Source organism: Ranitomeya imitator, chromosome 1 (genome assembly GCF_032444005.1).
Source record: "Ranitomeya imitator isolate aRanImi1 chromosome 1, aRanImi1.pri, whole genome shotgun sequence".
NCBI lineage: Eukaryota > Metazoa > Chordata > Amphibia > Anura > Dendrobatidae > Ranitomeya > Ranitomeya imitator.
In genome coordinates, this window is record NC_091282.1 from 1,018,193,256 (window position 1) to 1,018,315,151 (window position 121,896).

Below are 121,896 nucleotides of genomic sequence, written 5' to 3' on the forward strand. Positions count from 1 at the left end.
TTTCCATCTCCAATAAGCTTATCGGCAGAGGGAAGCATGAAGTGCTCTAAAATTTCCTGGTAGACGGCTGTACTGACTTTGGTCTTGATAAAACACAGTGGACCTACACCAGCAGATGACTTGGCTCCCCAAACTATCACTGATTGTAGAAACTTCACATTACACCTCCAGCATCTTGGATTGTGGCCTCTCCATTCTTCCTCCAGACTCTGGGACCTTGATTTCCAAGGTCTAGTGTGAAATATCCACATCACATGGGGGAAGAATGGATACTCATGAGGGCAGGATGTAAGAACATATGGTTGGAGCCAGGAATGAGACAAAAGGGGGCCATGATGGGGATATTATTACCATATGGGCTAATTAAGGGATATTATTACTGCACTGATGTGTTATTTTATTTTTTTGAGGATACTGTTTTAAATGGTGGAAGGCAGTCCTGTTACTGTGCAGAGCCTTTTTTCTTCATCTGATGTAGTTTAGAATTGTCAGCCCAAGCACGATGTGATATATATACAGAACAGACCAAAAGTTTGGACACACCTTCTCATTTAAAGATTTTTCTGTATTTTCATGACTATGAAAATTGTACAATCACACTGAAGGCATCAAAACTATATACTTCGACAGCAGATTGCTCCGCACCCACCCTATAAGACGACACCCGGCATATAAGACAACCCCCGACTTTTGAGAAGATTTTATATTTTAACTGGAAAAGTTGGGGGTCGTCTTATACGCCCAGTCATCTTATACGCCGGAAAATACGGTACTTAACAAAAAAGTGTGAAACAACTGAAATTATGTCTTATATTCTAGGTTCTTCAAAGTAGCCACCTTTTGCTGTATATACAGAGCTCCTGTCTGTGTATAATGCCATTGATCACGGTATAACCTGTACAATATATACAGTTCTCGCGTGTATAATGTCACTGGTGATCACTGTATTACCTGTACACTGACATTATATACAGAGCTCCTGTGCATCATTTCACTGGTAATCACTGCATTACCTGTACACAGACACTGCATATCAAGTACAGATCTCCTGTGTATAAAGGCAATTATAGTGATATTAATATTGTGGTTTTTTTTTTAATTATTTTATTAATGATCAGTATTGTAGTATTCAGTCACTATGTGGTGGTAATATGTTGTCCGGCCATGGTGTGGCGGTATTTTTTCCTTGTATGTGCTATTATTTGGTCACTATGTGGTGTTAATATTTGGTCTGGTCATTGTGTGGTGGTATATGTTCCTTGTATGTGGTATTATTGGTCACCATGTGGTGGTAATATGTGGTCTGGACATGATGCAGTGGTATTTGTTCCTTGTATGTGGTATTATAGGTCTCTATGTGGTGGTAATATGGTGTCTGGTCATGATGCGGTGGTATTTGTCCCTTGTATGTGATATTATTGGTCATTTTAAAAATTGAAAAATAAGTAAAAATATGCCTAGATTGTATTGGATATTTCAACAAATGTTTAATAGGTTAGAGTAGGGCCCGGCCGAAAGAGTCTACTTTGTCGTTTTGGCGGCTTAAAAAATCTTTTGACTAAAACAAAAGCTGCTGGCTACAGTATATGTGTGATCTGGTGATGGGAACTGTGAATGTATTATGGTGAGAAGTGGAGTTTTTCCCAAAAGAGAGTGGTGGAACTGTGGACAGTTTGAGGGGTGGGGGTGGGGTGGAGCCTGGGTGGAGACTCAAGGGAGCCAGTATGGTATGGGGCCCTGAAATTCATAGTGGCAGCCCTGTGTACGCAGGACGCATGCAGAAGTATGTATGCAGCCCTCCGTAAAGACCCCAAATGCAAATGTGAAACCAGCCTAAATTAGGTTCTTTTTAGGACCAATACGTTCTTTGCAACAAATACTTTAGAAAGCACTTTTAACACTATTCAATATTGAAATTGCAACACCAAGAAGGAAAAGTCATGGGATTATAGATATCAAAAGATAGATATGCTAATGACATATAAACGATAAAATAGGGGAAACATTTTAAAAACATCTTGATTTATTCAGTATCAAGTATGAGCAACACATGCAGAAATATACGCTCTTTCACACCTTGTCTATCAATGAGGTTATTAATGGTTGTCAGAGGAATGTTCTGTTACACTGATTGCACTTGGTCATGGAAATCATCAAGATTCGCTGTTGGCAGCTCCCCTTGCAAGTGCCTACTGATGAAGTGTCAGATGTGGTCGATGGGAGACAAGTCCAGAGATAACATATATAAAACCATACATAGCAAGAAAAGGAAAATCCAGCTTCCCAAAAAATTCCAAATTTATTGTGAATAAAACATGAAGTCCAGTAGGATGAATTCACGTGATACTGAGTAACAGGTTACGCGTTTCGATCAATAGCTTGTTCTTTCTCAGCTTTGAGAAAGAACAAGTTATTGTTTGAAACTCATAACCTGTTACTCATTATCACGTGAATTCATCCTACTGGACTTCATGTTTTATTCACAATAAATTTGGAATTTTTTGGGAAGCTGGATTTTCCTTTTCTTGCTACATTTGTTCCACGTGATGACTACACGATATCCGTGCTTCCCCACAACACATGCCTAACAGGTGAGCTGGGTTTTCTATTTCAGTCTATAAAACCATACAGGCTTCTCACAGCAACACGAGCAACATGTGGACTGGAGATGACATGCTGAAAAATGGCTTCTGGGACACTGAAGTAATGGCCATACTACTAGTTCCATGTCCAAATCAATGTAACACCAATCTGTTAGTATACCGGCAATGAAGACTAGAGGGGTGAGTCTTCTGTACATTATGCCCCCCAACACCATAATACCAGGAGTAAAACTAGTGTGACATTCCCCCATAAAGGCCTCTTTATAGTATTACTTACATGGTGATCAATTTCCAGTTACCATTGTGTTCAAAACAAAACCCGGAACTAATCACTGTAGAGGATAAACAACCATTCCAGCCTCCCCTGCCTTCTTGTACTGCACCATGATAGCCTTTGAGAACAGTGGCATGTAGTCAATGAGAGACCCGCAACTGGACATCTGGTTTGTAACCCAATGTCGTGCAAATGCTTTCAGGTGATTTGTGTAGACACTGTTTGGTGCCTAAGGGTACCGTCACTCTAAGCGACGCTGCAGCGATACCGACAACGATGTCAATCGCTGCAGTGTCGCTGTTTGGTCGCTGGAGAGCTGTCACACTGACAGCTCTCCAGCGACCAACGATCCCGAGGTCCCCGGTAACCAGGGTAAACATCGGGTTACTAAGCGCAGGGCCACGCTTAGTAACCCGATGTTTACCCTGGTTACCAGCGTAAACGTTAAAAAAACAAACACTACATACTTACCTTCAGCTGTCTGTCCTCCGGCGCTCTGCTTTCTTCTGCACTGTCAGCGCCGGTCAGCCGGAAAGCAGAGCGGTGACGTCACCGCTGTGCTTTCCGGCTGGCCGGCGCTGACACAGGATGCAGGAAGAGTGCAGAGCACAGCGCCGGGGACAGACAGCTGAAGGTAAGTATGTAGTGTTTGTTTTTTTAACGTTTACGCTGGTAACCAGGGTAAACATCGGGTTACTAAGCGCGGCCCTGCACTTAGTAACCCGATGTTTACCCTGGTTACCAGTGAAGACATCGCTGGATCGGCGTCACACACGCCGATCCAGCGATGTCAGCGGGAAGTCCAGCGACGAAATAAAGTTCTGGACTTTCCTCAGCGACCAACGATCTCCCAGCAGGGGCCTGATTGTTGGTCGCTGTCACACATAACGATTTCCTTAACGATATCGTTGCTACGTCACAAAAAGCAACGATATCGTTAATGATATCGTTATGTGTGACGGTACCTTTAGACTTGGTATGTGACGTACAACTACACAGCAGTGCCGAATGATTCAATAATGGAACCAGTGGTATGGAAATTTCTCCAAAAAGTCCCAGAAGCAATTTTTTAACATGACAACACAAAGCCACATGTTGCTCATGCTACTGTGAAAACTTGTAATGGCCTAAACATCCTACCATGGCCTGCAGCATCTCTAGATTTGTCTCCCGTCAAGCAGATCTGTGAAATCATTGTTTGGCAGTTGTAAAGGGAGCTGCCAGCAGAGGATCTTGATGATTTGTGTGCCCAAGTGCATTCAGCATGGCAGAACAGTCCTCAGACAACCATCAGTAACATATTAAGGTGTATAAATACGTGTACAGTTAGGGCCAGAAATATTTGGACAGTGACACAAGTTTTGTTATTTTAGCTGTTTACAAAAACATGTTCAGAAATACAATTATATATATAATATGGGCTGAAAGTGCACACTCCCAGCTGCAATATGATAGTTTCCACATCCAAATCGGAGAAAGGGTTTAGGAATCATAGCTCTGTAATGCATAGCGTCCTCTTTTTCAAGGGACCAAAAGTAATTGGACAATGGACTCTAAGGGCTGCAATTAACTCTGAAGGCGTCTCCCTCGTTAATCTGTAATCAATGAAGTAGTTAAAAGGTCAGGGGTGGATTCCAGGTGTGTGGTTTTGCATTTGGAAGCTGTTGCTGTGAGCAGACAACATGCGGTCAAAGGAACTCTCAATTGAGGTGAAGCAGAACATCCTGAGGCTGAAAAAAAAGAAAAAATCCATCAGAGAGATAGCAGACATGCTTGGAGTAGCAAAATCAACAGTTGGGTACATTCTGAGAAAAAAGGAATTGACTGGTGAGCTTGGGAACTCAAAAAGGCCTGGGCGTCCACGGATGACAACAGTGGTGGATGATCGCCGCATACTTAATTTGGTGAAGAAGAACCCGTTCACAACATCAACTGAAGTCCAGAACACTCTCAGTGAAGTAGGTGTATCTGTCTCTAAGTCAACAGTAAAGAGAAGACTCCATGACAGTAAATACAAAGGGTTCACATCTAGATGCAAACCATTCATCAATACCAAAAAATAGGCAGGCCAGAGTTAAATTTGCAGAAAAACACCTCAAGAAGCCAGCTCAGTTCTGGAAAAGTATTCTATGGACAGATGAGACAAAGATCAACCTGTACCAGAATGATGGGAAGAAAAAAGTTTGGAGAAGAAAGGGAACGGCACATGATCCAAGGCACACCACATCCTCTGTAAAACATGGTGGAGGCAACGTGATGGCATGGGCATGCATGGCTTTCAATGGCACTGGGTCACTTGTGTTTATTGATGACATAAGAGCAGACAAGAGTAGCCGGATGAATTCTGAAGTGTACCGGGATATACTTTCAGCCCAGATTCAGCCAAATGCTGCAAAGTTGATTGGACGGCGCTTCATAGTACAGATGGGCAATGACCCCAAGCATACAGCCAAAGCTACCCAGGAGTTCATGAGTGCCAAAAAGTGGAACATTCTGCAATGGCCAAGTCAATCTCCAGATCTAAACCCAATTGAGCATGCATTTCACTTGCTCAAATCCAGACTTAAGACGGAAAGACCCACAAACAAGCAAGACCTGAAGGCTGCGGCTGTAAAGGCCTGGCAAAGCATTAAGAAGGAGGAAACCCAGCGTTTGGTGATGTCCATGGGTTCCATACTTAAGGCAGTGATTGCCTCCAAAGGATTTGCAACAAAATATTGAAAATAAAAATATTTTGTTTGGGTTATGTTTATTTGTCCAATTACTTTTGACCTCCTAAAATGTGGAGTGTTTGTAAAGAAATATGTACAATTCCTACATTTTCTATCAGATATTTTTGTTCAACCCTTCAAATTAAACGTTACAATCTGCACTTGAATTCTGTTGTAGAGGTTTCATTTCAAATCCAATGTGGTGGCATGCAGAGCCCAACTCGCGAAAATTGTGTCACTGTCCAAATATTTCTGGCCCTAACTGTATTTCTGCATGTAGTGCTCATACTCAAAGCTGAATAAATCTAGATGTTTTGATGATGCTGTGACTATTTTTCATTATTTGCATATCATTAACATGATCCTGTGATTTCCATAATTCTCAAACTTTTCCTTTTTTGGTGTCACAATATCAATGTTGAGGAGTGTATATAATTTGTATAAGTATGAAGCATAATTTGGGATATCCCTGTGTCTAGTAGTCTCACCAAGTTCATAACCTCTACTTTGTGATATGAAATGTGACCATATTCCCGTTGATCATCACACATGGTATAATTGATGTACCAACTGTATTGTGCACTCTCCTGGGGTCCCTATGACGTACTGACAATGGTCAGTAAAGGAATGGCAGGGTTAAGAACCGCGTTCCACTAAAGCAGGTTGCCTGACAAATTTTCACTCTAACAAAGGCTAAAGAGTTAACGTAAAATATGAATTACAGTACTCATAGGCATATGCCATATGTAGTATATATGATGGTTACAAGGTATTCTCTTAGCACACAGAGGCGAGGGTATCGACAATGTCGGCAGAGGCTCGCCCTACGAGACCAATGAAAGAAGAGGCTTGCGTGTTTGCTCCAATAAACTGTTGTCCTGCAGAGATTCCTCGTTGTAAGGGAGGCAGAGCAGAGGTGTGCGATGGGCACACAGGCCAGAAAAACACTTTATATAATCAGTAACCAGACCAGTACAGAGATCATTTCTTTAAAGGCTTAATGGCTGATAGCAGGAAAGAAAACATCTTGTTTTCTGCATTGCGATGTCAAAAGTTCCTTAACGAGATTAGCATTGTAACAAAGATTAGCATTTATGTAACAGCCATAGCCTCCTCGATCAGAATTTGTTGTCATAATAGCAACCTACATTGGAACAAATCCCAGGCGAAACATTTTATATAAAGCAAGTGATATATTTTACTAATATTCTGCAATTATAAATCAATCCAAGTGGTCTGATCTTTAGATATGCCCTCTGGTAGTGGGCTACTGCATGTACCCTATTGTCTTGTGGTCTACAAGGGATAGGATTTCATGGGTTGACATTTCAACAGTGCTGTGTATTAAGGGAGCTGGCTGACTGGCTCATTTTAATATCGAAACCAGCCGAATTCTGTATTATATCTGATGCATAAAAAGACTAACGTTTGTAGAAAACGTACAGCAATAAGTTCTCCCAACAACATTTACATTACACTGCAGGTCTCCTCACAGTGCAAAATTCATCACTGTTCGTGTCATATTTATAGAACTCAAGAAGTGGAAGATCTGCAGTATACATCACATAGGCGACACCAAGGGTACCGTCACACAGTGGCACTTTTGTCGCTACGACGGTACGATTCGTGACGTTCCAGCGATATCCATACGATATCGCTGTGTCTGACACGCAGCAGCGATCAGGGATCCTGCTGAAAATCGTACGTCGTAGCAGATCGTTTGGAACATTCTTTCGTCGCTGGATCTCCCGCTGTCATCGCTAGATCGGTGTGTGTGACACCGATCTAGCGATGCGTTCGCTTGTAACCAGGGTAAACATCGGGTTACTAAGCGCAGGACCGCGCTTAGTAACCCGATGTTTACCCTGGTTACCAGCGTAAAAAACAAACAAACAGTACATACTTACATTCCGGTGTCCGTCAGGTCCCTTGCCGTCTGCTTCCCGCACTCACTGACTGCCGGCCGTAAAGTGAAAGCAGAGCACAGCGGTGACGTCACCGCTGTGCTGTGCTTTCACTTTACGGCCGGCAGTCAGTGAGTGCGGGAAGCAGACGGCAAGGGACAGACACCGGAATGTAAGTATGTACTGTTTGTTTTTTTTTACGCTGGTAACCAGGGTAAACATCGGGTTACTAAGCGCGGTCCTGCGCTTAGTAACCCGATGTTTACCCTGGTTACCTGGGGACCTCGGCATCGTTGGTCGCTGGAGAGCTGTCTGTGTGACAGCTCCCCAGCGACCACACTACGACTTACCAACGATCACGGCCAGGTCGTATCACTGGTCGTGATCGTTGGTAAATCGTATAGTGTGACGGTACGCTAAGACTGCAGCATATAACTCACATAAAAGACACAGACGGCTGTGTACACATCAAGGCTGCAGTGCTAACCACTGAGCCACCGTGCTGCGTGGGTTTCCTACGGGTACACCGGTTTCCTCCCACATTCCAAAGTCACACTGATAGGGAATCTAGATTGTGAGCCCCATCGGGCAATGTATGCAAACTGCGGAATATGTTAGCGTTATATAAAAAGAAAGATTATTATTATTATTATTACATTAAGACTGCTGTATATACATGTTATAGAATAGACTGAGACTGCTGTCTATACATGATATACAGCTTTGGAAAATATTAAGAGACCACCACATCAAAACCCTGTCAAGGGCAGCCCAATCTCCAGACCTAAACCCCATTGAAAACCTCTGGAATGTAATCAAAAGGATGATGGATAGTCACAAGCCATCAAACAAAGAAGAACTGCTTACATTTTTGCACCAGAAGCAGTTTGAAAGACTGGTGGAAAGCATGCCAAGACACATGAAAACTGTGATGAAAAACCATGGTTATTCCACAAAATATTGATTTCTGAACTCTTCATGAGATAAAACATTAGTATTGTTGTTTCTAAATGATTATGAACTTGTTTTCTTTGCATTATTTGGGGTCCGAAAGCACTTTTTTTTTTTTTTAATTTGACCATTTTTCTTTTTTTTTTTTTTAAAATACAAAATTTATTGCTTGGAAATTCGGAGACATGTTGTCAGTAGTTTATAGACTAAAAGAACAGTTCACATTTTACTCAACAATATACCTATAAAGAGAAAAATCAGACAAACTGAACATTTTGCAGTGGTCTCTTAATTTTTAACAGAGCTGTAGGATACACTGAGACTGCTGTGTATATGCAGCGCCTCAGAGATCTGGTCGTTGCAGTATGACACTCTGCCGCTAAGGGGAGTGATGGTACGTCTGATGGCACTAAAGGAGTTCTACTGACCAGGTATCACCAGCACACATTACACTTCACACTCCAGCCACTAGGGGGAGAAAAAGGCTTTATTTATTGGGCCACTCCTCACACTGGTAAAACTAGGGGTTGGATAGGAAGTTAGTCAGAAGCTAACTGGGTTGGATTCAGGCAACATCTCGTGGCAGGGGGTGTTGCAGGGAGAAGATTCAGGGGGGTGCCTGTCAGGCGTGGGAACCTGGCAGGTACCTAGCGCACAGAACAGAACGTTACGGAACCGCGCCTGCACTACCTTGCGGCGGTATCCTAAGAAAGAGACACGAAGCGAAGGATATTGTGGAACAGTGAGAAATTAGATCAAGCATAAAGGAGAACCAGTAGGAGTTGTGCCCCGAGAACGGCAACATCCTACTGAGGCGCGTAGCCGGTGGCCGGAACACCGAGGAAGTAACTGACTCTATGCCTTACTTCAAACTCCGCAGGACAGTTAATTATAGGTTGGCTACCTTAAATTTCCTATGCAGACATAGGGTGCAACGCGTGGAGAGAGGCGTCTCTAGGGTCCCGGAAGAGCTCCGAGCCTTCCCGTCATACGGGTGCGTCCTAGCCATAACATACCTGGGGGACGAGAAACTAGTAACATCTGGAACGAAATAGAAAGAAAGAGAAAGAACTAGAAAGAACGAACGAACGAACTAGAACAGAAGTTGTGAGGACTATACCGAATGCTCAGCAGGGTAGCACTACAACACACAGGCGCTATTGGTAGACAACGATTTCCACCTGCAAAGGCAACTCTGGATGTGCCATCGGACCGGCCAGTCTCAGACAGCCCTGTTAACTGTGCTCTGGATTGAGGATCCTGAAGTCTTCAGTAAAGAGGTAAAGAGACTGCAACCCTGTGTCCTCGTTATTGTCTGCACCTCACACCATCTCCATCCACCCTACTGGGAAGCCCTGGGGACATACTTCACCTGTGGGAAGGTATACCATCTAGCTGCCATTCCATCACCCCAGCGGACCCCACAGCAGCGTCGGTAACCCTGACCGAACACCACAGGTGGCGTCACGAAACCTTGACAGACTCCTATCACCTTTTATTGGACGCCCCTTAGCAGGGTCACGGACCGGGTCCAGCCACCGTGACAACCCCAGAACTGAAACAGAAAGGACCGGTACCGAGTAACCCGCGGCCCTGCGTCTGGGGGCAATCCAACTTGGCGTCACGAACAGGATTGTTCTGCTACAGATGGATCTGGATAAGTTGGAAACTTGGGCTGAAAGGTAGCAGATGAGGTTTAACAATGATAAATGTAAGGTTATACACATGGGAAGAAGGAATCAATATCACCATTACACACTGAACGGGAAACCACTGGGTAAATCTGACAGGGAGAAGGACTTGGGGATCCTAGTTAATGATAAACTTACCTGGAGCAGCCAGTGCCAGGCAGCAGCTGCCAAGGCAAACAGGATCATGGGGTGCATTAAAAGAGGTCTGGATACACATGATGAGAGCATTATACTACCTCTGTACAAATCCCTAGTTAGACCGCACATGGAGTACTGTGTCCAGTTTTGGGCACCGGTGCTCAGGAAAAATATAATGGAACTAGAGAGAGTACAAAGGAGGGCAACAAAATTAATAAAGGGGATGGGAGAACTACAATACCCAGATAGATTAGCGAAATTAGGATTATTTAGTCTAGAAAAAAGATGACTGAGGGGCGATCTAATAGCCATGTATAAGTATATAAGGGGACAATACAAATATCTCGCTGAGGATCTGTTTATACCAAGGCAGGTGACGGGCACAAGGGGGCATTGTTTGCGTCTGGAAGTGAGAAGGTTTTTCCACCAACATAGAAGAGGATTCTTTACTGTTAGGGCAGTGAGAATCTGGAATTGCTTGCCTGAGGAGGTGGTGATGGCGAACTCAGTCGAGGGGTTCATGAGAGGCCTGGATGTCTTCCTGGAGCAGAACAATATTGTATCATACAATTATTAGGTTCTGTAGAAGGACGTAGATCTGGGGATTTATTATGATGGAATATAGGCTGAACTGGATGGACAAATGTCTTTTTTCGGCCTTACTAACTATGTTACTATGTTACTTAAGCCTGAAGAATCAGGTCATGTGTGCCTTGGAACTGTGATTGAATTGTGCATGAACTGTGATTTATTGCAAGGACTGTGTATTGCCGATTGCCTCAAGATTCCCGCCAAAACCGCCGCCATTACAGCGCCACGAGGAGCGCAGGAGAAGAAGAAGGGCGTGAAAATGGGTGTGAACAAACTGCAGAGCGCGAATGACAATGACCGCCCATTCTAAATATTTCTGCACCCTGAGGACGTGTCCGTCAGCGGCTGAGATCCGCCTCCTGATTCTCAATGGAAGGCAGAGACAAAGGAAACGGAACCGCCCACGAAGGAGAGAGCGGGAAAGAGACCAGGAAGCGACCCACGTGGAGGACGCCATGGCCAGTCGCTCAGATCCAGACTGTGGGGTTGAAGCAGAGGGCTCCCCCAGCTACCCGGACGAGCACAGCAACCAAACCACCACAACTGGGACCGGTCTCCTGCAGGGTGAGATGGAGGATCTCATGGAACAGCTTCTCCAGTGGCGGCTGGAGACCAAGGCCTCGGGCCAGGAAGCACCGGCGGAGGAACTTTCGACTCCGGATCCTTTGCCATCATCGGAGCCGGCTGCAATGGAGGAAGTCGCATCGACCGGTGAGTCTGCCGACCCTGTCCCACAGGCAGAGGACCTGTTAATAGGCCCCATCGCAGCGCCCCCTCTCCCTGGCACCCATGGGCTCCAGCGCCTCCTGCCCTGGGACCAGGCCACGGGCATGGAACACTTCCTAAAGGCCCCGATCTCGCCGATCACCATGCCAGGCGAGGTCTACGCGGAGCGCACAGTGTGTCGCTGGGTGAACCCGGGATCTGACTTCATGGGGTTCCCCGGGGTGAAGACACAGGAAGGGGAGATGGTGGAGGCCCTCAGCTGGGAAGCATACCAGGCCCAGCTGGACTGGCAGTGGGAGGAACAGGAGAAGAAATACCAGGCCGGGCGAGAAGCCCACTACCGGCGGGACATCGCGGTCAAGGACAGGCCCGCAAGGACCGCACAACCCACCAGGCCCCGCGCACGCAGGGCACCGTTGTGGATTTCAAGCTCCGCGGGGGATGGGGCTTCATCAAGGAGCCGGACCTGTATTCCGAGGTTTTCATTAACTGGAGAGATGTGGAGTCCCATCTCAGAGAAGGCCACCTGGACCGGGATCTCTACCCGGGGGATGAGGTAACCTACACGCGACACTTTGGGGAAAGGGGGTGGTTCGCCCTGAATGTACACAAGCGGCCAGTCCCCGTGACATCGACAGACAAAGCGTCGGAGAAGCCGTCCCCCGTAGCGAGGGTGCCCCATTATGACCGGACCACGACTATCACTAAGACTACGGTAGTGACCCCCACATGCACCATCGTGAAAACCACTACTTGTACCGTGGACACTACCACTACGGTGGTGGCAGAAAGCTCAGCCTCAGGAGTGGTTGGCACCTCGGCCGCTGAGAGGTTCAGAACAATTGCCACACAAACCCCTGACTGGAGTCCGGGATCTTCTGTGACCACACCGAGTGCCCGTGAGTGCCCGGCAGGATGGCCCCGCCCACTGCTGTCGGTGGAGTTGTCACAACCACCAACATCAAAGAACTAAACCTCGGAAGCCTGAAAATGTACATAGTTAACTCTTTATCTTCTTGTTTTCCCTACTCTTTTGCTGCTAGAAGAAGAGGGGACGGGAAGAAAAACATTAGACTCGAACAAAGAAGACCCAGGAAAACATACTCAGAAGGGAGGTAAGAACATTTCTAAAACAATCCACAGTGAGGAGATTGGAACAAAACAAAATCCTCTAAACTGCATGCTCGCAAACGCCAGAAGCCTGACAAACAAGATGGAAGAACTAGAAGCAGAAATATCTACAGGTAACTTTGACATAGTGGGAATAACCGAGACATGGTTAGATGAAAGCTATGACTGGGCAGTTAACTTACAGGGTTACAGTCTGTTTAGAAAGGATCGTAAAAATCGGAGAGGAGGAGGGGTTTGTCTCTATGTAAAGTCTTGTCTAAAGTCCACTTTAAGGGAGGATATTAGCGAAGGGAATGAGGATGTCGAGTCCATATGGGTCAAAATTCATGGAGGGAAAAATGGTAACAAAATTCTCATTGGGGTCTGTTACAAACCCCCAAATATAACAGAAACCATGGAAAGTCTACTTCTAAAGCAGATAGTTGAAGCTGCAACCCATAATGAGGTCCTGGTTATGGGGGACTTTAACTACCCGGATATTAACTGGGAAACAGAAACCTGTGAAACCCATAAAGGCAACAGGTTTCTGCTAATAACCAAGAAAAATTATCTTTCACAATTGGTGCAGAATCCAACCAGAGGAGCAGCACTTTTAGACCTAATACTATCTAATAGACCTGACAGAATAACAAATCTGCAGGTGGTCGGGCATCTAGGAAATAGCGACCACAATATTGTACAGTTTCACCTGTCTTTCACTAGGGGGACTTGTCAGGGAGTCACAAAAACACTGAACTTTAAGAAGGCAAAGTTTGACCAGCTTAGAGATGCCCTTAATCTGGTAGACTGGGACAATATCCTCAGAAATGAGAATACAGATAATAAATGGAAAATGTTTAAGAACATCCTAAATAGGCACTGTAAGCGGTTTATACCTTGTGGGAATAAAAGGACTAGAAATAGGAAAAACCCAATGTGGCTAAACAAAGAAGTAAGACAGGCAATTAACAGTAAAAAGAAAGCATTTGCACTACTAAAGCAGGATGGCACCATTGAAGCTCTAAAAAACTATAGGGAGAAAAATACTTAATCTAAAAAACTAATTAAAGCTGCCAAAAAGGAAACAGAGAAGCACATTGCTAAGGAGAGTAAAACTAATCCCAAACTGTTCTTCAACTATATCAATAGTAAAAGAATAAAAACTGAAAATGTAGGCCCCTTAAAAAATAGTAAGGAAAGAATGGTTGTAGATGACGAGGAAAAAGCTAACATATTAAACACCTTCTTCTCCACGGTATTCACGGTGGAAAATGAAATGCTAGGTGAAATCCCAAGAAACAATGAAAACCCTATATTAAGAGTCACCAATCTAACCCAAGAAGAGGTGCGAAACCGGCTAAATAAGATTAAAATAGATAAATCTCCGGGTCCGGATGGCATACACCCACGAGTAGTAAGAGAACTAAGTAATGAAATAGATAAACCATTATTTCTTATTTTTAGGGACTCTATAGCGACGGGGTCTGTTCCGCAGGACTGGCGCATAGCAAATGTGGTGCCAATATTCAAAAAGGGCTCTAAAAGTGAACCTGGAAATTATAGGCCAGTAAGTCTAACCTCTATTGTTGGTAAAATATTTGAAGGGTTTCTGAGGGATGTTATTCCGGATTATCTCAATGAGAATAACTGTTTAACTCCATATCAGCATGGGTTTATGAGAAATCGCTCATGTCAAACCAATCTAATCAGTTTTTATGAAGAGGTAAGCTATAGGCTGGACCACGGTGAGTCATTGGACGTGGTATATCTCGATTTTTACAAAGCGTTTGATACCGTGCCGCACAAGAGGTTGGTACACAAAATGAGAATGCTTGGCCTGTGGGAAAATGTGTGTAAATGGGTTAGTAACTGGCTTAGTGATAGAAAGCAGAGGGTGGTTATAAATGGTATAGTCTCTAACTGGGTCGCTGTGACCAGTGGGGTACCGCAGGGGTCGGTATTGGGACCTGTTCTCTTCAACATATTCATTAATGATCTGGTAGAAGGTTTACACAGTAAAATATCGATATTTGCAGATTATACAAAACTATGTAAAGCAGTTAATACAAGAGAAGATAGTATTCTGCTACAGATGGATCTGGATAAGTTGGAAACTTGGGCTGAAAGGTGGCAGATGACGTTTAACAATGATAAATGTAAGGTTATACACATGGGAAGAAGGAATCAATATCACCATTACACACTGAACGGGAAACCACTGGGTAAATCTGACAGGGAGAAGGACTTGGGAATCCTAGTTAATGATAAACTTACCTGGAGCAGCCAGTGCCAGGCAGCAGCTGCCAAGGCAAACAGGATCATGGGGTGCATTAAAAGAGGTCTGGATACACATGATGAGAGCATTATACTGCCTCTGTACAAATCCCTAGTTAGACCGCACATGGAGTACTGTGTCCAGTTTTGGGCACCGGTGCTCAGGAAAACTATAATGGAACTAGAGAGAGTACAAAGGAGGGCAACAAAATTAATAAAGGGAATGGGAGTACTACAATACCCAGATAGATTAGCGAAATTAGGATTATTTAGTCTAGAAAAAAGACGACTGAGGGGCGATCTAATAACCATGTATAAGTATATAAGGGGACAATACAAATATCTCGCTGAGGATCTGTTTATACCAAGGAAGGTGACGGGCACAAGGGGGCATTCTTTGCGTCTGGAGGAGAGAAGGTTTTTCCACCAACATAGAAGAGGATTCTTTACTGTTAGGGCAGTGAGAATCTGGAATTGCTTGCCTGAGGAGGTGGTGATGGCGAACTCAGTCGAGGGGTTCAAGAGAGGCCTGGATGTCTTCCTGGAGTAGAACAATATTGTATCATACAATTATTAGGTTCTGTAGAAGGACGTAGATCTGGGGATTTATTATGATGGAATATAGGCTGAACTGGATGGACAAATGTCTTTTTTTCGGCCTTACTAACTATGTTACTATGTTACCATGCTTAAACCCGTCCAGGGTTATTTCTTAAAGGGGTCCCTTTGTTTACCCGGGATCCCTCTTCTTTTTGTTTGTTCATCATTGTTTCCAAAGACTGCCGGATCATGAACAGTGAATGATTCCAAAACTGTGTTGTATATAGTTCGCGCCTTATTAAAGGCGCCCCCTAATGGTTTTACATCGAAAGAAGACTTTGCGAAGATACTGCTTTTGGACATGACGCAGAAGGTCTTGCTTTCGTTAGACTTGCAGACAGAGAGAATCTGCACTACCTCAGAGAGACTTGGTTCCCTCTTAAAGGGAATGTTCACATGTTGCACTAAGTTATAATGTTGCCTTAAGAAAAGTTGAAATGTTATTAATGTTGTGATTCAGAAAAGTTTGATAATGTTACTAGAGATTGAGGACAGGAAAGATTGAAAGTGAACCCGTAGGGGTTAGAGAGAGAGTGTCCTCCTGAGAACTGTAGTTGGTTGCTGAAAGAAAGACAATGACAGTAGGCCCAGCCAAGGAGCTAGGCGGTCCTGCATTGGTGAAGCTAGAAAGAAAAGAAAAAGTTTTGTTTGTCCTATAGTACTTTATAGTAGGCCTTTAGTAGGTTCAGCTTATATGCCTTTAAAGGAAAAGTTAAATTATTGTTCAGAATTTGCACTTAGTAGAATACCCGGAAGGGTACCAGAAGTTATTTATAGTCAAAATGTTATTTAAAAATATTTAACCTTGTTTTGTTTGTAACGTTCAAGTGTCCTCACCTCCCATAAAGGGAAGCCTTGTTATATTTACTTGTTTCAAGCATTCCAAAATTTTGTATGTCTTTTGCTGACATGTATTGTTCTTCTTCTTCCCAGTCCAGGAGTACTGGATTTAACCGGGGGGGAGTGCAGCGCCCCAGAGATCTGGTCGTTGCAGTATGACACTCTGCCGCTAAGGGGAGTGATGGTACGTCTGATGGCACTAAAGGAGTTCTACTGACCAGGTATCACCAGCACACATTACACTTCACACTCCAGCCACTAGGGGGAGAAAAAGGCTTTATTTATTGGGCCACTCCTCACAATGGTAAAACTAGGGGTTGGATAGGAAGTTAGTCAGAAGCTGACTGGGTTGGATTCAGGCAACATCTCGTGGCAGGGGGTGTTGCAGGGAGAAGATTCAGAGGGGGTGCCTGTCAGGCGTGGGAACCTGGCAGGTACCTAGCGAACAGAACAGAATGTTATGGAACCGCGCGTGCACTACCTTGCGGCGGTATCCTAAGAAAGAGACACGAAGCGAAGGATATTGTGGAACAGTGAGAAACGAGATCAAGCATAAAGGAGAACCAGTAGGAGTCGTGCCCCGAGAACAGCAACATCCTACTGAGGCGTGTAGCTGGTGGCCGGAACACCGAGGAAGTAACTGACTCTATGCCTTACTTCGAACTCCGCAGGACAGTTAATTATAGGTTGGCTACCTTAAATTTCCTATGCAGACATAGGGGGCAACGCGTGGAGAGAGGCGTCTCTAGGGTCCCGGAAGAGCTCCGAGCCTTCCCGTCATACGGGTGCGTCCTAGCCATAACATACCTAGGGGACGAGAAACTAGTAACATCTGGAACGAAATAGAAAGAAAGAGAAAGAACTAGAAAGAACGAACGAAAGAACTAGAACAGAAGTTGTGAGGACTATACCGAAGGGTAGCACTACAACACACAGGCGCTATTGGTAGGCAACGATTTCCACCTGCAAAGGGAACTCTGGATGTGCCATCAGACCGGCCAGTCTCAGACAGCCCTGTTAACTGTGCTCTGGATTGAGGATCCTGAAGTCTTCAGTAAAGAGGTAAAGAGACTGCAACCCTGTGTCCTCGTTATTGTCTGCACCTCACACCATCTCCATCCACCCTACTGGGAAGCCCTGGGGACATACTTCACCTGTGGGGAGGTATACCATCCAGCTGCTATTCCATCTCCCCAGCGGACCCCAAGTAGCATCGGTCACCCTGACCGAACACCACAGGTGGCGTCACGAAACCTTGACAGACTCCTATCACCTTTTATTGTGACAACCCCAGAACTGAGACAGAAAGGACCGGTACCGAGTAACCCGCGGCCCTGCGTCTGGGGGCGATCCAACTTGTATACATGATGTAGGATACACTGAGATTGCTGTATATACATCATATAGGAGACACTGAGATTGCTGTATATACATCATATAGGAGACACTGAGATTGTATTATATATATATATATATATATATATATATATATATATATATATATATCACATCGTGCTCGGGCTGGCAAAAAGGGACCACGGCCCGTGCACTGCAGTCACCAGAAATTTTCCCAGGGGCCAGACGTTCACCACCACTGCTTTAAATTGTGCCTAACTTGACAAGGGCTATGACTTTGCATCGAGGGGGTGGTGCACTAGCATGTCCAAAAAGCTTGCCCCCAAAAAATTTGGCATGTTTGCCATGTGTCAAAACTCACCAACATTATATTGATAACTTATCCACAGACTATGTCATCAATATAAAATTAGTGGACAATCCCTTTAGGGGTATGTTGCTTTGTAATTTAAATGAAGCAGATTTTCCTCTGCGTATCTCCTTGGGGAAAATATGCTTAGTTGTACCATGCAAGGCATGAGATAATAAATCTTATACACACTCTGCGAAAAAGATCTGCACTTTAGATTTGCAATATCTTTGGATGTGAGTTCTGCAGCATGCCCATTAATGCTGATGTCAGTGTGAATGTCACCATTTGCAATGCAAAGGTTGGAATGAGCAGTTCCTCTGCTCTGCTAGCGCAATTACCGTGTATGGTTTTTACCATTGCAGATATCACTGTTGTATCTCGGCTGCGGGAAGAGTGCAATAAATATGTTCCATTTGTATGTACCAGTAACTTTCTTAGGCTATGTGCACTCGCTGCAGATTACTCTGCAGATTTTTCCGGACTGATTTTGGTGAATCCGCAGGTAATCCCCAGGTAATCCGCACTGCGGATTTCCTATGGAATTACCGCTCTTTTTTTGTGTGGATTCCATCTGCGATTTTACACCTGCAGATTCCTATTAAGGAGCAGGTGTAAACCGCTGCGGAATCCGCACAAAGAATTGACATGCTGCGGAATAAACAACGCTATGTTTCCGCACGGTTTTTTCTGCAGCATGTGCCCTGCGGATTTTGTTTTCCATAGGTTTACATGGTACTGTACACCGCATGGAAAACTGCTGCGAATCTGCAGCAGCCAATCCACTGCGGATCCGCAGCAAAATCCGCAGCGTGTGCACAAACCCTTTGCTCTTCAGTTTGTCACTTATCTAATTCTGCTGCGGTTTGACATGTCCTTTACCTTTTAAATTTGTTATCCATTATATTTAACAAAAAACTTATTTACCCAAGGTCTCAGTTTGCATTGGCCTGTTCAAGCAAGAGTGACACGAAGGCTTTTTCAGGTAAATGCACAAATATCTTATATCTCTTAATTATCACTGGCCAGATCCCATTTGTTCAATTTCTTGTGCAAAGGTTGTACAATATAGTAGTGCCATAAACATATATCTGTCCAAAGAACAGGAAGAACAGGAAGCAGTTCAGAAGTTCAGTACAGAAAAATAATCTGCATTCAATTTAAAGGGAACCTGTCACCCTCAAAATCAAAGGTGAGCTAAGCCCACCAGCATCAGGGGTTTATCTATGAGAAAAAGAGGTTAGATTATACTCACCCAGGGGCGGTCCCGGTCTGGTTCTGGTCCGATGGGCGTCGCGGTCCGGTCCGGGGCCTCCCATCTTCTTACGATGATGTCCTCTTCTTGTCTTCACGCTGCGGCTCTGGCGCAGGCGTACTTTGTCTGTCCTGTTGAGGGCAGAGCAAAGTACTGCAGTGCGCAGGCGCCGGGAAAGGTCAGAGAGGCCCGGCGCCTGCCCACTGCAGTAGTTTGCTCTGCCCTCAACAGGGCAGGCAAAGTACGCCTGCGCCGGAGCCGCAGCATGAAGAGGACATCATCGTAAGAAGATAGGAGGCCCCGGACCGCAACGCCCTTCGGACCAGAACTGGACCAGGACCGCCCCTGGGTGAGTACAACTATCTATGTCACATCAGCCCTCCCTAAGAATGGATTTGTGACTGTTGCCCTCACAAATACGGTCATGGGCTGATTCTCCCAGGCGCTGTGTTAGGCAACTTTCACACTAGCGTCGTTGGACGTACGTCGCAATGCATCATTTTGGAGAAAAAACGCATCCTACAAATTTGCCCGCAGGATGCGTTTTGTTCTCCATAGAATTGCATTAGCCGACGCATTGCGATGTATGGTCACACGTCGCATTCGTCGTGCGACGGATGCGTCGTGTTTTGGCAGACCGTCGACACAAAAAAACGTTGCATGTAACTTTTTTTTGTGTGTCGAGTACGCCATTTTTGACCGCGCATGCGCGGTCAAATCTCCGCCCCCTCCTCCCCGCAACTCATAATGGGCAGCGGATGCGTTGTAAAACTGCATCCGCTGCCCACGTTGTGCTAATTAGCACAACGTCCGTTGGTACGTCGGGCCGACGGTTTGCGACGGCCCCGTACCGACGGATGTGTGTGAAAGTAGCCTTACCCACCTAACAGGAGGCTATGGGTATCTGGAGCGCCCCAGGGTCCTGGTCGTTGCAGTAATGTCATTCTTCCACCAGGGGGAGTGATGTTATGTTTGAAGGCTATAAAGGAGATCACTTTACCAGGTATCACAAACCACACAACACACTTCACACTCCAGTCCACCAGGGGGAGCTATGTTCCTATTTAGTAGGGCACTCCTCACAATTAGGTAAAACTGGTGCTCTGGATAGGAAGTTAAAGAGGTTATTTGGCGTGCACTCAGCCTGTATATGGCGAGGTGCTGGTGTAATGGACCAAAGGCCCGAATACAATAGAGAAACAAAATTCACCACACTCTCTATGGATCAAATGCAAAAGGTGCCGAAATTTATTAACATAAACTAGGAGCGTAACAGAATATTGCAGTATATGCGATTAACAACGTTTCGGCTCAACCAGAGCCGTTATCACGTATCGCTTGTTCCAGTAATGGAATAGAGTGTAGAATGGGAAAAAATCCCAGCAATAAAGTGTAAGTTCTTAAGTAATGAGTACGCCTAGAGTACGTATATAGAGGCTTCCTACAGGAAATGTGGACCTTGCAGCAATGTCATAGCTACGCTTGTAGCAGCTCAATAATGGATGGTATGGACCTGTGTTAGAGCGGCGCTCCCGCGCTTTGCTCTGGTGCCGCGTGTGTCTGGTGCATTTGATCCATAGAGAGTGCGGTGAATTTTGTTTCTCTATTGGATAGGAAGTTAGGCAGAAGCTGGCTGGGCTTCACCCAGTGAGCTGCTATCTGAGCTCTGCTCAGGTAGTTGGTCCCTGACAGAGGTGGAATCCTGTCAGAGGCCTAAATAGAAGGACATGGAGCTGCGCCTGCCTACCGATGCGGCAGCATCCTAAGAAAGAGACACGAACAGCGAATTGTATTGTAGAGGGTGAGAAACAAAGTCATAGCAAAAGGAGGGGAAACCAGAAGGAGTTCTGCCCTACACAGGCTGCCTCTTTCTGAGGCGCAGGATCCGGTAGCCGAAACACCGAGGGAGCAACCGTCTCCATGCCTTGCTCCAAAGACCGGCAGGACAGCTAATTCCATGTTACCTGCCCGACCTATACCCAGGAGGCACGGTGGCAACTTGTGGGGGCCGGGGCGTGCTAGAGTCCCTGTGAAAAGCCCCAAGCCACCAGTCATATGGGTTTGTCCTACCCATCAGGGGGACAGAGAGAAACATAACACCTACAACAGTTGTGAGGACCTTACAGAGAAGCTTAGCAGGAAGGCACTACAACACCCAGGCGCTAGAGGAAGGCTACTGATTTCCACCTGGATAAGGGGACTCTGGATTTGCCTTCAGACCGTCCGGACTCTGCCTGCCCTGTAATCTGGTGCTCTGGACTGTGGAAGAGACTGCAACCTGGTGTCCTCGTGATTCACCGCGGCTCACACCATCCACCATCTATACACTGGGAAGCCCTGGGGACATACTTCACCTATGGGAAGGTATACCATCTAGCTGCCATAAAATCACCCCAGTGGACCCCTAAGCAGCGTCGGTCACCCTGACCGAATACCACAGGTGGCGTCACGAACATTTTCCCTTTAAAGAACTCTTTTATCAACGGACCTCCCAAGGGCCACGGACCGGGTCAGCCACCGTGACATCCCCCTTGAGAACCGAAGGACTCAGTACAGAGTACCCCTAGCCCTTGGGGGCGCTCCATATCGGCACTACCACTAGAGGGGAAAACACCCCTTTTGCCCAGATGAGGAAATACTGAGACATTTGTACATAAATCATGGCAGCAGTGGTAGACAAATAAGCCTAAAAACATATTGAAGTATTACTGTACAATAAGTGAGAGGGCAGGGGACATCTACACCCCACAGGAGTATTAGAATAAACACGGCACTCTGTGATGATATGGGGAGTTGGTGCTCAAGTAGGGTATCCAACCCAATAACAAAACATTTGACAATAACTTGGCACTCAATTGTTTACGAAGTGAAAAATGTTGATTTTATTGCACGTCCAGACATAAAACCAATAGTTGTTGAACGTTTTCGGTCCCAAGTGGACCGTCCTCAGAACGGTTCAGTTTATCTAATACAAAGATGTCAATAAAGAGAAAATGAAAAGAAAAATCTTATTCTCTGTCTGGTGTCACAATTTAAGCATTGTAAGCAATATTTATAGACTTGTTATAGTCTGTATATGTCAAAATAATTTTTTTTATACAAACAGCTAAAGCAGCCTTCAATGTGTCCAAGGTACAAACACTGCTTTCAACATTATATAAACCGAAAACAAGATTTGAGAAGGCAATGTGAGCAACACATGATGCGAGAAAAGCATTAATAGGAAAAAGGATATATGTGCACTATAGTGCACAGTGTAACGTGCCTAAGGAGACAAACACAATTAGGGTGTTTATATGTGTCCAACTGGGTCCCTGCAGCTGAAAGAAAAAGTATAATTTTCCAATAGCGATGCTATATCCTGCAGTGATGGTTATGAGAAAAACGTTTTCTTTCAACTCCAGGGACCCAGTTTGGCACATTTAAACACCCTAAGGCTATGTCCACACGTTCAGGATTTCTTGAAGAAAGTTCCTGAGCAAAACTGGACATTTTCTGCAAGAAATCCGCATGCGTTTTTTGCGCCTTTTTATACAGCGTTTTTACAGTTTTGGTGCGTTTTTTTTGCGGATTTTTCTGAAGGTTCCCAATGCAATAATATAGTGGGAAATCCGCAAAAAATTAGCAAAATTAATGAACATGCGTTTTTTACCGCAATGTGTTTTTTTTTGCGGAAAAAAACGCATCATGTGCACAAAAATTGAGGATGAATTCTAAATGATGGGATGCATAATGTATGCATTTTTTTCGTGTTTTTATAGCGAAAAATCTGCTACGTGTGCACACAGCCTTGTTGTGTTTGTCTCCTTAGGCACGTTACACTATGCACTAATATATCTAAGTAATGAGGAGGAATTCGACCACAATTTCTAACTTTGTCCACAAAGAAACCTCACCTCTTTCCTTATGGAGCACATACCGTATATACTCGAGAATAAGCCGAGATTTTCAGCCCAAAAAAATGGGCTGAAAGTGCCCCTCTTGGCTTATACTCGAGTCATGGAAGTCAGGGGGGGGGTCAGCGGGTGAGGGGGAGCGACGCCTGTCAAATACTCACCTGCTCCCAGCGCTCCTGGCACGGTCCCCGCATGTCCCATGGTGTTCGGGCACGGCAACTTCTTCCACTGTTCAGCGGTCACTGGTACCGCTCATTAATGTAATGAATATGGACTCCACTCCCATATGGGTGGAGCCGCATATTCATTACTGTAATGAGCAGTACCATGTGACCGCTCACTACAGGAAGAAGCTGCGGGCGCCGGAGACGTGGGACATGCAGGGACCGCGTCAGGAGCAGGTGAGTATGTAATATTCACCTATCCGCGTTCCACCACCACCCCGTCTTCCGCGTCACCTGCAGTGACTGTTCAGGTCAGAGGGCGCGATGACGTATTAGTGTGCGCGCCACCCTCTGCCTGAACAGTCAGTGCGGAGAGACGGGTCGCTGAGGAGCAGCGACGAGAGGTGAGTATGTCATTTTTTTTTTTAGTGCAGCAGCATTATATGTGGCACAATGCTATATGGAGCTTCTATGGGGCCATAAAGAACTGCATGGAGCAATAAATGGGGAATCTATGGGGCCATAACTGCATGGAGCATTATATGGGGCCATAAAGAACTGCATGGAGCATTATATGGGGCATCTATGGGGCCATAACTGCATGGAGCATTATATGGAGCCTCTATGGGGCTATTATAGCCCCATAGAGGCTCCATATAATGCTCCATGCTGTTATAGCCCGGCTATAACAGCATGGAGCATTATATGGAGCATCTATGGGGCCATAACTGCATGGAGCATTATATGGAGCATCTATATGGCTATAACTGCATGGAGCATTATATGGGGCATCTATGGGGCCATAACTGCATGGAGCATTACATGGGGTATCTATGGGGCCATAACTGCATGGAGCATTACATGGGGTATCTATGGGGCCATAACTGCATGGAGCATTATATGGAGCAGTTATAGGGACATAACTGCATGGAGCATTATATGGGGTATCTATGGGGCCATAAAGAACTGCATGGAGCATTATAAGGGGCATCTATGGGGCCATAATGAACTGCATGGAGCATTATATGGAGCAATACATGGGGCCATAAAGAACTGCATGGAGCATTATATGGAGCATCTATGGGGCCATAAAGAACTGCATGGAGCATTATATGGGGCCATAAAGAACTGAATGGAGCATTATATGGGGCATCTTATGGGCCATAAAGAACTGCATGGAGCATTATAGGGGGCATATTTGTATATGGAGCATCTTATGGGGCCATAATGAACTGTATGGAGCATTATATGGGGCCTATTTTGTATGTTGATCTTATGGGGCCATAATGAACTGTATGGAGCATTATATGGGGCCTATTTTGTATGGAGCACCTTATGGGGCCATAATGAACAGTATGGAGCATTATATGGGGCTCATGATTCAATATGGATATTCAAAAACACTTAACCTACTGATGTCTCAATTAATTTTACTTTTGTTGGTAGCTGCTGCATTTTCCACCCTAGGCTTATACTCAAGTCAATAAGTTTTCCCAGTTTTTGTTGCCAAATTAGAGGGGTCGGCTTATACTTGGGTCGGCCTATACTCGAGTATATACGGTATCTCCTTTTTCCTATTATGGCTTTTCTCGCATCATGTGTTGCTCACATTGCCTTCTCGAATCTTGTTTTCGGTTTATATAATGTTGAAAGCAGTGTTTGTACCTTGGAAACATTGAAGGCTGCTTTAGCTGTTTATGTCAAAATAATTTTTTTTCAATACATACAGACTATAACAAGTCTATAAATATTGCTTAAAATGCTTAAATTGCGACACCAGACAGAGACTTAAGGTACCTTCACACATAACGATTTCGTTAACGATATCGTTGCTTTTTGTGATGTAGCAACGATATCGTTAACGAAATCGTTATGCGTGACAGCGACCAACGATCAGGTCCCTGCTGGGAGATCGCTTTACGGCCGGCTGACACAGTGCGGGAAGCTGACGCCAGGGGACGTGACAGACATCGGAATGTGAGTATGTAGTGTTTTTTTTTTGTTTTTTTAACTTTTACAATGGTAACCAGGGTAAATATCGGGTTACTAAGCGCGGCCCTGTGCTTAGTAACCCGATATTTACCCTGGTTACCTGGGGACTTCGGCATCGTTGAAGACAGTTTCAACGATGCCGAAGTCTTTCTCCTGATCGTTGGTCGCTGGAGAGAGCTGACTGTGTGACAGCTCCCCAGCGACCACACAATGACTTACCAACGATCACGGCCAGGTCGTATCGCTGGTCGTGATCGTTGGTAAGTCGTTTAGTGTAACGGTACCTTTAGATTTTTCTTTTCATTTTCTCTTTATTGACATCTTTGTATTAGATAGACCCCACAGGAGGCCAGCACTGGAGCCTGGAGAGATAAACCACCCAATGGTCACCAGACGTTTTACTCTGAGACTACAGGCGTTACCATTAAACCCTATAGTACCATAGACGACTACTGATCTCAGTCTTTCTCCCCATTGGAGTCAGGACAGATGTATCTCGTGTACAGGCACGATCTGTGATAACTGGATCATCAATTTCTTATTCAGATATACTGCTGGCTCATCGGCATGTCCTCATATCTCCTATCTTATCTATACAGTAGATTAGGATTGAGTAATTGCAGGAATTACCAGCTACACAGTAATAATTTAGAAACCTTTCTCCGTTTGAAGTGGCTTTCTGTCCACATTTGCTGACTTTACAGTCTTGTCACAGGTGTAAAGCTTCAGACCTGCCCTTTTACCCTTGGTATCTCCGCTTTTATAACAAGCTGTACTTTATTCTGACAGTTTGCCAAAGACACTACACACCTCTGCCGAGGAGCTGTAAGAACTATGAAGCCACCATAGACAGCGGTCTCTTTATGACATTTAACCTGTATGATGACTTTTCTCCTTGTACAGATTTTATGTCTTTTTGAGTCTTCAAAAGTCCCTGGTTTTCCATCGTCAACTTGCGTTAATAAAAAAATGTCAATATCCTGTAGTGAGCTTGTGTGACACGTTTGCCATTACATTTACTCAACTGGATAAAGTAAATCTACGCCATGATTTATTTCAGATGCAAGACTAATGTGGCAGATTTCTAACCTGGGAAGAAGATTTTTAATTGAATTATTCACTACTCATTGCTGTTGAATATTGAATCACTAATGCAAATTGATGGTCAGACTGGCATGCAGCATATGGCACATTTTTACTTGCAGGTTACTAGATCGATAAAACAAATGATATGTAATACAATGGCAAATGTCAATAATCAGAGCAAGCCATAAACATTGAGCACCAAATGGATATAAAATCAGCAATAAAGCAATCACGCTAACTTTAGTCACAAAAGCCATATTTTTGTCTCAATTGTATGTTCAGTGGTATCACTAGCGCCAACAGCCAGTAACTAAAAGCATCATTCAACAGTACAGAGAAAGCCTTACAATGCATGTACAGGTGAATGCAACAATGTAAAGCTTATAGATCCCACAAAAGTGCTTTCAGCAGGACCTGGTGGAGAAAGTACTATGTGTGTACGGCAGGGCTAGGTAAAGTGTTAATATGGACTTTTACGATTGCATTCTGTAGATAAGCCCCCAATGTATCCTGAAAGATGAGAAAGAGAATCCAGAATATCACCTTGTCTGATTTGGCAAGATTTTTTTTTAATGGAGAATAAGATTAGAAAAGTAACATAGGACAGATATGATTGGTCAACATTCAGTTTTGGTAAATTTGACTAAATAAAACCTTATGAATCTGCCACTTCAGGTGACTGCCATATTTCTTTATCAGTCCATTTTCCATTAAGGTGCATTTACATCCGCCAGTCCACAGCATTAGACCTCATTCAGACATCTGTGATTTCTTCACGCAAAAAAATTATTGGAGTGTCATAAGTGTTTTGGATCTGATATTCATCAGTGTTTTGTCAAGTGCCTCAATTTTTACCATCAGTGACTCTCACATATCTTCTACTATATAAAGCTGAATGTGTGTATGTGTGTGTGTGTGTGTGTGTGTGTGTGTGTGTATGTCCGGGATTGGCATCTGCACCGTCGCAGCTACAGCCACAAAATTTTGCACAGTCACACGTCTGGACCCCGAGAGCGTCATAGGCTATATTGTGAGGCGAAATTTTAACCCCACGCGTTCCAATTCACCAAACAATTTTGCCCCTATCTACATAATGGGGAAAAAAGTGAAAGGAAAAGTGTTGGAATCGTCGCAGCTACAGCAACAAAATTTTGCACAGTCACACGTCTGGATCCTGAGAGCGTCATAGGCTACGTTGTGAGGTGACATTTTAACCCCGCGCGTTCCAATTCACCAAACAATTTTGCCCCTATCTACATAATGGGGAAAAAAGTGAAAGGAAAAGTGTTGGAAGCGTCGCAGCTACAGCAACAAAATTTTGCACAGTCACACATCTGGACCCTGAGAGCGTCATAGGCTACGTTGTGAGGTGAAATTTTAACCCCACGCTTTCCAATTCACCAAACAATTTTGCCCCTATCTACATAATGGGGAAAAAAGTGAAAGGAAAAGTGTTCGAGGCGTCGCAGCTACAGAAACAAAATTTTGCACAGTTACACGTCTGGACCCTGAGAGCGTCATAGGCTACGTTGTGAGGTGAAATTTTAACCCCGCGCTTTCCAATTCACCAAACTATTTTTCCCCTATCTACATAATGGGGAAAAGTGAAAGGAAAAGTGTTGGAGGCAAATTGACAGCTGCCAGATGTGAACAAGGGGGACTTAGAGAGTGAGAGCGATGGCGCCAAAGAGTATATACCGTACAGTTGCTAAGGTGGGACCCCGACATGGGATACTCACCACACACGGGGATATGAACACACACACAAAATGCGCCACACACTACCACGTGCTTGAACACATATTACCCTCAGCACACATTTCACCACACATACACCAACCTCGCCACATAAAAGTCGAAACACAAAAGTCGCCGCTCAAAACTCACCACGCGCAAAACTCGCCACATGCAAAAAATAGGCTCACGCAAAAATCGCCACAAGTGCAAAACTCACCTCATGGAAAACTCGCCACACGCAAAACTTGCACATGCGGAAAAATTGCCACATGCACAAAATTTGCAACACATGCAAAAGTTGCCTCACACAAAACTTGCACATACTCAAAAGGCACCAGACATAAAACTCACCACGCGCAAAACTCGCCATGCGAAAAACTTGCTGCACACAAACTTGCTACACTAACCTGTTACATGCAACTCGACACACAAAAAGTTGCTACACGCATGTTGCCACACAAAACTCATCTCACAAAAGTCGCTACATGCATGTCGCCACACACAACTCAACACACACAACTTGACAAACGAAACTCGCCCTAAAACACACACAAGTCTGGTATTAGCCTTCAAAAATAAAAATCTGATTAATAAGCAGACAAACTACAAGAGCAACAAATGTACCATATAGGAAGTACGGCAGCTGTCAGTCACATGACCTGTCTATTATGTGTATGTGTGAGCTAATATATACTGCCAGGGGGAGGGCTTCCTGTTGGCTGGGGATTTATCAGGCTGCCAATTTATCTTACAAATACTGAGGTAAAAATACTGAGCAAATAACGTGTTAACGAGGTCTAATACAGGAGATCACACAGGTATATACTATATACAGGGGAGATGACACACAGATATATACTATATACAGGAGAGATGACACACAGGTATATACTATATAAAGGAGGAGATGACATACAGGTACATACTATATACAGGAGGAGATGACACAGGTATATACTATATACAGGAGCAGATTACCTACAGGTATATACTATATACAGGAGGAGATGACATACAGGTATATGCTATATATAGAAGATGACATACAGGTATATACTATATACAGGAGGAGATGACACACAGATATATACTATATACAGGGGAGATGACACACAGGTATATACTATATACAGGAGGAGATGACATACAGGTATATACTATATATAGAAGGAGATGACATACAGGTATATACTATATATAGGAGGAGATGACATACAGGTATATACTATATATAGGAGGAGATGACATACAGGTATATACTATATATAGGAGGAGATGACATACAGGTATATACTATATACAGGGGAGATGACACAGCAGGTATATACTATATACAGGGGAGATGACATACAGGTATATACTATATACAGGAGATGACATACAGGTGTATACTATATATAAGGGAGATGACAAACATGTATATACTGAGGTGAAAATGAGACGTGTGAGGTGAAAATGAAAAGGTGTGAGTGCAAAATGAGAGGAGTGAGGGAAAATAGTGTAGTGATCGGAAAATGACAGATGTGAGGTCGAAATGACAAGTGTTAGGCGGGAATGAGAGGAGTGAGGGAGAAAATGAGAGGTGTGAGGGAGAAAATGAGAGATGTGAGGGGGAAAATTAAAGATGTGATTGGGAAAATGAGAGGCGTGATGGGAAAATAAGAGAAGTGACGTGCTATAACTAACCACAGATATTTACTATGCCCAGGCAACGCCGGGCTCTTCAGCTAGTGGATAAATAAACTGCAATGTCAATCATTAACCACACACGGTTACACACTGAACCTATCCATGTGCAGTCTGTGATTTTCACAGACCCACAGACTTATTTGGGTGATTTTCAGCTTTCACACTGATAAATAATCATGGAGACATTTTTTTTTTGTGGGCACAAGGACATACGACAGCCAAACAGAATATGATGGTATGTGTTCTATCCGTGAAAACCACAGATCACAGACTTGAAAAATGGACGTCTGAACGAGCCATTAAACAACTGCCAATCAGGAAAGTTTTTTTTTCTATGATTGCGCTAATGCATGCGCCAACCCATGGTAGCATTGCATTAGCATGCGTTCGTAATAGAGGTCTATGCACAGCGAACGCGTCTGTTCGTTGTGTGCTAGACCTAACGTACCCGGTAGACAGCGTTCGAGGGTGCGTCACAAAGTAACGCATGCCGATTTTGACATGCCTTAGGATGAGTTACGATAACGGATGGCAACGGGTCCGTTAAAGGATCATTGCGTTAGTGCCGCTTAGTAACAGATCAGTTAAAAGGAATGCCCTAACGCAAAGTGAACCTAGTCTTATTATTACTACGGCTCTTAAAAGAGGTCAACCACTTTCTATCGTTAGTGCAGCTTTCTTCACAAACGGAGCATGACTTCTTTCAATGGCTGCTGATGGAGGAGCATGTGACCAGACCATGACAGGGAGGGTGATCAATGAGTGGAACAGGGTGACATGAGAGGTGCTGGAGTAGTGATGAGCGAGTGTGCTGGGAAACGGTGTTATCTGAGCATGGTCAGGTGCTAACCGAGTGTCTTCGGTGTGCTTGAATAATATGTTGAAACCCCCCGGGGCTGCATGTCTCGCGGATGTTTGACAGAAGCAACACATGCAGGGATTACCTGTTTGTTAGACAGGTGCAACACATGCAGGTTTTGCCTAACAAAAAGGCAATCCCCACATGTGTTACAACTGTCTAACATCCGCAAGACATGCAGCCGCAGGGTCTCAAACATATTATTCAAGCACGCCGAAGACACACTGTTAGCACCCGAGCATGCTCGAATAAGACCTTAACCGAGCATGTTCTCTCGTCGCTAGTAGCGAGTTCTCCTTCAATGGAGGTCTTCAAACAGAGACTGGACAGTCACCTGTCTGAGATAATTTAGTGACTCCTCCATTGAGAAGGAGATTGGACACGATGACCTGGAGGTCCCTTCCAACTCTAACAGTCTATGATTCTATGATCAGCCTCTTGCAATAGAAAAACATCTCATATGGGAAAGTTGATGGACTGCTTTCTATTGGTGGAGGCTGATGGACTGGTGCCGTCACATGCATCTCTGCCAGCAGCCATTTCATGAGGAAATCTGCAAAGCAACAGAAACTCGCTGATCCCATTAATGTTCATCTGAACATGTTCTTCGTTTACTTAACTAATATCCAATCTGCAATTTGCGCATATACAGTATTTTTAGGCCTCATTCAGGCATTCATTATTTACTTACATATTCTGTGAATAGAACATATATTTGGTATAGTTGGGGTTGTTCACATGTCCAGGTGAAAACACAAAAAAAAACAAAAAATGTTCGTTTATCTGAGTCACGGATCAAATAACCCATACAAGGGTATAATTCTGCAAAAGAAAAAATCAGTGACAGCACAGATTGCCATCTGTGTAATGTCCACATGCTGTCCATTACTAGCTCTGTAATGGATGGAAGAAGTTTTGTAATTTATTTTTCATACAAGAAAACTGCCGACTAAACACGGATGTTAAAAACTGACACATTGACCAAACACTGATGAACATCATTGTACATTGTTGTGTACCAGAACAATCACTGTCTGAATGAGGCCTTATACAAAGGGGCACTTGAGGGAAAGGACCGACGACCTGCATTAAAGTCGTATGTGATAGAGCAGGTTCATGGGTGAAGCTGACAAGTTCACATTTGCAATTCTAGTCTATCATTGGGACTAAAAAATAGACAAATGACAAACAAGGACCAAAGTCTGCACAATCTGGAGTAAACCAGCTCCTTCACTGGATAGAATCCGTATAATCATCAACTTGCTGCTAAACAGCTTGTAATATATAACGATTACATCATACTGTGGTATCAGTGGCAAAAAGATCTTTTCTTTCTTTATTGAGGGTATGTGTCCACATTTGTGTCACTCCCTTCCCATTGCCCCCAAAATTAAAAACATACGGTAAACATATATATACTGCTCAAAAAAATTAAGGGAAGACTTGCCCATCAAAGTATAACTACAGATTCATTGAACCTTAGGGCCATTAATTAGGAACCAGAAGTGATTGGGAAACATTTTCACCTGCTTTGGTGCAAATGAAAGTGACGACACGTGAACTTTAGAGGTAACGGCAAGACAACCTCCAAAAAAAACTTTTTGAGGGTGCTGGAAACAATCTCTCTCCTGATCTTGATTCTGCTCTAGTTTTGTGTTTTGCCGGTGTCCTTTTCACTACCGGTAGCAGGAGTTGGTGCCTGAAGCACATTCAGGTTGCACCATTTGCTCCTCTATCCATGCCATCGCAAGGTGGTCTTCTGTGTCTGTCAGCACAATCTGAAGAGCCAGGAGCAAATCAAAACACATTGACATGCCATCTTAAGAGTCATTGAATTATAACTTGGGTTACTAACAATTTTCACCTGTTTTGGTTCAAGTTTTCTGTCCAAGCAGAAGTCTGAATAGTGAAGGCTGTAGCCGATCAACAGACGCTGATTATTTGCAGCAGTTATGTGATTGCTGGGGTACACTGTATCGGAAAAATGGCGGAGCAGGAAGTATGCAATCACTTATTTTATGATTCACCTTATGGGAATTCTATAAAGGTTGTCTCACTTGTGTTAAAGATGTGATCTTCCTTTTTGTTAAAAACAAGATAAACAAATTGTACAAGGGGCCTCGTAAATGAGATTTCTTATTATTAAATGCATTTTCCAAGACCTTACAATAATCAATAACATAAAAGTACAATTGTAATTAAGGCACTGCATATACTCTATCAGATAGAGAAGCTGATAAAATTTGAATACATTAGATCATGACCCCCAAGCCTCTAAGCTTGGCCTCACATTTGATGGACCTTGTATGGGCTGCCATTTCCAGAGTGACCACGGGTCAGCGGACATGAACCAATCTCCTCATAGGCATAGATGAAGCTGTGTGCTCATGGTGGGGACACCAATCAGATCAGACATTCCGGTCAGTACATGATGAGTGAAATGTGGACATGTGAAGTTTGCCTAACAGATTATTGCTTACTACTGTAAATCTACCAATTGAGCTATTAAAAATTAATCTGTTATGTGACATTAATCTCGGTGCGAGGGCCCACATAGATCTGCATTGTTGTCAAATTGATTGTTAGCATGATTTTTGGCGACATCATGGTAGATCCATTGGATCTCAACTCTACTTGATTGTTCAAACTTTGCAGATTCGCAGCATACCCTATTGACTTGCATGGGGTTTCGCTACAGGGTTCACTATTCTTCATGCCCAAAATAATTGAATCTCCGACCGAAATTCTTGATAGAGTCTTCACCATCTGTAAAAACTTACATTGCTAAAACACTTTATGAATTAATCTCCCTTCGTATATGCATGGCAGTATTAGAGCTCCATTTTGTTTCTAGCCTTTAATAAGGCTTCTATCTAAACATATTGGGCCCTTGACTATCGTTTTTAGGTCTACAACACTTACGTAGTAAAAGTTAAAGGTCAAGATAGACAAACATTTCCTATGCAATTCAAATAGCTGCCATACTGCTTGCATCAGTTCACCTTAAAACGAAGTCCAATGAACTCTGATGAGTACAGAGACCACGATTTACGTAAAAGCATTTCTATAGAAATACTTATTCAATGACAAAAATAAATTTAGCAGTATTGCTACTGAGCAGCGAGGCAATATGCATCATAATGTCATTAGAAGAACATGGATCCCGCTGCTGGGATTTTCACCAATCCTGGAGAACAGGGCTCTTCACTGCTCCATCTGAAGTGGCGATCAAAACAAGTGTCCCATCTACCATTGTAATATAGGACTGCGAGGAATATTAGGATCTGTGGGGAGTCCCTCATCGATCAGCAATTTATCACTTGTCTTATAGTAAACTTGCTAGCTTGGTACAAGCAATTCAAGAAGGTTCCGCCCCTTTCCTCAAACACCAATTTGCAGTTTGGGTGCAGACTTCTTTATTTGAAATAGGTGATTTGTGCGCTTATTAATGTTGTGGTGTTGAAGAATAACGTTTACTTCTCAAGGGTCGCAAATGCTAGAGCAGCAGGTTGCCCAGCCACAGCTCATCATGTGCTACTGCAGCATAATACAGTTTAAAAAGCCACCCCTAGGGTACCACAAGAATGTAGAAAAAATTTGAATGGGTTCAACGTTTCGTAATTTGCTTACCCAGCCAGGGGTCGCAATTTGAACCCATTCACCTGCATTACGCTGCGATGTAGCAGTGACATATAGAACTATTTGGCCCTGCAACTGTATGTCATGGCCAAATCATTTAATGTTCATCATAAAAGATTAATGCTTGTACGTTTTAACTTTAACGTTGGGGCAAAATATCCACTTCAGCACAGTTGTAGAAGATTACTGTAGCGAAGTTGTATCGGTTCTGTAAAATTTACCTTTGCATTTCCAAATCTATCAACTGAGCAATTAAAGGGAACGTGTCTTGTTCCCAATTGCTATTAACATGCAGAAATGAGGTTAATCTGCTGGTTAATAGCGTTCTAAAGCCGTGCGTCCACCACACTGAGAGCCTGGCTACAGGGAGGAAAATTAACTTTATTCCTCCCGGATGCTTCCAGCTTTCAGTCATAGAGGTGTGGCTTCAGTCACCAGTCAGCACACAGTAAGCAGCAGCTGTAACCACGTCCTGGCACTGACTGAAAGCCGGCTCAGCACTGATACACTGCTAAGTAGGCCATCTGTCACTGCGAAGCGTGGTTACAGCCGCCGCTCGCTATCTACTGAGTGGTGACTGAAGCTGCACCGGCCACTGAAAACTGGAGGAATAAAATCCCTTTCTTCTTGGTAGCCAGGCTTTCAGTATGACAGTCGCATGCCTTTGGAACACTATTAACCTGCAGATTAGCCCCATATCTAAATGCTACTAACTGTTTTTAAGATGACAGGTTCCCTTTAAGCATGTTATTAATCTTAGATGGAGAGCCCTTGCAAAAATTCACAGTTGTTAAACTGATTGTTGCCATGCAATACCAGACACTAAAGAGAAGGAGATCCAGCTCAACGAAATAGTGAAAAATCCATAGTTTATTTCACTTAAAATATAGTGAAAGGACAAAACATCAGCATACAAAAAAATATTATAAAACCAAGGTCAACGCGTTTCCGGTGACTAAGCACCCTTAATCATGATTAAGGGTGCTTAGTCACCGGAAACGCGTTGACCTTGGTTTTATAATATTTTTTTGTATGCTGATGTTTTGTCCTTTCACTATATTTTAAGTGAAATAAACTATGGATTTTTCACTATTTCGTTGAGCTGGATCTCCTTCTCTTTCCTGTTCGTCTACGCCCTGACACAGCGGTTCCGTGCTCCGAGCTCTTGGGAATGTCGGTATGGTGAGCTGGATTTTGTTTTTTCCTGAATACCAGACACTGCCTTTGAACAAAACGTGGCACTGTTTCTCTGAAATACACTGCTCAAAAAAAAATAAAGGGAACACTAAAATCGCACATCCTAGATATCATTGAATAAAATATTCCAGTTGTAAATCTTTATTTATTACATAGTGTAATGTGTGGAGAACAATAAAACCTACAAATTATCAATGTAAATCACAACTGATATCCCACGGAGGTCTGGAGTTTTAATGATGCTCAAAATCAAAGTGGAAAATGAAGTTACAGGCTGATCCAACTTCAGTGGAAATGCCTCAAGACAAAGAAATGATGCTCAGTAGTGTGTGTGGCCTCCATGTCCCTGAATAACCCCCCTACAATGCCTGGGCATGCTCCCGATGAGGAAGCGGATGGTCTCCTGAGGGATCTCCTCCCAGACCTTGACTAAAGCATCCGCCAACTCCTGGACAGTCTCTGGTGCAACGTGACGTTGGTGGATGGTGCGAGACATGATGTCCCAGAGGTGTTCAATCGGATTCAGGTCTGGGGAACGGGCGGGCCAGTCCATAGCTTCAATGCCTTCATCTTGAAGGAACTGCTGACACTCCAGCCACATGAGGTCTGGCATTGTTCTGCATTAGGAGGAACCCAGGGCCAACGGCACCAGCATATGGTCTCTGAGGATCTCATCTTGGTACCCCAATGGCAATCAGGCTACCTCTGGTGAGCACATAGAGGGCTGTGCAGCCTTCCAAAGAAATGCCACCCCACACCATTACTGACCCACTGCCAAACCGGTCATGCTGAAGGATGTTGCAGGCAGCAGATCGCTCTCCACGGCATCTTTAGACTGTGTCACGTCTGTCACGTGCTCAGTGTGAACCTGCTTTCATCTGTGAAGAGCACAGGGCACCAGTGGCGAATTTGCCAATCCTGGTGTTCTGTGACATATGCCAAGCGTCTTGCACGGTGTTGGACTGTGAGCACAACCCCCATCTGTGGACGTTGGGCACTCAGACCATCCTCATGGAGTCGGTTTCTAACCGTTTGTGCAGACACATGCACATTTGTGGCCTGCTGGAGGTCATTTTGCAGGGCTCTGGCATTGCTTCTCCTGTTCCTCATTCCACAAAGGCCGAGGTAGCGGTCCTGCTGCTGGGTTGTTGCCCTCCTATGGCCCCTTCCATGTCTCCTGGTGTACTGGCCAGTCTCCTGGTAGCGCCTCCAGCCTCTGGACACTACACTGACAGACACAGCAAACCTTCTTGCCACAGTTCGCATTGATATGCCTTCCTGGATGAGCTGAACTACCTGAGCCACTTGTGTGGGTTGTAGAGTCCGTCTCATGCTACCACGAGAGTAAAAGCACAACCAACATTCAAAAGTGACCAAAATATCAGCCAGAAAGCATTGGTACTGAGATGTGGTCTGTGGTCCTCACCTGCAGAACCACTCCTTTATTGAGTGTGTCTTGATAATTGCCAATAATTTCCATCTGTGGTCCATTCCATTTGCACAACAGCATGTGAAATTGGTTGTCAAACAGTGTTGCTTCCTAAGTGGACAGTTTGATTTCACAGAAGTTTGATTTACTTGGGAGTTATATTCTGTTGTTTAAGTGTTCCCTTTATTTTTTTTGAGCAGTGTATATTCCTGTATAAATCCTTTCTGCTGAAGTGTATGCAGATCGATACTACAGCAGTCCCTAATACTAATCATACCATAGTAAATTAGCACACATCTCCTTTAATCAGTAGCTCAGATTATTCAACATTAACATTATTTTGCATGACAAATAAAAAAAAAGTGCATGAATGAGAGGACAGTTTCTGAATGAACCCTTTTATTTTTTGTAAACAGAAGAACAAAACAGCAGCATTGGTTTATCGTTACATTTTCTTAACATCTATGGGGTTCAATATATACATATTACAATAACTACCTGAAATTAAAAATAGCTTTAAAAAAATAAGAATTTCCAAACTAAAAAAATTATATACACACAAAAAGGCATTGATGCACGTTACAAAATGAAGTCATAAGTGGAAAACCTTTGTGCACTCCACATCCTTCTACAACAAAACAATCTTTTAAGGTCCAACACAGACTTGCAGCAATTTTTTTAAATATTGTCAAATCACCAAATACACTTTTTTCCTGGAGTAGCACCATATTAATTGAGGAGAGGGGTAAAAAAAAGCCAAATGATAGACATAATGATGAACTGACAATTCAATGTATAACAAAGCAGGAACTCAAAGTGCAGGTGCTCAAAAGACAGCAAAAACCAGCATAAAGGAGGATGGGATACTGTATAGTAAAGTGTCAATGCATTCCAACTGACTAAATATATCCAAGTTCACGTAATAACTTATTTACAGGATTCTTAGAAGACACAGGATGTAATATTTCACCTAAAAAGGATAGTGTGTTTTACCATATGTGGTCTTACCGTCAGTACAATACAGTCTTGTTGTATAGAGGACAAAATATACAATCCTATTTTCAGGTTAGGTTTATATGTACTTATGTAGTCTAAAAACCTTAATTAGTTATTTAAAATTGTTTGTACTCATGCCTATGTAATGGGTGCATCCCAAGGAGAATGCTAGGTTAAAATCCATAAAATCTTCAGATGGTCATTGCAAATTGTGCATTTTGGACTAAAATATTAAAAACAGAGGTTGCTCTTCTAATAGGGTTAATGGGATCCAGACTCTACCATGGTAGAGTAGTATATACAACTCCCTAGTGTTCTTCAGCCCGAGATGGTAGCAATCTCATAGTCACTTGTAGAAGGGAAAGCTTTCCCCATCAGTCTAACATTTTTAGCATTAGTTATTCTAGCCATCATGGACACCGGTTTCTCAAAGTATCTGACAATAGCTGGCTCTGTCAAGAGAGAAGCAAGGAACTGCTCGAATGTAACAGCCCAGTCTTGGTCCAGACTAGTACTGACAGGCAAAGAAGCATGGTGGCGACTTCGTACAAGGATGGTGTCATCACCAATATCTTCACACTGTAGTTTATCATCTTCATGTGACCCGGCACTCAATACAGAGTATGAAGACATGGAACTATCGTCTTTTGTCTCGTCATCTGATATGAGCATAGATGAGCAGGCCCCGGTGTCTCTTGGAGAAGAGTCCTCAAGCTTGACCTCCTCCATTTGATCAGAGTGAATTTCGTCTGTGTTATCAGTGGAAACGAGGCTTGAGAAGGCTCCTGATTGCACATACTGATAAGTTTGGACGGGCTTCTTTCCAAGAACCCTACTTTGAGTTTCTGTGCTGCAGTGACTGGGAGTTTCTTCTGAAGGTTGCATGCACAAGAGTTTGCCCACCTCACCAATCTCAAGCAATAAGCTGGTAACAGCAGCAGTTGCATGGTAGAGTTCCTGCTCATTTGGATCCTCACTAAATATATTGTACATGGTCTTACATAACTCAATAAACTGCCCCTAGAAGTAAACAATCGAGACAAAATTAACAATTAGTGTGATTGAATTTTCTCTGACACGGTTTAGAGAAATTAACAAGATAAGCTTGATACATTGTAGTCTGCATAGTACGGCACACAAAAAGGCTACTACCGGACTTTCATTATTCCCACTTACATGACCACTTGGGGATTTTCTTGTCTGAGAGGATGAACTCTGGATTGCTTATGCATCTAGATCCACAGTTCATTTTGACAGTGATGTGCGTATCTAGGAATGCTTGTTCACAAGCTTGCAATCTAAACAGGCTGCTGATCACCAGATGAACAAGCAAACGATCATTTGTCGGGTGAAATGATCTTTTGGTTTGCACAACAGGTCATGGTTGGCGGCAACATAGTCTTGTGTTGCCAAAAACAATGACTGTTTATATACACTGAACAGTCTATTAGATTATTTGGTGTGCATTGGAAGAGGGGACTGCCTGTGTAAACAGGATATTAAACAAACGCCGACCGGAAGCACTTTGGCGGTCTTTTAACACACATCGCACAGTGTACATGAACCTTTAGGCTAATCATGCGTATTAGATAGCTGTTAAGCCAACAAAACCTCTCTCGAGTTGGGAGGCCCACTAGGCTTATCTGCATCATTAGTAATAAAGGTTTAGGATATTGGCTTAATGGACATTATTTGGGCATAATCGTAAACGAACAACAAGCTTTTCTTCCCAGGGTGGTAAAACATGGCCCCATTATGGCGGGACAACTTGTACAGAGGGGGTCCTCAATATGTACCTCTGTTGATCCCCAGTCAATATGCATTTCACCAAGTCTTTTCAGTTTAAAGAGTTAAAATTATTTTTATCCATTTTTACTTTATATCTGTGACAAAGCGTTGGCCAAACGATAGTTTGACTGACCGCTCTCTCCTTCAACTTCCCCCATCCATAGGACAGCTCGTCCGAGTGCTACGGTGTCCTAAATAAGAGACCCAATGCCTCTCTCGTCTGACATTGGCTTCCCTAAATGACCAAAAGGAATGGCTATTGAAATTTAACAGACTAGATCCTTCTCTCCCCCAACATCTTTCGGGAGAGAAAGTTAGGGGGCCCCCCATTTGCATTTGATTTTGGGCTAATCCCGACTAAATCGGCGGCTGTCTTATCTACTGTGTATGGAGGTCTTTATTATCAAGCAATATAATTACCTCCAGAACACCAACAGGGGTTACATAGTATGGATGAAAAAAGCACATGTCCAATCTCCTGAATATATATTTTCCTAAATCTAGCAGAATAATGGAGATAGTCATTAATAAATAATCAAATATTTTTTACACTTAGTCTCCAAGGAAAGCTGATTGTAATAACCTGACCAAAATCGAAAATAAGAAATCAAGGACATAAAAGGGTCAACTACTTTATCTTTTATATTAACAGATACATTGGGGAGATTACTTAGTGGCCCTTCCTATTACATGGGTATGACAGTTTCTCTTCTTGAACTTGTTAGTGTAGCTTTCCTCATAGATGGCACAGCTCTCTGGTCCACAACAAGGAGGAGAGTGTGTCCTGACCTGTCCATCACCCTCCCCAATTGTAAAACTCTTCGGCTGTTATCCAATTAGAGGCCACTATGGACAGTTTTGTTCACGCTTCTCTACTTCCTGCCATTTTTGAGGACTATAAAGCTGTGCAGTCTGTGAGGAAAGTGCAGGTGGGGAACCTGTAATACTTATACACTAATAAAGGCCATAAAATTACGTCCCCAACACATCTGTTAAATGAATGTGGACAACCCCATTAAGTATACTGAGTAGGTTCTCTGTTTGAGCGAAAATATGAGTTGCAGCAAGGCCTTACTTCACTCAACTTGCCTAATACCAGGGTACCCCAGTACAGTAAAGTTGGCATCTCACTGGCACCCAGGACGTGCCCTGCAAACTGGCCTCTAGATACGCACCTAGCTAATATACATTTTAGTCAATTATACATGTAAAGAAGTATAAGTAGAATAATGGTAACATACAAGCTTGGCATCAAGGCAATACCTGATTTAACTTGGGTAATTCTGCAGCGACTTTTTGCCTAGACCGGTTTTCTTGTGCCCACAACCGGAGATAATTTCGGTTATCGTGTCTTGTTTTCCTAACTAATAAAAGAAAAAGCAATAGTTTACATGTTCAGCCATATGAAAGTTCCAGTCACAATAATCACATGTTACTGTTCCCACTACAAGCACAACACAGACACTGTGACCACTAGGCGTTACCTTTAGCCTTTTTAAGACTGACGGCAACAAAGCCTTCTTCTGTCCTTTTCTGGCTTCTCAACTCAATTGCAGCAACTTAAGGACAACACAGGAAATGGAGAAACATCTCTTAGATGTTTGCTGCAGCAAATCGCAAATGATATCTCACTACCGTCGCAAATACGCAGTAACGGTATTGTATTGTAACTGCAACCGATGTCTTTGTAGTGTAATGTTAAACACAGTTCTGTATGAATCATTGGCATACCTACCATAGGGACAGACCATACCACTGCTATGGAGTGCGTAACAGGAGGTCTAGCACTGAGCAGCAAAAAAAACTGCCATAACAGGAAGCGGGTTTTTTTTGGAAAAAATGTGGTCAATTTAAGGAGCGCTATGGCTATAGAGCACACTGCAATAGATTTGTGGTGAACAAACCTTTTATTGAACCACCATAGCGCTCCTTAAATTGACCACATTTTTTCCCCAAAAAACGTTTACATTCCCCTTGAGGGTTTGTGGCTGGAGCAGCTTGGGGCCAGAGAGCTCATCTCCAGGCAACAGGACCTGAAGTGACGTCACATCCTGTGAAGGTGCATCACGTGACTGGATCTTGGGCCCACGTGACCAGACCAGGAAGCACAGGAGCGGTCCTGGAGCAACAGAGCAGGATTGCACGGAGAGGTCCGCTACCGGAGTTGTGCAGGGGTGTACAACCATTCCAGGTGAGAGGCTAATCCCCCCACCTTCCATTGCAACATCCCAGTCAAACCACCTGGTGCTTCTCATGCTGCGCTCTTCCATGTTTATTGTCTTACATGACAGGAAGCTGTAGCTACCACTAGAGGGGCTCAGGCATACCTCCCACCTTAGAAACATTGGAATGAGGGACACGTATAGCAGCAAGCCTAATTAGTGTTAGTGTGCAGCAGCAATTTCTATTTATTTTCACACTAAGCCACTTCCCTAATCTTACAGAGTCCCAGTCCATATAAAATAGGACACCCCCATACATTATAAAGCCTTCATTGCGTGCTGACTTTACAGTATCCCCCACACAGCATGATGATCCCACAGCACATCCCATTCCTTCACATACACAGACAGTATGAAGTCCTCTCTACTCTCCACACACAGAATGCGGCCCCACAGAGTATGAGTCCATTACTGGGTATAATGCCCCCAAAGCTCCCCCACATAGAATGATTCCCTCACAGAGTATGGCATCCCCCACCACACACAGACCATATGGTGCCTGCCCTACAGTCCCTCTCTCAAAGTATGATACCCGAATTCCCAGCAGCCACATAGTATGAGGGCTTCACAACTACCCATAAACAGAATTATGTCGTCAATCACTGACACAGTGTCATATCCTCATTTGCTCGTGTGTCCTGCCCCTCTGTGACCAAGTTGAGTTCTCCTGCCTATCATGTGACTTTAAAAGGTCATGTGACTTAAAGTTCCTTCAGCCTTTACCCAGACTGAACTATTGAGCGTGGATCTGATAATTCCTTCCACTGTATCTGTGTAGGGACATTCCCCCCGGCCTATCAGGACACCTACCCAAATTCGGGACTGTCCCACTGAATCTGGAATGGTTGGGAGATTTGGCTCAGGGAATGATGCTTTGTAGAGCTTATATAGTGTGTAATATACAGTCAAAATGTATCCTTAATTGTGAAGTGCTGCGGAATATGTTGGCGCTATATAAATAAAAATTATTATTATTTATTATTATCCTTGCTGTTGGATTTTGTACACTTTCCCTAGTGGTGGTTGCACTGAACCAGACTTCTTTAGATATTTAGATTACAATATTGTGCTTAAAAAAAAAGCTTTTTGCTCAACTCAACTAGAAGCGTAATATTTTTAAGGTCAACTACCACCTTTAAAATAGAGCTTTTATTAACCTTCATGAGGACCTTCATGGACATTTCATTTCAGTCGACATACCCCATAATAAACAATCCTTGTATGGCCAAGTTTTATTTCTCTATGCTACAATTCTGGGTAGATTTTATGTGCCAGAGGAACTTTTTTTTCAATTCTCCCCCAAAGGAAAATAAATGATCCATTACACAACTTTTAAAAAAAGGGATCTTATTTTACAGTATTTATCTTGTGGTAAAAATGACAAAATTACCTTTATTCTCCGGATCAGTGCAATACCAAAATTCGTACTCTTGTGCAATAAAATACATGTATCGAAAATCATTTGTTTTGTTGCCATATTCTGAGAGCTACAACTTATGTTTGTATTGACAGAGTTAGATGAGGGGTTTTCATTGGCACAGTTTTGAGATGTTTTTAGCAATTTTTATTCCAATATTTTGGAAGGCTGACAAAAGAAAAATAGTGTTTTAACTACACTGCATTAGACATTATTATGCAAATTGGATTTAAGGGTCTTAAAGATGTAATTTTTTTGTTTTCAAATAAACTCATCTATGGTATTGAGTCTCAGGGACCTTTGGATTACTGAACTCAATCTCAATCTATCAAAATTAGTTTGCCTAGTGAGCCCAATTCAAGGAAAACTACTTAAGAAGTAGTTCTACATCATTAAGGAGGCCACAAGTTTCAAGAAAGATGGGAAAGAAATAGGATTGCTCTGTTGCTGAAAAGCGACAAATAGAGCAATGCTTTGGACAAGGTATGAATACATTAGATATGTCTCGAAAACTTAAGTGAAGGTGTTAAAATAACATTGGCAAAGTATATAGAATTTCTGACTGACCACTTTATTCCATGGTACAAAAAGACCTGCGCCATAAGTAGAAAAATGATCTTCATTCATGACAATGCACCATCTCATGCTGGAATGAGTAACTCTGAGGCATTGACCGCTATGGGTATAAAAGGACTCATGGGGTGGCCACCATTCTGACTTCAACCCTATTGAGAACCTTTGGAGTATCAGCAAGCAAAAGATCTATGAGGGTGTGAAGCAGTTCACATCAAAACAGCCGCTCTGGGTGGCTATTCTGACATCCTGTGAAGACATCCAAGCAAAAACTATCCAAAAACTTGCAAGTTCAATTAACATGTAACTCGGCCCGTTAAGAGGTTTATGATAGAAAAAGCTTTTGATTTTCATAAATGTGACTTCTTAATGCTGCAAATTCAACAAAAAAACATTTTCAGGTCTTTACAACCCATAAAATGTTTTTAAACACTACTGTGCTTAATACTGTACTTTGGAACAGTGCATTTTGAGTTTTAGTTTTTTTTTTTTTTAAATACTGTTATCCAATACATTTTGATTTAGATACCAATGGTTGATCATTTGAATATTATACTGAACCATTTGCATTGACCATTTAGGAAAATCAGAGAAAAATAGCATTTGCATTATAATCGAAATTATACATATATGTTACTAACAGTCCACTTCTGTGTGCTCTACAATCGCTGCATATAAATCCAAACATGCACTGTATACAGAATAGGAAGAACTCACAGTGCTTCCCTCCTCTGGACCCAGTGATCATTTGATTTTTGAGTGTAGAGAGGGAGCAGTAGCTACTGGGTCCTAACAGGCCCAGGTCAGCATTGCTATTCAGCCAAGAGGTTGAATTTGCCCTGTAATTTGGGCTAATATACCAGCCCTAGTTACAGGGAAAATTAGATTTATAAAAAAATATGGAATGACTAAGGCAGTAGCCATGGTCATCCCCACTGATCGGGGGCAATAGGCTGACAGTGGGAGCCATTTCCCTCTGTCTAAACACTAAGGTGCTGTTGTTTCTATGGATAGTGGTATCTAATGGGTTAAATGGCAGGTATGGTGTTCACACTTAGGTCTGCTTTTTCAGCAGGAGCCTGGTTATGCATGTCAAAGCCAGAGGGCCTAATTTTTTTTTTTAGTGCGTTTTCACCTGAATTCTGGTGTAAAAAAATAAATAAAGGTCACATTGTTTGTGCAACTTGAAATTGGGCTAACATTTTGCAACTTTTGACAGTTCCACCACTCCATGCCAGCTACAAAAAAATTCTGAAAAGTCAGAGGAACTGGGGCAGGACCAAGCAGGTCCAACTAATTCATGAGAATTTATGCCACGTGACATAGATTATGCCAGAAATGTGCTTCAGTTATTGGCGCACGGAACGTAAAGGATGCACCAAACTCAATAAGAACCATATGCTCCTTGATGAAGTTGCTGCATCTTACTGCCAGCGCTTCAAGACTGATATGCAAAATGTCAATGTTGATGAATCGGGCATAAAACGTTGTTGCAAACTAAGCACAGAATAAATATGTCAATTGACAAAACCAACCATGCAGCTGTGGACAAAAGTTTGGAGACCGACAAAAATTAGGGCTTTCTGAAAGTTTGCGGAGTCGGCATTTTCAGATCTTTTAGTCAGATGTTTGTATGGTTACAGGAGTACAATTATAAGCTTTTCATCAGTTTTTATATATTCATGCAACTTTAGGCAATGACTGACTGTACACAGGCAAGCATTGATAGCCCTCAGTGTTGTGCCAGTTTACCTTAAAGAGGTGGTTCAGTCTTTGGCTACAAGTCTGCAGTCACTATTTGACTGCAGACTTATGAATCCTCACATCGCTTGCATTGTGAGGATTCTCCGCTGCTGGGAACGGGGGGGGGGGGGATGTCATGTTATCGCAAGTATGTGATTTACATACTTACGGCCACATTCTGTATAGACTGTGTCCGGCCTCGCTCACATACTTGCGATCACGAGCCCGCCACTCCCGATCACGGAGAATCCTGCACTATGTGAGGATTCACAAGTCTGCAGTCCCTATAATGAGGAATTGGGGGAGATGTTGGATTTACAACACTTTTTACGGAAGTCAGAGACTAATACAACCAGCAATCAATGATTGATGTTCGGAATTAATCTATCACTTTTTTGGTAAAGATAAACCAACATACAAATTGTTCAAGGTTACAAACTAGCTAATCTAGTCTAGTGGTGTGGTCACCATCAACCTGAGGTTGTAATAGCTGCAAATCTGCTTACATGGATGATGGCATACCTTGGCTACACTCAGGTGCGATGTCTTCAAAGTACTGGGCGGCCTCAAAAGCAGAATCTGGTTCTTCTTGGTCTGGAGACAGGTCTGAAAAGGTCAATAATGTGTTATCATATCACTATATAGGTTAAAGGTCTGTGGATTCAACATTTCAAACAGTTTAGTGATCCCTATAAAGCAAGAATAACGTACAAGCGTTGTAAACCTTGATCTTATCGGCAGTCATTTCTATCCACGTATACCAGAAATGTGTGAGGGCTGATGTAATGCTCAATAGATCTGAACTCACCAGGCAATATGTGCATTCTGTACAACAGCTTCAGCTTTTCTGTGAGGTCACCATGGCAGGCTGCACCTGAGGACATAAATACCGCATTACCACACTAGGCTGATCCGTTACGGCAGTAAATCTGGTATCTGATCAGAGAGGGTGGACTAACCACTAGACATTGTGCGCACCACAATAACTCACTACTTTGCACAGTGTCTGCTCTCCGAGTGCTCCTGGTGCATATATCATATGTACCAATAGGCTCTAGTGATGAGCTAATGTGCTCGGATTACGTCTTATCCAAGCATGCTCAGGTGTTATCAGAGTATCTGGTAGTGCTCGTCCATTATGTTCCAGTCCCTGTGGCTGCATGATTTGTGGTTGTTAGACAGCCTCAACATGTGGGAACATCCTGTTCGTTAGGGAATCCCCACATGTGCTGTCTAACAGCCAAGAATCATGCAGCCACAGGAACTCGAACATAATATACCAGAACTCCCAGATAGTCGGATAACACCCCAGCATGCTCGGATAAGGCGTTATCCGAGCACGTTCGCTCATCACTAATAGGCTACTATTCAGCTGACCAAGAGCAAAAGAGCTTCCATTTGGCCTCATTTGATCCGGTATACTTTAGTTTAGATTTTTACTTTATGGAATTGCCGCCTGTTGCACGATTCTATAAAGCAAAACAACAATCTAAAAACAAAAAACAGACAACACAACACATAACGATAAGAAAATTAAAACAGTATAGCACAAAGTGAGCCTGATTCACACCGGACTTGATGAGGGGGTGGACTGAAGTCAAACCCTACTGATTCATAGAGAGGTGCATGCCTCTTCAAAAATCTGAAGCATCTAACGAATGATGTGCGCCTCTGTGAGTTACACCAAAAATCTCACCCCAATCAGGTACTGGAGTGAGATTTCTGGCATAGAAAATGCCATGGCTCTTCGTGAATTGGATGAGCTTTGGTATCCCACCCCGCCATTCCCGCGTACCAGCACTAGCCATTTTGTCAGTACTGTGAGAAACTGGCATAAGAAATGGCAAAAAGTCACAAAAGTTAAGCAGTTTTGCAACTACATATATCTATCTCGGAGGTATACAGCAGAAACTGTCTCCTCCCTTGGAGGCAGAGGAGTGGTGTGTGGCGTGCCAGTGGTAAAGTGATGGTGGCTTCATCTGGTCTTTGTTCATCTTTCCTGCAGTGATGATATGCTGCACATATGTACATTGCTCTCAATGGCAACACATGCCAGCTCCATTGCTGAAGCCAGTATTTGGCTGCAATGGTCACGTAGATATACAGCAAGTCACTGCTGCAGGGAATGACCAGTAGGGACTGGTAGAGCATTGTTCTTGAAGCATTGGTCTTTTATAATGTTTCCTGCAGGTACGGTACTTTAATTTCTTATACTGTCAGAGAGGACATATCAGCTGAACTTGGATATGAAATTTTAACTTTGGCCATTAGAAGTCATTATTATTTTATTAAGAAACGTAATTTGATTGATTATTTTGTATATATATCGATGTATAAAATATAATCCAACCAATAAATACTCACTTAGACCCGAAACAAACTCTCGAAAGTTGATTAAACCATCGCCATTTCCATCCAGAAGCTTAAAGATGCGGAAAGCCATGACATCCATGTGTGTACCACACGCCCAAGGAAAAAGTAGGACAAACAAGCTCTTGAACTGTTGGAAGTCTATGCGGTATTGCTCAAGATAGGGCAAAGATGGGTCATGACGCTCGATGGAGCTGCTGGTACCTCCCCAGTAGCAGCTGGTCAGGTGCTCAGCCTGAAACAATACAAATTGAAGGATCATAGCCATATCAAAATGAGAGATTACATATAGTGTAAAGTAGAGTTTTAATCGATAAAGTAAGCATGCCCAAGAGTCAGAAACTATGAATTTGCTGTTCGGATAACCATAAAAGGGAGCGTGTCAAGACAAAATCAGGGGAGGAAACACAATTGGTGCAATGGCGCAGGGACCCAAGAGGTAAGGAGGCCCACTTCCACCTCCAAAGCAGCATATAACTTCAAACACCGACACAAAGGTGTGCATTATGATGACCTAATGGACTTCAAAGGGTGACTTCTGTGTCCACCCTGTACAAAAATGGTAAAAACAAAGCGTGTGGTGGGGCCAAATAGCTCAGCACCTGTCTACCTACTCGTTTGGAACCATTTACACCCCCTCATCCTTGATTGGCGACTGTAAAGACATAGATGTCAGAGGAGGACTTCGATACAAAACGAGTAAGTGAGAAGATGCACGGAGCTGCGTGGCCATGCCAAGAGTGCACGGAGAGCCTGTGTTTGGTTTGTACCCTTATTTTGTGGGGACAGACTCCCTTTACCTGTTTATACAGCGTATAGCAACATTTTTTCAGGACTTCTCCATGCTCTACCACCCAAAAGTTCCTCTTACAGGGAAAATGAGATGATCTTACTTGATGCAGACATCAATATATAAAATATCCTACACTTTAACGGTCATGAGATTTTGTCTACTCTTGCACAATCCAGCCATCTGTCCTACTGATTTTTAAAGTTATCGGGGGTCCCTCTCTAACTATAGACTCCCTTCTCAATCAAAAGAAAGTAATTCAGGTCTCTGATCAATTGTGTAACTTTTGAAGTCCGTGCTTAGCAACGTTTTTCTGGCTTGACAATATATGATACAATATAAAAACCCTACCACATTGCCCCAAACCTTCTGTTGCTAATACCAGCAGGTTTTAGCCTCAGTGGACCAGACCCCCTATGAACTCATGGAATTCACTCAAGTTCCCCTCTACAAAGGTGGCCCATCCTCAAATATTTGTGGGATCCTATACTGCTTCCCCTACAACTGTGCAAAACTGGAGTGGATGTCACTTTATTTTGTAAGAATTATGGGCAACACATCATTCAGTGTCCAGCTGTTTTCACTAAAAAAAAAAAAATAATTCCCTAAATCTCCTGCACAGAAATTCCAAATCCAGTATACGCTGTGTAACACACGAGGTCACTACAGCCACAAGAACAAAGACCCTAATTTAGCTTTTCATGCATTTCCTTCTTTTTAAAGTAGTTGTCCATCTAGTAAAAAAAAAAAACCCAAAAAACAAGTTTAAGGCTGTGTGCACACGTTCCGGATTTTTTGCACTTTTTTGCTATAAAAACGCAATAAAACCGCAAAAAAACACATCCATTAAGCATACTATTAATAGAATGCAATTCACAATTTTTGTGCATATGTTGCTTTTTTTTTGCTGCGAAAAAAACGCATCGCGGTAAAAAAAGCAGCATGTTCATTCATTTTGCAGATAATCCCACAAGGGGACATGAACATACAACCCTTTCATTGCATTGATAATACACTGTATAATTTCGGTTGTACAGTACATCATCTAACCTTTGAGGGTGTGACTGCCTGCCTATCAGGACCCATCCCCAGCAACATCCGATTGTCTGATGGAGGTGTCAGACATGGAGGCCATTGTCAGCATCTTGATGCCATAGCAACAATCGGCACCTCCCGTCTCCCCCACAGCTTGTGCCATCCATCAGACATAACTCTATACCCGATTGTCGGAAATCACCTGAAATCTGGACGTACAGTTGAGTCCATTTATGGGAAGGGGTGAAACAGTGTTTCAGGAGAACATGCAGAGAATGTCTATGTCTGCCTCTAACTCCTCCTCTTCCTCCATAGAACTTTATAAGCACCAACTGCCATCTTCTATCTCAGTAATGGGAAAGTCTGCATTTAACGGTCAGGTCTTTTATCAATATCTAACTGCATACCTTAAAAAGCGCAAACAACTCTTCCAGCTCATCAACAGTAAATGCGGTGTCAGTCACAATAGTGCGGACCTAAGGATGCAGACAGAAATCCATTATCAAGCGTTATTTGCCCACAGCACAGCTCCACATTATAATGGCACATTACTTGTACAGAGAGCTGCATTGAAAGCAATCTCTAAAGATTCCCATTACACAGCTCCTTTATAAAGCATTATTTCTCCAATCAACTCACACTTCTCTAAGATGAAGTCTGTGCTCACATTTCTAAATTTGCTGCAATAATGCAGCAAATTCAGACATGACCAGAACATGGTGGCAGTGTCTAATATCATCATCTATGGCTTCAAGTGATTGTCCGGGATTTTCAAAAAGTTAAAATGTGTTTTTTTGGCAATTAAGTCACATCCATTGGTCAAATAATTGCAACAGCTATCAACTGGTCATGTCCCATATATGCAAGTGACACTGCTGAGGCCAATGATGCTGCAGAGGGACAGGAGTCATCACTGGAAGACCAGTCGGGATTAGAAGAGCAGAAGCGCTGCAGTAGAGGGGCTTGTGAACAGGAAAATGATGGAGAATTTCTTTATGGAAAGTTATATCAGCAAGAGGTGTTCGATTTTGGGGAATTCATTAAAGAAGCTTTAAGGTGGCCAATAATTCATTCCTAAAATTCATGTACAGGGCACATGTACAGACCATAACTGCTGAAAACCTGCCTTCACTATGTACAGGGTGGAGCGCGGTAATTTGCTGATTTGGGAATGAAATAAAAAAATTATGATCATTAGAAAAATTTATTTTATATTTTAATTATACTGAACAGTAATGGAATTTTTAAATTACATGGCTTTAAATAGTGTATCTGGCAAATGTCGACCTTCGCTATCCACACACTGCTGCATACGTTTTCTGAAGTTTTCATGAACTCTAACAAGCATGTCCACTGGTATTCTGCCAATTTCAGCTTCAATATTGTTCCTTAGGTCTTCCAAGGTGTTGGGACGGTTGATATACACCTTAGACTTCAGGTAACCCCAAAGGAAAAAATCGCATGGGGCTAAATCTGGTGAGCGTGCTGGCCAGTTCACATCTCCCCTCAAAGAGATAAGCCGTCCAGGAAACATTTGCCTCAAACAATTCATGGTAACCCTCGCTGTGTGTGCAGTGGCACCATCCTGTTGGAACCATGTATCCTCTAGTTCCATTGCCTCAAGAGCCGGATGAAAATAATCCTGTATCATAGACAAGTACCGTTCGGAGTTCACAGTTATGGCACGACCATTATCCTGAAAAAAGTAAGGACCAATGATGCCTACTCGTGATATGGCGCACCACACAGTGACGCGGTCCGAATGCAGAGGTCTCTCGTGAACTTCTCTGGGGTTTGTTTCTCTCCAGTAACGCATATTTTGTTTGTTTACACACCCACTGAGGTGAAAACGTGCCTCATCAGAAAAAAACACAATTGCGTCACGGGGTATCGTTGCTAACATGTCTTCACAAGAGGTCCGCCGTGTCAAATAGTCCCATGCTGACAAATGTTGGACCACGCACATTTTATACGGGTGAAAATTCAGTTCATCATGAAGAATCCGGTGGAGAGAACGTCTTGAAATGCCAAGAGCAAATGATTGCTTCCGAGCAGAGCGTTTCGGAGATTGCAGTACTGCTGCTCTAACTCTCTCGATGTTTTGTGGTGTTGTAATCCTTCTCTCAGGTCCCCTTCGTACACATGACACATTCCCTGCTGTTCTGAATGCATTCACCCAATTTACAATTGATTGCCGTCCAGGAACACGTCCGCGTGGAGGAACAGCGAATTGTAAACGAAAAGCACGCTGCACTGCAATGATCGAGTGGGCATTTGAAAAATACGCTTCAACACAAAATGACCTCTCCTCACGTGGCCACTGCATGATGGCAACTGAAAGGCAGAGGAATACAAATCTCCCATCAGCCACTGTAAGCCACACCCACTCTCCCCTCTCTTCGACCGACAGTGCCGCCACAGCATGCAGTGCAAAAAAGCAAATTACCGCACTAGTTAGTCGAAGAGGACCATGACTTCAGGGTTTAGAGGAGGAATAGTGGCTGTGGATTCAGAGGTGACTGATGAGGACAATCCAAGCCCTGAAGGCTCGCCCACGTACGTAACATAAGTAACTAGAGTGGTCAGGACAGTAGATACCACTTGTGCCTTGAACACAGTTCGCTTTCTTTTTGCCTCAAAGATTCTCCTAATATTATTATTCTGAATAATAATGAACATTATAAATACCATCTCATAAGATGACTTGGGGCATATTGACATCTGTATCCCCTCTATAAAAAGTTATAATAAAGAGATGGTGTAAGAAACCGCTTTCGTTTTGATGGACATGGCCCATCCATGCAGTGTCCCACCCTCTAGTCACTACTCATACTGTCTGGTGCAGGCTGGTCACCGATTGTCTCAGGATTGGACAACCACCAAGAACGCTACATGCCGTTGACACTACCTATTGTAGCTGTGGCGTGGCCCGAACTAAGACTGCTCATTACTGCCCTTCAAGAGAAGGAGCAGATTAAGCCTGCCAGGTTCACACGGTCAGTATTAGGTCAGTATTTTACATCAGTATTTGTAAGTCAAACCAGGAGTGGGTGATAAATACAGAAGTGGTGACGTGTTTCTATTATACTTTTCCTCTGATTGTTCCACTCCTGGTTTTGGCTACAAATACTGAGGTAAAATACTGACCAAATACTGATCATGTAAACGTGGCTCAACGCTGACTGCACAGTTAGAGATGTCAGCGACCTCCACCCTCAAACTCAACAGCGCAGGTTAGTTGAAGTGAAGATTTGAAGCCCAACCATACCCTGTAGAATTTGTTGCTGGATCCTTGTTGCATCACTGTCAGTTCGGAGCTCAAGCAAGTAAACGGTCTCCGATTGCCATCATCACAACAAACTGACTGAGGGTTCCCTACCAAATTCAGCACAGTCTTTAATTGAAAAGTTGGAAGGTCTCAGTCAACTAGAAGTGACATTGGGATGGGTATCCTCAATCAGTTAGGGATGACTGAGCGCCCCCTTCTCCCACCAGCCATATTACCCATAACCAAATGAGGGCCCTCAATCAGTTATTACTTTTGGGCCATACATGTTTTATGGAAAACTATGTATGAAGAGGTGATGAAGAATGAAGGTGGCAAGTAAAAGCTCCCTTTTCATATCACTCATAAGGTCACAGCTGATTGAGGGCTCTTCTTTCAGCCCCCATCACTGTAAGTGGGTACATCACACAATATATTTGCTGCAGAATTTCCGCAGTGAAAATTTCACAGCACTAATATTCACACTTAATTGTGCAGATATTGCTGCATTTACAAATGATGTGCATTTATCGCAGACTGCATTACAAAGGATTAAGTCTGCTGTGAATATTCACACCAGAAACAGACATACTGCTAATGTCAAATCTACAGCATTGGCCAATTAACACCTTGGGTGATTCCTATATTGCTGTATGATGGACCCCAAGAACGTTTCTGACGTGGACTCCATAAATTCCAGTCCGACACAGATTACATGGACAGTGATTTATCGGAATGTCCAGTTGTCACAACATGACAAACCCTCCAATGATAACGGTCTTGTGGATGACCAGAAACTACCATCAGCAACATGTAACCATCGAAAAAGCAACAGCTTACCACATTTCGCTTTGTAGTGTCCTCAAGAGTCTGTATCACCTTCAACCTTTGCTTAAACCTCATTTGTTCTATTAGATCTGCCCGTAAAGAGCCAAATTTCTACAAAGGGATAAAAATTTAGCAGACATTTTAGCAGTATATTAAATCTATTACAGTATTTGTCTATAAAGAGGACATCAGAAACTAATAACATACATTCCTCTTAAAAAACTGAAATATCAGTTGAGCGATACACCAGTAAGATCTGGTAAGTTAGGTCTTGGGTCCCAGACCTATATTGTGTCTTTTTGTTTATTGACTTCATTGTCTATTATATTCATACAATTTTGTTTCCTGTTATTAGACAGGTAAGAGAATACTAGGGAGAGGCTACAAGCGGGGGCGCCATTATCGTGACCCTAGGGTGCCAACCACCGCGGCTTATGATGGGATCGTTATTAGGGCAAGATCCCACCTATAGGATCCACACAGGTATTAGGACCATCCTTCAGATTTAATTCTCAGTTCTGGGAATGGGACTTATTGTGTCTTAAATTCACTGGATTATTTGTTAGGTGTTTAATATGGGTATTTTTTATACATACTTAATAAAGAATGCTTTTTAAAGGGAATTTATGTTATCAGTATCTTAAATCCATGTAATATTGTATTCATGTATTAGCATGAAGGACAAGACACAAGTGACATCTGGTGGACAATCAAGAAATCGACAACTTTTTCTTGACGTCATTGTAGATTTTCAAAACTGAAATAAAATATATATATAATAAGTAGAATCACTTTTAATAGTTTCTTTGTACATATGTATATAATGTGTCACAGTGCAGTCCTGTGATCTGACCCATGTAATGTTACGCATTATGGTTCCTATCACACTGAATCTTGAGCAGAGCGCTTACATGAGTTCTCTAACAAAGTAGGATCCACAATGTTATTGGTAGGGCGCATGTACGTACCTGATAGGAGGAGGCAATGAGGGTGAAAATGTCCACTTCAGGGTATGGTTCCACATCATCGGTGACCAGAGAATGCAGGTGAGGGATTGGGGGTAATGTGCTGTCTTTATTACTCACACTATCTAGATACCTTAAAAAAAAATTAAAAAAATACAGGTCTCAAAATAGAAAACTTTGTAATCACAATGATGATTTAAATAACTGCAGCAAGTCCCCTAATAATGAAACTATACACATATCGATGTGCGACAAACAAACATACATATATATATATTCTACATTCACACTGAAGGCATCAAAACTATGAATTAACACATGTGGAATTATATAGTCAACAAAAAGGTGTGAAAACTGAAATTATGTCTTATGTTCTAGGTTCTTCAAAGTAGCCACCTTTTGCTTTGATGACTGCTTTGCACACTCTTGGCATTCTCTTGATGAGCTTCAAGAGGTAGTCACCGGGAATGGTTTTCACTTCACAGGTGTGCCCTGTCAGGTTTAATAAGTGGGATTTCTTGCCTTATAAATGGGGTTGGGACCATCAGTTGTGTTTGTGCAGAAATCTGGTGGATGCACAGCTGATAGTCCTACTGAATAGACTGTTAGAATTTGTATTATGGCAAGAAAAAAGCAGCTAAGTAAAGAAAAACGAGTGGCCATTATTACTTTAAGAAATGAAAGGGAACCTGTCACCCCGACAGTACTGCAGTGCGCAGGCGCCGGAAAGGTCAGAGAGGCCCGGCGCCTGCGCATTGCAGTACTTTGCTCTGCCCTCAACAGGGCAGACAAAGTACGCCTGCGCCGGAGCCGTGGCTGAAGATCAGAAGAGGACGTTTTGGAATGAAGATGGGAGGCGCCGCAGTGGACCAGAGACGCCCATCCGACCGGACCAGCAGCGGGACCGCCCCTTGGTGAGTATAATCTAACCTCTTTTTCTCCTCTTTCAGGTAACATCGGGGGCTTATCTACAGCATTACAGAATGCTGTAGATAAGCCCCTGATGCCGGTGGGCTTACCTCACCCGCGATTTTCGGGGTGACAGGTTCCCTTGAAGGTCAGTCAATCCGAAAAATTGGGAAAACTTTGAAAGTGTCTCCAAGTGCAGTGGCAAAAACCATCAAGCGCTACAAAGAAACTTGCTCTCATGTGGACCGCTCCTGGAAAGGAAGACCAAGAGTCACCTCTGTTGGGGATTTATTCAAAATAGAAGGCACACTGAACCAGCATGGCTACCACAGCATCTAGCAGCAGCATGCTATTCCATCCGGTTTGCGTTTATTTGGACCATCATTTATTTTTCAACAGGACTATGACCCCAAACACACCTCCAGGCTGTGTAAGGGCTATTTGACCAAGAAGGAGAGTGATGGGGTGCTACGTCAGCTGGCCTCGCCTCCACAGTCACCAGACCTGAACCCAATCGAGATGGTTTGGGGTGAGCTGGACCGCAGAGGGAAGCCAAAAGGGCCAACAAGTGCTAAGCATCTCTGGGAACTCCTTCAAGATTGTTGGAAGACCATTCCTGGTGACTACCTCTTGAAGCTCATCAAGTGAATGCAGAGAGTGTGCAAAGCAGTCATCAAAGCAAAAGGTGGCTTCCTTGAAGAACCTAGAACATAAGACATAATTTCAGTTGTTTCACACCCTTGTCACTCCTGATCCAAAGCGGTCATTTTAGATTTATAAAAGAAAGAAAGAAAAAACCAGAGACTCGTATTTCTAGTAATTTCTAGACTTAGGAACATTCACGTCAGTCTTCCTCCATTGGTTTTTACTTCGTGCTGCAGCAATGAGCATGTCACAGTGAACACTGCAGCCAATCACTGGCTGCAGGGGCTTACCACTGTTTCCAATAAAGGACTGCAGCGGTCAGATGTCTGTGTTGGGATGTTATCACTGTAGCAGGAAGTACAGTCTGTCAGAGAATTGGGCAGCTTTTGAATGGGAGAAGCAGTGGATTGGGGAATTTAACATGTTTCAAGCCATCCTAAACATTTAGTAAACACTTTAGAATAATAATATAAAATGTTATATATAAATTTGCCATAGAAGCTCTTTAATTTTATACTGCGTAACTGTTAGAACATAGGTAAAAACTACAAACAAGAGAATGTATCATACTTTCCAAGCACGGTCATGGCTTCTCCATCATCTTTACAGTTGAGCAGCTTGTCGACATTGGCCTCTAATACAGAAAGTGCGAGCTGAAATATAACCTTGATGCCTTCATAGAAGAAACAATCCACCACCACCACAGCACTTTCAAAGGGCATCACACTTAGGAAAAGTGTAAGAAACCAAGAAAGCGAAATGGTGGAAATCACCCCCAAGTCTTGCATACAGTCATAAAGCTGAGGCACATAATCGTGAGCCAACTCTTCAAACACTCCTTGATCCACGAGAGCTCCTGGGGAAAATAAGAAACAACAAAAATGGAATAGATGTAACTCCAGTCCATGGTTGCTGACATTTACTGCACAACTACATTTATAATCGGGACGATAATTTGGGTGAAAATACCATGCGATGCATGACATGATCATACCAATGAGAGCAAGATCAGAGGCAGCATTTTCAATTACATATACTATACAGAATAAAGTATTGGGACACAGCTCTTAATGAATTCATGGGCTTTTTCAGTGCCATTGCCACCACTACAATCCAGCCGTAGCCTTAGCCCTGCTATGAGTCTATAGCAGTGTTCCCCAACTCCGGTCCTCAAGAGCCACCAACAGGTCATGTTTTCAGGATTTCCTTAGTAGTGCACAGGTAATAATTGCATCACCTGCACAGGCAAGCATTCACTTACCTGTGTAATACTAAGGAAATCCTCAAAACATGACCTGTTGGTGGCTCTTGAGGACAGGAGTTGGGGACCACTGGTCTACAGTAACATTTGAGAAGGAATGACTTGTTCCGCAGAGCCCAGTTAGTTCATAAAATTTCGAAACACAAAGTTACAGAGCAGGGTCATCAAATGCATAAAAGTCACCAGACTCCTCTGACTCCGTAACTGCAGACACCAATCCTCCTCAGACATTAACATCAGACCAAAAACTGTGCGCTGGAAGCTTCATCACATGGATTTCCATGGCCGAGACGTTACATGTAAGCCTTACATCAACCACAATGCCAAACAGCAATGGAGTTTTGTAAAGCCGCTTTCACAGGACTATGGAGCAGTGGAAATGTGTGCTGTCAATTGACAATTCACACTTCTCTATCTGTCAGCTGATGTAAGCGATAGGGCACTGGCGAATACCAAAAGAAAGTTACCTGACTGACTAAAGTTTAATGGAGGAGGGACAATGCAATGGTACCGTTTTTCAGGGCTTGGTCGAGGTCCCGTACTACCAGTGAAAGGACATATTAATGCTTGAGCATATCTAAATACTGGAAATCTCACATTTTGGATAACTCGATCGATGTAGGAACAGTTTAAAGGAAAGCCATTTTCTTTTTACCATGACTGTGCCCAGCATTGTAGGGGGAGCTTGGCATGGAAGAACATGACTGGCTGCACAGGGCCCTGACTAGGATTAGGAGTCAGGCCGTCTTGTCCAAAATCAGTGTCCAACCTAAAATTACACACAGACACAATCCAAAATCTTGTAGAAAGCCTTCCCAGAAGAGTGGAAACTGTTATTTGTGCTACGTGAGGACCAACTCCATATTAATGGCTATGGATGTAAAACAGGATGTCATGAAAGCCCCTGCGCATGTAATGTGTAGTTGTCTCAATACTTTGCCCCTGATTATGTGGGTAGGGCATATCCTTGGTACAACCTATGCAGCAGCACAAGGGCACAAATCAAATTTCAAAGCAGTTTCGGTCATAGACAGAACTATCGGTCTGCATATACTCTTCTTGAACAGGGGCCCTTTTCTGTGGTGTCCACTCCTGCGCTCTGGATTGCACATCAGGACACCACACGCCACGGCCTGAATACCAGGATACCACAGCTAAGGTGAAATCCCTATACTTTACCCCACCAGGGACCATCAGCACCTTATGGACAAGCCCAGCACACAAGAAATGACTTTGTGCACAAGACTCGGGACCAGGTTGAAACGTTACGCAGCATCTACAATTTGCACTTTATGCTTGCTATCTCCACTTGAAGTTTGAGTGCAGCGAATTTACCTAACTAGATGTACCTTGGGGGGGGTGGGGGGTGGGGGGGCAAACAACTTTGGGTATACCAGCCAGTGACATATTGTAATTAGAAAGGATATAGATCAAAATAAATACAAAGTAATAATCTTAGTACCCACCAACCACCCTGGTATTGTAGTAATCAGGAAGCATGCGTTCACAAAGGGCCACCAGCAGCCAGAAGGCTTCTTCTTCCTTGGCGTACAGAAGTAGTACTGAGGTAACAATATTCATTGCCTGCATAGATGAAAACACTAATATTATTTATTTTCATGTATTTCTACATGATCATACATTGGTATTTAATGCCAAAGTACCAGTGGAATGAGGTTTAAAGTAACATTCCAACGTTTGCTTTGCCCATATAGAATATAGTGACTCTTGTGTGTGCCCGTTTTAGTTGATGTGCCATTTGCAAGTTGGATTCTTTCCTCGCCTTTAATATGGCATCAATAAGGCAGACTACAGTTCCCATGAATGAATGGAGCATAGGATGAGAATACGCACTGCCACTTCATTCAGATGGTGGCCAAAAGTGCCACATTTTGGTGATTGATGAAGGTCTCAGTAGTCAAACCCCATCAATCTAGAATTTATTTCCTATTTTCTGGTTAGTTGATAATTTCCCATGTATTTCCTATGTTCTGTCTTCAGGAGTTCATCCTCCTGATGATTGACAGTTTGGACCAGCGACCTAGTTGCACTGCTGGCCCCAGCTTTGTGCTCTCCTTATTGCAATGCAGTATCGGAGGAGGGCAGGGACATTGAAGCTGCCCAATCAGTGATCCAACTAGCTTCTCAGCAGCCTTTCCAAGCTTTATGGCAAATAGCTTGTAAGTGCTGTACTCCTTATCTAGGAGAAAAGCAACCGCTGATAGACTGTGAAGATGTCTGGTAGCCTAGACAATGAGGAGAAAACAGAGAATGGGGAGAATTTAATTGCAAAGTTGCTTGTTTTTCCAAGCACTATGCAATTTTACCCATTTCTGAAGATGATATGAACCATGGTTTGGGATCACATGACTGACACCATGTAATACAGCATGTGTTTTTTTTATTACAAAACCTATTTATTTTTCAAATGTACCCATGAATACTTGGAAAATGCTAAAAGAGATTTCTGCCCAGATATTTCCTATGTAGTGGCGATGCGAGGAAATTTAGTATTTCATGGCATCTATTCAATTGAAATGCATCCACCGTACTGTATGTAACCAAGAGAGTAGTTCTGCTGTAGCTCATAGGAGAGGGCCTTGGCAGGGGATTTACCCCCTTGCCCAATGACAGATAGTCCCCCTTATAGCCAGCACGGTGGCTCAGTGGATAGCACAGCAGCCTTGCAGCGCTGGAGTCCTGGGTTCAAATCCCACCAAGGACAACATCTGCAAGGAATTTGTATGTTCTCTCCGTGTTTGTGTGGGTTTCCTCCAGGTTCTCCGGTTTCCTCCCACATTCCAAAGACATACTGATAGGGAATATAGATTGTGAGCCTCAACGGGGACAGTGATGATAATGTGTGCAAACTGTAAAGCGCTGCGGAATATGTTAGCGCTATATAAAAATAAAGATTACTATTATTATTTATAGGGTATATTGACAGTTTAAGGGGATGGTTTTGCAAAAAGTATGCTTTTTATTATATGAGGTAGGTAAAATTAACAGCAAAAAAAAAGGATTAAAAAACTGCATGAAATATACCATGCTACAGAGGAAAAAATCTTATAAAAAGCCTTCAGAAGTGGGTCATGGGCTTTATTGTTTGCAGTAAGATTCTGCTGCAGTCATCCAATTCATAGGAAAGTGAACCATAGAGGAAACCAGAAGGCGGCATAAACTGCTGACTGTTCCACAATGACACCCACAGAAGACTCTTGATACCAGCTTTTACATTTTGCATACAATTATGGCAAGTCCGTGGAAACAATGAATAAACTCATTATTGAATTGGGCAACAACATACTGTATATTCAAATGTCATAAAATTATCTTTACATGAGTTCATCTGTTATTTAACTGCCGGGATGTAGGAAGATGTAGGAAGTTTTGCCTTGATCAGTAAAGTTTTGTTTTGTCCTCTAGATTTAATACTATGGCAAACCATGGAATTATAGATCATGTTGTGTTAGTAAATATCATCCATACAACCTATTCAGAAATCCCATCTGAACTAAGAAATGCATCAAAACCCTAATAAAATTGGATTAGACTAGACAAGTTATCGATAATCCCAAAGTTTTTTTTTGTTTTTTTTTATAACCCCCTCTATTTTCACATTTTGAACTAATCTTTACCCCTAAAACTCATCACCCCTTAGACACTGCAGGGAAAAATTGTTTGTATGCCGTTTATGGAGGCCCTCGCTGTTCTTGGTCACTACTAGATGCCAGTTGTAGAGAACGCTAATCATTAATCTAATCCCGGCTTTCTAAGATTAAAGGGTAATTCAGGTCTCAAAAATGTAAATTATTATTTGTGTAATGAAAAGTTCTACAATTTTTCAATAACCATTTTGAAAGATCTCTGCTTGGTATCACTCTATATCAGTGGTCCCAAACCTTTCTTACTTGGAGAGCGACATTCAGCTTTGAGAGGGGGTCGTTAGCCAAATCCAGAACTCAGCCTCCCACCTCAAAGTAGCAACACACAAAACCCCCATTACCAGTACAATGACAACCAAAGCTTTCCCACAGAGATCACTCCGGGGCAGTATACTTATTTATATCCAGGGGTTCCCACCTTACCCAGATTCAGTATTCTAGCATCCAGCGCCCTCCCCCCATATTATCATCTCCTGCTTCACAGGCGGTACATCCTACCTCCAGATCACTATACTTAATGTATCTCTCCACTAACAAGACCAGTAAATGTGCACCCAGATCGGCTCACAGAAGTCATCATCTGGAGACCTGCTCTTCATAGGAGTTTGCTAGTCCTGGTGCTAATGCGGCAATATAGTACACAGATGTGAGCCACACATCACAGGCCCGCGAGCTACACGTGGCTCCCAACCAAAGACTCTATACATCCGGTGGTAGTGGCACAAACACATGACCACAACTGTGTGAAAACATTACTATGGCCAGCAGTTGGCTGCAGAGGTCACATCTATCCATCTGCCAGAAGAGGATGCATGGAGACCATGAGTATTGGAGCAACACTAGGAGTGGCGATGGACTGGTTGGCGAATATACAAAATGCTGCAAGTGCTCAAATTTTTGGTATAAGAACATGTACAAGAGCATTGGAAAGCAGTCCCTTTGTTTACTATGAGGACAGAAAATGATTGGATATTTGCAATATGCTGTGTGATGTAGATGGTGCCCAAAATTCTGGTTTTCTTTCTCAATGTCACACGATTCTCAATTTAGAACTGGGCTGTACATGGTCAAGAATAAAAGGAGTCATCTATGGTGGCTTTCAGACTTGTTGGGTAACGTATAAGAACTTACCTGACAATATCCGATGTTTGGATTTCTAAAAGCATAAGCGGTGAGGACTCTCCTCAAGGCAGAAATGCCAATTTCATTTTGGAATGCCGGATGCTCCGGGAGGGAACGGTGCAAATCTCTCTCAATCTCCTCTGTGGCAAGGTTGTACTGACCCATAGACTTCTCAACCAGCTCCTCGTAATAACCGGGATGTGTTGCCATTTCATTAATCGCTCCTGATAACAGAAAATAAATTATAAAAAGTATGTGTCATCAAGCTTAAATATCCAGGCACAGTGCTCACCACCTACCAGAGAAGAGAAGCCACAGCTCTCCTCGCATGCTTTCTGGGATGCCTTTCAGTACAAGGTCTCTTGTTTTCTGAGTGCGGTACATACAAATACCTTGCCCATATTCTGCAAAGTGAATCTTCCAAGCTTGCTCCTTAAGAAATTCTTTGGCCTTTGAAGACAAAATAAAGTTCTCACTATTTAGTATAAAAGATGTCTACCTTAAGTCATTAGTTTCACAAATCCAAATAGAAATCTTAAAGAAGATCTGCCATGTTGATGGTCTGATAACTTATAGAGACATAAAGGAAAAGGATATCTCTGAAGTAGTGATGAGCGAATAGCATTGTTGCTCGGGTCTCCCCGAACATGCTTGGATGGTCTCAGAGTATTTGTTAGTGCTCGGAGATTTAGTTTTCCTCACCTCAGCTGCATGATTTACGGCTGCTAGACAGGCTGAATACATGTGAGGAATGCCTGTTTGTTAGGGAATTCCCACATGTATTCAGGCTGTCCAGCAGCCATAAATCATGCAGCTGAGGCAACAAAAACTAAATCTCTGAGCACTAACAAATAATCGGGAGACCACCCGAGCAACAATGCTATTCGCTCATCACTACTCTGAAGTCTTTGCTCTCAGACCATGTGTTTCATCATGAGGGTCCCAAAAGTAAGAACACTATACAAGCCAACAATGCTTCTCTGGCTGTGCAGGAAATACGTCCTGGTGATGCAGTCCATCAGTAATCGTCATCATTAGAACCAGTCCAATGCATATTATCGAGTTGACCTTACAAATTCTTATGCTTGAGGTGGCAGTTGCTCCTTCTACTCTTCAGACCTGCCATGTCAGTCTATGGATTACCATTAAAAAAGGGCTTTATAAAATGTATTGGTAGCACTCAGGTAAAAATGTGACACTGTTCTAATGTCATTGGAATAGTGACATAATTGACTTAAATGTTCATTTGATTTCTTTATTGTGTTACAAGAGAGACAACACAGCGCTCTAAATATGGAAGTCAGAGGCAGTGCAATATCAGACAGACCGCACTCATCTTCTCATATCTATCCATAGCATGTCACATTAGGCTGATTAAATAAGATACAGACATTGTAATAAGTCAGTCACTTGCCAGGGGCTCACATCTTCAGCACATTCTCGTTGTCCTCTGGCGGTGTAACCCATTACTATTTAGGACAATGTCAATTTCATAGCTGGGATCCCCAATTTCCCAGGAGCTCACTTCAAGCACCCCCAAACAGTGGCTCCTGTCAGGGGAAATCATAGTACTACATGGAGGACTTCCAAGTAACACTAAGGCTGGCTAAACATTGCCAGGATAGGAGCCACATGTACAGAGCCACTATGCATTCTGGCTCATGAAAGGGTCTCGAGCAGGCCAGCTCCATCTAGGATGTCTACATGCTCTATTAGGGCATGTAGATCAGCATGTTTTTTTAGGAGACACCCTCTAGAATAGTGGCATGATAATTCTTGCATGCATGTGGTTTAAAGATCAAATTTCTATATCAGAACTTCTGGTTTACTCTAGATTTTCCAGTGTAAAGGCATGTAAAAGATGGTTGTTAAGATGCCTGCAAGTTTATTCACAGTATTTAAAATTATGGATATTTACCTGCAGTTGGTGTCTACCCTTGGATAAAAGGATAGATTTCCAAGAAAATGTAATGTTACTAAAATGAGGTTAGTATCACATCCAGATTGCCCAGTCGCCACGCCCTGATCGTAGCCCAATGTGGCGCGCCCCATCCTCACCTGAGGTGTAACAATCGCGCCTCAGACCTTAGCTTTCCTGACTTGCTAAAATAACTAGCAGCTGTAAAGTATGGAATATATTCAGTGTAATAAACTGCAGACAATGAGACTATTAATTTGTGCACACAATTATGATACTTATTCTGTCACCATTACAGCAGGAAACCATTAAGTGACTCATATTCTTCATACACCTATGGCCTGATTGAGAATGTAGGCCTCATTAAAACAAGTTATCTAACCAGTATGACAACACTAGTGATGAGAGTCGTCAATCCACGTTCTGCACCCAGAAGTGTCTGCAGTATTTATGCAGTGTCAGTGCTCTGCGGCCACTTACCAATTTCGGATTGAATTCCTCGGGTGACCTCCTACGATACATGGTCATTAAAGTTTGCGTGGCTGTTGGAGCGCTGTTGCCATTAAGGTTAACATGACGGTCCCCATCAGCTTCAACTCGCAGTCTCTGATGAGGACTGCAGGAAACAAACCCGGTGGCCCTGGAGTCAGGCTGTAGAAAAACAAATGGGACATATTACTATGTATGCAGTTGGATACATACCTTCATCACACCAACTGGAATGTCCATTAATGGGCAATAGAACAGTAGTATAAGCAACAGAAAAGGGTCCCTGTGCAAAGACAATATAGGGACTTTCTGCAGTCCAAGAGTTCATCATAATGCACAATTCCACCGGCTCTGGAGGTAGTAATGGGCCCTCTTACCCCTTTGGTTACTGTGTGGATGCCCCAATGATATATCCACTCCTGAGCATAAGACTAATAAAAGTATAATAAGATTGTACGGTATTTATATTGGAAAAAATGGCAAGGAGAATATGGTTCCAATGACTAGGAATTGTAATAAATGTGATCACGCTGTACGGTATATTGTTAAAAAAAAAAAAAGTCTTTGGATAACAGAATGAGTAACCCCAGTAGATCAGTATTTGTCCGGCTCATTCACGTACTGTACCTCCTCTTCTATGCTGCTGTTGCTTCCAAAAATATCCTTGTCAAAGTACATTTTCAGGGTAGTTTGCTGCAGGAAATCAGATATTCTCTGCACAAGAAAGTCTCGGTCCTTCAAATTGGCAAAGAGGAATGTCATTCTGTTCTTGGTGCTGATAGACAATGGGCTGGGCAGGACACTGGAGCTGTCAGCCTTCTCAACAATGGTCACCTACACAAAGGCAAAACATTCATGTACTTCAGAAAGACGACGGCAACGATGTGCAGCAGACTGCTAGAGCGACAAACTCTGTTCTCAATGGTTATCACCGAAAGAATAAAATACAATGTTAAAATCTTCAACAAGTTCTCAGTTTTTTCCTTTTTTAATAAATAGCACAAAATGTATCTGCCTCACACTCGGGGTACTTTCACATTGTGTTTAGGGACACAATCAATGGCCCTGTCTGGGCTGACGTCCAAACCCCCCGCAAAACTGGATTTTAGACCGTAATGGTGCCGGGAGAGAGAACGTGCGCGCTGACGTGCACCATTTTCAGGAATACACGCCTACTGATGATGATGAGGGTGCGGGAAAAGCCAATAAGCTAAATTACTTTTTTTCATCAGTATTTACATAAGAAAATCCCATGGCAGACACTATGATCAGTGATAACAGAAATTCCCCATTAAGTGTCACCTGCTTAACCCAGCAGGAAGTACGGCGGCGTCTAAAAAAAAAAATCACTAAAATTGACAAATCTCTGGGCCCGGATGGGATACACCCTCGGGTACTGCAGGAATTAAGTACAGTCATTGATAGACCATTATTTTTAATCTTTAAAGAGTCTATGATAACAGGGTCTGTACCACAGGACTGGCGTATAGCAAATGTGGTGCCAATATTCAAAAAGGGGACAAAAACTGAACTCGGAAATTATAGGCCAGTAAGCTTAACCTCTACTGTGGGTAAAATCCTGGAGGGCATTCTAAGGGATGCTATACTGGAGTATCTGAAGAGGAATAACCTCATGACCCAGTATCAGCACGGGTTTACTAGGGACCGTTCATGTGAGACTAATTTGATCAGCGTCTATGAAGAGGTAAGTTCCGGACTGGACCAAGGGAACCCAGTGGACGTAGTGTATATGGACCTTTCAAAAGCTTTTGATACGGTGCCACACAAAAGCTTGATACATAAAATGAGAACAATGAGGAAAGGGGAAAATATGTGTACCGTATTTTTCGGACTATAAGACGCACCCCAAATTTGGGGTGAAAATTGCAGAAAAAAAGATTTTTTATAACATGGGCGTCCGTCTTATTGTCCGAATTTACAGTATCTTATGGCGGTGGCAGAGCAGGGTCACAGGAGGCAAGGTGGGGTGATGCTGGGATGAGGAGGTGCTGGGATGAGAAGGTGCTGGGATCAGGAGGTGCTGGGATCAGGAGGTGCTGGGATCAGGAGGTGCTGGGATCAGGAGGTGCTGGGATGAGAAGGTGCTGGCATCAGGAGGTGCTGGGATCAGGAGGTGCTGGGATCAGGAGGTGCAGTGAGAGGTATGGCGTGAGAGGGGTCCCTGGCGTACCATGCAGGCTTACCTAGGTGGCAGAGGTGCGGTGGCAGAGGTCCGGTGGCAGAGGTGCGGTGGCAGAGGTGCGGTGGCGGGGGTGTGGCGGCAGAGGAGGCGCAGGAAGCGGGGTCCCTTTCCCCGGTATGGTGATGCAGCAGGCCCGGTATGCAGCAGAGCCGGGTGAATCCTCTTGTTATCGGTGGGCGCGGCCATCTTCCTGAGGCCGCGCGTGTGCAGATGAAGCGCTCTGCTCCCGGGGCTTCAGGAAAATGGCCGCGGGAGGCCGCGCGTGCGCAGATGGAGATCGCGGCGGCCATTTTCCTGAAGCCCCGGGAAGCAGAGCGCTCCATCTGCGCACGCGCGGCCTCCGGAAAATGGCCGCCACCACCGATAACAAGAGGATTCACCCGGCTCTGCTGCATACCGGGCCTGCTGCATCACCATACCGGGGAAAGGGACCCTGCTTACTGCGCCTCCTCTGCCGCCACACCCCCGCAACCGCACCTCTGCCACCGGACCTCTGCCACCTAGGTAAGCCTGCATTGCGACTATTAGACGCACCCCCCATTTTCCCCCCTTTTTTGGGGGGGAAAAAGTGCGTCTTTTAGTCCGAAAAATACGGTAAGTGGGTTAAGAGCTGGCTCAGGGATAGGAAACAAAGGGTTGTTATTAATGGAACACACTCGGACTGGGTAGCGGTTAGCAGTGGGGTACCACAGGGGTCAGTATTGGGCCCTCTTCTTTTAACATATTTATTAATGACTTTGTAAAGGACATACAGAGCAGAATTTCAATATTTGCAGATGACACTAAACTCTGCAGGGTAATCAATCCAGAGGAGGACAATTTTATATTACAGGATGATTTATGTAAACTAGAAGCTTGGGCTGATAAATGGCAAATGAGCTTTAATGGGGATAAATGTAAGGTCATGCACTTGGGTAGAAGTAATAAGATGTATAATTATGTGCTTAATTCTAAAACTCTGGGCAAAACCGTCAATGAAAAAGACCTGGGTGTATGGGTGGATGACAAACTCATATTCAGTGGTCAGTGTCAGGCAGCTGCTACTAAGGCAAATAAAATAATGGGATGCATTAAAAGAGGCATAGATGCTCATGAGGAGAACATAATTTTACCTCTATACAAGTCATTAGTTCGACCACACTTAGAATACTGTGCACAGTTCTGGTCTCCGGTGTATAAGAAAGACATAGCTGAACTACAGCGGGTGCAGAGAAGAGCGACCAAGGTTTTAGAGGACTCGGGGGTCTGCAATACCAAGATAGGTTATTACACTTGGGGATATTTAGTTTGGAAAAACGAAGGCTAAGGGGTGATCTTATTTTAATGTACAAATATATGAGGGGACAGTACAAAGACCTTTCTGATGATCTTTTTTTTAATCATAGACCTGAGACAGGAACAAGGGGGCATCCTCTGCGTCTGGAGGGAAGAAGGTTTAAGCATAATAACAGACGCGGATTCTTTACTGTAAGAGCAGTGAGACTATGGAACTCTCTGCCGTATGATGTTGTAATGAGTGATTCATTACTTAAATTTAAGAGGGGACTGGATACTTTTCTGGAAAAGTATAATGTTACAGGGTATATACACTAGATTCCTTGATAGGGTGTTGATCCAGGGAACTAGTCTGATTGCCGTATGTGGAGTCGGGAAGGAATTTTTTTCCCCAATGAGGAGCTTATTCTTTGCCACATGGGTTTTTTTTGCCTTCCTCTGGATCAACATGTTAGGGCATGTTAGGTTAGGCTATGGGTTGAACTAGATGGACTTAAAGTCTTCCTTCAACTATGTTACTATGCTACTGGAGGTGGACGCTCAGACATCAGAAACTGCTTCCGAGTGTCCGCCTCCAGTAGGTGTACACTCCCAGAAATGATGAACAACAGACTGCGCTTTGCCTCCACCATTACAATCTATGGCCCCTTTGCCGCATACGTCCGAATCCCGGATTGCAGAGGTTGTACTAGATGCAATGTGAAAGCACTCTCCAGCTGAGTTCAGATGAGCGTATGAATAATGCTCATCCGGGTTTCATCCAGAAAAAAATGATCAAATACAGTTTCCTATTCCCAATTCCTAGATTAATAAGGCAATATTTCCAAACAAATCGGATGTTGTATGGAATCAGATTTTTTGGTGGGGGTGGAGTACTCATTGACTTAAATAAGCAAATCTCATCTAATAAACCGAATAACTGTGCATGCTGCAATTTTTTTTCATACTTGGTCCATGTGAAAAATATGTTATCTCAACAATCCTATTGAATGAATGAACACTGGTCAGTGTGTGGTCCAGTTTTTGCTCAGACAACACAGGTCCATATAATATGCTTGTCTGAATGAGACTTAACTAATATGAATCATATCATTTATTTATTTTTTACTCACTTACATGAGCATAATGTAAATGGCCATTAATTCCACAGCACTTTACAGACATCACTGTCCCCATCAGGGCTCACAATCTAGATTCCCTATCTGTATGTCTTTGGAGTGTGGAAGGAAACTGGAGTACCTGGAGGAAATTTACACAAACACGAGGATTTAGATTTTCTCACCTTATTCTGCTTTTATGGTTTATCCTGCATAAAGGTTGATCGTAACTAGAGAGTAGTGCATTGTAGGAGTTTGTATGGCAATCACATAGGTAATAATAGAGGTTTGTCGGTCTTTAAAATCAAACAACAAAGGCTAAAAATCGCGCAAAGAAGGGGCATAGTACTCGTAAAATTATAAGAAATTGCTATCAATTAAAAAAAAAAAAGCGCGTCCGTCAGTGCTTGCGCATACCACTCTATCTGGCACCATTTTTTTTAAAGACAGACACTTTCTTTGCATTTGCATACACAGTGTCTTCAATAAAATGAAGCTGAAGATTGCGGTATGCGCACGAGCCGACCATGGCGCTATTTTATTGAAGTAATGTAATACAATGTCAACATAGCAGTGCGCACGCGCCGGCCACAGGGATAATAGCGATGGCCGGCGCATGCACACTGATATGTTGATGATGTAGTAGAAATCTTCAATAAAATGGTGCCAAGTCAGCGTATGCGCATCCTGCGATATCCAGTGCCATTTTGCTGAAGACTATGTGTATGCACTCGTGCTGTTATATATATATATATATATATATATTTTTTTTTTTTTTTTTTTTTTTTTTACTCTATGTCCACCAGTAACCTCACTGACTTCTGTCCTAAAGGTAGGTGCAGAAAGCAATTAAAGGCAGCCTGTCAGCAGGATGTTCGCCCTTAACTAAAGATATGAATGGAAAACCACTTTTATCCTTATTACAATCATACGTTTCTAGTAGAATATCTTTAAGGATTTTTAAGAAATCCAATTTTCAACTTTCATTCTCAAGTGCAAAGGAATTGGCACTGCACTGTCTACCGATTGCCTCCAGTCATTGATTGACAGGTCACTTTACCTCTCAGTAACCTGTCTCCCCTGAGCAGACGTCAATTTTCTGGGTTTATTGCAATGACAGCGCAGCGAGCTCCTAATGACATTGCGGCAGCCAGTCCATTAATCTCAAATTGGCATCAGGAGCTCCCTGCGCAGGTGCCGACCTTCTGATGAAACGCACTTGGACAATGACAGCGCCTGCACAGGGGAGACAGGTCCTTGAGGTAAGAGTAACCTGTCAATCAATGACTGGAGACAGTCAGTTGGCATCAAAGTACAGAAGAGCTGGTTAGTAGAGATGAGAGAACCCAAACTGTAAAGTTCATTTCCGGTGCTGAAGTCTGAACACAGACTTCTACTGGAAGAAAGACAGAGACAAAGAAAGAGCAAGAAATTAAAAAAAAGAAAGAAAATGAGAAAGATCAAGAAAATTAAAGAGAACGAGAGCGAATTAAGGGATTGAATATTCTGGTAAAAGGTCCTCTTTTAGTTAGCAGCCATTTTTAGAACTACAAGGCTTTCAATTTATCACTGATGAGAAAAAGTGAACTTAAACTCTATAGCGCCATCTGTTGGAAGTAGCCATCCTACAAGTCACAATCAACCCTTTAACGAGTCGTGCAATATGACTTAGGATAAAAGCCAAATCAGTATCTCAATTCGCAGACACGGTGTTTCGGGCTGTTGGCCCTTGTCAGTGCGAAGCATGAGAACTAATTTGGCTAGGTGAGAGGCTCTGGACTGGGATCTAAGGGGTAACATTTCTCCTTATATGCAAATTGCCTCTTCTGAGAAAAAGAGGACTTAAACTCTATAGCGCCACCTGTTGGAAGTAGCGATCCTACAAGGCACAATCAACCCTTTAACGAATCGTGCAATATGACTTAGGCAATTTGCATATTATATTTCCCAGAGGAGCATTGCACCGCGAATAAGCCTCCTTACCTTGACAAGCCAGAGATGGTATGTCACTCTCCAAAAGGAGAAACGTTACCCAATTTATCACTGAGTCACCCAGACCTTATAAAAGTACATCTATAATTTAACGCTGGGAGCATCACTCTGTCCGAAGCCTTTATAGACTGCGCAAGCGCCGGCGCAGTCTGGGCCTCACAGAGTGATGCTCCCAGGAGATCGCGGTATGCGTAAACACTGAACGCACACCGCGATCTCCAACAGAGAAGCAGGGACCGCCAGGAGGGTAAGTATGAGCTATATTCACCTGGCCCCGTTCCACCGCTGCGCGCCGCCATCTTCCCGGTCCTCGGCCTGTGACCTTCAGTTCAGAGGGCGCGATGACGCGCTTAATGCGCGCCGGTGCCGCCCTCTGACTGACCAGTCACAGCCAGAGGATCGGGAAGATGGCGGCGCGCAGCGGTGGAACGGGGCCAGGTGAATATAGTAAGTGCTCGGGGGCCTGGGCTGGCGGCGATACCGGCACCTGACCCCCACAGCGCGCCGGTGTCCCCGCCTGCTCAGGCCCCCCCAGCACTCAGCGCCCAGCGACCATAGGTGAGTGTGGCACCCCTAGGGGTATTTGCCACAAAAATAGTTACTGACAGTAAATACAAATACTAAAATAGCAAGACTGCACTACCACCTCCGGCCAGAAGGGGGAGCTCCAGAGACTCCCCTTGATCCATTCTGGTCTGAGAGAAGAAATGGCAGTTGGGCTAAGGAGCTGAAAGTGAGAGGTCATACAGCTGAATTTCTAACAGTCCTGTGACTGTTTCCAGGCCTAAATCACCGGCCTGAGGAGAAGAGGGACAGAGAAAAAGGACATTGTGAGGACCGGGTAGCATTAATCACTACCCAGAACAGGCGCAAAGACGGATACTGGATCCGTGGTTGTATTCATTATATATAATACAGCAACCGGAAAAACATGAGGTGATATCAGCTTCACTAGGGCCGGACGCAGCAACAGACACAGAGTTCAGCGGTACTCCCGGGGGGGGTAAGCTGATAAAAGGACTCAGGTTGCCCGTCGAACCAGGACCCGGAGGGGACAGATTGGGCCGGCAGCCAGTTCACATACAGCAGCAGGGCCACACAGAAATTGCGTACAATAAGAGGCGAAGACCCCGGCAGGGTCAAAGTAACTCAGAGTTCCCATACAGACTCCAGTGACAGGACTGGTTGTAAATCCCTTTATGTTAAAGTAAACTGGTTAAACGTTTCAGTGCCTCAGTCTTTCATTTGGACAATAGCCAATATCCAGGATTGGGATCATCGCCGCTGTGAGAACCTGCTGCTGATCAAGTAAGTGCCTGCTCCCTCACGATACCCCTTACACTGTGCATTGCCTGAGGCTACAGCACCGGGTCAAGCCACCCGTGACATCCCCCTTTAGAGACAGACCTCATTGGTCCGGTGCTGGGTATCCCGGTCTCCTGGGCGTCACAATTGGCGTCACGAACAGGATCTAGCCAGCCCGTATACCGGGTATTGTGTGCCGTGATTGGAGCCCAAAACTGTGAAAACTTGGATGAAAAATCTTGAAAATTGACTTTATTAAAGAAAAATCCATTCTCCATTGAAAACTATTGAAAGTGACTTTTCCCCATTGGTTATAATGGAGTAAAGATGGCCGCCATCCCCTGAGGTAATCACCTCATAACCGTTAGGCACGAGACTGTTAATTGAGCTATGCCTTCACCTGAGCCCCAGTCTAACTGAAAAACTTCAGAATCCGCCATTACAGAGCGCACGGCGGGCGGGAGCAGCAGGGGGCATGTCATTGTGGGCGGCACCAAGCTGAGCGCTCTGTCGTCAGAGCAAGGGGAAAACCGATCCTGCTGCACAGCGGAACGAATCTACACTATCCAGACGGAAGCGGAGGACCGGAAGGGTCCGGATTAACTAAGGGCACAGTATGTCGCAGCACGGAGACGCCGCAGCACCCGGCGACGCTAATGCAGCTGAAAGACAGAGTGTCGATAGAGAGTCCGGTAGCGCAGCGGTGCAAGGAGTGGCGCCCATCATGCCGGTGCTGATGCCATATACCCCGGGTGGCCCATGGCTTCCAATGTATGAAGGTGAGCCTAATACCCTTGACGATTTCAGAGAAAAGATGCTGGCCCATTTTGACATGTTCCCCGTGGGTGACGTTCAGCGTGTTAGTCTCCTGATGATGCAGAGGCCATGCTAAGCGAGAAGTCACAGCATGGGCAGCTGATCTAAAAGGCACTGTTGAACGCATATTTGCTGGATTAAAAGCTACATTTGAAACCACTGCCAGCAGCAAAGCTAAAATACGATTCTTTAATTGCAAACAAAAAGCTAATGAGGGCGTGAGAGACTTTGCCTTAAACCTGCAGGAAGCCCTTAAATCACTTACACTGGCTGAACCCATTTTTAACACCGGAGCGGATAAACTGCTAAGAGATCAATTTATTGAGGGACTCTACACCCCTTCTCACCGGGGGCATGTGAGCATGCTTGTTTTTAAGAACCCTGAATTGACATTTGCCCAATTAAAGGAGAGCGCTATACGTCTCCAGCTGGCAGAGGCACCTCGGGATCAGGATCCTGCGCAACCCATGGCAGAGGCACCTCAACAACAGGGAGTGCAAGTGACATCAGCTATGTCCGGGGCCATTGGTAAGCCCCTGGGGCCCAGTACTAATGAGGCTCTTCAACAAAAGCTTGACTCTTTAACTGATGTTGTTGCTTCAATGGCTAAAACCATGCAGGAGATGAGAGGACCCAAGATGGAGTTGGCAAACCGTAGAGAAGATGTTCCATGGATGAGACCCCGGAGATACCCGACATGGAGAGGACGACCCCGCGACCGCTACCAACCGGATGGACAGCCCATTTGCCGCCGTTGCCAGCAGCCAGGCCACTTTGCACGAGATTGTGATTTAAACGGGAATCCCCTGGGAATGCGGGCCGCTTCGCAGGAATGAACTTTCAAGGCCCAACACCCTGGCATGACAGGTACATCGGAGGACGACCCATTATCCCTATCGTGCTGGACGGAATGCCCCTCAACGCTTTGCTGGACACAGGTTCCCAGATTTCATCTATACCGTATATCCTTTATAAGAGGTACTGGGCTGATGCAGATATTGATAAAGGGCCCTCTGATGTTGAACTAGATATATGGGCCAGTAATGGTAAGTTGGTACCGAAACTAGGTTTCAGGGAGATGACCATAAAGATTGGTAAAGTAGAATTGAAGAAACAGGGTATAATTGTTGTTGATGTTGACCGGCGGAACTGTGAACCAACTGTATTGATAGGAATGAATGTGTTAGAGAACTGCTTTTCCGAAGTCATTTCTGTCTTACAGCAAATTGCTGAAACTGCCCAATCCTGCCAGCAGAGAGTTCTCCGGAGGGAAATAAAAGTATTGATGTTAAGGCAACAGGTAGAAGTTGCAGGTGGAGAAATCGGCAGTGTGAGGGTAAGTGATCCAACGTCTATTGTAATCCCACCAAAAACAGAAATGTTGGTATGGTGTAGAGCAGCCATTGGTACTAAGGGACGAGATTATCAAGCCTTAACAGAACCAGTGTACACCGACAGCAGGCCCACTATACTCACAGCACGAGGGATAGTCGAGGTACACAGAGGACGGGTGCCGGTACGACTTTTGAACTGTGCAGAGGAAGAGGTCACTTTGCCAAGGTATGCTACAGTGGCAAAGCTATATACTGTTGACAACAATGCCATCACAACCATTGAGCCCTTAGAACCAACCTGTCAGGTGGAAGGCAATGGCTCAGATGGAGAAATGGAGGATTGGTGCCAACAGCTACACGTGGGCATAAATTCAACACCTACCCATCAAAAACAAGGGGTGTATAGGCTAGTGACGGAATATGAACAAGTCTTCAGTAAACACCCATTGGACTTTGGACGGATAGAAGGGGTAGAACACACAATCCCCACCGGTGACCATCCCCCAATAAAAGAAAGATATAGACCCATACCGCCCGCTCACTATCAATGTGCAAAAGATATGCTGAGGGAGATGAAACAGGCCGGGGTAATAAGAGACAGCTGTAGCCCCTGGGCGGCCCCTCTAGTGATTGTTAAAAAAAAAAAAAGACGGAACCATAAGAATGTGCGTAGACTACCGGCAGATTAATAACATCACCCATAAAGACGCCTACCCCTTGCCTAGGATAGAAGAGTCCTTGACCGCTTTGAAATCTGCTAATTATTTTTCCACCTTAGACTTAACAAGCGGGTATTGGCAAGTCCCTGTGGCTGAGAGAGATAAGGAAAAGACGGCATTCACCACACCAATGGGTCTAAGTGAATTTAATCGCATGCCATTCGGACTCTGCAACGCATCCGGTACCTTCCAGCGGCTGATGGAATGCTGCCTCGGACACAAGAACTTCGAGACCGTCCTCCTGTACCTAGATGATGTGATCGTCTACTCAAAGACTTACGAACAACACTTAATAGACCTGGCAGAAGTGTTCGAAGCCTTATCCAGGTATGGCATGAAAATCAAGCCATCCAAATGTCACCTTCTCAAGCCAAAGGTACAGTACCTGGGACACATTGTGAGTTCGGAGGGAGTAGCACCGGATCCCGAGAAAATAACCGCCATAAGGGATTGGCCGAGACCTACCAGCGCAAAAGAAGTGAGGCAATTCCTGGGATTGGTGGGTTACTATCGCAGATTTATAAAAGGATTTACCAAGTTGGCAGCACCATTGCAAGACGCCTTGGTAGGGCAGACGAAGAAACCTTCAAACCGAAACCCTCCTTTCCAGTGGAACGACGAAAGGGAAGACTCCTTTGAACAACTAAAGAAGGCACTAACTGGAGAGGAGGTTCTGGCATACCCAGATTACCATCAGCCTTTCATCCTCTACACCGATGCCAGCAATGTGGGACTAGGAGCGGTGCTGTCACAAAAGCAAGAAGGTCGGGAGAAAGTCATCGCCTTTGCAAGTAGAAAGCTCCGGCCTACTGAAAGAAATCCAGAAAATTATAGCTCCTTCAAATTGGAACTACTGGCAGTAGTTTGGGCTGTGACTGAACGTTTCAAACACTATCTGGCCGCTGCAGAATTTATTGTCTATACTGACAACAATCCGTTGACCCACCTGGACACAGCCAAATTAGGTGCGTTAGAACAGCGATGGATAGCCCGGTTATCTAATTACAACTTCAAGATCAAGTATCGAGCAGGTCGCAAGAATGGAAATGCCGATGCCCTATCCCGGATGCCACACTTGAGAGATGTAGAAGAAGAAACGGGGGAGCTTGAAGAAATTGAACTACCAGCCTTCCATCATCCCAAGGCGAAACATCATCAGTCAAGTACCTATCAGAAACAACAAGAGGTGAATTTTAATCCGTTAGCACACCAAAGATGGGCTGACACCCAAGACAGCAATCCGGCTGTGAAGTTGGTGAAGGAACTGTTAACTGAGCAAAGTGCATATCCCGATGAGGATGCCCCAGAAGAGACGCATCAACTCTGGAAAGAGAGAGGCAAAATGTTCCTGTATCAAGGGAAGCTCTGTAGAAGGTACACCAATCCGAAAACACATGAATTGGTTTGGCAGATTATCGTGCCTAAACAAGATGTGAAGATGGTCCTCGAGCTTACCATAATGGTGCTGGTCACTTCGGTTGGAAAAAGTTAGAAGTACTTCTAAGAGAAAGATTTTATTGGGTCGGGATGAGAAAATCAATCGAACAGTGGTGCAGAAACTGTGGCCCGTGCAACCTCAGAAGAAACGATCAAAAGAACCAAAGAGCACCACTGCAGCCCATAATCACCAAACAACCACTTGAACTTGTAGCCATAGACCACGTGAAGTTGACACCAAGCCGGTCCGGCTATGTCTATGCCTTGACCATCGTGGACCATTATTCACGCTTCTTGGTAGTAGTACCCGTAAAAGATCTGACAGCAAAAACAGCAGCCAAAGCGTTCCAAACATACTTTTGTAGACCCCATGGATATCCGGAACAGGTTCTCACCGACCAAGGTACAGCCTTTGAATCAGAGATCTTCAGAGAATTCTGTAATATGTATGGTTGCAAAAAGATCCGGACGACGGCCTATCATCCACAAACAAACGGCTTATGCGAGAAGATGAACCATATTGTAATAGAACTACTAAAGACTTTACCTGAGACAGAAAGGAATCAATGGCCAGAGAAATTGCCTGACTTGGTGGATCTGTATAATCATGTCCCGGTGAGCTCCACCAACTGCACCCCAGCTTACCTTATGCGTGCAAGACCCGGCCAATTACCAATCGATCTAGAAATGGGAATTCTGAAACCAGACGCAGAAGTCCAAGACTCCAATTGGGATATCATACGGCAAAAGCAGTATCGCCAAGTGCAAGAGAGTGTGGAAAGAAGCCTTCAGCAAACTAGAAAAAGACAAGAGCGAACTTTCAACCAGAATGCTCTAGCGACCCCATTAAGACCGGGTGATCAAGTGCTCAAGAGAAACCGTCGAACCAATAAACTAGACAATCAGTGGGTAGCCGTACCCTACACAGTTTTACCAACAAGAATGGATAATCCTAAAATGTGTCTCATTAGCAAAAACGGAGGCTTAACATCTGTATTAGTGTCAAGAGACAATCTTAAATTGTGTCCGGAAGCATTGAAAGAGCCAGAAGTTGTCCAGCCAGAATCAGAAGTTATTCAACCCATACAGGTTCAACCAGTAAAGGAAAAAGAAGAGGAAATGTATCACACCTGTATAGGAGACTTTCCCAAAACCCTACTAACATACCATGGTGCAGTAGTGGTTCCCATGGTGGCCTTTTACCCAACACCGAACCCAATACCAGAAGTCCCAAGACAGGAAGAGGCTGACCCCGTACTACAGGAGGTTCCAGGCCAGGAAGAACAAATTCCTGATCAGAGTAATCCCATTCACGGTGGACTTGCCAACTCCATAGTCATGGAATTATCTTTAGCAGAGCGGGCAGATACTACATCCGCAGTAGACAGTAGTACACCACATGAAGAGATACCGCTATTACGTAGATCACAGCGTAGTACCCAGGGTCAATTACCGGCCAGGTATGCAGATTACCAATTATAAAACTATAGTCATTGTTATCATTCTGCAACGTTTAAGCCCAGTACCTACAGAGACTTGTCTGTATGAACTTCTTGCATATTCTTGAACTTGTTATCAGCCCGGAGGCACTAAATCAAAGCTCCGGAAAGACTGTTTTTTGAACTTTGCTTTTTGCTCTTTTTGAACTTTCTTTAGACTTTATATTGACAACTTCGTTGGAAAAATGGAACTAAATTCCTGGACACAAAGTGCAGTGCCTTTCCTAGTACCTTCAAGGATAGGACTGTATTAATGGACGCTATTTGAAGTGACTTTTTACAGAACTCTATTTTTGTTTCCTTGAGTGGTTTTTGTAACTTTTCATTTTTTAAGACTCTGTACATATTAATTATTATTTCAAAATGTTATCGTCCCACAGTCCCGGAGTACTGTTCTTAACTAAGGGGGAATGTGGCACCCCTAGGGGTATTTGCCACAAAAATAGTTACTGACAGTAAATACAAATACTAAAATAGCAAGACTGCACTACCACCTCCGGCCAGAAGGGGGAGCTCCAGAGACTCCCCTTGATCCATTCTGGTCTGAGAGAAGAAATGGCAGTTGGGCTAAGGAGCTGAAAGTGAGAGGTCATACAGCTGAATTTCTAACAGTCCTGTGACTGTTTCCAGGCCTAAATCACCGGCCTGAGGAGAAGAGGGACAGAGAAAAAGGACATTGTGAGAACCGGGTAGCATTAATCACTACCCAGAACAGGCGTAAAGACGGATACCGGATCCGTGGCTGTATTCATTATATATAATACAGCAACCGGAAAAACATGAGGTGATATCAGCTTCACTAGGGCCGGACGCAGCAACAGACACAGAGTTCAGCGGTACTCCCGGGGGGGTAAGCTGATAAAAGGACTCAGGTTGCTCGTCGAACCAGGACCCGGAGGGGACAGATTGGGCCGGCAGCCAGTTCACATACAGCAGCAGGGCCACACAGAAATTGCGTACAATAAGAGGCGAAGACCCCGGCAGGGTCAAAGTAACTCAGAGTTCCCATACAGACTCCGGTGACAGGACTGGTTGTAAATCCCTTTATGTTAAAGTAAACTGGTTAAACGTTTCAGTGCCTCAGTCTTTCATTTGGACAATAGCCAATATCCAGGATCGGGATCATCGCCGCTGGGAGAACCTGCTGCTGATCAAGTAAGTGCCTGCTCCCTCACGATACCCCTTACACTGTGCATTGCCTGAGGCTACAGCACCGGGTCAAGCCACCCGTGACATCCCCCTTTAGAGACAGACCTCATTGGTCCGGTGCTGGGTATCCCGGTCTCCTGGGCGTCACAATAGTATGGTATTTTTTTTTTATATATTGCAGCAGCATACGGGGCATATACAATGGAGCATCTTATGGGGCCATAAACCATAATGGAGCAGTGTACGGGGGCATATACTATGGAGCATCTTATGGGGTCATAAACCATAATGGAGCAGTGTACGGGGGCATATACCATGGAGCATCTTATGGGGGCCATAAACCTTTATGGAACAGCGTACGGGGCATACACTATGGAGCATCTTATGGGGGCCATAAACCATAATGGAGCCGTGTACGGGGCATATACTATGGAGCATCTTATGGGGGCCATAAACCATAATGGAGCAGTGTACGGGGCATATACCATGGAGCATCTTATGGGGGCCATAAACCTTTATGGAGCAGTGTACGGGGGGGGCATATACTATGGAGCATCTTATGGGTGCCATCAACCTTTATGGAGCAGTGTACGGGGCATATACTATGGAGCATTTTATGGGGGTTATAAACCTTAATGGAGCAGCGTATGGGGCATATGGATGGCAGCAGCACATGACAGAACGGGGGCCCTGGATGGGAGCAGCACATGTCAGAATTGGGGCGCAGGATGGGAGCAGCACATGACAGGATGGGGACGCAGGATGGGAGCAGCACATGACAGGATGGGGATGCAGGATGGGTGCAGCACATGACAGGATGGGGACGCAGGATGGGTGCAGCACATGACAGGATGGGGGCGCAGGATGGAGCAGCACATACCAGGATGGAGACCATATACCAATATAAATGCTCGCCACCCAGGCGTAGAACGGGTTCAATAGCTAGTAACGTTATAATAAACTACGGTACTTCAACAACTCCATTTTAGAACTCCTAAAAACACAGTATATTTGTATATAAAAACAGTAAATTAATAACATTTACCGTACAAGCACGCTGAGACATGACATGGACACAGGGATTTTTTTGTACATCTGTTCCCTATTTTGCTATATTAATCCTCCGATTACCTGCAAATTGGCAAAATCTGCATTCATAGTAAGCTGTAAATAATATCTTATAATGCATGATCCTATATGCATAAATAAATATTCATGCAATATATTAATTAGGCCCAGCAAAGCTTCTCAAGATGAAACTGAAGAGGAAAACATTTCTCAGATCGCTGAAATATTATACCAAGTTGTATAAGTATCAGACATGTCATCTGTGCATTACTTATCCAGGATATATGTACCAATTCATCTACCATACTATGTATGTGCTACTACGTAGCAGAACGAGCCCAGCGAATCTGATTACAGCCCAGTGCACCTTCTGACCATCCGTGATAAGGAGGCTTAGGGATGCTGAGGTTTCTTCATGGCTGCACTTCTTATATGAGCATAATTGGACCAGTCAGATGGTGTAACAGACCATACATTTCTAACTGGCAACTGGACTAAATGATCTGGAAAATGCTGTTGCCACAAGACTAATTTCTGAACAGACAGATTTTATTCAGTTTTTTTTTTGAGTGACAATCTGAGTTCTAACACTGCGTATATGAAGACCATTGCTGGGAGGCTGGTCCTCCATAGTGCACATACAATTATACAGATGGTATGACCAGGCGGTAACACAAACCTCTCGGAGTGGGATGATCAGACTGCACAGATTCTCTTCTTTACTAGTGAAGCAGATGTAATTTGTTGAAACAAACATTTGCCCCACTATATGCCTTTTACTGAAGGGCGTCCACAATGTGCAGTCTGTATGTCCATCCAACTTTTCATCCTTCGGAAGGCGGAAGAGAGCACGATAACGCTCACTCTTGGCTCGAGCATCTAAATCTCTGTAATATATAGATGTAAAATGGGTTCAATATTAATAAAAGTTTCTTTTATAAGGAAAATGTCCACAAATCTATAATACTTAATATTGTAAAAATAACTGCAGCCCTCACATTCTCAAGCAAACCCTTAAATCTTTGAAAGTCAATCTGGGTTCCAGATATAGCACAATTCCTAAAGAGTCAATGTCAAATATACCATTCTTTAGATGTCCATACACATGCAATAATGGACATTTGATCGCCAGCAAATTCTCCTGACTTCTGCATACGCATGAATCATTGACTCAGCCAAAAGTTCATTTGTTTTAGAGGAGACCGCAGAAAAAGCCACTATGAGGTCTATCGCCTATATAACCAAGGGCCAGATGATCGTTATCTCCCACAACATGTCAGAGGATCTCCATATACATCAGACTCCAGAACAATTCTGCCACTATCGGCGTGTTTGCCCAACTTAAGTGTAATGTGTATGAGGGACTTAACATGGTTGCATTCCTACATCTAGGCTTTGTCCTGCATCAATCGTTCTTAGCATAATCGTTCTCCTGTTATTTGGATGTTCCAACCTAAAAACCTCTTCCGATAGTCGATATGTACTAAGGAATCATTTGGCATACCTACTCTGCGCCCAGTACAGCACAGCTTGAACAACAACTAGATGCAGAACTTTGGTGGGCAGAATGGAACTGACCATATTCTCATGATTTATCATAGAAACTTTGAACATTTCTTTTACATAGGTCCCAAGAGAAACTACAAAATTTGACTTCTGGCCATCCGATCTCTCAACGTCAACTCACCTCTTTAAGGCAGATACTTTTTTGGGCGATTTCTTTTTTAACTTCGGAAGAGAGCGATCTTGCTCAAACCCTTCGTTATCCAGGAGTTGCCTCATTGCTATGTTGGCAAGCTGCTCCATTAATTTAAAAGTCTCAGAGATGTTAAGAAAAACAGAGAAGAAATGTTCACTAGAGCGAGTGCTGACTTTAATCATGTCTGGGAGAAGCAGCGTAGCGGTTTTTTCCAGTTGTGTTATGTCAACCCATCGGATCACTAGCTTGGCTGAAAAAGAAAGATGACAATATATCAAAGAGAGACCATAGCTTGGACATTGCCAGAGGTTCTGTATAGACACATGCCGTAATTTATAGTGGCCCGACAGCTTGTATCTGCATTACTGCTTCTGTACAGAAAAACTCTACACCTCAGAACCATTTAGACCTCCATCTTCTGGTGGAGTTAAGGTCTGTTAGCTTGTCCTTCCTCCTTAGCACAACCGATCAGAGGTGTGGCTAAGATGAATAATTTAGAAGAATTGGGTTTCATCTTTAATTTATGAGTGTCCAAAAATATTATGAGGAAACAGAACATCAGATAATGACATTAGCAATAATATTAATACTAGTCTAATATAAATATTTTTTATGTGACCAGTAGAAAAGTTTTCAAACTAGAAACTGGATATCACACACATACAATATGCTGACATCTTCTGCTTTGCTGTGTAGATTGGTACAGAGTCAGCACAGTGTCTACTGTTCAGCTCGGGCCTGGAGAAGACAGAATAGGAAAACCATACACACAGATATGGATCCGAGGGCATCATCCCTGCCACTGCCTACTCTATGGGGGACAGGGCAGAATTTATTGCCACACTACATTAGTCAATAGGCATATTTAGGATTAGTAATCCCCATAGGCTTCCAGAAAGCACACACGTTCTGCTGGACTATCTACAGATACAGGAAGTAGTGTATATCTTCACTATATCTACATCTCTCCCAATATTTCTCTGCTACAGACTTTCATAAATAAAAGGAACAAGAAGATAATCACAGAAACTAACAACGCTAAAAGATTTTTTACACGGCTTATCGTTTGCAGTGAAAAATAATGGGAAGTTAGGGTGTTTTGTTCAAAAGCATGTAGAATATACATTACTTTTGGTACATAACAAAAGCACTTAAAAGACCAATATAGTTCGGTTAAAAAAAAAATGTGCACAAATGGTGCAACTGTATAGGGATTCTCAGTGTTACACAATGCTAGATTATCTCATAGCCACAGGGAAATTACGTCTCACTATATAAAGTGGTTTCATACATAAGAACATGTAATAACTTTGTCACGAGGTGTTTTGCAATATACATTAAAAGTTTATTATGACATGCTTCTAGAAAGATCATTTAGATTTATTGGGGGAATTGATCATGGCTTTTAGGGACGGAAAACTGTAAATAAAAGACTAGTTTTGGCATAAGGCGCAGTTGGCCAATAATTGTGAAACTTACTGGATACACAGTCGTTTTCTAAAAGGAAGTTGGAGTAGGCAGTAGTCAACCAAGACCACCATGTTAGTTAAAATTTATGCTAAAAAGAAGCCGAAATCTCCTCCAGCTCTCAGCCAGTCTTGATGAATTCCCCCATAACGTTGCCCTGGAGCAGTTAGACGTGATACACAAATGGTTGTACATAGTTTCCTGATACAATGGGTTTAATACACCTCTATTAATTGGAAGTAAGATGTATGTGTTGCACTACCTTCTTTCCCCAACAGGAACGAGTAGAAGCAGAGGTGGTTGATGCTTAGGTACATCCATCCTTGTCGGGGAACTCTGCCCTTCCAGTAACTGCATGAATAGTAGTTCACCAACTTCTCTTCTTCTGGCATGCCAAAGAGCTTGTGGAACTTTACTATCGCCTCCTTAAACTTATCTGTGTCATCATCTTCTTTAATGCCATTGATTTTATTATATTCTGCAATGACACCCTGGAGGAAGTAAGGGAACATTCTGTAGTTATCACTGGACTGGGATGAGACTGAATGGGAAACGTGACGTTATCAACATATTTTTTCTCACCGCCACATCATACTAAGCTCTCTAACCTTATTCAAGTTTAAACCAATATTACAAACAGATTAAATTATTTTTTATTACGGTAAAGAATACCATGTTATATGTTATTTTGTAGATTCAAAATTTTTTTTTTCCATTATTTCTGGAATGTTTTAAGCCCCGCCGCAAAAAAAAAAAAAAAAAAAAAATCAAAGGCACCACCCCACCACCACCAATTATGGTGCTGGGTTTTGCTACCCATAGGGCATTTTCTGGACTTGTACCCCATTCACCTAAATCTAAATTAGATTTGGGAGTGGCAGCTATTCAAGAAAGGAATTACGGAAAAAGTTGAACAAGTGTGCCTCTCCTCCATTAACTTTCTGGCTAGATGTACTGGGTAGTGTCCACGAAACTAGCGTGGATTTTTGGGTTAGAGGTCCTACAGGACAAAAGGTGCAGACTGCAGAGATGGTACCTGCATTTATCAGATGTTGTTAATCTTGTAGATATACCATACCTCTCTGGGGTGCAAAGTAACCACAGAACTCCGTGCAGTGAAAACTATGGACCCGATTCATCAAGACCAGCGTTGTTCTCACTATTTTTGATGAGGAGATGTGTTGGGAGTCAGACATTCCCAATTCATGAAGAGGCGTCGGGCAAGCGGCGTACACCTCTGTGTGGTACACCTACCTGTGGTGTAGTGCGACATCGGCCTTATCACGCTTATCATGAATTTGAGGAGCGGCAGTCACCACAAACCTTCCCACCTCTAATTCACTCACCTTGTAAGAGCGGGGTGACAATGGTGTGGAAAAACCAAAAGTTGAAAAATATTTGCTCAGCCTCGAATTGCCCCCAAATTTTAGAGTTTAGGTTTACGTTAAATACTGCTGTAAATGCTTTGATGAATCTGGCCCTTTGACTTTATTTGCATGTCAGCAAGTTGCACTCTGTAGTGCTAAAGCAAGTATATACAGTACAGACCAAAAGTTTGGACACACCTTCTCATTTAAAGATTTTTCTGTATTTTCATGACTATGAAAATTGTACATTCACACTGAAGGCATCAAAACTAACTATGAATTAACACATGTGGAATTATATACTTAACAAAAAAGTGTGAAACAACTGAAATTATGTCTTATATTCTAGGTTCTTCAAAGTAGCCACCTTTTGCTTTGATGACTGCTTTGCACACTCTTGGCATTCTCTTGATGAGCGTCAAGAGGTAGTCACCGGGAATGGTCTTCCAACAATCTTGACGGAGTTCCCAGAGATGCTTAGCACTTGTTGGCCCTTTTGCCTTCACTCTACGGTCCAGCTCACCCCAAACCATCTCGATTGGGTTCAGGTCTGGTGAATGTGGAGGCCAGGTCATCTGGCATAGCACCCCAACACTCTCCTTCTTAGGTAAAATAGCCCTTGCACAGCCTGGAGGTGTGTTTGGGGTCATTGTCCTGTTGAAAAATAAATGATGGTCCAACTCAAACCGGATGGAATAGCATGCCGCTGCAAGATGCTGTGGTAGCCATGCTGGTTCAGTATGCCTTCAATTTTGAATAAATCCCCAACAGTGTCACCAGCAAAGCACCCCCACACCATCATACCTCCTCCTGCATGCTTCACGGTGGGAACCAGGCATGTAGAGTCCATCCGTTCACCTTTTCTGCGTCGCACAAAGACACGGTGGTTGGAACCAAAGATCTCAAATTTGGACTCATCAGACCAAAGCGCAGATTTCCACTGGTCTAATGTCCATTCCTTGTGTACTTTAGCCCAAACAAGTCTCTTCTACTTGTTGCCTGTCCTTAGCAGTGGTTTCCTAGCAGCTATTTTACCATGAAGGCCTGCTGCACAAAGTCTCCTGTTAACAGTTGTTGTAGAGATGTGTCTGCTGCCAGAACTCTGTATGGCATTGACGTTGTCTCTAATCTGAGCTGCTGTTAACCTGCGATTTCTGAGGCTGGTGACTCGGATAAACTTATCCTCAGAAGCAGAGTTGACTCTTGGTCTGCCTTTCCTGGGGCGGTCCTCATGTGAGCCAGTTTCTTTGTAGCACTTGATGGTTTTTGCCACTGCACTTGGGGACACTTTCAAAGTTTTCCCAATTTTTTGGACTGAATAACCTTCCTTTTCTTAAAGCAATGATGGCCACTCGTTTTTCTTTACTTAGCTGCTTTTTTCTTGCCATAATACAAATTCTAACAGTCTATTCAGTAGGACTATCTGCTGTGTATCCACCAGACTTCTGCACAACACAACTGATGGTCCCAACCCCATTTATAAGGCAATAAATCCCACTTATTAAACCTGACAGGGCACACCTGTGAAATGAAAACCATTCCCGGTGACTACCTCTTGAAGCTCATCAAGAGAATGCCAAGAGTGTGCAAAGCAGTCACCAAAGCAAAAGGTGGCTACTTTGAAGAACCTAGAATATAAGACATAATTTCAGTTGTTTCACACTTTTTTGTTAAGTATATAATTCCACTTGTGTTAATTCATAGTTTTGATGCCTTCAGTGTGAATGTACAATTTTCATAGTCATGAAAATAAAGAAAAATCTTTAAATGAAAAGGTGTGTCCAAACTTTTGGTCTGTACTGTATGAAATATGAATAGCATTACTGCTCTAGAAAATAAGAAAAATGGAGATACTTGGCACAATTTGGCCAATTCATGCATGCCCAACGACAAGGCGGTCTCCAGTTTGTTGGGAACCTACGGTACTTGTCTTGTGTGAATACATCTCTTAGGCTAAAGCCTGAATTTATGTATAGGTAGGATCCTGCTGCAATTAATTTTTGATTGCAGCAGGATCCTACCTACCCATAAATTCAGGCTTTAGCCTAAGAGAATTATTCACACTAGACACGTAGGTTCCCAGCAAACCGGAGACCGCCTTGTCGTTGGCTGCTGGTATGTCAGCAAGTTAAGCTCCAAAAATTGTGTTATCCATATACGGATCAGTGACTGATACCTCAGTCTGCCCGGACCGTCTGGATTAGAATTGTATGAGCTGCCACTGCCAGTTCCTGTGACGGCAAACTACGACCATCACAGGAATCAGCACCCCACACAACTGTAGGCCACTAATCTTTATGTGTGGTCAAAAGATTTTGTGAAGCTTTAGCTGCTGACATACCAAAAAAAATAAATTTTCACTGCATGTGAGTGTCAGGGTTATCTCTACTATTCTAGGGAAGAATATCCTATAACTGTGCACTACAATAGGATCGGAGTGACAGCCAGAATCCTGATTATTTATTAAAGCAAATCCTAGTGTATGTCCTCATCACAGGTTGTGTAATGTGGGTGATCAGTAAAAGACAAGTCTAATGAAAATGAGCAGCAGACTTCTTTACAATGTTAGGGTCTGACGGCTGTAGGTTCTCTCATGCGAGAGAATCAGGGCAATTATGTTTGATCCGAGGGTCAGATTACTGTGATGTGATTCTCTTGCATGAGAGAATCGAATCACAGATGTGGACAAGACAGAGAACTTCATGTCTTCATCTTCTCAATTGTCTGAGTCCGCGAAGGACGGATTGCACTTGGACGACATACCAGTGCAGTCCAATATTTTACACGCACCCATAGACTTGTATGGCTGCGCACGGTCTGATAATAAGATGCACCAAGAGCATGCTGCGATTGTTTTCTCATTCCGAATCGGAATGAGAAAATAATCACTGATCTGCACTGCCCCACAGTATAACATTGATCCGAGTGCTATCCAATAAAACATCATATAGCACACAGCCATGTTATACGCTCATGTGAGTAAGTCCTAATGAGGTTTTCTTAGGAAAAAAGAAAAAAATACATATCATTAAAAAATCATCTGAGTTTCATCCAGAAAAAAATGACCTTTTTCTCAATTGTCTACAGTATTCAATCCAGGTTTATACAGCAGCTATTAAAAATTTACCGGACGAAATCCTATGTTAAGGAAATGCATATTTGATTCCTAAAAAAAAAAAAAGCTCCTTGAACACTGGTCTGGGTGCTTGCTGAAAATACAGTTGTATGGATTTGGCTTCAGTCGGAGCTGCTGCAGTGTTCATCCGATGGTGTGAGTCTGGTTCCCAATACTCCTGGTATCAGCCAAATTGTGGCTAGGACACCGCAGCCAGACCCGATTCTACCCTATAATAGTCACTGCAAGTGAAACAATTATCATATGATGGAAAAATACATTCACCAGCTTTAAACCACTAACTTTATTATTTTAGATTTTAGAGAACTTCTAAATACTTAACCTGTTTGTCAAACCAAAGCAATGTACAGGCTTTGTTACCTGGATTTTTCCTTTGACAAATGTAGTAATGTCATTTTCATTTTCAAAAACTGAAAGTGTCTGAAGCAGGTTGACTTCCAGCCATTCCCAGTGTTCGGTTACCTCCCTGCGGGAACCTCCTGGACACAAGAGAAGCACAATGTCACCTCTGGAGAGGGCAACGCAAACACAAATCACTGATGCAAACATTGCAATCAATAGAATCATAGAATGGTAGAGATGGAAGGGACCTGGAGGTCATCATGTGCAGGAGTCACTAAACCATCTCAGACAGATGTCTGTCCAGCCTGTTTGAAGACTTCCATTGAAGGAGAACTCACCTCCTCTCGTGGTAGCCTGTTCCACTCATTGATCACCCTCATCGTCAAAAAGTTTTTTCTAATATCTAATCTGTGTCTTCTCCCTTTCAGTTTCATCCCATTGCTTCTCATGTTTCCATGTGCAATGATCCCTCTACATTGTGACATCCCCTTAGATATTTGTAGACAGCCATTAAGTCTGCTCTTAGCCTTCTGCTCATAAACAGTGGAGTAAATCCAGCAGACGTAGCATATGTGAGACATTGCACCATGGATGCAGAACCATAAAGTCAGTACAAACATCATTACTTACCTACTTACTTACTTACCTACTTACTTACCTACTTACTTACCTACTTACCTACTTACTTACCTACTTACTTACCTACTTACTTACTTACCTACTTACTTACTTACTTACCTACTTACCTACTTACTTACTTACCTACTTACCTACTTACTTCCCTACTTACTTACTGAAGGAGGTTGGTACACTTATTTCAGAGCGGCCTAAGGGCATGCATTCTGCAAAACGTCCAATATGTCTTGGTGCACTCCTCCCTGCCTGATGCAGTTCTACCTACCTAGCACAATACCCATTTCAGCACTTCAAAGGGGTATGAAATGCACTAATCTCACATTCTGAGTGGTGTGTAGTAATCTACTATTCACAGGTGCCAAGATAAGCAGCAATGGGCCTAATCACCATCAGGACAACATTCTCCAAATCATTACACAGCTATAAAATCTTGAATACACAGATTGTGTGCAAATACATAATCTCGCCGCTATAGGATTCTGAAAAAGTAACATAGTAACATAGTTAGTAAGGCCGAAAAAAGACATTTGTCCATCCAGTTCAGCCTATATTCCATCATAATGGAAATAATGGCATATAATCAAACCAGTCTTATTCCAGTCTTTTTTAGTGTTCATGTATTCTCAAGGGTTTTATCGATCTGCTTTTAATTAAATTAGTCGGAACATGTTTATCAGCTGTTAAACTAAATATGTTACCGGGATCAATCATGATAGTAAAATTCTACCCTATGACAACCACTCATACAAGCCCTTTTATCATCTAGTATAGTTTAATGGTCACTGTCGCTTCAACAAACCTTGTATAAATTACCGTAATAGCACAGATGCATATAAGAAACTTTGCACTGTATCTCATACAAAATGTTGTGCTTTTTTTCTCCACTTATGAGCCACTTCTCCTAAACCCATCTGCTAATCCTGCCGAACTCACCATCCACTCTGAAGTCATGTGTCAGGTTACACCTCATATAATACTATAGGGAAAGTAAGAGATGTGATCAGATTAGGAAAATAAGTGGAAAGACAGAATGTGCTACAGTAATTGACTAATTTAGCTCATCACAGAACTGGAGGCACAGCCACACAGCTCAATACTTCTGTATAAAATGTCCTCTTTGCTGCTGCTTTGGAACCTGTGCTAAACAGAGAAATAAGAAAAAAAAATTCCTACCATGAGACTTTAATGTGCCTAGATCTCACTAGATCAGAAACAACTGAAAATTACAGTTGTATCCTGTATTTTTCACTCCAGAGAAATGGCCAGAAAGAGTGTTATCCCTCATGTACACACAGGGCAACTTACACTGAAAAGTGATCTAAACCAACACAAAAAAGGGAAAGGGAAATGGAAGTCAGCACAACACATCCAGAAGCACCTTGAGGTATCAGGTGAAGCCGCACAGAGTCGCCCAGTCCAGGGTCATTTGTAATTGTAATTTAATTTGCATCCCAACAAGTCATCGCTTGTACTCTTTTAGAATAAGAGCCTGGCCCAAATCTTTGAAACACTGGAATTTAAAGGTTTAGATCAAAGATGAAGGAGGTCCTCCAGCGGAAAATATACACTATACAAATTGATAATCCGGTTGGAATAAAAAAAAAATAAAATCGCGTTTTATTATCTTAGCATAAGAAATATAAAAACTGGCCACCTAAGAGGATGGCATGTATAGAAACCGACGCGTTTCAGTGAAGTGCCTTAATCATGGTGTGCATCGCGGCATACTGAGCAGGATTCTGATAAACTTCCCCCCCATTCCTCACACACAGTATGCTGTGATACACACCATGATTAAGGCACTTCACTGAAACGCGTCGGTTTCTATACATGCCATCCTCTTAGGTGGCCAGTTTTTATATTTCTTATGTTGAGATAACAAACGGCTATTTTTTATTCCAACCGGATTATCAATTTATATAGTGGATATTTTATATAGTGGATACCTTTAAATTCCAGTGATTCAAAGATTTGCGCCAGGCTCTTATTCTAAAAGAGAGTACAAGCGATGACTTGTTGGGATGCAAATTACCGTAAATTACTAATTAAATGACCCTAACATTGCAAAAAAACGTTCTGTGCAAATTAGTCATCAGTTCAACAATTAGACATTATTCAACTCATCAGAACTAAAAGGCACTGACGATTTTTTGTTAAATCATAAAACTCCACTGAATCAAAAAGCAACTCGTCGTATCTCACAACCCAAAGGGATTTTCCCATGACATCAAGTCCGATACAAAACACTAAATGTCAAAAGTTAATCAAGACGTACTTAAATAAGCCAGGAAGGGTTAATCTGATCTTTATCAGGTAGATTCCCATTAAGCCTATGAATGCCACAGTAGCCCATCTGCCACCAATACGCCTAACAATATCAAGCCATACATAGACTGGAGAAATGTAATGACACACAGGGGCCCCACGAGTGCGTGATGCCAGGCCCACCAAGGGGAAATCACTCACATTTTACCATATTACAAGTATGATACTTCTGCAATATTGATGTTATTTCTGTGTCTGTGGTCAAACCCTAATGAGTTATTCCAGCAGTGAGGTTCTGTTCAGTTTGTTGTAGATAAAACCAGGAACAGATTAAAAAAACCAAACATGTAGCCTTGGATCTTTGCTTCATGCCCCGCTTCCCTTTATGCCCCGCTTCCCTTTATGACCCGCTTCCCTTTATGACCCGCTTCCCTTTATGACCCACACTTGGTTTGGCCACTGCCTAGAGCAAGAGTCAGAAGATGTGAAACAGCCATAACCGCAAAGCTGCCCATCTGATGACCATGCATGAAGCAGTAAGGCACGGCTTCTGATGTGACTACATCCTCGGAGACTGCTAGATTTCCTCCAATTCCTTTTTGTCAAGTATCCTTAAGGTCACTAAACATAAATCGAAAGATGTCGGCCGAACAACGGTCCGGCTTATAACTGATGGCTAAACTCTGTCCCAGTTTCTCCATAAGGGTTCGCGCACATCTGCATATACTGTATATGAAAAAAAAACAAGCTCATATTCTCAGACACAAAAGTTGGCAAGTGTCATGCGTATCATTTGAATGCGCAATTTTGTCCTCACTTAGCTTGCGTATGACATGCTTATGCAATGAGTTTTTAACATCTTTTACATACTGTAATTTTCTATGCAATTTAAAGCCAATTTTCAAATTAATAAAGCAATCTTACATAGATAGCTGTCAATGAGATATATAATCAGTGCTTTGCATGTGTAGTTTTCTTACTTGTGTTTAGCTAAAAAATATATATAAATAAATGAAAAAACAGAGTGGGGTCCCCCTTATTTTTAATAAACAGCAAAGGGAAAACAAATAGCTATGAACTGTTCTTATTAGGTTGGGAAGGGGCCAATATCCATGGATCTTCCCAGCCTGTTAATATAAGTCTGCAGTTCTCCACTTAGCCTTTGCTATGCTATGTCATTTTTTGAGTCCCCTTTTTTAATACCCAGTAAAGGCTAAGCAGACAGTTGTGACCTGATATTAATAGGCTGGGAAGCTCCATGTTTATTTGACCCTTCCCAATCTAATAAGGCCAGCTCACTGCTGTCTGCTTTCCCTTAGCTGATTATTCAAAATACTGTGATTTTTTTCCTCAGCCCAATTCCAGCTGAGACAAAAAACTCCCAATGAACACTGCCTCATTGCATAACATTGGTGCAAGTGCAAAGCGATTTTTTTCTTGCATTGCAATTGCCGGATTTATACGCAGATGTGAGCGAACCCTAAAAAGTTGCACTTGCTCTGCTGAGTGATACTGTATTCACTACAAGAGAGCTACTGCCAGACTCCTCTTGTGGCAGCTTATCTCGCCGACAACAAAAGGATGGGAGATCCAAAACTGGACATGCAGGATCCGTAACTCCCCCGACATTACCTCTATTCGCTCCATTCAGCGGGTAGTGGCCGCTGCAGAGTACTTCAGATCAGCCCCTATTTTTTGTCCAATGTGTACACCCACCCAATGCTAAAGCTTATAACTGCTCATCGGCGGGATTGCAAGGTATCAACCCCACAATGATCTGATCGATGACCTATTCTTAGGATAAGTCTTCAATACATATTTTGACCGTAACTCCTTTAATGGAATTGTAGCATCTGCATCAATAGCTTATGAAGGGATAGGAAGCATTGATTGTCGTTCGGCTGGGTTACACTCAGTGCTTAATTGCTGTCCACTTTATATTTTATGTTTTACAACCGATTCCCATAACGTCAACTTTATTTTACATGGTTAAGTTCACTCGCACATTTAAAAAATAAAAAAAATAAATCTGATTTTCATCCAGAAAAATCGGACAATTTTCCATCTGTATGGTCATCCATATGCTCTCCATGCGACATCCGTTTTTATACGCTGCTAGCAGGTATTAAAATTTAGATGACCAAATACAATTTCTTATGCTGAAGAATTGTGCTGTATCCATAAAAATCAGATGCTATATGGTTGATCCTTTTGGCGTCTGATTTTTTGGAGCATCCATATACAAGAGCTGAGTCTCATCTGAAATAAGGTGTGATAATACTAGTGCATGCTGCAATTATTTCCACGCGCACATACAAAAAGAAAAATGGTGAAAAAAAAATGATGTCATCTGAGCAGTCCTATTGAGTAACACTGAGTGAAAAACACTCAGACTGAAAACCCGGTTGTGTGAATGAGGTCTTAGAGGAACGGATAATAAAACATACGCTTTTACAGTGGGCACAGTATCAGGCAAAATCAAATCACCATCAGTCTTATAACCTCTAAAAATGAATCTTTCATGTAACGCGCCAAGTTTCTTACCACAAGCAATGGTCCAGCAAGCAAGAGAGTCCGGGGTCTGATAAAGGATTCGGTAAGGGGCTACCCTGGCACTGGAATCCAATACAACATCCAGGGTCCCGACCAACAAACCTGAAAAATAAACCAACCACTTAGTTTTTATATATACAACTATGATGGCACAAGTGATGAGATTCGTCTGTGCGGTTGTTACCGTAGACAAGTAATCATTTGATGTATAGCATGATGAACGAACGTGATCGGGTAAGGTGTTATCTGAGAACGCCCATGGCTAACAAGAGTGACTTCGGAGTGCTTGAAAAATATGTTGCGGCTGCTCGACAGCTGCAACGCATGCAGAGGTTGTCTGTTTGTTTGGCCATCCAATCCCTGCATGTGTTGTGGCTGTAGAACGGCCAGGACACACGCAGTTGCGGGACCTCGGACATATTTTTCGAGCACGCCAAAGATACTCTATTAGCATTTATTACCTTATCTGAGCACGTGCGCTCATCACTAGTGTGCTCGATAAACTTGTGGTTTCACCTCAATGTCATAAAGGTCTTCAAATGGAAAATGGACTTCAAAGCAAGGACCAAAAATTCTGGCTGTGCAATCACACAAAAGGCCTATAGATGTGAGGGCTGGCGGAAGTCTCAACACTTTCAATAACGACCCCAGATATATGCACACCCTCATCATTTAAAGTCCTGACCCGCTCAATACCGTAGATCTCAATACGCATTGTTGACTTCCAATTTTTCTTTATAAAGATAACACTTCCATAACGCACAAATCTTCAGTCCACGATGGAATAATCCACCGCCGTCCTCACCAAGTCCCTTTTCCACTAAGTGTAGCCAGCTCCATTATACCCAAGTTTGCAGAAAATCGATCTTTAGAAATGGATGTACTGTGAACACCGTGCATTTGAGAGGTTTTTTACTGCAATTTTCTAAAAATTGCCCACTTTTTTCGGAAAATTTCAGCATTACGCTTTTTTGATGAGATCAAGGTAACACTCTTCTCCCCACCGGTGCCGCCCCCCACTCATGACTGACAGCCTCTGTCTCCAATGTCAATAATCAGGGGAGAGCCACCGGTAGGTAGAAGTGAACCGTGTTATGCCCACCAGTGCACTTGTGATGCCATTTTGTCAAAGAAAAAAAAATAATTTCACAGCACTAGAACATTAAAGGCAAAAAAGGTATGCTTGGAAAGGTTTTACACAGCCCTGACCTGCAGTACCTTTACACATTTTAAGGGTCCACAGATTCCATTTAAACCTCTAACTTTGCAGAGCGCAGCAGTCAAATCATCATCGGCTGCTGTGCTCTGCACACTGAACCCATTTTGAGCTCAGCTCAATTGCAGAGCGCAGAAGATGAGCGGATTATCATTGGCTATTGCACATTGTATATTGAAGCTGAATGTGCAAAGAGCAGCAGCCAGTGACTCAGCTTGTCTGCTATGCTCTGCATAGGCAGCAATTGAGTTGACAAAGCGGAGCTCAATAACTATTTACTGCACAGAACACAACAGCGGATGATTATTTGACAACTAGATGGTGGCCCGATTCTAACGCATCGGATATTCTAGAATATGCATGTCCACATAGTATATTGCCCACTCACCTAGTATATTGCCCACTCACCTAGTATATTGCCCACTCACCTAGTACATTGCCCAGCCACCTAGTACATTGCCCAGCCACCTAGTACATTGCCCAGCCACGTAGTACACTGCCCAGTCACGTAGTATACTGCCCAGTCACGTAGTATACTGCCCAGTCACGTAGTATACTGCCCAGTCACGTAGTATATTGCCCAGCGACGTAGCATATTGCCCAGCCACGTAGTATATTGCCTAGTGACATAGTATATTGCCTAGTGACATAGTATATTGCCCAGCCACGTAGTATATTGCCCAGTCACGTAGTATACTGCCCAGTCACGTAGTATACTGCCCAGTCACGTAGTATACTGCCCAGTCACGTAGTATACTGCCCAGTCACGTAGTATACTGCCCAGTCACGTAGTATACTGCCCAGTCACGTAGTATACTGCCCAGTCACGTAGTATACTGCCCAGTCACGTAGTATACTGCCCAGTCACGTAGTATACTGCTCAGTCACGTAGTATACTGCCCAGTCACGTAGTATACTGCCCAGTCACATAGTGTATTGCCCAGTGACATAGTATATTGCCCCGTCACGTAGTATATTGCCCAGCGACCTAGCATATTGCCCAGCCACGTAGTATATTGCCTAGTGACATAGTATATTGCCTAGTGACATAGTATATTGCCCAGCCACGTAGTATATTGCCCAGCCACGTAGTATATTGCCCAGCCACGTAGTATATTGCCCAGCCACGTAGTATATTGCCCAGCCACGTAGTATATTGCCCAGCCACGTAGTATATTGCCCAGCCACGTAGTATATTGCCCAGCCACGTAGTATATTGCCCAGCCACGTAGTATATTGCCCAGCCACATAGTATATTGCCCAGCCACGTAGTATATTGCCCAGCCACGTAGTATATTGCCCAGTCACGTATTAATCTTGAATTGCATCGTGTCTTATTCTTCAGTAAGTAGAGAGAATATGTACAAGAAAGATAAAGTAAATTAATTGTAAAGTTACAAAACTTGAAATGATGAGGTGCACTTTCAGCATGTGATATCCAAGTTTGCTAAAAAGCCACAAACGCTCAGAAACCATAAACAGTCAATAGCTTTAAAATAGCATTACAGGGAGAGATCAAGGGTAAAAACCACATAAATCACCACAATTGTGGCCCACAAACTAGGTATCCCGAGCTCAGTGTGATGTATGCCAGTCTAAGTAAAAGTATCTCACCCAGATAGGTCCGTGTACGTGGTTGAACGCAGCCCCAACGCACGTTTCGCGTGGGCTTCCTCAGTTCTTATTACTATTTTTCTGGGTATTTTATTCTGTAGACAATTATATAGTAGATAAGAGAGCATCATACTGTGTATAGGGGAGCTGTACGGTGGAAGACTCGGGACATTATTAAATATAAAGTGGGCACTTATTGTTATAGGGGAACTCAGGTTACTGTTACTATCAAAGGGGCACTAAGGGCATTATTACTTTCTAGGGGGGCAGAATATGGGCACTGTTTTCTAGGGCACTTGCATCCGGCATTACTATATTCTAGAGGGTTGCTTTAGAATCTAGAGGGCACATAGTGCCACACAGTAGGTGCAGTAATAAGGACACATACCGCAGCAGCGGCTCAGTATTGTGGTATCAGCAGGATAAGGGGTTTGTGCAGGTTGGGAATAGATGGAGATGGGGCTGGAATATGAGAAGCGAAATGTGTCTTTGTTGTATTCTCTGCAGACGGGTCCTAGGTGGAAGAAGTTGTCATGTCGGTCTGGGCCAGATGGAAAAGATGGGAAAAATGAACGATTTCATCATAAAGAACGTCAGCGATAAGTCATTATCTGTAACTGTGCGGTGATCTCTTATATGTTCTGCAGGACTGGTATCTACCACTGACCATATGGCGGTAATATCCATGTTGGTCTTTATATAGAGACTAGATGGTGGCCCGATTCTAACGCATCGGGTATTCTAGAATATGCATGTCCACGTAGTATATTGCCCAGCGATGTAGTATATTGCCCAGCCACATACTATATTGCCCAGTCACGTAGTATATTGCCCAGCCACGTAGTATATTGCCCAGCCACATAGTATATAGCAGAGCCACATAGTATATTGCCCAGTCACGTAGTATATTGGCCAGCACAGAGCCACGTAGTATATTGCCCAGCGATGTAGTATATTGCCCAGCCACGTACTATATTGCCCAGTCACGTAGTATATTGCCCAGCCACGTAGTATATTGCCCAGCCACATAGTATATAGCAGAGCCACATAGTATATTGCCCAGTCACGTAGTATATTGGCCAGCACAGAGCCACGTAGTATATTGCCCAGTCACGTAGTATATTGGCCAGCACAGAGCCACGTAGTATAGACTTAAAAAAAATAAATAAACATATACTCACCTATAGCCCGTTGAAGTCCTGCTATACTCACCATCCGCCGCCTTTCTCGCTCCTCTCTACGCTCCCCGGACCGCTCCATTGCAAGCGGCAGCTTTCGGTGCCAGGGCTGGTGTGAGCAGGACCTATGATGACGTCGCGGTCACATGACCGTGACGTCACGGCAGGTCCTTGTCGCACACCAGCCCTGGGACGGGACCTCACCGGAAGCCGCCGCTTGCAATGGAGCGGTCCTGGGAGCGTGGCGAGGAGCGAGAAAGGCGGTGGATGGTGAGTATAGCAGGTTTTTTTTTTTTTATTATTTTTAACATGACATATTTTTACTATTGATGCTGCATAGGCAGCATCAATAGTAAATAGTTGGGGACAAACAGGGTTAATAGCAGCGGTAACGGAGTGCGTTACACCGCAGGCCTTTACCGCTGCCATTAACCCTGTGTGAGCGGTGAGTGGAGGGGATTACAGAGCGGGCGCCGGGCAGTGACTGCAGGGGAGTAGGGGAGGGACTAATCGGACTGTGCCCGTCGCTGATTGGTCGCGACAGCCATGACAGGCAGCTGCCGAGACCAATCAGCGAATGAATAACCGTGACAGAAGGACAGACACACAGACGGAAGTGACCCTTAGACAATTATGTATATAGATTATCTTCAGTAATAGTGCGGTCATCTGCTGAGGTTCTCCTCCACTATTAAGGTGCGTCACCCAGTTGTAATCAAGATTACCTGGTTAGGGGCCCACTCAGAAGCTTCGCCCCTGAACCAAAACCCGAGCTACGCCTCTGATTATCACCAGTTTCCTGGGACGCACTCCAGCAGTTAGAGTGATTGTAAGTCGGCATATGAAAGAATTCGGAAATGTGTAGAGTACTGTTCAGGCATCGAGTCAATTAGACTCATTCAGTGCAACAAGGAAGATCATAAATTTCTTCACCAGGAAATATGAGCCAATCATAAAAGCAAAGTCTTCAAGGTCATGACCGTAAAGCACATGGTCTGTGGTTAAGTGATGGAATATTAATGTAGATATTGGATTTTTTTTTCCTTTCTCAAGATCAATCAATGACGGGTTCTTATATTAACGGTTCTTGTCTACCAAGTCACACATTCAGCAAGGGAAGGAATAAAAGTATATGCACACATTAGGAAACCATACTGGTTGTCAACTTAACATTGTCAATCAGATATGCAAAATAGTAGTCAGATTATCCATACAAACCCTGAGGTGGTGAAACACGCCAACACACGTTTTGCCTTCTGACAAAAATATGGGTTACCGTTGACCCAGTTGCAGCAGAGAGAACACCTACCTAGTAACCCAAGGCATGCTATTACGCTGCAAATATCACATAATTCATATTAATTACCTTTTTATATGTCATGTAATATTATGTTATGCTATTAATGTAGCATACAACCAGCAAGGAATTATGGCTAGGATGCATTATGCCCTAGTAGTAGTAAGGTATGTTATGGTACTTTTAAAGGGGACCTGTCAGCCGATTCATGCTGGCCGAACCATAGGCAGCATGAATCAGAGACCGATCTATATTTTACCCCGAAACATTGGGGCATTACAGAGAAAAACATTGCTTAAAGTTAACTTGAGACAGAACGGCTAGACCAAGAAGCATGTCCCCTGGGATCTCCTTACATGTCACTCCCTTTGTGTATTAGGAAGACCAGCCAGTCTAAAAGATACCTTCACACTGAGCAACTTTAGAACGATAACGACAGCGATCCGTGACGTTGCAGAGTCCTGGATAGCGATATCGTTGTGTTTGACACGCAGCAGCGATCAGGATCCTGCTGTGACATCGCTGGTCGGAGCTAGAAGGCCAGAACTTTATTTCGTCGCTGGATCACCCGCTGTCATCGCTGGATCGGCGTGTGTGACGCCGATCCAGCGATGTCTTCACTTGTAACCAGGGTAAACATCGGGTTACTAAGCGCAGGGCCACGCTTAGTAACCCGATATTTACCCTGGTTACCATTGTAAATGTAAAAAAACAAACACTACATACTCACATTCCGATGTCTGTCACGTCCCCCGGCGTCAGCTTCCCTGCAGTGTCAGCGCCGGCCGGCCGTAAAGCAGAGCACAGCGGTGACGTCACCGCTCTGCTTTACGGCCGGCGCTTACACAGTGCAGGGAAGCTGACGCCGGGGGATGCGACAGACACCGGAATGTAAGAATGTAGTGTTTGTTTTTTTTTTACATTTACAATGCTAACCAGGGTAAATATCGGGATACTAAGCACGGCCCTGCACTTAGTAACCCGATGATTACCCTGGTTACCTGGGGACCTCGGCATCGTTGATCGCTGGAGAGCTGTCTGTGTGACAGCTCTCCAGTGACCACACAACAACTAAACAGCGACGCTGCAGCGATCGGCATCGTTGTCTATATCGCTGCAGCGTCGCTAAATGTGACGGTACCTTAACTGGACAATCGGAGACAAGGTGGCTATCCCAAGAGGCATATCCCCACTGGTATCTCCTTGACACCTAAGCTAGACTGACATGTTGCTCCCTGTGTGTATAGGGAAAATCACTCAGTCTAGCTGGGCAGCCAGGAAATGGCGGCTAGTCCAAGAGACAGGTCTCCACTGTCTTCTCACCAAGCTAGACTGACAGGTTATCCCTATACACACGCGCCTACGGAGAGACCTTTCAGTCAAGCTAAGTGAGTGTCAGGATCCAACAGATAGAGAAAAGGTCACAAGTTTGATCAAAAGTAATACATGTAATTACTTGAAATAACTATCACATGTGCTTCTGTATATACTGTAGAATTCTTCTCTAGCATTGCTTCTAGAGGGAAATAAGAACATCTACCAACCAATAACAAAAGAATCACATGCTGGCGACATACTACTTAGTTCTACCACCTCTGCCACGTGCAGGAGTCCAACAATGGTCTGTGATAAGACAACTAGTCTAATCATGTGCCCACGTGAACCCAGCACTGAGAAAAAGAAAAGGGAAGTTCAAACATTACAGCTAGAGTACGGTTTAATGTTATGATTAAATACTTGGAAAAAGAAGCAGAAATTGTGGTTTATTGGAATGAAGAAGAACATACTCATTTCTTTACCTCCAAATTTAGATTACGGTACCTGCTGTATCTACTGGATGGTTAAAGCTGGTTAAAGTGTAGATTTATAGGTGCTTCTCACAAAATTATGCCATCAAAAAGTTAATTTATTTCAGTTCTTCTACACAAAAAGTGAAACATTATATAGAGTCAATACAGAGTAATGTATTTCAAGTGTTTATTTCTTTTAATGTTGATTATGGCTTACAGCCAATGAAAACCCAAAATTCAGTATCTCAGTAAATTAGAATACTTTAGAACATCAGCTTGAAAAATTATTTTAAAATCTGAAATGTTGGCCTACAGAAATGTATGTTCGGTAAATGCACTCAGTACTTGGTCAGGGCTCAATTACTGCATCAATGTGACGTGGCATGGAGGCGAAGAGCCTGTGACACTGCTGAGGTGTTATGGAAGCCCAGGTTGCTTTGATAGCTGCCTTCACCTCATCTGCATTGTTGGGTCTGGTGTCTCATCTTCCTCCTGACAATACCCCATAGATTCTCTATGGGGTTAAGGTCAGGTGAGCTTGCTGGCCAATCAAGCAGTGCTATACTGTTGTTTTTAAACGAGATATTGGTACTTTTGTTAGTGTGGACAGGTTTTACATCTATAAAAGCTTTTTGGCAGAGGGAAAGATGAAGTGCACTAAAATTCCCTGGTAGACGGCTGCACTGACTTTGGTCTTGATTAAACACAGTGGACCTACACCAGCAGATGACATGGCTCTCCAAACCATCACTGATTGTGGAAACTTCACACTAGACCTCCAGCAGCTTGGATTGTCCGCCTCTCCACTCCAGACTCTGGGAACTTGATTTATAAATGAAATCCAAATTTACTTTCATCTGAAAACACCACCTTGGACCACTGAGCAACAGTCCAGTTCTTTTTCTCCTTGGCCCAGGTAAGACGCTTCTGGTGTTGTCTATTAGTCATGAGTGGCTTGGCACAAGGAATGCAACACTTGTAGCCCATGTTCTGGATGCGTCTGTGTGTGGTGGCTCTTGAAGCAATGACTCCAGCAGCAGTCCACTCTTTGTGAATCTCCCCCACATTTTTCAATGGTCTTTTCCTAACAATCCTTTCACAGCTGCTGTTATCCCGGTTGCTTGTGCACCTTTTTCTCCCACACTTTTTTCCTTCCACTCAACTTTGAAGAGCAAAAAGAAACGTTGGTATATTTTTTTGATAAAGTAAAATCTAACTTTTATTTGATATATCTATAAAAATAATAAACAGACAACAATCACCGTGCAAGTATAGTGCTGACTATGTTCACTCTACTCTACCAGGGGTCTCAAACTGCATTCCTCGAGGGCCTCAAACTATACGTGTTTTCAAGATTTCCTTAGCATTGCACAAGATGCTGAAATCATTCTCTGCAGGTGAATAAATTATCACCTGTGCAATGCAAGGAAATCCTGAAAACATGACCTGTTTGCAGCCCTCGAGGAATGCAGTTTGAGACCTCTACTTTACACCCTATGCTGAGTGTCTGCTTGACAGCGGAGGTTGGCACCCTATAGATATAAACGAGTAATGGCGCCCCCGCTCCTTGACGGCCGTCCCTTAGAACTCCTGGATGACCCTATGTTTGTGCTTCATTCAGTCAGCCATTTATACAAACATAGGGGAAGAGAGCATGATCGTATACCGTCCAAGGACTAGCAATAGAGACAGACAATTGGTAAATGTGCATACAAAGGGTAACCAAGATCACACTAATAAAGTGCATAATAAAAACATGTATGTATACCTTAGGCTACGTTCAGACTAGCGTTGTGCTAGTGTGCGTCGGGTTAGCGTCGGGCGACGCTGCGGCGACGCACGCGTCATGCGCCCCTATGTTTAACATGGGGACGCATGCGTTTTTGTTTGTTGCGTTTTGCGAACCATGCGTCTTTTTTGCCGCAAGCGTCGGACCAAGAAAACGCAACAAGTTGCATTTTTCTTGCGTCCGATTTTCGGCAAAAAACGACGCACGCGTCGCAAAACGCAGCGTTTTTGCGTGCGTTTTGCCGCGTTTTTGCGTGCGTTGCGTCGCCGACGCAGCGGCGCACAACGCTAGTCTGAACGTAGCCTAACTGTGCTGTTCCCTGCTGTATCAATACCTGCCTAACAGTGGAGGGAACAAAATCATTCACCATGCAGCAACAAAATATCAAGCCTCCTGATGATCCTTAAGTGGAGAAACGTGTAGACGTTCTCAGAACATTCAAACCATAAGTATCCCATATCTATGCTGTTATGTTGAGATTTCTATATATGCCTATGTCTCTACCCTTTTGATATATGGTGATCACAGACATCATTTGCTTTTACAGTGGGTGATCTGGTGGAGTAATGCTTTGTTTATCAAAGAGACTCCGTAATCTAGAGGTATATTCAACTCTCAATACCTCTTTTCCATATTGTCTTCATCACGAGATTTCTCATTACATGTCTCTTTTTAACATGCATCTGTTTAGAATTTGAAATAAGCGTTTTCACCTGCCTATATCATATTCTTTTGCTACACAGCCCTGTGGTAAATATTGTTATTTATCAAAAAGGGATACCCAGGGTCAGCCGCCTTGAAGCGGGGGCGCCATATCCGCTGACAATCAGGGTGCCAACCTCCGCTGTTAGGCAGCTATTGATACAGCATGGAACAGCATAGTTAGGTATACATAACTATGGTTTATAATGGCTGACTAAAAGAAGCACAAACATAGGGTCATCCAGTAGTTCTAGGCGTCGAGGAGCGGGTCGCCACTGCTCGCTTATACATATAGGGTGCCAACCTCCGCTTTCACGCAGACACTCAGCATAGGGTGTAAAGTGTAGAATGAATATAGTCAGCACTATATTTTCACAGTGATTGTTGTCTGTTTATTATTTTTATAGATACATCAAATAAAGTTATATTTTACTTTATTAAAAAATATACCGGGATTTCTTTTTGCTCTTCTTGATTTAATAAACCCTACTGATATATGGTTCTTCAAAACTTCCACTCAACTTTCCATTAATATGCTTGGATACAGCACCCTGAACAGCCAGCTTCTTTAGCAATGACCTATTGTGGCTTAGCCTCCTTGTGGAGTGTGTCAGTGACTGCCGTCTGGACATCTGTCAAGTCAGCAGTCTTCCCCATGATTGTGGAGCCTCATTTCATTGGCTGTAAACCATAATCATCAACATTAACAGAAATAAACACTTGAAATAGATCCCTCTGTTTGTAAGGACATATATATATAGTACAGATCAAAAGTTTGGACACACCTTCTCATTTAAAGATTTTTTTGTATTTTCATGACTATGAAAATTGTACATTGGCAGGGGAATATATATAAAAAACACTGCCTGTCCTTTTATTACATTAGACACAACCAGATTTTTTTTTTTATAAAGAAGTATTTCTGAAGTCATTTATGATGAGTAATCAAGGCCCTTGACTAGCTGATGGGGCGTTCATATCCCCAGACTAGTCGGCCTATTAGCGTGATAACTTACAAAAGCCAGCGTCATCACCTGTGCTGTACAAACTTTGCGCATGCGCACAGCTTCTTCCCTCACTATATTGAGCCTATGAAGCTGGGTGTATGTGTCCTGGATTCAGAGAGTTGCACAAAACATAATTGGAAGTCTCTGCACTTCCGATAATGCGCAGGACACATACACCCAGCTTCAGAGGCTAAATATAGTGAGGGAAGAAGCTGTGCGCATGCGCGAGGTCTGTACAGCGCTGGTGATGACGCAGTCTCTTGTAAGCCATGGTATTACGCCCACAGTGGCGTGATGACATGCTGAGTGGGCTTACTAGTCTAGACACTAACGCCTCATCAACTAATCAAAGGCCTCATTTACATATCATAAACAGACTTCAAAAATAATTTTTCTAGAGATCTGTTTATGTATGTAATATAACACAGGGACTGTTAAGCAGGGTGTCTACATATGCAAATGTGACTGCTGGTGGTTCTGGTGGCACGGGGACCTGACAGGTTCCCTTCAATATCTTCTGATGCCTTGGCATAAGACTCAGCCATGACTTGCAACTTTTACTAAAACTTCAGTCTCTAGGTAATACTTCAATCATAACCGTTAGGCAATTGAGAAGCATTAATTAGTAAGGAAGCGTTACAAATACAACGCTTAGATAACGTAATCATCATTCCTTGCAGATCACAGTGCTGTGACGTGTGATAATTGCTTCTACTTTGGGTGACAAAGCCATTGCTATATGTGACATGATGGTAAATGGCCCAGGCTACAGTCATCAGATGACATGGTCAGAAGTCCAAAACAACCAACTCAATGACTGAGGGACACAGAGGAGCAGAACATGGTGCTCCTTCCTTCCTTCAGGTATGATTTAGTCAAGTGTCGAAACGGAAAACAAAACATGACATATTGAATTGTCTTAAAGTTTGAATGACACGTAGGATGCCTGACGGCTTTCTTTCCGTGAAAGGTATTTGATCATCCTAGGAATGCCAGAAGCAAAATTAAGAATGAAAATTTTGGAGGCAAACAAAAAAAAAGAGAGAAATGTACGATTACTGCTGGTGCACTGTATGAATGGCGTAACTGCGCCTCTCACAGGAAAATGTGCCACCGATTCATTCAGGGTGAATGGACGTTCGATTAACCACTAGAGATGAAAACCATAGGTAGAACATGTCAGACGTTCTTTGCCAAGGAAGCTCTGGGTACTTTTTTTCCCTACACAGTTGTGTCAGAAAACAGTTTAGAGGCTTCAGTCATACAGCGTTATTATACATCAAGCCAAGCATGGGGAAATTGTCCCAGCTAAACTGTAGTTAATAAGTGGTGCTAAAAAGGTTGGATGTCTAACACGTTGGCAGGGGAAAAGGAGCATGCCAAAATGGTCAGTGAGAGCTGCCAGCCGTCCTCCTTACCCACATTACACATTCAACAGGACAGTGGAAGAGGAGAGAGGAATAAGCCCCTACCATATATGAGAAGATTGCATTGGGATCGTTAACCTTATGACCCCATAAATTTACAGTGCTTCCTCCTGGCTTTAACCCCACATTATTGGAAATTTACAAGGTGGGGTTACAGCTCCTGCAATCTAGCAGAAGCAAGGAGAAGAAAGAAGCCATTTATTACGGCTTCTGCATCTTACTTTGTCACATAATACTGAAGATCCTTTAGGACCCGGCTATCACATGAATAATGGGTTAGGGCCTAGAATTAATATGTCATAATATACACAGTATATCTACAAAAATATATATATATAAAGTTGTCAAAAATTCAAACTGCATGACTGTAAACATCCCTGACATTATCTGCAGGGGAATGCTCTGAAAGCCCCCTACACATTAGACTGCCGGCAGGTTTGGCCGACTTTAGTCTGACGTGTACAGGGCCTTCAATGTATGAGCGCAGCAGTTTCGGGTAAACTACCAGACTACAATGCTTTTTACTTATAGACACAAGCAGAGTTCCGGTGTGACTGGAGGTACAAAACATACCAAACCTCTTTTTATTATGAATTGGTTATATAGTGAAAATTCACAGGAAAAAAAAAATACTCCAATTATCTAGTAGCTAAAATATAACTAAATATTTAAAAATAAAATTATCCAATAGCGTGAATTAACCACTTTTCACCACCAAAGTATCAAAGGTACTATTAAAAAAAGGGAGGCGCCTATCCCTTTGATGTACTATTGGTTACCCTACCTAACAGCGGAGGTTGGCAGCCTAAATTCTGCGCAATGGCTCCCCCGCTCGTCGATGGCTCTCTCCCTGCTGGCCCTATTGTGGGGCAGGGGAGAAAAGAAAAATGGTAGATGAAAGGACGTACTGTATTTACATGTCAGGTACAGTCCTTTGTATACTCTGTAAGAATTTAATGTACATATATATTGATGTTAAACTTACCCTTAGTTTAGAGCTGCCTAACAGCGGGGTTGGCGCCCTAGATATAACGAGAATGGCACCCCGCTCCTTGAGGGCTGTCCCTTACTACACGTGTATGTAAGATGGCTTAATGAAGAGGGGGGAATCATCTCCTCAAACCGCACTAGTTTGTATACAGCACTATAGCCACTCTGATTAAATAAAGTGCTTAGTGCCTTATGTGCAGATAATAAGTAAATTATTCCATAAATGATACACCGAGCATCTTCAAAAATAGAGTATTCAATATTTGCCGGCAAATTTACACAGTCTGTGACAAATAAAGGGTCAGTCCTTTATTTCCTAACAAACGACGACACTTATATGTAATTAGCCTCTCAGGTACCCAGTGAGAAAAAAGCCAAAAGGCAACAGTGGATGGCATCACTGTCCCCGATGGGGCTCGCAATGTAGATTCCCCATCAGTATGTCTGTGGTGTGTGAGAGAAAACCGGAGAACCCGGAGGAAACCCACGCAAACACGGAGAGAACATAAACTCCTTGCAGATGTGATCCTTGGTGGGATTTTAACCCAGGACTCCAGCGCTGCAAGGCTGCAGTGCTAACCACTGAGCCAGTCGACATTCACACAGTTGGGCAGAGAATCACGTTGTGGGGAACTGGACATATTGAGAGGATTGGCAGTAGCGTTTTGCCTGGTAGTGAGGAAGATTATTATCATTAGTAATAAGACAATCTAGAATTGTATTTTGTTTTCCAAATTCTTTTGCTGCGTGACAAGAAAAAGCTGACTGGGGTCAGTTCAAATAAAAATATCCTGTGTGATAATGAAATCCTTTGTGTGGCAACCATCTTACATAAATGGTGGTGATCCAGTAAATTAATTTACCTCCAAGTTGTTACAGTGAAGTAGATTAGTAATGACTAAAGGTACCGTCACACTCAGCGACGCTGCAGCGATATAGACAACGAGCCGATCGCTGGAGCGTCGCTGTTTAGGTCGCTGTAGAGACGTCAAACTGCAGCACCAGAACGATGCAGGAGCGATCCAGTGACGTAACTTATCGTTCTCGCTGGTTGTTAGCTCCATGTAAAACATTGCTGGCATCGTTGCTTTTGCTGTCAAACATGACGATACACGCCGACCTGACGACCAAATAAAGTTCTGGACTTCTAGCTCCGACCAGCGATGGCACAGCGGGATCCAGATCGCTGCTGCGTGTCAAACACAACGAGATCGCTATCCAGGACGCTGCAACATCACGGATCGCTGTCGTTCTCGTTGGAAAGTTGCTCAGTGTGAAGGTACCTTAAGGCTAAGTTCACACTTGCATTTGGCTGGTCTGCGTAGGGCTGCGGACTTCTTCCCTTCAGATCCGCATGTGCATGCGTCCTACATACCTATCTTTAACATTGGGTACACAGGGACATGCGTTGTATGTGGAGGTGTCCGCATGCGTCGACATGCCCGCCAACATGCCCGCTGGGAACGCAACATGTATGCAATGCACAGCCCTGCGTACCCAATGTTAAAGATAGGTACGAAGGACGCATGCAGTAGTAGGCGGAGCTTAAGGGAGGAAGTACGCAGCCATACGCAGACCAGCTAAACGCTAAAGGTGAAATGAAGAAAATGCCCTCCTCTTCAACCCTACAATAGCTGAACCAAGTCTCCGAATCAGGCAAAGATGTCTGTCTGCTTCCCTGCACCAGAATGGAGGCGAGCAGACTAGTTTTTGGGTCTAGTGTGGATGGAACGTGAAACACTTCGCCAGATTCCAGATGTCTGGAGACAGAAAATAAGAAGGCCGGCAGTAACGGGATGTGCCATGACCTGTGGGAATAGATTATCTTCTCAAAAAGTGCTCCGCAGGCCTGTCAGGTCTTACAGATGGGTATTTTTGACTCAGAAGATAATATTTAAATGGATGCTATCCCAAAGCAAAAACCATACTGGGTACCCTGCGTCCCAAACTCAAGTAACTGGATTTGGTGCAGATTTTGTTTCATCTGAAACAACCTCAAATCAGATCAATGGAATGGATTTTCAGCTGCAAAAATGTTGGCAACAAAATCTGTAGCATGTGAATGAAGATGATAGATAGATAGATACTCAAATTGATGTTTGCTAGGGTTGAGCGAAACGGGTTGAAATTTTTCAAAAGTCGCCGACTTTTGGCAAGGTCGGGTTTCATGAAACCCGACCCGTCCCCAGTGTGGGGTCGGCCATGAAGTCGGCGATCTTTTGAATCTAGAATCGGAATTCCGATCCCGATTCCCGATATGTTTAAGATATCGGGAATTGGTATCGGAATTCAGATTTAAGTGTAAAATAAAGAATTAAAATAAAAAATATCGCAATACTTACCCTCTGACGCGCCCTGGTACTAACCGGGAACCTTCCTTCCTTAGAATCAGTCTTCCAGGACCCTGCGGTGACGTCGCGGCTTGTGATTGGCCGCGCGGCCGCCCATGTGACCGCTCGCGCGGCCAATCACAAGCCGCGACGTCACTGAAGGTCCTGGAAGGGCTGATTCTTCGGAAGGAAGGCTGCCGGAAAGAAGCAGGGCGCGTCCGAGGGTGAGTATATACCTAATAGGAATATACTCACCCTCGGACGCGCCCTGCTTCTTTCCGGCAGCCTTCCTTCCTAAGAATCAGCCCTTCCAGGACCTTCGGTGACGTCGCGGCTTGTGATTGGTCGCGTGAGTATATTCCTAATAGGAATATACTCACCCTCGGACGAGCCCTGCTTCTTTCCGGCAGCCTTCCTTCCTAAGAATCAGCCCTTCCAGGACCTTCGGTGACGTCGCGGCTTGTGATTGGCCGCGCGAGCGGTCACATGGGCGGGCGCGCGGCCAATCACAAGCCGCGACGTCACCGCGACGTCACCGCAAGGTCCTAGAAGGCTGATTCTAAGGAAAGAAGGTTCCCGGTTAGTACCAGGGCGCGTCAGAGGGTAAGTATTGCGATATTTTTTATTTTAATTCTTTATTTTACACTAAAATATGGATCGCAGGGCCTGAAGGAGAGTTTCCGCTCCTTCAGACCCTGGGAACCATGGAAACCCAATGCACTGCATTGGGTTTCGAGTTTCGCCCGACCCCGACTTTTTTATAGGATCGGCCAATTTCACTCGACCCGACTTTTTCAAAAGTTGGGTTTCGTGAAACCCGACCCGATCCTATAAAAGTAAAGGTCGCTCAACCCTAATGTTTGCTTTTCCCTCAGTATTACCGCAAGTACACAACCCCTTGCCGGTACAGCCCCCTCATTTTACACTATAAAAGTGGCTAACACAAGCCCACTTACCCTGCAGCCCACAACCCAGTGGCCGTCATCTTCCGCTCTTTGGTGGCGCAGCCTACAAGCGCTAATGGCTCCAGAACGCGCCTTGCTGCTCAAGGAGAGAACAGACTGGACCCCTAAAAAAAACGGGGAGCCTTGTAGGACTTGGCGTGGTTAGGCTATGTGCACACGTATTCTAGGTCCACAGCGGATTTGATAAATCCGCAGTGGAAAACCACTGCGGATTTATTGCGGACTTACCGCGTTTTTTCTGCGGTTTTCACAACTGCGGTTTTCCATAGGAGCAGCTGTAAAACCACTGTGGAATCCGCAGAAAGTGACATGCTGCAGAATGTAAACCGCTGCGTTTCCATGCGTTTTTTTCCGCAGTATGTGCACAGCGTTTTTGGTTTCCCATAGGTTTACATTGAACTGTAAACGCATGGGAAATTGCTGCGGACCCGAAGCTGCGGAAACGCTGCAGATCCGCAGTATTTTCCGCATCGTGTGCACATAGCCTTATAGTCATAACCAGGATGTCTTTTTTTCATCATCATGATCGTACGTCTCACGTCACATAAATGCCTACAGATCCTGCACTCGTACCATGGCAGCGATCACTGTGCAGCATGGTCCGGGAAACTAGACAATATTATTACTGGATTATAATGGCTTCTCCTGCATTTTCGTACAAGTAGTGGAAAGAAGAAAAGCCATCAGTACAGTCCTGTCTGTCACCCCTCCACCTTCATTCAGCCACCCCTCCCCCACAATCCCAGGAAGTCACATGTGGTCTTCTGCAGGAAAACTGGAAAAACAGCACCATGGTGTGACACAGTGGCCATGGGCCTAGGGGCGATCAGCTTACTGGCCACATCACCAAACCTCCATTCCCTGAGAAGGTTACAAAGATCGATGATAGAAACACATACAGGATCCATCCATCCCTACACACACTAGTTCTCCCATGTCTGGGGTATGGTGGGTTTGGGGTCTTGACTTGCCAAGCTCTTACCAGCCAGCCCCCCTCCTCCTCTGGCCCCGTGCCCCTTCCTCCTCTGCAGGATGAAGTAAGGATTGGCCCTCTCGGTGATCCACAGGGCGTTTGCCAGCAGCACTTCCTCGGGATTAATCCACATGGTCCGGGTGCAGCGGGCAGAGATCCTCAGGAAGCCTCCATGGCGGCGATGCGCTGCACTGTAATAACGTGTCCTCCACCGGGGACCTCCTGGCACTGGATGTCCGCACGGATCCCGGCGCTCACTCAGCGCTCATCCTTCCAGGGAGGCGTCATATATAAGCCTGGCCCCGTCACATCCTGGCTGCACCGCGGGGAGACCGTGGGGACGGGGCCAGGTGTGGGCACTGCAGGAGGGGGCGCTGTCCATGGTGCTGCAGGAGCCCCACTATGTCCTCACAGCGGGAGTCATGGAGGGGAGGAGACTGGAGAGTCAGCACATACTGGGGGCCGAGCCCGGCACAGAGCAAAGACAGCAGTGGTATCAAGAAAACGGCCTCACCGCCCTCCTCCCCTGTGTACACCCACAGTCTGCTTCCCTCACCTGTATACACAGCCCTCCTCCCCTGTATACACAGCCCTCCTCCCCTGTATACACAGCCCTCCTCCCCTGTATACAGCCCTCCTTCCCTGTATACACAGCCCTCCTCCCCTGTATACACAGCCCTCCTCCCCTGTATACACAGCCCTCCTCCCCTGTATACACCCACAGTCTGCTTCCCTCACCTGTATACACAGCCCTCCTCCCCTGTATACACAGCCCTCCTCCCCTGTGTACACCCACAGTCTGCTTCCCTCACCTGTATACACAGCCCTCCTCCCCTGTATACACCCACAGTCTGCTTCCCTCACCTGTATACAGCCCTCCTTCCCTGTATATACCCACAGTCTGCTCCCCTCACCTGTATACACAGCCCTCCTCCTCCCCTGTATACACAGCCCTCCTCCCCTGTATACACCCACAGTCTGCTTCCCTCACCTGTATACACAGCCCTCCTGCCCTGTATACACAGCCCTCCTCCCCTGTATACACCCACAGTCTGCTTCCCTCACCTGTATACAGCCCTCCTTCCCTGTATACACCCACAGTCTGCTCCCCTCACCTGTATACACAGCCCTCCTCCTCCCCTGTATACACAGCCCTCCTCCCCTGTATACACCCACAGTCTGCTTCCCTCACCTGTATACGCAGCCCTCCTCCCCTGTACACAGCCTCAGTCTGCTCCCCTCACCTGTATACACAGCCCTCCTCACCTGTATACACCCACAGTCTGCTCCCCTCACCTGTATACAGCCCTCCTGCCCTGTATACGCAGCCCTCCTCCCCTGTATACACCCACAGTCTGCTCCCCTCACCTGTATACAGCCCTCCTCCCCTGTATACACCCACAGTCTGCTCCCCTCACCTGTATACAGTCTTTCCCCTCACCTGGATACAGCCCTCATCTCCCCTGTATACGCAGCCCTCCTCCCCTGTATACACCAACAGTCTGCTCCCCTCACCTGTATACAGCCCTCCTCCCCTGTATACGCAGCCCTCCTCCCCTGTATACACCCACAGTCTGCTTCCCTCACCTGTATACGCAGCCCTCCTCACCTGTATACAGCCCTCCTCCCCTGTATACACATCCCTCCTCCCCTCACCTGTATACAGTCTTATCCCCTCACGTGTATACAGCCCTCATCTCCCCTGTACACGCGGCCCTCCTCCCCTGTATACGCAGCCTTCATCTCCCCCGTATACGCAGCCCTCATCTCCCCGTATACACATCCCTCCTCCCCTCACCTGTATACAGTCTTTCCCCTCACCTGTATACAGTCTTTCCCCTCACCTGTATACAGCCCTAATCTCCCCTGTATACGCAGCCCTCCTCCCCTGTATACACCAACAGTCTGCTCCCCTCACCTGTATACAGCCCTCCTGCCCTGTATACGCAGCCATCCTCCCCTGTATACACCCACAGTCTGGTCCCCTCACCTGTATACAGTCTGCTCCCCTCACCTGTATACACAGCCCTCCTCCCCTGTATACACCCACAGTCTGCTCCCCTCCCCTGTAAACGCAGCCCTCCTCCCCTGTATACGCAGCCCTCCTCCCCTGTATACGCCCAGTCTGCTCCCCTCACCTGTATACAGCCCTCATCTCCCCTGTATACACATCCCTCCTCCCCTCACCTGTATACAGTCTTATCCCCTCACGTGTATACAGCCCTCATCTCCCCTGTATACACATCCCTCCTCCCCTCACCTGTATACAGTCTTATCCCCTCACGTGTATACAGCCCTCATCTCCCCTGTACACGCGGCCCTCCTCCCCTGTATACGCAGCCCTCATCTCCCCCGTATACGCAGCCCTCCTCCCCCGCATATGCAGCCCTCCTCCCCTGTATACACCCACAGTCTGCTCCCCCCATTACCTATATAGACCTCTCAATATATACACACACATATACACACACACAGCTCTGGCAAAAATTAAGAGGCCACTGCAAAATGTTCAGTTTGTCTGATTTTTCTCTTTATAGGTATATTTTTGAGTAAACTGTAAATTGTTCTTTTATTCTATAAACTACTGACAACATGTCTCCGAATTTCCAAGCAATAAATTTTGTATTTATTTTCAGAAAATAAGAAATGGCCAATAAAAAGAAAAAAATGCATTGCTTGTAGACCTCAAATAATGCAAAGAAAACAAGTTCATAATCATTTAGAAACAACAATACTAATGTTTTAACTCAGGAAGAGTTCAGAAATCAATATTTTGTGGAATAACCATGATTTTTAATCACAGCTTTCATGCGTCTTGGCATGCTTTCCACCAGTCTGTCACACTGCTTCTTGGGCAAAAATGTAAGCAGTTGTTCTTTGTTTGTCGGCTTGTGACTATCCATCATCCTCTTGATTACATTCCAGAGGTTTTCAATGGGGCTCAGGTCGGGAGATTGGGATGGCCATGGCAGGGATCTGATGTGGTGGTCCTTCATCCACACCTTGATTGACCTAGCTGTGTGGCATGGCACATTGTCCTGCTGGAAACACCAGTCCTCAGAGTTGGGGAACATTGCCTGAGCCGAAGGAATCAACTGTTTTTCCAGGATAACCTTGTATGCGGCTTGATTCAGACATCCTTTGCAAACATTAATCTGCCCAATTCATCACCGATCCTCCACCAAATTTCACAGTGGGTGCAAGATACTGACATATGCCTCTCCAGGTCTCCGTCTAACCATTAGACCAGGTGTTGGGCAAAGCTGAAAATTAGACTCATCAGAGAAGATTATCTTACTCCAGTCCTCTATGGTCCAATCCTTATGGTATTTGGCAAACCTCAGCCTGGCTCTCCTTTGCCTCTCATTGATGAAAGGCTTTTTTCTAGCTTTATGTGACTTGAGCCCTGCCTCTAGGAGCCTGCACTTGCAGTGCCGTGCACTTCACCCCAACTGACATTCCTTTTGTAGGTCACTTGATGTCATCCTGCGGTTGCTGAGTGACATTCGAATAAGATGACGGTCTGTAGCTTTGTTGCCCCCAGTGTCTGCTGCTTGACCTTGTTGTAATGGACTGCCATCTTAGAATTTGTAAGGGTGGAGGCAACATGACACTTGCTGTGTCCCTCTGCTAGTAAAGCCAGAATTGAGCCACCTTGTCAGAATGCAGCATTAGTGCTGCACAAGAAGGCTCTTTTAGTTACAAACGCCTGGGAGGGGGTGGGGAGGGACAGGTTCACTTTAAGAGTAATGCAATAAATACACACGATTTTCAGGGTAAAATATACAGTGGGGCAAAAAAGTATTTAGTCAGTCAGCAATAGTGCAAGTTCCACCACTTAAAAAGATGAGAGGCGTCTGTAATTTACATCATTGGTAGACCTCAACTATGGGAGACAAACTGAGAAAAAAAAATCCAGAAAATCACATTGTCTGTTTTTTTAACATTTTATTTGCATATTATGGTGGAAAATAAATATTTGGTCAGAAACAAAATTTCATCTCAATACTCTGTAATATATCCTTTGTTGGCAATGACAGAGGTCAAACGTTTTCTGTAGGTCTTCACAAGGTTGCCACACACTGTTGTTGGTATGTTGGCCCATTCCTCCATGCAGATCTCCTCTAGAGCAGTGATGTTTTTGGCTTTATCGCTTGGCAACACGGACTTTCAACTCCCTCCAAAGGTTTTCTATAGGGTTGAGATCTGGAGACTGGCTAGGCCACTCCAGGACCTTGAAATGCTTCTTACGAAGCCACTCCTTCGTTGCCCTGGCGGTGTGCTTTGGATCATTGTCATGTTGAAAGACCCAGCCACGTTTCATCTTCAATGCCCTTGCTGATGGAAGGAGGTTTGCACTCAAAATCTCACGATACATGGCCCCATTCATTCTTTCATGTACCCGGATCAGTCGTCCTGGACCCTTTGCAGAGAAACAGCCCCAAAGCATGAGGTTTCCACCACCAATCTTTACAGTAGGTATGGTGTTTGATGGATGCAACTCAGTATTCTTTTTCCTCCAAACACGACAAGTTGTGTTTCTACCAAACAGTTCCAGTTTGGCTTCATCAGACCATAGGACATTCTCCCAAAACTCCTCTGGATCATCCAAATGCTCTCTAGCAAACTTCAGACGGGCCCGGACATGTACTGACAAGCAGTGGGACACGTCTGGCACTGCAGGATCTGAGTCCATGGTGGCATAGTGTGTTACTTATGGTAGGCCTTGTTACATTGGTCCCAGCTCTCTGCAGTTCATTCACTAGGTCCCCCCGCGTGGTTCTGGAATTTTTGCTCACCGTTCTTGTGATCATTCTGACCCCACGGGGTGGGATTTTGCGTGGAGCCCCAGATCGAGGGAGATTATCAGTGGTCTTGTATGTCTTCCATTTTCTAATTATTGCTCCCACTGTTGATTTCTTCACTCCAAGCTGGTTGGCTATTGCAGATTCAGTCTTCCCAGCCTGGTGCAGGGCTACAATTTTGTTTCTGGTGTCCTTTGACAGCTCTGTGTTCTTCACCATAGTGGAGTTTGGAGTCAGACTGTTTGAGGGTGTGCACAGGTGTCTTTTTATACTGATAAGTTTAAACAGGTGCCATTACTACAGGTAATGAGTGGAGGAAAGAGGAGACTCTTAAAGAAGAAGTTACAGGTCTGTGAGAGCCAGAAATCTTGATTGTTTGTTTCTGACCAAATACTTATTTTACACCATAATATGCAAATAAAATGATAAAAAAACAGACAATGTGATTTTCTGGATTTTTGTTTGTCAGTTTGGCTCCCATAGTTGAGGTCTACCTATGATGTAAATTACAGACGCCTCTCATCTTTTTAAGTGGTGGAACTTGCACTATTGCTGACTGACTAAATACTTTTTTGCCCCACTGTATACATTATCATTAAATTTTATACTGATCTCTCTATACATATTATACACTAGACTGTGGCCCGATTCTAACGCATCGGGTATTCTAGAATATGCATGTCCCCGTAGTATATGGACAATGATGATTCCAGAATTCGCGGCAGACTGTGCCCGTCGCTGATTGGTCGAGGCAACCTTTATGACATCATCGTCGCCATGGCAACCATGATGACATCTACGTCGATACTGTGCCCCTCGCTGATTGGTCGGGACCGCCAGAGACGCGGGATGTCTACGTCCTTTATGACATCATCGTCGCCATGGCAACTATGATGACATCTACGTCGATACTGTGCCCCTCGCTGATTGGTCGGGACCGCCAGAGACGCGGGATGTCTACGTCCTTTATGACATCATCGTCGCTGTGCCCGCTGCTGATTGGTCGAGGCCGCCAGGCCTCGACCAATCAGAGAGCCGGGATTTCCAGGACAGACAGACAGACAGAAAGACAGACAGACGGAAAAACCCTTAGACAATCTATATATATAATTGTCTAAGGGTTTTTCCATCTGTCTGTCTGTCTGTCTTGGAAATCCCGGCTCTCTGATTGGTCGAGGCCTGGCGGCCTCGACCAATCAGAGACCGGCACAGCATCGACGTAGAAATCCCGCGTCTCTGCCGCCAGGCCTCGACCAATCAGCAACGGGCACAGCGACGATGTCATAAAGGACGTAGACATCTCACGTTTCTGATTCAGCGACGGGCACAGTATCGACGTAGATGTCATAATGGTTGCCATGGCGACGATGATGTCATAAAGGTTGCCTCGACCAATCAGCGACGGGCACAGTGTGCCACGAATTCTGGAATCATCATTGTCCATATACTACGGGGACATGCATATTCTAGAATACCCGATGCGTTAGAATCGGGCCACAATCTAGTTATATATATAGATGGGCAGCATCGGGGACCCCTGATCTCTCTATACATATTATACACTAGATGGTGGTCCGATTCTAACGCATCGGGTATTCTAGAATATGCATGTCCACGTAGTATATTGCACAGCCCACATAGTATATTGCCCAGCCCACATAGTATATTGCCCAGCCACGTACTATATTGCCCAGCCACGTACTATATTGCCCAGCCACGTACTATATTGCCCAGCCACGTACTATATTGCCCAGCCACGTAGTATACAGCACAGAGCCATGTAGTATATTGCCCAGCCACGTAGTATATTGCCCAGCCACGTAGTATATTGCCCAGCCACGTAGTATATTGCCCAGTCATGTAGTATACAGCACAGAGCCACGTAGTATAGTGCCCAGCCACGTAGTATAGTGCCCAGCCACGTAGTATAGTGCCCAGCCACGTAGTATAGTGCCCAGCCACGTAGTATAGTGCCCAGCCACGTAGTATAGTGCCCAGCCACGTAGTATAGTGCCCAGCCACGTAGTATAGTGCCCAGCCACGTAGTATAGTGCCCAGTGATGTAGTATACAGCACAGAGCCACGTAGTATGTTGCCCAGCCACGTAGTATATTGGCCAGCCACGTAGTATAGTATAGCGGACCCGACCAATCAGCAACGGGCACAGCGATGATGATGTCATAAAGGACGTAGAAATCCCACGTTTCTGATTCAGCGACGTGCACAGTATCGACGTAGATGTCATAATGGTTGCCATGGCGACGATGATGTCATAAAGGTTGCCTCGACCAATCAGCCACGGGCACAGTCTGCCGCGAATTCTGGAATCATCATTGTCCATATACTACGGGGACATGCATATTCTAGAATACCCGATGCGTTAGAATCGGGCCACAATCTAGTCTATATATATATAATTGTCTAAGGGTTTTTCCGTCTGTCTGTCTGTCTGTCCTGGAAATCCCACGTCACTGATTAGTCGATGCCGTCAGGGTATCGCATCGGGTATTCTAGAATATGCATGTCCCCGTAGTATATGGACAATGATGATTCCAGAATTCGCGGCAGACTGTGCCCGTCGCTGATTGGTCGAGGCACCCTTTATGACATCATCGTCGCCATGGCAACCATTATGACATCATCGTCGCTGTGCCCGTCGCTGATTGGTCGAGGCCGCCAGGCAATCAGAGACGTGGGATTTCCAGGACAGACAGACAGACAGACGGAAAAACCCTTAGGCAATTATATATATAGATGGGCAGCATCGGGCACCCCTGATCTCCGTATACATATTATACATGGGCAGCACTGGGCACCCCTGATCTCCATATACATATTATACATGGGCAGCATCGGGCACCCCTGATCTCCATATACATATTATACATGGGCAGCATCGGGCACCCCTGATCTCCATATACATATTATACATGGGCAGCATCGGGGACCCCTGATCTCCATATACATATTATACACTAGATTGTGGCCCGATTCTAACGCATCGGGTATTCTAGAATATGCATGTCCCCGTAGTATATGGACAATGATGATTCCAGAATTCGCGGCAGACTGTGCCCGTCGCTGATTGGTCGAGGCAACCTTTATGACATCCTCGCCATGGCAACCATTATGATATCTACGTTGATACTGTGCCCGTCGCTAAATCAGAAACGTGGGATTTCTACGTCCTTTATGACATCATCATCACTGTGCCCGTCGCTGAATCAGAAACGTGGGATTTCTACGTCCTTTATGACATCATCATCACTGTGCCCGTCGCTGAATCAGAAACGTGGGATTTCTACGTCCTTTATGACATCATCATCACTGTGCCCGTCGCTGATTGGTCGAGGCCTGGCGGCCTCGACCAATCAGAGACGCGGGATTTCTACGTCGATACTGTGCCCGTCGCTGATTGGTCGAGGCCTGGCGGCCTCGACCAATCAGACGTGGGATTTCCAGGACAGACAGACAGACAGAAAGACAGACAGAAAGATGGAAAAACCCTTAGACAATTATATATATAGATGGGCAGCACTGGGTACCTATAATCTCCGGTACATGAGCAGCTTCGGGCAGCACTGCATTTCCCTAATCCATATACTCTACATCTACAGAGCTGCACACCCCAATCTCCCTAGCACACAATATTCATATATGCCAGTGCTTCTCAAGCTGTGGGGCACCCCTAGTTTTTGGTGATGTGCAGCTGGGAAGATAGTTTTTACAAAAGTGGTAAAAAGGGGCACACGTTCTCTGGCTGCAGCAATCGTTGTGATTGAGCAATATTGTAATCTAATTTTCTACAAAGTTTAACAATATACAGAGTTTAGGAGACATATTAAAAATTAAGTGATCAATATTTGTAATTTTTGCTTGGTCTGCCTGGGCCGGTGAGACTCCACTAGAAATAGTCTGAGAAGCCCTGGTGTACACACTATACTGCAGCACTGAAGGGGACACCTTATCTGGTACTTTTATTATTTTAAAAAATTTATTTTTTTTACATGTAAACCATCAAGATACGAAGCATGGAGGTTCAGCATACATCCTGATGCACAACTACTACAAAATGTACACTATGTTATGACCAATCACTGACAAGATATTCCGAGGTTCATAGCTGCAGTGTAGGAACTTGTTTTTGTTTTTGGCTGGTGACATGGTTCCTGCCCTATAAACATGTGTCAGACTCTACTTGTGAAGTATTCCATCCTGGAATGTGGCGGAGTAACCATGCTGTGTGTGGACACATGGATGTGTATAATGTATTGATGATGCTGTGCTTAGTCACTGTTGTTTTGTCTTTTAAAATGCTTGTAAACAGTTTTCGACAGCTAGTTTTACAATATATGCATGCTGTGTTTTGAAAAAATACTAAATGACTCCAAAAATGCTACAAAAATACAAGGAAAAAGAAAAAAAGTGTTCAGTATAGGAGCCTCCTAAAAATTTGCTCAAAAAGTCCCTTGGCCTTGGGTATAGGCAAACATAACTATTGGTTACTAACAAATTGCAGTGACCGAAAACCAAGATAACATGCTATTGCCGCAAATAGACAAGGTTTCAAATGTGAACATCTGCGTGGCTTTGCACGTAACGCTGCGGATTACATGCAATATAACACATATTATCTGTTTGAAACCAAAGCCCATACATTCAATTTCCAGTGCATCGCCAGGCAAAGGCCAATCCAGTTGGTTGTCCACTTTTTTTCTGCTTTTGACTTTGTTTAAAAAGAAAAACTGAATCAAAAACTGAAAAAAAAAAAAAAAAAAAAAAAAGAAGAAAAAAAAAAATGCGATTCCATGCTGAACAGAGAGGACCTTTCATGGCTTAAAAAAAAAAAAAAAAAAAAAACACCACCACCCTACTGACTACCCTGCAATAGCTGCTTTTTTAGGTGCTTCTCTGCTCCAAAATTATGCCTCCTTGCTCCCCCCAGTAATTGTTCAAATGTTTCCTTCAACCAACTGGGCGTACACCATAGAACTTTTGTTATAAAGAAGAAAAAAGCAAACACACACAGGAAAATTCTGTGCTATAAACAAAATTAGTTTCAAGGAGGCCACAGAATAAAAGAAAACAATACCAATATTCTAATTATTGTGTGAATGTTCTGCCAAGTTTTATGTGGGTGCAATCAATTTTGATGACAAATATTTATAAAAACAGCAAAACGGCAGAGATGCTTCCCTGCAGGTAAGCATCTCTGCCGTTTTGCTGTTTTCTGAATTTTTGGAGGATCTCTGAATCCTCTTTTTGTGCTATATTTGTTTGACAAATGTTTCTGCAATCATTACTTGGTAGCAATTATTTTTTTTTTTTAGTTTTCGTGGCATAAAACCCCCCCGATTCTAACGCATCGGGTATTCTAGAATATGTATGTACG

The 121,896-nt window shown here is 43.8% G+C and overlaps 1 protein-coding gene across 2 annotated transcripts; it reads right to left on the minus strand.

Annotated features, from left to right (window-relative positions):
- Positions 1-37,443: 37,443 nt before the first annotated feature.
- On the minus strand, positions 37,444-112,278 carry TBC1D9 (TBC1 domain family member 9). 2 transcript variants are annotated; one of them, XM_069743983.1, is made up of 21 exons: positions 111,709-112,278; positions 94,413-94,523; positions 88,986-89,104; positions 84,385-84,613; positions 82,644-82,905; positions 81,636-81,843; positions 65,690-65,896; positions 65,054-65,224; positions 62,955-63,105; positions 62,665-62,879; positions 59,335-59,452; positions 57,178-57,463; positions 55,057-55,186; positions 54,101-54,199; positions 50,403-50,471; positions 48,165-48,405; positions 46,609-46,674; positions 46,323-46,406; positions 41,330-41,404; positions 41,109-41,209; positions 37,444-39,077 (listed from the first exon to the last, which is right to left on the minus strand). In XM_069743983.1, exons 1-21 carry the CDS (start codon positions 111,830-111,832, stop codon positions 38,376-38,378), a joined length of 3,768 nt encoding a protein of 1,255 aa, XP_069600084.1. In that variant the 5' UTR covers positions 111,833-112,278; the 3' UTR covers positions 37,444-38,375. The 2 variants fall into 2 exon arrangements, with proteins under 2 accessions (XP_069600084.1, XP_069600085.1); XM_069743984.1 differs by lacking the exon at positions 41,330-41,404.
- Between the last annotated feature and the right edge of the window lie 9,618 nt (positions 112,279-121,896).

What these genes read in the sequence shown, in the direction of transcription:
- TBC1D9 (XM_069743983.1), bottom strand. Translation starts at nt 111,832, where the DNA reads ATGTGGATTAATCCCGAGGAAGTGCTGCTGGCAAACGCCCTGTGGATC. An exon ending in CTACAATACCAGGGTGGTTG is followed by an intron (nt 57,464 to 59,334) that starts GTGGGTACTAAG and finishes TATTTTCCCCAG; the next exon opens with GAGCTCTCGTGGATCAAGGA. An exon ending in TCATTGCCTCCTCCTATCAG is followed by an intron (nt 54,200 to 55,056) that starts GTACGTACATGC and finishes ATCCCTTTGTAG; the next exon opens with AAATTTGGCTCTTTACGGGC.